Below are 137,592 nucleotides of genomic sequence, written 5' to 3'. Positions count from 1 at the left end.
TTGGAATTCTCTCTCTCTCTCTCTTCAACTCTACTTTTTGGCTTCCCTGCCTTTTTTTTAAGTGTCAGCTAAAATTCCCCCTTCTGCAAGAAGCCTTTCCCTTTATTTCTAGTTATCTCCAATTTAGCTTGTGTATATTTTATTTTAACAGAGTGGTTTGCATGTTGTCTCCCACATTAGACTGTGACCTCCTTGAGGGGAGGGACTGGTTTTGCCTTTTTTTATGTCCCCAGAATTTAGCATACTTCCTGGCACATAGTAGATGCTTAATAAAGGTTTGTTGACTTGATTTCACTTTGGCTCTTGAGTGGAGGATATATTTGAGTGGAAGAAGACTTGAGGCAGAAAGCTATTGCAATAGCCCAGGGAACTGATGAGGACCAGAACCAGAGTGGTAGCTCTGTGAGTGGAGAGAAAAGACACATCCAAGAGATTTTGTGAAGGTAGAAACAAGAAGATTTGGCAACAATTTGGATATGTCAGTTGAATGAGAGAGAGGAGCTGAAGACGACATCAAGATTGGGAACATAGGTGACTGGGATGATTGCAATATCTTTGATGGTAGTAGGGAAGTTAGGAAGAGGATAGAATTTGGGGAGAGAGATACTGAACTCAGAAGTTAGAGCTGGATATACACATTTGGGAATCATCTGCTTAGAGTTGATCATTGAACCCAGAATAATGTTTTTAAATTTTTTAAATAAAAAAAGAATTCCATAGTGGATAAAGCACCAACCCTGGATTCAGGAGGACCTGAGTTCAAATCTGGCCTCAGTCGCTTGACACTTACTAGTTGTGTGACCCCAGGCAAGTCATTTAACCATCATTGTCCCACCCCAAAAATATTACAAAAGAAACCAGTTAAAATGAAAGTTGTCAAAAAAAAAAAGTTCACAGACCCCAGGTGAAATCCTTCCTCTATACTCTTACTCTTAGTGATCTTATCAATTCCCATGTGTTAAACTGTCACCTCGAGGCAGAAAAAGGAAATATGTTATCTTCTGAGCAATAGGCATAAAGGAATTTACATTGAGGACTTTTAGAGATCACACCACAAAATAAAAGGAAACATCTGTGGCTGTTGTGCCCCTAATTCTATTTTCCCCATAAGCTCTGTGGTTTTTATTGCATAATTTTACAAAGTACAGTGATTTTAAGGAATGCATATATCATGTTATAGCAGAACCAACTATACTTCTCCATTTGTCCCCTTCCTTTTAGCCCTCTATTTGTATAACCTGTTGCCCACAACTAAAGCATCTAAGTCTCCATGGACCATGTTCAAGTTTGAGGCTCTTTTCACACAAATTTGTTTGTCTCATGCCCTAGTACAAGCACAATGTTCCCCTGGGAACATATGTATTGATTCATGTTTGGATCTCCTTGACAAAATGGAAATGGCCTCAGATCTCATGCAAACAATTGCATTAACAAAACATAATATGTAACATGGGCTTTATTTAACCTGTCAAGAAACACAAAACAGGGTTTATGTCATAATTCTTGCATAGCCAAAACAATTTTTTTTTCTTTGTAAGGTGGACTTCTGCCTCTCATAGGGTTCTATAGAGTCCTCAAGGCTTGTAATACTGTTCTAGGGATGAGGCCCCCCACAAAAGATAAAAAGCGCTTACTGTCAATAAAGAGTTAGCTTTTTGCTAGAACAAAACTTACTATGCATCAGATGAATTTTTTAAAAGGCAAGAGTTACAATCATGCTAGCAGAAAATAAAAACAAAAATTCACAACATTAAAAGAAATAAACAGGGAAGCTACATTATATTAAAAGGAACCATAAACCAATAACAATATGAAACTTGGGTGTTTCAAATGCCTTAGCTTCAAGATTCATAAAGGAAAAATTAACCAACTTACAAGAAGACAGACAATAATATAATAGTGGCAGCAGATTTTAATATCCCTCACTTGATTTTGAAAAATTTAACAGAAAGATAAACAAAAGGGAAAGCACAGACTTGAACAAATTGTTGAGAAACTAGAGCTAAAAGACTTAAGACATATTCTAAATGGCGTTACTAAATAATGCCCTATTAGGGTGCATAGATATTGCAAATAAATGTAAAAAGGCAGAAAGAGTAAATACATTCTTTTCTTTTTTTTTTTTAGGCAATTGGGGTTCAGTGACTTGCCTAGGGTCACACAGCTAGTACGGTTAAGTGTCTGAGGCCACATTTGAACTCAGGTCCTCCTGACTCCAGGGCTGGTGCTTTATCCTCTTCACAACCTAGCTGTCCCCAAATACATTCTTTATAGATCACAAGGAAATAAAAATAATAATCACTTGTGGAAGCAAAAACAAAAACAGAGACTTAATGAAATCCTAAATAATGACTGGGTGAAAGAACAAATCACATAAATAATAAAAAAGCATGTGAGAATTAAACAACATACCAAAATTCCCGGGATAAAGCTGAAGTCAGTCCTCAAAGGAAAAATTATGTCACTACAAAATACATTAACAAAATAGAAATGGAGATGATTAATGAACTGAATATGCATTTAAAAAATTAGAAAACCAACTAACAGACAGACCTAACATAAACTCAAAAGAAAAACTATTAAAAATTGGAGGAGTAAATTGTAAACCAATAAAAGCTATAGAAATTATAAATAAAACTAAAAGCCAGTTCTTTGAAAGAACTATACCTTTAGCTACTCAGTTTAAAAAGAAGAGAATAGAAAATCAAATCTACAAAATGGCAAATGAACAAGATGAAATCACAACAAAACCAGAATAACAAGAGTTATCAGAATTGACTATAGAATTATAACCTACCAAAACTAAGAACACAAAAGAAATAGAGGAATACTTTTAAAATATAAAATTCCCAAACTAAGAGAAGATCAAATAGAGCTGTCAAATAATCCAATCTCAGAAGAAGAAACAGAACTAACTGCCAAAGTCGGGTGGCATGGGGGGCAAACTCCTGGTTCTGATAGATTCACAAGAGAATTCTCTCAAACTTTTAAAGTACAATTAATAACAATAATACATAATTTGTTCTCAAAATTGAGAGAGAAAATACCCTGTCAGATTCCTTTTAATTTTTTTATTTAATTTTTTTTGGTGAGGCAATTGGGGTTAAGTGACTTGCCCAAGGTCACACAGCTAATAAGTGTCAAGTGTCTGAGGCCAGATTTGAACTCAGGTCCTCCTGAATCTAGGGCCGGTGCTCTATCCACTGCTCCACCTAGCTGCCCCCCAGATTCCTTTTATGAAACAAAATTAGTTCTCAAACAGGGAAAGATAGAGCATAGAACTATAGATCAATATCATAAATGAATGTTCATTCCAAAATTTTAAGCAAATAGACTTCAGTAATTCATCCATGAAATCATTCATAATGACCAGTCCATAAGTCAGCCAATACACTTTTATTAAGCATCTAATATACGTATCAGAAACTGTGCTAAGAATATAAAGAAAGGCAAAAAACATCCCCAGCTCTCAAAGAGCTCACATTCTAATGGGGGAGACAATGTATAAACATCTATGCATAAGCAAAATATATTCACAGTAAGAGGCAGCTAGGCAACATAGTAGATAGAACACTGGCCCTGGAATTAGGAGGACCTGAGTTCAGATAAGTTCTGACACTTATGAACTGTGATCCTGGGCAAGTCATTTAACCCTATTTGCCTCAATTCCTCATCTATAACATGAGCTAGAGATGGAAATGGCAAACCACTCCAGTATCTTTGCTAAGAAAACCCCAAATGGGGTCACAGAGAGTTGGACATGAGTGAAATGACTCAACAACAACAAAATACAGGGTAAATTGGAGATAATCTCAGAGGGAAGACTAAGATTAAGGAGGACTGAGAAAGACTTCTTATACAGACTCTAGCTGAGACTTGAAAGAAGCCAGGAAAATCAGGAGGCAGAGATGAGAGACAGAATTCCAAAGCATGGGAGGTAATCTGGATAGGGAATGTCATGTGGGAGTAACAGCAAGGAGGCCTGTGTCACTGGTTTAAAGAGTAAATGGGAGCAAACAGGATGTAAGAGACCTGAAGAGGTAGGAAGGGGCCAGGTACATAGTTCTTTAAAAGTCAACAATAGGGGGGCGGCTAGGTGGCGCAGTGGATAAAGCACCGGCCCTGGATTCAGGAGTACCTAAGTTCAAATCCGGCCTCAGACACTTACTAGCTGTGTGACCCTGGGCAAGTCACTTAACCCCCATTGCCCTGCCAAAAAAAAAAAGTCAACAACAGGATTTTAATATTTCATCCTGGAAGTAATAGGGCATCACTGGAGTTTATTGAATAGGGGTGGAGGGTGTCACATGATTACACTTAAGCTTAAAGAAATCAATCTGACCACTGAGTGGAAGATGGCCTGGTATGGGGAAAGACTTGAGAAAAGGAGGCCAACTAATTTGGCTTTATACATGAGAATTAAGAATGGTTGGAAATGAGGGAAACAATCAACATAAACATATTATAAACAAAAACCTCTAAAACCACAATTAGCTCACCTTTGACAAAGTACAACAGTTATTTATGCTAAAAAAAAAACCAAGACCCTGCAAAGTATAAATATAGGAAGAACTTTTGTTAATATCATAAAAAGTACTGAAAACCAGAAATGAGCATTATATGCAATATGGATACACTAGAAGCTTTTTCAATAAATATAGGAGTAAAGCAAGAATACCCACTCTTGGGGCAGCTAGGTGGTACAGTGGATAGAGCACCGGCCCTGGAGTCAGGAGTACCTGGGTTCAAATTCGGCCTCAGACACTTAACACTTACTAGCTGTGTGACCCTGGGCAAGCCACTTAACCCCAATTGCCTCACCAAAAAATAAATTAATAAATAAATAAAGTTCACTTAATTAAAAAAAAAAAGAATACCCACTCTTACCAATATTATTTGATAGAATTCTAGAAATGTTAGCAATAGCAATAAGACAAGAGAAAGAAATTAAAGTCCCAAAGATAGGAGAGGAGTTTTTTGCTCTGACTTCCAGTTGTTCTGTGGAGTTAAACCAAGCAGAGCCCCTGATAGAAAATATTCAGGAAGTCTCCTCTCATTGTTCTTGGGCCAACACATTTTTGCTTCTATGTGATTCTGTCATTGCAAAAATATTATCATTGCTTCATTTTCTGCCATCTCTTGGGCTGAAGAAAGTCAATTATCTGGAATCCTTCTCTCCAGCCAAGTGGGAAAGAAAATCATGGGCCAGCACACACAGCAACCTGGTACTTCTATCTCAAGTCAGTTCTAACAATAAGAATACCTGCTGGGGCAGCTAGGTGGTACAGTGGATAGAGCACCAGCCCTGGAGTCAGGAGGACCTGAGTTCAAATCTGGCCTCAGACACTTGACTCTTACTAGCTGTGTGACCCTGGGCAAGTCACTTAACCCCAATTGCCTCACAAAAAAAAAAAAAAGAATACCTGCTGGTGCCAGGGAGTACTAAGGAAATCTCCTACTCTCATCAGAATTGACTCAAAGAGGGAATAACATACATACTCAATTGCGTAGAGTAATCTATCTAACCCTGCAAGAAAGCTTAGGTGTTGGTTCCTATTTACAAAAGAGAAAATAAAAAGGTTTTCCATGTACAATATGAATCAGGTATAAGATAGTTTGGAGAAGGAAATGAGAAACCACTTTAGTATCTTTGCCAAGAAAACTCCATGGACAGTGTGAGAAAATGGGTAGTTGTCTCCTCTCAACATAGATATGATATGGTGGGAACTGGGGTACGGGTTGGGGTTCTTGGGAATTCCTCTTTAAAGAATTACACCCTCTTGCACACAAAACGTAGTTAGAATAAGGTTTATTTAGGAGCAAGGGAAGGGAAGGGTGGGGGAAGGGAAACCATGAAAGAAATCCTTAGACTTTTCATGGGGAGATTTGGCATAAAGCACATGGCTCAGAGGCACCAAATCTCCTCGAACAGGAGACCGGAAGGTACTTTTATAGAGGACTGATGGGGGTGGACCATCTGCCCGTGAAAAGTTCCTTTAGTGAGAGAGGACCATCCCCCACTGGTGGTAGCTGGGGGAATTGGGTGAGCAGTGGAGGACCATCCCCCACTGGTAGTGACTAAAGGAATTGGGTGAGGGGTGGCTATGGATCCCTCCTCAGAACACAAAGGCCGAAGCCACACCCAAATTTATCTCCCCAGGATAAGGGAGACCAGAATGAAGGGTAGGAATCCCAAATTAGCTCAGTCAGATTTGGTTCCTCTAGGCGTTATCTGTCCTCTGGTTTAGTTTCTCAAGGAGAAGATTCCTCGGTGTGCCCCAGAGAAATTCTGGGGTGCTCTGCACCCCATGACAGATATAACAGTCAGTCATACTCCTTGTGGTAAAAATTATTTGTGGTAAAGATTAATATTCCTGTTTTTAGCTAACTCGTTTGGGAGGGACCACACCTAGCCCACCCTGAGGTTATGAAAGCAGCTTTTTGAAGGACCTCCCCTTTTGGGGAAGGGGACATTGAACGCTCCCCTCTGGGAGCATCTTTCGGCTCTTTCTGTTGGGGCCCTCTCTGTTGGGGCCCTCGCTTGAGTGACTTTAAACTGATTGATCAGGCGTGAGTGAGTTACTTATGAAAAACTCTAAATTCCTTTGAACTAGCTTAATTAGGAATGGTCTGGGATTGCATAGGCTAAGTTTAGAGTTAAGAATATCTGTATTTCTATTTTCCTATTTCCTTATCTTTGATTTTTTATTAGTTTCATCTTTTTTGTTTAATGAATTCCCAAGTAATAAAATCTGATCCTTTTGTGAACTAAAGCTTAGAGGCTCCTTTCTTATTGACCTGGAAGAAATATCTAAAAAAGGGCTGTTCAGAGGGGAGGGTTAAACCTTAAAGGTCCCTCATATTTCCAGGACCCCAATATTAAGGTGAGTTACCCAAATAACACTCCGTATATCGAAAACAATTGGAGGTCCCACCGATGTAAGTGTTCCAGCACTCCCAGCTGGTCGGGTGGGGTCATCATCTGAAGGGTTACCTTGTTGTAGGAGGGCCATCCCCCACTGGTGGTGGCTGAGGGAATTTGGGTGAGGGGCAGCTCCAGATCCCTCAGGTCATCTCTCTCTCCCCCTTACACCACAGGGACAGCAGCCACACCTAATTGTGTCTTCCCTGGGGGTGGGGGAGACTGGAGTGAAGGATGGTGGTCCTGGAGTTACTCAGTATCTCTTTGGTGGTATCTGTGCTTTGGTTTGGTTTCCTGGGGAGGGGGTTCTTTTAATTTGCCCCAGGGAACTTCTCTGGTAAACTAGGTCCATTAAAAAAACAAAAGGATTTGCTTGGGGAAGGTAGGGGAGGCTCAGGGGTACTTCAAGAGTCTGGGATTAACAAAAATGGGTTAGCCCCAGGCAATTCGTTTGTTTGGGAAAGGGAAGTGTGAATTCAGTGTCTTTTCTTAGAAAAGAGAAAGTTATGTGTATATAATACTTGTGGGATTTAGGAGGCTCATTCTATTTGAGACTTAATTTGTTGCAAAGAAATTAATACTAGGACATCCAAATTGCGGCAATAAACTGTGAAAGGGGTCTTGCTGTTTTCATCTGGATTTATTGATTGGTATATTAAGAAAACTTTATTATTTGGCTTGCAACTTTTGTGAGAAATCTTTTTTTTTAATGTTTGAGAATTCCACTTTAAATCCCGAGGAAACTGTTGATTCCATGTTTTAATTGGTAAACTGTTGACAGATGGAAATTATAGTAATATTTAGCAATTGTTGCATGCTATTGTAAATTGGTTTTATAATTTTTTTTTTTTAGTGAGGCAATTGGGGTTAAGTGACTTGCCCAGGGTCACACAGCTAGTAAGTGTCAAGTGTCTGAGGCCGTATTTGAACTCAGGTCCTCCTGACTCCAGGGCCGGTGCTCTATCCACTGTGCCACCTAGCTGCCCCTGGTTTTATAATTTTGCTAAGGGTTAAATACTGTTTGAGTTTATTGATTAACTGAAAGCTTTCACTGCAGTTTTTGTATAAGAAATTGTACCGGTGCAGCTAGGTGGAGCAGTGGATAAAGCACTGGCCCTGGATTCAGGAGGACCTGAGTTCAAAGTCAGCCTCAAACACTTGACACTTACTAGCTGTGTGACCCTGGGCAAGTCATTTAACCCCCATTGCCCTGCAAAAAAAAAAAAAAAAGAAAGAAATTGTACCTATATAGCCCTCTTCCTCATGGATTCAGATCAAAGTTTTTATTCATAGAGATTTTCATTCTTTTAAGATTGTGTTTCAAGCCAGTTTGATTTTCATTGTCTTTTATTCTTCCATGTGTATTTTTGTTCTATATATGCATTCAAGGAAGTTATATATTTGTAATTATTATTTGGAAAAAATAGCTGTTATTTTAGGTTTTCTTGGTTAGAAGCAATCTTGAAAGTCAAAAGGGCAATGTATTTTTAAAATTCTAGCATGGCCTAAATGTTCAGCAGTTCTAAAGGAGTTTAATAATTACTGGTTGAATTCCATACATGTTTGTCCTTAAGAATTGAGCTTATATAGCTGTGTGACCCTGGGCAAGTCACTTAACCCCAATTGCCTCACTTAAAAAAAAAAAAAGAATTGAGCTTATGATTGGGCCAATAAATTATGATAAGGATAAGAACTGTCTACAAACTTAATTCACATTTTTGCTATCAAATTATCCTCAGTTGGCCATTCTAGCTTGAAGCTGGACAGCAACAGGACGCTGCTGTGTGTTCTCAGCTGATTCCTGGGCGGTGGTGGTGTTCAGGTTGTATCATTTTCCCTTTCCCCATTTTATTTCCTTTCCCTTAATCCTACTGATCCTGTTTGTGTTTTTTAAAATTCGTTCTTATTAAATAAATCCTGCTCTGTTTTGAGGGAAAAAAAATTATCCTCAGTTGTTAAATCTATATGAGACTTGGATTATGGGAAATTTAGCATTTTAAGACATTAATTGCCTTTATTCTGAGTTATCAGATCTGAGCAAACAAGGTGCCAACTATCCACGGGAGAGAGAGGTAGGAGGGGAGGGATTCTTGAAGCTCTGGTATTGTACTGCTTTGGGAAAGGCAGAAAGAACAGTCATCAGCAAAAGCTGGGGCGGGATTCTTTTGGCTTCATTTCCCCCCCACATAGCACTGGCTGGCTGGCTATGCCATCTCATTTTACACCTGACTTCGATTCCCCCTTCTATATGCCTGATGTCATGGACATTGCAATCCCATGCATCTGATTAAGCCTGACTCGGTTTCCCCTGCACTGTGTTCCATGAGGCTTGGCAACTTTTGTTTTTTTTATGCTAACCCCCATGATCATCCCAGGTGGCATGATAAACACAATGTTGAATTTGGCCATGGCATCTGGTACCAATGGTATTAGATTCTTTATGAAACAAAGATGAAAATTCTATTCTTTTTTTTTTTTTAGTGAGGCAATTGGGGTTAAGTGACTTGCCCAGGGTCACACAGCTAGTAAGTGTTAAGTGTCTGAGGATGGATTTGAACTCAGGTACTCTTGAATCCAGGGCTGGTGCTTTATCCACTGTGCCATCTAGCTGCCCTGAAAATTCTATTATTAATTGTCTTATATTAAATTAGAAGGGTTTAGGAGTATAACTTTATGGACTCCTTTGCAGGTAGCTTGGGGAAGTTTTTAACATCTCAAGTTTGTTTCAAGAAAAGTAGAGGAGGGTAACTTATAGAATGTTTTGTTATATTAGATAAAGCTTTAAACAGCATGGGGCATTCGTGACATTTCTCACTGGAACAGCTTTTCACTCCTAATGCAGGATCCTGGGGTTCCTGGATTCTCTTTCTTGGTTTTGGGTGTGCCAGTGCACCAGGCAGTTTGAGTCTGTAGGTGCCAGGCGTGCCAAGCAGTGTGCCAGGCGGGGGTGGTTCCCAAGAATTCAAAGGGTTCATTAAAGATGAGGAATGCCACCTCTAGTGATGCAGAAAAGGTATAAAGTACACCTGTACCAAATTCCCAAAGACAGCCCTTTGGGAGACAAATTAGAAATCTGGGATAAACTTGAGAAATATAGAGGAAAATGCAAAAAGAGAATGATAAAATATTGTTGCCTAATATGGGCTGGGGTTCCCCTTAAAGGAGGTTCAGTCCTTTGGCCTAAATTTGGGTCTAATGAAAATTGGGTATGTCAAGCCTTAAATGTATATGTGAATAGTAAAAAAAAAACCCAAATCAAGAATATTTGGATATCCTTACTTGGGAAGGGAAACAGAGTTCCCAATAATAGAAATGAAAGACTTGTTTCTCAGAGAATATATCTCTGGCCTCTCTGGCTCTGTTTCTTTACTCTGACAGAAGGGACTTCTAGCCCAGACTCCTCCTCTCGAGTTTCCAGCTCACCAATTTAAGCCTGGAACCTGGGTATTGATAAGAGCCTGGAAGAGCAACAAGTTGGAAACTGATTGGGAAGGGCCGTTCCTGGTGTTACTTTTCACTGACACTGCAGTGAGGACTGAGGAGCGAAACTAGACTCACTACTCTCAAGTAAAAGGGGCACCTTTTCCAGAAGAAAAACCAGAGCCAAAACATGAGCAGTGGACTGTGAATAAGGAAGCTGATCAACCAAGGGTGAAGTTTAAAAAGACTTTAATGTACAATATAGCAAACCTGGTACTAAAAGGGGGAAGGGAGGTAACATTTTGGGGTAGTGGGAGCTGCTCAGGCAAACAAGTAATGGAGGAGCAAGAAGGATTTGGTATATGGGCATCTGAAGGAAGAACTAACTGATCCTGTAGGAAGAATAGGAATATCCTTTGAAAATCCCATGGATCCTATCCTTTTAAGACTCCAGAAATAACCACTCCAAGTCCAGAAGGGAAATTAGGAAACCCTGAAACTCCTGAGTTACAGGCCATTGAAGTTAAGGATGTGAGACAGACAGTAGAGACAGAGACTGGGTTTGGAGATTCAAATGCTCAGATGGAATGGGTCAGCGCTTTGGGAAGACCAGCTGCCCATACTGTAAGTCTGCATTTTAGCCTTGAGGGGTTCCAGTGTCTCTTTCAATTATACCAGAACAGGTTGGCAAAGGGTGAGAGTTGCAGGGATTTGGAGCTACTCTTCCCTATACTAAAAAGGACAGCAGAAAGATCATACCCACTTTTGTTGGAGTCCCAGGAAATCATCCCACCTGTCTCTCCTGTTAAGGGGTAAAATTCTAGCTAGTCTGTCTAAAATATCTAATGAGTGGTCGCCAATAAATTATAAGCTTTAGCAAGAGTTAGACTTTTAAGCATTTATTAAGGAGAATAAGAATTTGGTAAAGAGAGAGAGAAAGGCCTAGATTCCTATCTATTAAAGGGAGAGCACATTTCTAGCTCCGCTCTCCACCAGAGTCCAAAGGCAAGAGACCGAGACTGAGCGCCAGTCTCTTCCTTCCTCCTCCCACTAGTCCGTGTCACTTCCTGACTCCTGAAGAAAAGACTCCTGGTCTTGCCCTCAAAGACCTTCCCTTCATGGGCAGAACTCTTCTACAGTAAGTATCCAGCAGGTGGCGTTATTCCAATCGTTACACTCCAGATGAGTGAGAGAAGGTTTTCTGGTCTTGGGTAATATGAGTTGTGTCCAAACATGGTAAGTAACCGAGAACAACTTGGTAGATTTTTCATCCCTGATCCTCTCCCTAGCCGACCTATGGTGGTATTGTGGTGGAAGACCAACCTTACCCCCTAACTGGGTTGGGACTTGTCAGTTGGTGTGGCTGGCCACCCCCTTTACCATGACATCTGAGCATTTCTCCAAATCTGAGTCTAAATCAAGAAAGAAACACAGCCCAGAGGGGCAAAAAGGGTCATCTGATGCTCTAATTTGCCTAGATACCATAGGAGTCCCATGGGGCATACCAGAATCTCTCCTACAGTGGGTAACCATAACTAAAAATGTACATTGGAACCAGCAGAGGTTCATCAATTACAGTAGGGATGTGGTACAGGGTATTTCTGAACAACTGGCTGCAACTTGCAAAATGGCTTGGGAAAACAGAATAGCCCTTGATATGATGTTAGCAGAAAAAGTGGGAGTGTGTGTCATGCTGGGCAGCCAATGCTGTACCTTTATCCCAAATAATACTTCCCCTGATGGTTCAATAACTAGAGCCTTGAAAGGCTTAAGTACACTGGCTAAAGAATTAGCAGAAAATTCAGGGGTTCACTACCCAGTTCTGAGTCATAGATCAGGAAGAAATGAGGAAGGGACAAGCTCCCAGGAGTGGTGTTTCAGAGGGAGGAGCAGTTTAGAGTCCTGGGCTGTGGTAGCAAAAGAGGAGCCAGCTCCAAAGCAAGTAGCAGCTGAGTGACTCAGACACAGGAGCCCAGTCTAAAACCTGAAGTGGATAACAAGGGCAAGACTTGTAGACAAAAAGGAAGCCTCCAGTTCTGTCACTTTTGACATGGGGCTTAGGACATATTCAGGAATTAAGGGACTATTAAAGTTTAAACTGGACAGAGGAGATAAAATTGTATAGCAGGAAAGTCAGGTAGGTATGGCTACTACCTGAGCTAAGAGACAGAGATAATTCCAGAGGTCAGGACTATCATTCCAAAAAAAGAAAATCCCCCTGACTTTCAGGAATCTTTCCCCACCCCACCCCCAAAAGGAACTTTTCATTGTCAGGTGGTCACCCCATCTATCCTCTATATCCTCTTTGGCCTTTCTTCTGGAGAAAGATGTCTCTAAGCCTACTCATCCCCTTGAGGCTAAGTCTTCAACTTCCCACTCAGTTACTTTCCCTAGCCCTTAATAAAGGACCATTTTAATTTTATTTGGACTGTGTGCAAGAGTGTGATTCTTTACAGAGGAAAACCGAAGGACCCCCACCACCTATTTCCCCTGTGACACTTTGAAGCCTCAGGGCTTTCCAGCTGGTTCCTAATAGCTGAATACAGCAGCATTCTACTGAAACTCCAAACAAATGAAACCACATGAGCCCACATATATGTTGCTTAGAACCACATCCACATCAAAAACTTGTAAGAACTCAGATCAGGGGGGCTAGTGATCATACTTTGCTTTGGATCAGATCACTTTGGGAGTACTGAAAGTTTGCAGATCTGAGAATCTGTGTTGTCTCTGAGATCTTGGAATAACCTAAGTTCAAATGTAAACTCAGACACTAACTGGGTGACTCTAGGCAAATCTGTCTGCATCAGTTTCCCCAAATGTAAAAATGAGCTGGAGGGGGCAGCTAGGTGGCACAGTGGATAAAGCACCTGCCCTGGATTCAGGAGTTCCTGAGTTCAAATCCGGCCTCAGACACTTGACACTTACTGGCTATGTGACCCTGGGCAAGTCACTCAACCCCCATTGCCCCACAAAAAAAAAAAAAAAGAGCTGGAGAAGGAAACAGAAAATCACTCTAGTATCAAAAATACTCAAAGAAAGTAACAGAAGGACCAGCTTAGATATTCTTTCCAGAAGTACTCAAAGCCCACCCCTAACATAAAGTCTGAAGTCAGGAAAGTAGACTAAGAGAATGAGCAAATAAAAAAAAGAATCTCATCATAAAAAGCTATTATAGTAATAGGGCACACAAGACAACAACCCAGAAGAGAATGATTCCAAAACATCTATATCAAAGAAAAACACAGCTTGGTCAAAAATCAACTCTAATTCATGGAAGAGATGAAGCAAAGCTTTAAAAAAAGAATTAAAAGAAATTTAAAAATATTTTTTATAAATAAAATGAGTTCACTAGAAGGAATGGAAAGAAAGGAAGGAAGGAGGGAAGGAAGGAAGAGAGGGAGGAAGGAAAGAATTGGAAAGGGAATTAACAGCTTGATAACAAGAAGTATAAAACCTTGCCCAAGCAACAAAACCCCTAAAAATTAGAATGTACCAAATAGAAGCTAATGACTATGAGACAGCAAGAAATATTAAAATAAAGTCAAAATACTGGGAAAAGATAGAACAAAATTAAGATACCACATAGCAAAAAAACAAAACAAAACAAAAAACTGACCTGGAAAACAGATTGAGAAGAAAAAAATTTAAGAATCACTGCACTATCTGAAAGTCATGATGGAAAAGAGTCTAGACGTCATATGTCAAGAAATTAGAAAAGAAAACTGCCCAGATCTCTTAAAATCAGAGGGCAAGGTAGAAACAGAATCTACCAGTTATCTTGGGGTTTTGTTGTTGTTTTTGGTGGGGCAATGGGGGTTAAGTGACTTGCCCAGGGTCACACAGCTAGTAAGTGTCAAGTGTCTGAGGCTGGATTTAAACTCAAGTCCTCCTGAATCCAGGGCTAGTGCTTTATCCACTGCACCACCTAGCTGCCCCCTACCAGTTATCTTGTGAAAGAAACCTCCAAATAGAAACTCCTAGGAACTTTATAGCCAAAATCCAGAGCTTCCAGGTCAGAGAAAAAATGTTTCAAGCAGTCATGTGTCAAGGATAAACAATCAAGATTCAAATGCTTCAGCAACCACCACAGAAAGGATGAGGAAAGCTTGGAATATAATATTCAAGAAAGCAAATAATGATACAGGCTTATGAGCAGGAGTAATTTACCCATCAAAACTGAGTATATAATCCTACAGAGAAACAAATGGATCTTTAATTAAATAGAGGATGTACAAGTATGCTTGATGAAAAGACAAGAAACTAGCTGTGTGACCCTGGGCAAGTCCCTTAACCCCCATTGCCCTGCCAGAAAAAAAGAAAGAAAGAAAGAAAGAAAGAAAGAAAGAAAGAAAGAAAGAAAGAAAGAAAGAAAGAAAGAAAGAAAGAAAGAAAGAAAGAAAGAAAGAAAGAAAGAAAGAAAGAAAGAAAGAAAAAAAGAAAGAAAGAAAGAAAGGAAGGAAGAAAGGAAGAAAGAAAGAAAAGACAAGAAACTTTGAAGTACAAACATAAAAGTAAAGAGAAATATAAAAAAGTAAACACTAAGAATTATAAACGACTAAGTAAATATAAACTATGTACATTCTAGTAAGAGGATCCCTATCATCAGGACTCTTAGAAGGAATCTTATTAGACAAGACTTACAAGTGGTTCTGTTATGTCTTGATTTGTTTTTTCCAGGCAGAGTTCAAAAGAGAGGTTAGGACAGAAAGAGCTAAACATTGACACTGTATTTTACTTATAGGTATCATAGAAAATGAAATAACATCAATACCTAGTATACAAACAAGAAAAGGAGTGGGAGAGATATACATTGGGAGGGGGGAAGGGAGAAGAAAGTTAAGGCAAATGATTTCACATAATCAAGCCTGGCAAGTAGAAGTCTATATGAACAAGGAACAAGGAGCCAGGAGGAGCTGATACTTGAAGCTTACTGTCATCTGAACTGGTCTAAGGAGGGAAGAATACATATATACACTTATACATGATACAGAAATGCATTTCACTCAACAGGAACTAGGAGGGAAAGGGGAAAAGGAGGAGTAGATAAAGGGAGGGATTAGTCCTAAGCAAAATAAATCTAAGTAAAGATATGCAAAAATATTTCAAGCTCTTCTTGTGGTGACAAAGAATTGGAAACTGAGGAGGAGGGTAACCACTCATTGAGGAATAATCTGAACAAGTTATAGTATATAAATGTGATGGAATGATATTGTGCTGTGAGAAATGAAGGGAATGTTTGAATAACCCGAGAAGACTTGTATGAACAGAGTAAAATGAGCAGAGCCAAGAGAACAATGTCAATAATATTGTCAAGACAAACAACTTTAAAAGACTTAGGAACTGGGGCAGCTAGGTGGCTCAGTGGATAGAGCACTGGCCCTGGAGTAAGGAGTACCTGAATTCAAATCCAGCCTCAGACACTTAACACTTACTAGCTGTGTGGCCCTGGGCAAGTCACTTAACCCCAATTGCCTCACTAAAAAAAAAAAAGAAAAGACTTAGGAACTCTGATCAGCCTAATTCCAGAAGACTAATGATGAAAAAACACACCATCTACCTTGTTATAGAGAAGTGAAGGATTCAGAATATATGACATATATTAATAACATAAAATATAATAATATATAACAATATAAGCCTTTTAAAAATGTGGACAGTGTGGAAATTTGTTTTAGTTGACTGTACATGTTTGTAACAGAAGTTTTGTTTTTGTCTTTTTTCAATTGAGAGCAGGGAGTGGGAAGAAGAGAAGGTAGACTTTTGCTAATTGAAAAAAATTTAATTAAAAAATTATAGGGGGCAGGGGCGGCTAGGTGGCGCAGTGGATAAAGCACTGGCCCTGGATTCAGGAGTACCTGAGTTCAAATCCTGCCTCAGACACTTAACACTTAACTAGCTGTGTGACCCTGGGCAAGTCACTTAACCCCAATTGCCTCACTAAAAAAAAAAAAAAATTATAGGGGGCAGACCCCCACTGCCAAAAAAAATTACAAAAAAGAAATATTAAACATATGACCTTTACAAATATGTATTTGACAGAAACAAATTCAAACAAGAAGCAATAATAATTTTTGTTATATTCAGTGGGGAGGCTGATACCTAAGCCTCATCTAAACAAGACATTTTCAATTCAATTCAGTTCAGATTTATTAATCTCTTACTATGTGCCAGGAATTGTGCTAAACACTAGGGATACAAATAAAAAAAAGAAAGGTATTCCTTGCTCTCAAAGAGCTTACAATCAATGAGTCTGTGAAGAAAGACAACAAATAAAAGAAAGCTGAAAAGATGGGTATGTGCTACCACCAGGGGGCATGATGTTCCATAGAGTGAAAACAAAGGAGCAGTGCTGATGGAACATGGAGAGTCCTCTATAAAGGAAGACATTGGGAGGAGTTTATTGCTCCACCCTCTAGCCCGCCGATCAGAGGGGAAAGGCAACTGAGGGACTGGAGAAGGTGTTAAATATAAAGAACTGAGTCAATCAGCTTGGTGATGAAATTGCAGGTTATCAGTTTATCCTGGGGGGAGGCATGATGTCTATGGAGTGAAAATTTCACCTCAGCTTTGCATTGTTCCCTTTTCTGTAAATGTGCCAGCAAGATAGATGTCATAGCTTCTAGCAAAGGTGGAGAGGAAACTTGAAATCAGAGTGGCTTCCAAGTCTGGACGCAATTTTTTTTTTTTTGCGGGGCAATGGGGGTTAAGTGACTTGCCCAGGGTCACACAGCTAGTAAGCGTTAAGTGTCTGAGGTTGGATTTGAACTCAGGTACTCCTGAATCCAGGGCTGGTGCTTTATCCACTGCACCACCTAGCCGCCCCTTGGACACATTCACCTTGGGGTCAATATTCATTCCCCATGATCAGTAAAAAACAAACACACAAGAGGCATCCCCAAAACCAAAATCAAATGTGTTTAGGCAGGACATGAGCTTTAACTGTGCTCAGATGTTTACAATTTCTCTTAGAGTACAGTGAAATACAGCCCCTTCTCCCACCTTTCCTGGGAGAACTACTTGCCACATGGAGAATCCAAGGTAGAAGCATGCCAGGCTCAGTCACTCCTTTTTTGTTTGTTTGGTTTGGGTTTTTTTTGTGGGGCAGTGAGGGTTAAGTGACTTGCCCAGGGTCACACAGCTAGTAAGTGTCAAGGGTCTGAGGCTGGATTTGAACTCAGGTCCTCCTGAATCCAGGGCTGGTGCTTTATCCACTGGGCCACCTAGCTGCCCCCCAAGAGTCACTCCTTTTTAAAAGGTCTACTGGGGGCAGCTAGGTGGCGCAGTGGATAGAGCACCGGCCCTGGAACCAGGAGTACCTGAGTTCAAATCCGGCCTCAGACACTTAACACTTACCAGCTGTGTGACCCTGGGCAAGTCACTTAACCCCAATTGCCTCACTAAAAAAATAAATAAATAAATAAATAAAATTATAAAAAAAAAAGGTCTACTGAATATATTTCTAGCAGTACTTTTTGTGGTGGCTAAGAACTGGAAATCAAAGGAATGCCCATCAGTTAGGGAATGGTGAAACAAGCTGTGGTATATAATGGTGATGGAATATTATTGTGCTCTAAGAAATGACAAGAAGGATGATTTCAGAAAGGCCTGGAAAGACTTGTATGAACTGATGTATAGTGAAGTGAGCAGAACCAGGAGAATGTTATGCACAGTGACAGCAATATTGTTTGATGAAGAATTGTGAATGACAACTATTCTCAGCAGTACAATGATCCAAGACAATCCCAAAGGATTAATGATAAAGCATACCATCCACCTCAAAAAAAAAAAAAAAGAACCAATATTGATTGAGCACACACTGAAGCATGCTATTTTTCACTTTCTCTCATTTTTTTCTTTTATTTGAATCTTCTTATACAAAATGACTAAAATGGAAGGAGGGACAGAATTTGGAATTCAAAACTTTAAATAAAAATGTTTATTATGAAAAAAAGAGAAAAAATAAAAACATTAGTTATAGGACAAAAAAAAGGTCCACTGAGTTATCAGCTCTTCCTGCTCATCATCTCAAAATACAAGGGTCCTTCAGTGCTGAAACACACATGCTGAAAGCCACAAGTATCATATTCAACCCTAACTTACACAGCTCTTACTGGTTCCTGGGAGGAGGAGACTGAATGCACACACAGACTTCCTCCCACTTTCCAGAAATACAGGTCTCTGTCGAATTTGAGTTTGTTCTCTGAAGAGGAACTGGACTCAACCTCTGGAACCCTGGACTCTGAGAGATGAGATTTCACTGTGTCTTGTCTGGAACCAGGCCACCACACCACTTCCTGGCCAATTCCAAACCACATTGCCCCTCCTCCTTCCAAATCTAGCTCCTAGTACTAAGTAGTATTCCCTTATTAGAATGTAAGTTCCTTGAGGGGTAGGGACTTTCTTAGTGATAGTTTTTTATCCCCAGTCCTTTCCCCAGTGCCTGACTATAGTGCTTAATGAATGTTTTGCTATTCATTCATTCAAATAGGAGAAAGGCTAAACAGGTCCATCTGCTCACTTTCAAGGCAAGTGGAAAGAACAGCACCTTAGCCAAAAGTCTTTTGTAAGGGGTGTTCAGGAAGACTAGAACCTCTGCTGTGAGAGTTTGCCGAGTCCATTTCAGGGCTTTTCATCTACCTTTGGTTTCCACCTGATTTACCCAACTCTCACCTATGGCTCCAGTAAGGAGCACATACAGCAGCCGCGCCCCAGTAAAACCATCTTGGCAGATGGGCTAAATCAGGTTGAGGTAGCCAACAGGCCTCACCCCTGTCAGTGAGTTAGGGGGGTGTTTATCCCAAGCATGCGAAGACTTTCGAATGGGTAGAAGAGAACAATTTGTTCCAGTGGCCATGAAGGAGGCTGAAGCAGTACTGTGGAGCACTTAGAGTTTGGTCAGACATTGAAGATGCCAAAGTCACCCTCTGTATCCCAGGCCATCACCGGTCATCTTGACTTTTTTCCTGCTACATGGGCTTCTGATGACTCAGGAAAAGAGAATGAGACTGATCACTTAGCAAGTGCCTTACTTAAATCCAATTCAGGAGAAAGTCAAGACATCACCCCTGATGTCCCTGGTCTTCTTTGAAAATGAAGGGGGGCAGCTAGATGGCGCAGTGGATAAAGCACCGGCCCTGGATTCAGGAGGACCTGAGTTCAAATCCAGCCTCAGACACTTAATACTTACTAGCTATGTGACCTTGGGCAAGTCACTTAACCCTCATTGCCCAACCAAAAAAACCCAAAAAACAAATGAACAAAAAAAAAAGAAAGAAAATGAAAGACAAACAACAGTATAACCTCAGTCCCTGAAAAATCAAACAGGAGCAGCCCCATTGTTTTCTCAAGAAGGTACCAGTGGGCACACCTACTTTCTAGATGTGGAGAGACTGTTAGAGCCCCAAAGGCTCACTTCTTTGTGTTTTTGTTTTTTGTACTTTTTTTTGGTGGGGCAATGAGGGTTAAGTGACTTGCCGAGGGTCACACAGCTAGTGTCAAGTGTCTGAGGCTGGATTTGGACTCAGGTCCTCCTGAATCTGAAGCCAGTGCTTTATCCACTGTGCCACCTAGCGGCTCCAGGCTCACTTCTTTGTAATTTCACCAAAGTGATCTGGGAACTTCCTTATAATGAGCACTACTACCCTCCCCACTCTCCTTACAGAAAAGCCAACCTCAAGAAGAAAATTTAATATCTCCACAGCTGGGCATCATGGACAAAACTCTCTGATCTGTTATCTTTGTAAACAACGGACTTAAGGTCTGAGTTAGCTTTGTCCATGGGATTTCACCTTTCAAGAGGAATTAGGAGGGTTTTGGTCAGTCCTGGGTTTACTCTCTATATTTATATACCCCTCTTCTCTCACTCCCTTTACCACCCTATTTGCTGTCTGCTTCCTCTTATCTCTTGACAAGCCCAATCCCTTCTAAGAAGCAATGCTCCTCCAAGTACTTCTGCTGGGCAAGGCAAAGAGAATTAGCTTTTATATAGTACCTACAATGTGCCAGGCACATGGTTTTTTTAGAAATATTATCTCATTTGATCCTCACTACAACCCTGAGAGTTTGATGCTAATAACTCCTTTTTACAGTTGAGGAACATGAGGCAGCCTAACTTACTCAACATCACAAAGCTAGTAAGTAGATCTTGCTTCTAGGCTCAGTGCCCCATTTGTCATGGCACCTCATTGGCTCTATAATCACTAGCTTTTACATAGTGCCTATTACTTGTCAGCAGACACTACACAAGGTACAAAGTAATTTACAAATATTATTTCATTTTCCACTTCCCCCCTCTACTTCTATCACATAGTCTATTAGATCCTGTCACTCACTCAATGCAATTTCACAACCTTTTATTATGCCCTGCTGGATATACAAAGACAAAAATAGTTTTTGCCTTCAAGAACTTATATTTTACTGGTGGTGGTGGGGCAACTCTGAGGGAGGGTGAGGTTACATCATGAACATAAGATAAGCAAATACAAAGTATATACATGGTAAATACAAAATAATTTTGTGGAAAAGCACCAACAACTACAGGGGATCAGGAAAGACCTAGAGATGGCACCTGAGCTGATCCCTGAAGAAACTGGAGATCTGAAGAGGCAGAGATGTGGAAGAATAGTATTACAGACATGAGACAGAGGTAAGAGATAGAAGTGAGTAATATCAAGTATACAAATTTACCTCTATGGGAGAAAGCTAGGTTGCTCCACAGATAGAGTGCTGGGCCTGAAGTCAGGAAGACCTGAGTTTAAATCCAGCCTCGACACTTAGTAGCTATGTATGACCCTGGGCAAGTCATTTAACCCGTTTGCCTTAATCCACTGGAGAAGGAAATAGCAAATCATTCCAGTATCTTTGCCAAGAAAATTCCATGGACAGTATGGTCCACAGAGCCATTGAATATAAGACACATTTGAACAAAAACACTGTTGTTCAGTCATGTCTGACTCTTTTTTTTTTGGTGTGAGGCAATTGGGGTTAAGTGACTTGCCCAGGGTCACACATATAGTAAGTGTTAAGTGTCTGAGGCCGGATTTGAACTCAGGTCCTCCTGAATCCAGAACTGGTACCCTATCCACTGCACCACCTAGCTGCCCCTTGTCTGACTCTTCTTGACCGTTTTGGATCTTTCTTGGCAAAGCTCCTGGAGTGGTTTGCGATTTCCTCTTCCAGCTCATTTTACAGATGAGCAAATTGAGGCAAACAGGGTTAAGGGACTCTCCCAGGGTCACCCAGTCTGAGGTCACATTTGAACTGAGGTCTTCCTGACTCCAGGCCTTATACTTTCTCCACTGCACCACCAAGCTGCCCATAATGACATTACCTTTATGAAAATGCAAATGTTTGGTGTTGAAAGCCCTTTACTATCTGGTTCAAGTGAGATACATTTCACATTATTCCCCTTACCACACTCTACATTCTGGGAAAAAAATGACCTATTTGCTGCTCCCAATATACAACATTCCACCGTCTGCCTCTGTATCTTTACCCAGGCTATGTCTCATGATTAGAATGCTCTACCTCTGCCTCCTGGGATCCCTAGTTCTCTCCAAAGGTTGGCCCAAGTGCTACCTCCTCCATAAGGCTTTTCCTGATCTCTTCTTATAAAGGTTAATACCGTACTTCTCCCAGATTACTTTTTATATTTATGCCTGTTGTATTTACTAACCTGGGTACCTATTGTTTTCTCCAGTTGAATGCAAGCTCCTAGAGGGAAGGGACTGTTTTCTATTAGTCTCTGTATCCTCTGCACCTAGCATAGCACCTGGCACATACAGTAGTAGATGCAAATGCTTGCTGAACTTTGTTGTAACTAGTTTGGCCCCAAACAGGAAAAAAATGCACACCTTCTCACTTCATTTGCAAGGTTGGGGGCTATGGGTGTGAAATACTGCATATACTGTCAGTCTTTTTTTTCTGTTTTTTTTTTTTGTCTTTGTTTTTGTTTTTGGTGGGGCAATTGGGGTTAAGTGACTTGCCCAGGGTCACACAGCTAGTAAGTATCAAGTGTCTGAGGCCAAATTTGAATTCAGATTCTCCTGACTCCAGGGCTGGTGCTCTATCCACTTCGCCACCTAGCTGCCCCATATACTGTCAGTCTTGTTTGACACACTGCTTAGTTTTGTTAAACTACACATAGTACTTGTCTTGTCTTTTTTATTCTTTTTGTTACAAGGAAAGGCTCCCTCTGGGAAGGGGGAGGGATATATTTGGAAATGAAAGACAAAAAAATAAAAGATGTCAATAGAAAGTTTTAAAGCACAAAAAATATAAATGAAAATAAATACCCATTGAATTGAATTGACTATCAGGTTTCAAACCTGAATGGCTAGAAGGATGATAATCTTAAAAGAAATAGGGAAGGGGCAGCTAGATGGCGCAGTGGATAGAGCACCAGCCTTGGATTCAGGAGTACCTGAGTTCAGATCAGGCCTCAGACACCTGACACTTACTAGTTGTGTGACCCGGGGCAAGTCGTTTAACCCCAATTGCCTTAAAAAAAAAATTAAAAAAAAGAAATAGGGAAGTGTGAAGGAACATTAATGTTAGGGTTAACTCATGGTATGTTATAAGTTCCATTTCAGGTATGTTGAGTTTGACATTCTTTTGAGACATCTAGGTAGAGATGTCCAGTAGGCAGTAGTAATATCAGATTGGAGTTCAAGAGAAAGATTAGGTTTGGATATGTAGTTTTGTGATTTTTCTGAGCAGAGATAATAATTGAACCTATGGGAGGGCATTCACCAAGAAATAGACTGTAGAGTAAAAAGGGAATCCAGTCCAGAACACCTAAGCTTAGGGGGTGGGACATGGGCAGTGATCTAGGAAAGGAGACTGAGAAAGCAAGGTGAGAGAACAAAAAGAGAGCAGTTTGACAGAAGCCAGTGGTTAGTAGTGTCAAAAGTTTCAGAGCAATTAAGGAGAATGAAGCTCAGTAAAGGCCAATGGATTCAGCAGCTGGAGAGAGCAATTTCAGGAGTGCAATGGTTAGAAGTTGGATTGTAAAGAGTTAAAGAGTGAGTTTGAGGTGAGTAAATGGAAGCAATTGAACATAGATAGTTGACTGTGAAGAGGAGAAGATAAAAGGAGATTGCTTAAGGATCGGTCAGGATCAAGTGCAGGTTTAAAGATGGAGGAGATTTAGAAATATTTGTAAACAACAAAGAAGGAGCAATTGCAAATAAGAGAACAATCAAACAATTTCCAGAGCAGAAGAATTCATTTGAGTGACCAAGTAGAATGGATAGCCTTGACAAGAAGTACCACCTCTTTCTCAAAAACTGGAGTAAAGAACACGGGATGATGCAGAAGGGTTTTTGAGGTGTAGAATAAGGAGTTCATAGTATTTGATTCTGTAAATAATAAGATCAACGCATAGTAATATAGGGCTTAGTTGAGATTTGACAGTTAAGGTTTGATTAAGCCCAGTTGTTCGACCTTCTCCAGTTATTCAGCAGCACAGGAGCATCAGTGGAGAAAGAAGGATGTTGGTTGGGGGAAGCTAAACTTGGGGTTTGGCAATATTGCAATGGCAAAAAAACCAAGCAAGGGGATTTATGGTGGAACACCATGTCGAGTTGAATTGGTCAACTCACTGTAAAGACTAGAAGGAAGAGCAGTGTTCAGCCAGAGCATTTATGTTGGATTAGAAAAACAAGGAGGTGGAAGAAAGTGGATTTAGAGGTGAGAATGAGGAGTCGGTTTAGGAATGAAGCAGCGGGAGGGATGGAAGGATAAATGTTCATCATTAAAAAAAGAGGAATTAACATTTTTGGATCATGAAGATATCACAGTTATGGGTGATGATATCAAGACTCGGACTATTTCTGTAGTGAATGAAATGGAGTAAAGATAAAGTTCATCAGAGTTGATGTCGGGAAGCCTCTCTCTATATTGGAGGAAACTCAGCTTCTAAGCAAGGATGTATGCAGTGTTTGGGTTGGAGAGGAAGATCCTGAGCCAGGTCATTCTCCCTCCTTTCTCTAGAATCTAGTAAATTACTGCAATAAAAATCTAAAAGAAGTAACTAAAGATGGCTCGAACTTCAGAAAGAGGTTGCTGGTAATGATGGCAAAGGGAGAATCTGGAAACGTCAGAGAGTGTGGTCACTCTCTATGTCTTAGTGTCACTGAGAGCATGGAAGAGAGCCGAGTATCAAGAGGGTTGATAGAGGTACAGAGTCTTCTTGAGGGAGTCAGGTTTCTGGAAGTTCTAGAGAAGTGTAGTACGGCTGAAGAGCTCTTGACTAAAGGGGAAGTTGAGTTTGTTGATAGTGAAGCTGTGGTTCCTGAGGGTAAAAGAAGTTATTAACTGTGGAGTGGTGGACCTGAGGGATAAAGGGAACAGTATCTGAAACGGCACCAGTACCTGAGTGAAAGTATTTTCGCTGCAGTAAATATTGATTGAATCACAGGGACGGGAGACGCAAAGGCGGAAGCTGGGAATTTGCCAGCGATAGGATGAAGAATCAGTTGTCAGCAACCCACCCTAAACCTATGTGTGGCGTCCTGGGGGTGACTGAACATTCCGTAGAGGGAGCAAGGGACAGCTTCTCGGGCTGGTCACTCCCAACCCAGAGGCGCCAAGAGCAGTAGGCAGTGCATGTCAATCTCTGGAATGAGTCTGCTTTCAACTAGCACGATTAATTTAGACAATTTCTGGTGTCTGGTTAACCGAACATGATTCCTGTGCAGCGTCACTCTAGTTCGAAGGATTTTTTCTTTCTTTTTTGGGGGGGTGGGGGGGCATTATCCTAAAGCAAGATCTTCATTGGCGGGGCATTCATTCTCCAGGTCCGCAAATATCTCGTGCTCTCCCAGGCAGCACAGCATCGACGCCACCCCGAGGTTTCCCGCACCTGTTCCACGGCCCCAGTCTCCTTTTTCTCCATCGCCCAAGGCACAGCTATCAGGGAAGTCCCTGGGCCCGGTTGGAAAATGCAAACTGCCTCACGCATCCCGTCCCCGACTCCAATAAGGTAGCGCTGAAGTGCCGGAAATGGGGAATAGGCACTACGGCTAGGGATCCAAAGCTGGGAGGGCCGGACCGTAGAGACTTCGGACAAAAGGGGCGTGTCGAAGGCGCGACTGTGTAGGGCGCGGTGTGACTCCAGGAACCGCGTCCTCAAGTGGGGCAACGCGAGCACACAGAACATAGGTGGCAGCTTTTCCTCTCCTCCGTAGCCAGGGGTAACGGAGGAACTCGCGGAGCCCCGCCCCTCCCTGGGCCGGCAGGTGGCGGTTGGGATATGACAGGTCGGTTTGATTTCCCGCGGCGGGTGGAAAGGGATGGAGCAGGGAAGGAAAAGGAGGGGGGAGGGGAGAGGGAGGGGAGAAAAGAAACTAGTAGCCAATGAACCGGACCTATTGGGGTCACGTGTCCCAACTCGGTGGGCGGGGCTAGGGCAGGAATATAGTCCCGGGTGCGAGGGTACTGGACTCACGTGCGAAACCTGGGGGTGGGACTGGTCTGGACTAGCGCGTGGGCTGGGCTTGTTGGTCCTGTATTGGCTGGGGGGCGGGGAAGAGGGAGTCTTCACGGAGCCTCCGCACACGCCTCAGATTGCCTTGGCCGGCGGCCGCGGCGAGGAGCGGGGAGGGGGCGTGGTGCGAGGGAGAGGCTCGGGGCGCGAGGACCGGGTGGGGAGGCGGGGCGCTAGCGGGCCGGGCGAGAGGGGGAGCGCGCGGGCGGGGGGGGAGGGGCCGGGGCGGCGGCGGCGGCGGAGGAGGAGGCGGCGGCAACGGAGGCGGTGGGGGCCGGTACCGGACCCGGCGGGATGAGCGAGGCGGAGACGGCGGCAGCTGCCCCGGCGGCAGATGCGGCGGGGGTCGGGGTGGTGTCGCCCGGGGGTGACCTGCAGAAATCCGGCGTTGGCGGTGGCGGGATGGGAGGGGGAGTGGGAGCCGCCCCCGCCCCGCCCCCCGCCGGGATCCCCGCAGCTCAGGGCCCCGCAGCCCCAGGCGCCCCGACGACGGCAGCCCTGGGGACCCCCGCACCCCCCGCCCGGAGCCAGGCGGACAAACCGGTGCTGGGTGAGGGGGCCGGGTCTGAGGGCCTGACACCTGAGGGGGCCTCGGGAGGAAGCTCTGGTTGGATGGGTAGAGCCGAGGGTGCAGGTGAATGAGGGGCCAAGGTCAGGGAGAGTCGGGAGCCAGGTGAGCCCAGGCTCGGAGGAAAGCGGAGCCCCACTGAAGGACTAGGACGAGGCAGCCAGACTCAGGAAGAGCTCAGGGACCTTGTCCCCTAGGTGGGGGACTCTGGCGGGGCTGGAGCAGTGAAGACTGTGAGGGAGGTGCTTCGGAATTGACCATGGTGGAGCTTAGGTGAACCTCTCTGGAGCACGAAGTCGGGTTATTTGGAAGTTCAAAGAAGTAGAATTGGATGGGGATAGGTTATATTCCTTGAAGCTAAGCAGGTGTGGTTGTGCTGCGGAATAGGTTAGGAGTGGGGCTGGACTTTGATGTGTGCTCAGAAATGATTGAGCCTAACTCCATCTCTCTTCCCTGCCCTGTTCTCCCTACTTGGCCTCCCCCTGGCAGCAACCCAAGTTCTGGGCACTGTCAAATGGTTCAACGTCCGAAATGGTTATGGATTCATCAACAGGTACCTAAGGCAGGGAGGGGGTGGGATTATTCTCCAAACTGGGCTATGTGGTTGGAGGATCCATAACTTCATCCAGACCTTTTATTGGGGCACATGGTTGCCCCAAATGTCCAGCTGAAGCTGGTTTGATCGTCTTTAACCACTGCACAAATACCACGCCCTTATATGGAAGATGAAGCGTTCCCTAGTCGAGCTCTGTCTACCGCTTTTATCCTCCCGCAGAGGGTTAATTCTCTAGGAATCCAACTTGGCTGTGAGTCTGCCACGCCCCCTTGGAATTGCCCAATTGCCTCTCATTTGCCGTGCCTTGGGGGCAGGATAAGTGTGAAGAGCTTTTCCTACTTTACGGGCCCGCCGGGAAGATCCCCACCTTTCCTCGGTTTCCTTTTGGAGGTGTTCCTTTTCCCCTCTTCAGTAATCTCTAGAAGGAACAATTGGCTCAATATTCTACGATACACCTTCCTTCCTATCTGGTGGAAAAGGGAGGTTATCTACTCCACCCCCTTTGAAACTTCTGTAAAGACTCAATGTTAAATACAAAGGAAAGGTCTCCCCCAGTAGGCTCTCACTCAACATCGGCTCCCTGCCCAGTCTGTCTCTCGGGAAGACCCTAGGCAGGCTCTTAGCAGCCTGACCTTTGGCAAACTCAGCTGCCTTAGAGTCTGAAACATCCAGTCTTTAGGAAGGTCTAAGAGATAAGGAATATTAGGATTATGGCAAGGGTAGGGGTAGACAATGGATGAGTGTTTCTACCTCCTCACTTAAATTTCCCTCCAACTTGTTCTCACCAGGGTTTCCAGTCAAGTGGGAGTGTCCTGACCCTGGGGACTGGGATCCATCTACAGGTCTGGGGTCAGGGTTGGGAGGTGGGGCCAGTGTCCTCTTGGTGAGGGTTCCTGGCTCCTTGTCTCCCCTCCCCAAACCTGTTCTGCATCTCCTGTTCTACCTCCCCCACCTTTCTCCCTCCTTCTGCAAGGAAGAAGGAAGGAGGCAGAGTGGAATTTTCCAACTACTTTGAAAGGGGGAGGAGGAACAGCTTCACCCAGCACCACCCAGTTCTTGAGTTGCCTCTAGGGGTAGAAGGTGGGGCAGAAGCAAGCAGAGAGCTGTCCCACTCCTTGGGCACCTTGGCAGGTTCAAGGTGCCTTTGCTTGTTTCCCACAAGGCTAGTTTTCCTACCTGGGTTCTAGATTTGTGCCCTTCCTCTCTCTGGCCACACCTTGACCTGATTTTACCCTTTCCCACCTGGAACTGCTGCCAGCTGCTGATACTCTCATAATGCCTGCAGGAATCACCCCTCCCCCCACATTAAAAAAAAACACAACACACACCTTTGAGAAACTGTGGGTAAGAAAAGACCAGCTAATTGGTCAGGTAGAGGGAAGTCATATTTGGAGTATGCCTTCAAAGCCCAAATTTCCCTTCAGTCCTCTAATGATGCCTCTTCCCATTTCACAGGAATGACACCAAAGAGGATGTCTTTGTCCACCAGGTAAGAGTCAGGCTTGCTTCTCGGGTAGGATCAGAAGATACAAGGATTGTTTCCTTTTCTAAATAGCACTTAATGAACATCTCTACTTGTTTAGTCTTAACATCCTCAGACTAGAAATCTGTGCTATGGCAACCCTAAAAAGGCTATTACTATTGCCTCAGATCCCATTTATGCTCCATCTGTGACAAGTGCCTGAAATAACTATCATTACTCACTTTTAAAACATCAAAGGCTTCTGTTAACTCACAGTAACCTGCTAGAAATGGATAGTGTCTGTTAATAGCAGTAGGGTTGGCCCTGTGATTGAACTGGAATAGGGAACTCCCTCTATCATTGTGGGTTGGTACCTTTTCTTCAATTTATAATCAGATTTGCCTAGAGCACCGAGTCTTCCTAAATTTTTAGTTCAGCTCTCTAGTCACTATTCTACACTGCCTCTCATGCCCATTAATATAACATGAATTAGTTTCTAAGGTTAGCTGCCACCTAGCCAGAACACAACAGGAATAGTTTAGGGAAGAAAAATGACCTAAATAGGGTTGACAAATTTAGGGAATAGAAGGGACACCAAAACAAACTTTAACTGTCTAACTTACCTTAGTTATACCTACATTTGTTTTTAAGTTCCTGTCTCCTCACCATCACATTTCCCTATTGGGAAATCTCTAAGGATGTCTGGGGGGGAGGTAGGTTTGGACTGTAGGACATCAAAGTCCTCAGTCTTACATCTAAGCCTTTGGTCTGTTTTTGGCAAATCCTTCTCCTCCCACCCCCCCACCCCAATGCCTGAATATGTAGTTTATTGAGCATCAAGACAATGGGTATTTGATATTAATGGGCAAAAGATATCTGTGTCTTCCTGTCTTGTCCCAGCTCTTCTCACTTTTTCCCTAACCAGACAGCCATTAAAAGAAACAACCCTCGGAAGTTTCTTCGAAGTGTTGGGGATGGGGAAACAGTGGAGTTTGATGTCGTGGAAGGAGAGAAGGTTTGGGGGATTCATGGAGGGGCAGGATGACCTAGAAACCTGGAAGAATAAGGATTAAGGGAAGGGTAATCCCGGTCCTCAAAACTTCATGAGGTTATCATGTACCCTACTTTTTGGTCCTTCCAATCTAGAAGGTATGGGGGCTGCCTCAGTCTATTACTCCCTATTAAGATTTGGGATGCTAGAGAAGAGGTTCTATATTAATTTTAGTTTCCTCTTATACTAGCCCTAATAAAAAAGTAAGAAGTCAGTGATGTATTCTGAGTGGGTCACATGGGCTGGGCAGGGGGGAGTTGGAGTTGGGAAAGAGTTCTGATTTTTTCCATCCCAGGGTGCAGAAGCTGCTAATGTGACTGGTCCAGGGGGGGTACCAGTGAAGGGCAGTCGCTATGCTCCCAACCGACGCCGTTTTCGTAGATTTATTCCCCGGCCACGCCCTGCTGCACCTCCTCCCCTGGTGGCAGAGGCCCCTACAGGGGTAGCAGAGCCAGGTAGCGAAGGGGAACGGGCTGAGGACCCCAGTCAGCGACCTCGCCGACGCCGCCCACCCCCCTTCTTTTACCGACGACGTTTTGTCAGGGGCCCTCGACCCTCCAACCAGCAGCAGCCTATGGAGGTGAGAGGTTTGGGTTGCTGGTGTCCCTAAAGGGCAGAGGCCTAGAAGGAGGAAGCCAAGAAGCAGGTAGCTAAGTTGCCCTGGCCCTAGGAGAAAAGGTATGAAAAGGGAAAAAGGGACAGAGGATCATAGTTTTGAAGCCCAAGAGACCTCAGAGATCATTGAGTCCTATTCCCAATGACTTTCCTGGGGTCACACAGCTAGTTAGTGTCTGAGGAGGAATTTGAGCTCAGGTCTTCCTGGCTTTAAGTATGGTGTTCTATCCACTAAACTACCTAGATGCCCAGAAAGAACATGGTGGGGTGGAGGAGTGGGATAGAAACTGATGCTTGGATCCTTGTGTGGAATTTTGTGTCAGTCAGACTAAGCTAAGGATGTCTTGGTTCTAGGAAGTAGAACCTGACTCCAGCTTTATATATTTTTGAAGATTCACAAGCCCCAGTTTTGTATATCTTTAGGGTACAGATGGAGTAGAGCCCAAAGACCCAGCCCCCTTAGAAGGTGACCAGCAGCAGGGAGATGAACGGGCACCTCCACCCAGATTCCGACCCAGATATCGAAGGTAAGCATGTATACCTCCTCTGCCCAACTATATCTAAAGATTGATTTGCATATATCTGTGCCCATGAGCCCCTTTCTTCTTCTGCAGTTACTAGTGGTTTTTTAAAAAGTGGATGTTGAACTTTAAGAAAAGCAGTAAATGACTGAAATTTAGGGCAGGAAATTGAGGGGGCAGCAAGCCTAGCTTCTAAAGGTATAGGACTTTTAAGAGCAGGAAACCTAGTTCTGAGGAGGTTGGAGGGGAGACTGAGCCAAAACTGTGGGCCTGGGCTCATGGCTTATTAGCAGCTGTAGGTCTTTGCCAAGGCAGAAACAGGTAGGTTGGAAAACCAGAGAGCTAAAATGGGGGGTGGCAGGCAGGAAGGATGTCTCACCCTAATCTTGATATGGTTGTTTTTCTCCCCAACGCCCAGGCCTTTCCGTCCTCGGCCTCCACAGCAGCCCACCACAGAAGGTGGAGATGGAGAGACCAAACCCAGCCAGGGTCCCACAGATGGCTCAAGGCCTGAGCCCCAGCGCCCACGAAATCGGCCTTACTTTCAACGTAGGAGGCAACAGCCTCCTGGTCCCCGGCAGACTGCAGCCCCTGAGGTAAGAGCTAGGGAAAATTAATCTATATGTGTGGGGGTAGTGGTTATGAAGATAGGAAGGAGAAAGCTGAAACCAGGCCTCTCCCTTCTCCTTTTCCATGCAGGCTGATAACAAAGAGCCAGTACCCCCGGGCCCACCCCCAGCAGGCCCTACCCATCAGGAGACCCCAGCAGAGGCAGTCAAGCCCATGCCACCTCCTGCGGACACACCTTCCCAGCCCCGCTTGGAGCCACAGCACCAGCTTGTGGATGTGAATTACGGGGGGGGGGGGGGGGGGGGGGAGGTAGAGAGGGGAGTAGGATTGGGGAAGTTAGACCTGGGCAAGGGGGAGTAGAGAACAGGTAAGAGTGGGTTATGGTTAGGCATTCTAGCTACATAGATACACTTCTAACTATTCTTTTCTCTTCAGACCTCAACCCCTATAACCAGTGGGGACTCCCCTACCACCTTACTGGAGTGATTCCAACTAGGGGGACAACTAGAGCAGCTATCTGGTTGAGTATCCCAGTGTCTGATTTGGAAAGATGGGGTTGGGAAGAGGGGGAAGGGAAGTAGCATTTTCAAATATTCTAACACTTTTTCTCTCCAATTTTTCTCTTAGGTATCTGCCGACTTTTTCCAACTGCTCCTTCCCTGTCTCACTCCCCCCCCCCCCTCCAAAAAATCCATGACATTGAAACAGCGGCCTTCACCCTGTTCCCTCCTTTCCAGGACCCAGGAGGGTAGAACAACTTTTTAATTTGGTTCAACCCACCCCCACCCCCACCCCCAAGGGTGGAAGGAAGGGAGTACATCCTTTGTCCACTGGAGCCAGATCTCCCTTCCCCCACACCCCAGTTTATTTTTTGGGTCTTCCCCCTCCCCCACCCCAAACTGAAGCCATTTGGTGAAATGTCATGTGCCACCTGAGCCTCCAGTAAAAAAAAAAAACAATTTGCACAGCTGTCCCTGTTTCTGCCTCTACTCTGTTCTCAGGATAAGAAGCTCGGGTGATGAGTTAGTATCTGAGCGACCAAAGGGTGTGTTAGAATATTGGTCTGCTTGGTGGGGTCTACAAGCTATTGCTTATGGGGCTAGGGCATGCCCCAGGATGAAAGGAAGAATTGGGAGAAGAGGAAGTAGGCTGGGCTACTATATTAAAGGGGCAGACAGGAGAGAGGATGGGGCAATTACTAACAGAAGCCTGACATTTGTCTCAGGGTTGAGAAAGAGCCAGTTCTAATTCTGTATCCCTTTAAAGAAGGAGCACACTTGCCTTTTATACAGTGACCTTTATATATACATAAAGTATAATCTGTTTTGGTTTTTTCTTTCTACACAAACATATAAAAATGTTTTAAGGCTCCAGTCAGCCTTTTTATTATACCCAACAGAAGCTTCCACTTTTTTGTGTGTCAGGTACTCCAAGGGCTGCCAGTACAAAATCACTTCAGGGTGAGAGTGAGTTTGGTGGGAGACAATGCCCCAACTTAAGGCTCTTAAGTGGGAATCCACAAAGGAGAAAGACCTACTGTTGTGCTAATATTCCCCAAAGGACAGAATGAAGGGAGGTACCTTCCCTAGAGTGTTCCCCACCATGTGCAGTCTCCCCAAAAGAAAATGAAAGGAGGTATCTATTTCTTCTAGAGCTCTCCCCAACTATGTGCACAGTGTCCCCAAAGGCCAGGAGGGGGAAGTGAAGGGAAGTATCTTTCCTAGAGTCCCTCCCCATCATGTACACAGTCTTCCCAAAGGACAAAATGGAGTGTAGGAAGGTGTCTTCCCTAGAGCTCCCCCTACCAGGTGCACAGTCTCTCCAACGGACAGAATGAAAGAGTGAAAGTAAATGCCTTCCCTAAAGCTTTCTCAGCATAAGAATTCTCCCCACTGCCTACAACCCATTATTTGACCTTGTCAGGTTGGGCATGAGGGGTAACCTGCTTGTATGAAGTCAAAACTTAGGGAGCTACACCCTAGGCTTTTTCCTCTGTAGGAAGGCAGAACACCTATATTATTCTTTTCCATCTGGAAAAGTTAATTCTAAGGGATCTCTGTTATTCCCTTTCTTTCTTTCTTTGGTAGCAAGAGGGAATAGAAATCTGAGACTAGGAACAAGTGGGAGAAGGGAGTAGGGAACCCTTGGGGGGTGAGGAGGTTGGGGACAGAGCCCCTACTATATTTACATCCAAAACCCAACCACTATAGATAAATAATCCAAGAGATTCACACTAAAGGGAATGGGTTTGGGGGTGGGGTTCAAGTCATGAATTTTAGCCCCCAATACCACCAGACCTAAGATATTCCTTCCTACCCTTGAGGGGGTTGGAAAGGGAAACTTAAAGTGCTGCAGAGAGGAGGAGAGTTCAATTAAGGGAGAAGAAAGGGGAAAGGTGTACTTGTCACCTTCCACCTTGCCTCTCAGTCATTCTCATCTGGTCCCAGGTAGTCAAGTTCTGTGCTAGGCTTCACCTCCTGTTCCAGCAATGATGGGGTCCGGCGGAAGGCTGCAGATATCTGGTCAAATGTTCGGCCCCGTGTTTCTGGCACCTTCAAATAGGTGAAGAGAAAGAAGCCAAGCAGGAGGACAGCAAAGAGGAGGAAGACATAAGGGCCACAGGCATCCTAGAGCAAAGGTAAGGAAGAAGTAGCTAGCTTAGGAGAATGGTGGCAGCAACCCTCAGAACTTCGAGGAATAGGTAGGATGGTGGTCCTAACAAGCTTGTAAGGATGGGGAAGGATGGTTGATGTAGGCTTAACAGTAGGATAGTAGTTTATTTTAGGGAGGGGAGGGGAGTGGGAAATGAAGATTTTAATTAAGAGCAAAGATCCATTGTTTATTTAAATATATTTAATTCCAAGAATAATTACTTAGAAAAACTGCATTTCTTCCCCTTGACTTGGGCTTTTTATCAGCACTGCCCTAGTATGGGAATCTCTCTGTGCTGTGCCACAAGGCAGAGAAAATCCTTGACCAAGAATGGGAGGCCTTCAGCTAAAGGCTGGATGACTACTTGTCAGATATGTTATAGAGAGGCTTGGACTGAGGCGGCTTCTACCTCTGATGTTCAATAAATGGGAAACAGAGAAAAGAGAATATATACATACCTGTGGACACATGCACATGTGGAAATAAAATCCATATAAATATACACATGCATGACCATGTATATGTATATATGTGTATACATATATACATGTGTATATGTCTTTCCCATCAGCTAGGCCTTGTGGTAGCAAGGCGAGGGTGCTGGAGGAAAGTGGGAAGGGAAGTAGAGAGAACAGAACTACAAAGTAAGAGATTAGGTTATCTCTTCCCTACACTGTGGTTAATGATCTGATGGGAAAATCTCTACCTGGAATTTACCTGTGGGGTATAGTAAGTATATGATGAGTTGGGGAAGGAAAGAACTTACCGCAATGTACTGGAAGCTCATACCCACGATGAAATTGCATGTCCAATTGGAGAAGCCAGCCAGAGCCATGGCAGCTGGTCGGGGTCCCTGACTAAAGAGTTCAGCCACAATGAACCATGGGATAGGACCCGGACCAATCTCAAAGAAAGCTACAAAGCCAAAGATGGCTACCATACTGGCATAGCTCATGGCAGGAAACCTTTCCTGAGAGGCAAGAATGACAGAGACAATCAGTTTACATCCCACATGCTTTCCTGCAGATTCTAGCAAAAACTATAACTTCCAGTCCTTTGGTACCAGCTCTCCTAGGTTAGAAGTCCCTTGGATCCTTTAGGGGAATTATAGTTCTAAAAGCTATCCTAACAATTAGGGCTGAGGGGAATAAATACATCATGGCAACATCTGGGGCAACCAGTTCTCTCAGAACATAGCAAGCCTCCTAAGGGCACCTGAAGATCATAATTTGGCTGCTGTGGATACATTGGTTCCCCAATAGTTCCTGGGGGATCCCTGGTGGCTAGGAAGTATGGAAGTTCAGAAGAGCTGAGAGTTGTAATTCAGACTTTCCTCAAGGTCCTGCTGTGTTACTCCTAACCCCAGATGAAAATGATAAATCCAGGCAACCACAGGCCAAGTGCCCCCATAGCTTCGACTATCTCAGCTACTACTGAGGTTCCTCTCTTCTGGAGAAGCAAAGGAAAGAACAGGGATTGAGGAGATGATGACATCCCCTTTTTTTCAACCATGGAGGTTGTCTCAGAAATAGCATTGCTACACACCCTTTCCCCCTCCTTTGGGATCAGAACTTCACAGGAATTTCCTAAGTATGATGACTCTCCCCAGAAGTGAACGTTGACATTTCTTCACCCCTCCCCCAACCTAGCCCAAGGTCATCACCAGCAGGAGAAGAGCCACAGTCATCAAGATAGCACATCCACACATGCCAGCCAGGCCCAAGAGATGTAGTGTCCGGCGCCCAGCCCGTTCCACTAGAAATACCTGGGCGGGGGGGAAAGTAAGAGGCCTTAAAGTTGGGTTCCTGAGTAGACAGCAAAATGGGGGAAGGGATGAAGGAGAAAGGGAAGAAGGTCAAGACAATGAGAGAATGGAACAAGGAGGGAGCTACTCTCAAGCTCGACACCCGTATATCCTAGGGAGGTGGGCTCAAGGACAAAAGATAGCCCTCTGGATCCCACATCTGTGCTATTACCGAGACCAAAGTGAAAGCTGTGTTGACCACACCCGCTCCAATGGTAGCATATGCTGGCTGTCCTACTCCTGCTGACTCGAAGATACTAGTTGAATAGTAGAAAACCTGGGTGTAGAGGTGAAAGAAATGAACAATGAGTGAGAAGCCCTCTCCTCTACTAAGTAGCCTATATTGTCCTTGTTTTCCAATCTCTCCATCTAGTATGTCTCTGTAGCTGTAGCTTAGTTCTTTGTCTTCCTTACTCCCCTCCCCTCCCTTCTGAGGCTTGTTGTCAGAAAGTTTTAGGTCCTCTACCATCCCCATTCCTCTTTCAAATCTATATATTTAGTCTACTTTTTTCTGGTTCCATGACATGCCATTCCTCACCCCCACCCCCCCCAATCCTCCCAATCCTTACAGCATTGATCCCTGACAGCTGCTGGCTGAGCTGTAGCACAATGGCAATGACCAAGGGCTGCCGGTGGGTTCGGCTGTGGAGAAGCTGGAGCAAGGAAAGGGGCTGCTCCCGTTCTAGCTGGCGTTTCTCCTCCTTCAGCTCTGCTAGTGCTCCAGATACATCTGCCCATCCAGTCAGTTGCTTCAGGCCTGGGAAGGAGAAAGAAGATCGAGGGTTGGAGGATAAATAAAAGGACCCAGGGGTCCTTAACCAAAGCAGGGACTTAGGGAAAAGAGAGTCAGTTAGACTGGGTAGGGTATAGAGACTTGAATGAGACCCTGAGAGAAAATAGTTGAAAAGGGGTAGGCCAGATATTTAATGTTTAGGCCCCTGTGTCATTGGAAATAGGCAGTGTCTTACTTTTTCTGGCAGGCCCTTCGAGGTTACGAATGATATAAAGGTATCTGGGGCTCTCTGGGCAGAAGGGTAATAATACAAGTTGAAGGAGGGTAGGAAGCACAGTCAAGCTCAGCAGCAGCGGCCACAACGTCTCTGTTCCCAGCATGGAATCCAAGCCCAGGACCTGGGGGAAGAGGGGAGGATGTGAGATGAAGCTTGTTCCTCCTTTTCCCCACCCCTATGCTATACTCCTAACTACCCTCCCCACCTCTTTTCTCCTGGCTCTGCTTTTCCATATCATGGAGACCCTCTTTTTATCTATTTTTCAATCCCCCAGTAAGAATAAAGGGCAAAAACTGGTTACCTGGGCACCCAGGATGCCAATAACTATGGCCAGCTGATTGAGGGTTCCTAGAGCTCCCCGAAGGTGAGTGGGAGCAATCTCCCCCACATACATGGGGACCAGTCCTGATGTCAGCCCTGATGAGATGGGAGAAAAGTCCTAAGAGATAGCTACAATGCCATATCCAGTCTGTGCTCCCAGGTTTTTAGGCTTGCAGGTGGATTCAAATTCCCCTAAATGACTGGAGGGGGTGGTTGATTCCCAGTGGATACCTGAATAGGCGCCAATGAGAAATCGTCCAAGAATGAGCATCTCATAAGAGGCAGCTGCTTTGGCCAAGCCCATGAGTGCTCCTCCCAGAAGAGCCACACCGTTATTGACCATCATGGCCCGCTTCCTATAGGTGCCAGACAGAAAGCACAGAAGCACAGAAAGATGTGAGGTGGAGAGGGGAAAGGAGTGGTGGTGGTGGAGACTGCCCAAGTTGTGACCCCACCCCCATTCTTTCCACTCCTGGTAAAATCTCAGTTTTCCCACACTCCCCCTTATTCTCCCTTTAACCCCTGGTACCTGCCCAACCACTGGGAGATGATGCCAATGAGGAAGGAGGAGATCATGCCACCAACAGAGAAGATGGCAACAGAAAGAGCCCAGAGAGTAGTGAGGGTGCCTGGGGGGATGGATCTGGGGGCCTCAGGGCCTTGCCGTGCCAGCCATGTTTCATTGTAACTCTGTTCAATCACCTGAAGGGAAAGCAGGGACCACTAGTGAATTCCCAGGGGTCTCTAGCTTCCTTTAATGTTAGGAGAGTCTCTTCTCTGAATGGCCCTCAGTTTTTCAAGTTTCCCAAGTAACACCTGTTCAGCTTTCTCTCTCTAAAAGGGATCTTACCCTTTTCTAGACCTTTCAAGATAGCATCCAGGCATCCCAAACCCTCAGGTAGCCCTCTTCAACCCCCCGTCAGTGCCCCTCACCTTCTGTGGGGCATTGATAACCCCAATGTTGTAGCCAAACTGGAGGGAACCAAGCACAGCTGAAAATACTGCAAGGATCAGGGTTCCTGTCACCCGCTGTCGTGGAGGTTCCCCTTCCTAGATAGTGAACAGGCAACATCAAGGATCCAGAATTCTGAGCTAACCATTTTTAAGCTTTTAACCTTCCACCCCCAGGCCCATAACTGGGGCACTGAATGAAGTAAACTGGGCCATATTAGGAATCTAATTCAGATCCCAGTGTAAACAGGAGGAACAGATGGAATCTACCCACCCCCACACATATGGGAACACAGAGATTCACTCTAGTCTTGAAGCAAGCCCCTCCCACACCCGGCCCCCCAAGGGAAAAGCTGAACAAGGCTGGACAAATGGGTTCTTGGCCAAGATAAAACTGGGGACAGTGGCATAAGAGAATTGTGGGGGGGGGAACTAGAAAACCATTTTCCTCTGTGACCAGCTTATATCACTTCTTGGTAGCCCAGATCCCAAACCTTCAAATCCTGGTGCCTTGTGCCCTCTCATCTTTTTGTCACTCTCCCAGTAATTTATCAAAGTGCAACGTAGAGGCCTTTTCTACTGAAGAAGGTTGAAGAGGATAATTCTAATATAGTCATCCAGGTCACTGAAATAAGACTTAAGGAAAGAATTTCAGCTACCTCCTCTTACAGAACCCTCCCTCCCTCCAGTAGGAGAATACAATGTCAGAGATTTGCTGGGGGGGGGGCACCCAGAGGAGTCAGGCAGGAAGGTGGTGGGGAGGGGGAGGGTGGAGGTTGGCAGGGGAGATGCTGGCAGCACAGACTGTCTCTCCAGTGGAAACCTGAGCTGGAGGCTGGGGGGAGGGGGGGTGCCTTATGACACTCCCCTCTTCCCCCTCCCCCTCTCTAACTGTGGAGCCAAAGGGAAAGTTCAGAGACCTGGAGAGAAGCCAGTGTGTGTGTGTGTGTGTGTGTATGTGTGTGTGTGTGTGTGTGTGTGTGTGTGTGTGTGTGTGTTGGGGGGGGGTGGATGGATAGGGATTCACATAGAGGCAACTAGCCAAGAGGAACAGGACAGAGCAATTGCAACCCAAATGTCCTGACCGATCAAGACCCCAGATGTCCAGGCCTCCCATCCCCCAAATGACTCAGAATATGACATGCCAGGCAGTGACCCTGCATGTTCATCTCTGCCCCCTCCCCCAGACACATGATGGGGGACAAGGGAGTCACAGACAGTGGCATCAATCACACCAGGGACGTTGACCTGGAGACACAGAAAGACACGCACTGGCGCCGAAGCTATTCTTTCTGATACCACCGCACGTTCTATAGCCGAAAGGGAGCCCCATGTCCTCACATGGGAGAGTTGAAGATTTCCCATAAGACACCCACCCCCCACCCCGCCTTCTAGATTCAGTTTTTGACAAACACCGATCCGACCCCTCCCTTCGAATCTCCCTCCTCACAAGGGTGAAGCTCTAAAGTCACGGGATTGCTCAGCCAAGGTATAAATAGCCAGAAGCCCCTACCGCTTCCTTCCCCCCTCCCCGGCCCAGTACCACCCCCTACTCACCACAGTCCCCAAACCTGTAGAGGCTGCGGAGGAGTCTCACTGCCCCCTCCAATTCCGTAAGAAAAGGGGGAACCTAGAGAGAATTCCTTCCATCCCAATTCCCAGAAAGTAAGTTTTCCCTACCTCGGACCAGATCTGCTGAAACCCCGACGGCATCTCTGTGACGAAGAGGGGAGAGACTTGGAGGTGGGGTGGGGGTCTAGGAATACCAGAAAAGAATTGGAAACCGAACTGGGAGTCCGGGGAGAAGTTGGCTGAACTGGAGAAAAGTCGGGAGTTAAAGGATGACTGGAGATAGACTGGTGGGAACTAGGGGAAAGGAGCTGGCGAAAATTTGGGAGGGAATTGGGGAAACGGGAAAAGGGAAGGTGAATGGGAGCACTGGGAGGGAAATACGGAGTAGAGGAGCTGGAGTGGAGCGGGGCAACCGGGTATGTATCCTATCCCGGCACAGGGGAGAGACCCGGCGAACCCCCCCCAGCCCCCACCTAATCCTTGAGTCCCCATCCCCTCCAACAAACCACACCCCACACACAAGAGCCACGCCTTCTCGCCACATCCATTGGCTGAGATCCCATACTCCCCCCAAAGTCACGCTCCTCCCAGGAGGGCCAAAGAAACCCCGCCTTCTTCAGAAGGCCCAAGGCGGGGAGGAGCTTGGGGAAAGTCAAGAACCACTGAAGTGAAGGGCGCTCACCGCTGTTGTGCATTGGGTGCGGGCCATGCGGGCAGTCCAGGGAGACACACCCCCTCAGCTCCGAAAGACCCAAAGTAACTGGGAAAAAACGGTCCCAGAGAAGGAGGGGTCACGCTCCCCGTGGGGCAACGATTGGCTTAGGTTCTTTTGCAACCACACCCCTCCTGGCTGCTGCAGGGGACCTGTCTCCTACCTCCACTCCTCCCGCGCCCCCCCGCCCCCTGCTTGTGTGCTGGCTAGGAAAATGTACAAGGGGTGGAGTGGAACTCTCCTGTGGGTTTTTGAACAGAAAGGGCCTAGGTGGATGGAGTCCCCCGAATGACTGGGTCTCGGGTGGGGTGGACAGAGCAGGGCGGGACACAAAAGGACGCGTGCCGGGACAGGATTCCTGGGTCCGGGGGTGGAGTGGCAAATGGCCTGAAGTAACCCGCACAGGATATATTTTTAGCTCCTGCCTTTGGAGCCGTCAAATGTCAGGTCCCGAGTGTAACTCCGTCCCAGGTCGAGAAGGAGGCGGCCAGGATAGCGGGACAGAGAATTTAAAGGGCCGTCATTGCTCCATGCTTCTCAAAAGGAAGGAGAAGCTGAAGGGGGTATTGCTGACTGTCTCTTCGCTAGTCCAACAGTTAGTTAGTCAATAAATATTTATTAAGAGTCTTTTACCCTCGTATCTTCGAGTAAAGGGAAAAGCTCTGGTCCTGGAGTCAGTGGCCTTGAGATCCAGTCCTTCTTCTGATGTTTACGCCCTGTGTAATCTGGGCAAATAATTTAACTTCTATGGGCCTTAGTTTCCTCATCTGTAAAATGGCGAGAACGAACAGTGGGGTGGGGGTGGTAGACAGCAGCTGGCTCGAAGTCCCTTCCAACTCTAGAGTTATAAATTGAGGATTATTTCCATTTATGTTCCGCTTGGAGTGTTAGACCTCTTTCCTCCCTGTCCCTTTCTTTCGCTGTTTGTCATTAGCTCTGTAATTCTCTCTCCTTTATCGGTCACTCTGTAGGGCCCTTCCCCCAAGGGCAGCTGCTCGGAGGTGGTGGCCAGAGTAGGGCGGGCGGAAGAGTGTGAGCAGCAGTAGGGACAGGTGGCTGTGGTCAGCCATCGGGTCACCGTCCCGTGGGGGACATCAGAGCCGCCCTACACGTGTCATACAGGCACGGGGGGGGGGCTGGACAAAATAGAGACGCAGTGACGTTGACAGACATAGGGACAAAACGGGGGACAGTGGCAGAGATCAAGGGTCCCCTCCAAACTGACTCAACCGATTGGCTCCTGCCTTTCCCACTCCCTGAAGCCCTAAGTTTTCACCTCCCGTTCTTCAAAAGATACAGTTTGGTGGTGGCCTCACAGTGTGGATGAGAAGAGAAATATACCCCGCGTTGGGTCACCATAGTCATTGGGGTACAGCTTACTGACTCCCTACACCAGTGGGGAAAGAGACAGAGTTGGGGGAAGGGGAGAGTGACACCGTGGAGAATTCCGCCTCTTAAAAAAAGGGGGGGGGGGAGAAATGGGGACAGACGCAGCAGTACTGACACCTGGAGGAAAGAAGAGGAACTGAATAAGGAATTAAGGTCAGAAAGGTTAGGGGTTTGATTCTGAAGAGCCTTGAATGCCAAATAGAGTTTGGCCCATGAACTTTCTATGTGTCCTCAATTTTCTCATCTGTGAAATGTGAGGGTGAAACTAGATTGTCTCAAAGGTTTCTTCTAGCTCTAATATCCTATGGGTCTAGACCCATAATTCTGATTGTTCTAGGATTGGAGGATCATCAGTAACCTGTAAACACCATTCAGTTGCTTAGGATCCTGTGGACTTTCTTGGATTATATTGTGGAGCTGCTCCCATCTGATTTTGTTCATATATAATGCCCTATCCAGAGACACTCCCCCAACTGGGCCCCAGATCCCCAGAGGGGATCCCCCTGCCTGGTTGACTATTTCTCCTGGAAGGGAGAAGAGGGAGCTTATAGCAGGTGGCCTTTACTGATTTTTTTTTTTCAGTAAAATAGGTGAGGACCTTTGATAAGAGGAAAGGGGATGTTTTTGGAGTTTAAGGAGAGTATAGAAGGTATAACTACTGTCAGAAGTGTGATGAGAAATCAGTTCAGGAAGGATAGAAGGATTATCATAAAAATAGCACCCATTTGAAGTGAGATGATATAAATTTGTAGTGGACTCCATCAGCATAGTTGTGTTACTTCTTCCTGAAGCATTCAGCATCATTGGAATAGGAACGAAGGCTGATGGGTAAATATAGGATTCGCATGAGCCAAAAAGTTCATAGGACAATGGAAAAGGGATTGAAGGATAGATATTTGAGCTGGACAATTATAAGATCAAGAGTCTGAAAACAGGCAATGGACTGGAGGGGCTAGAGGTTATAGTGATGATGAAAGAGGATATTTAGGAGGATTGAGATAGAAGGAGAGGTAGAAATCCAAGAGATTATGATCAGAGAGGGTGACTTTAGAGCTCAGGATTATGAAGGTAGCACAGCTGTGGCTGATCCATCCCTGGCTGAGGAAAAAAGAAGGAAGAAGTCATGGGAGTTGAGTCAGAAGATGATTCGACAGACCAGGGTGTTGCAGGCTGCCATATGTATATTGAAGTTCCCAAGTGTAAGGAGAGGACCAGGGATGGAGAAGAAGGCTGTAAAGCAGGTTCTGATTTATTTAATTTTTTAATAAAGGGAAAGGTAACCTGGAAGCAGGTGGTTGACTGAAGCTTGAATTTGGAGAGAGTGATAACATGAACCTCCAGAAAAAAGAGGTTAGTGATGGTGGCTGAGGGAAGAGTCTAGACCCAACAGTAAAGTACAAGGAAACTGGGTGGCCAGGAATTCAGGGCCTTCTGGAAGGAACCAGGTTTCATTAGTGACAGAAGGTAGAAAAGATGGAAGAAGAGATTAATAGGACAGGCTATACAAAGCATGCAACGGAACAGGGGAGCAAAGGATAAAGACTGAGATGGGGGGGTGGTTGAGTTATATGCTGATGAGAGATGAAAGAGTTTTTATCTTACCAGATGGGCACTCTGAATCACAGGCATAAGGGGCAGGGAGATAATTTGCTCCCAACCTCCAGGGTCCTGTGATTATAGAGAGCAGCAGCATCCTATCCTCTCACTGTCAAACCAGGGAGTAGGGGGTGGAGGTGGTAAGAAGATTCACTGGGCAGCATCTGAATCTATAAATACCTGGTAACAAGTTGCCCCTAGGACCTACGGAACACACACAATACCAATTGTTTGAGAATATGTCCTGGATGGAATCTTAACAACAAGAGGCTCAGTATTGGACTACTTGATTCTATTGGCCTGAAGTGTTATTTTTCTCAAGACATTTAATGAGATGGGAACAATTGAGTGGTCCCTCTAGCTGTGGTAGCAAGTCTAATGGCCAAAAGGCCTTCAAACTCAGTTTCTCAGAGGAGTTGTGTTGGAGCTCCCCTTTCCTGAAAAGGGCTGAGTACTGTGAGTCCAATAATAGCAAAAGGAAGAGAAGGTGCTGAATTATGGGTCTTGGTAGCTTCCCTTGGTCTGGGCACTCAGGGTTTACAGAGGGCTGAGATGTTGTTTTCTGAACTAGTACTGGCCAACATATGGCCACCTGTGAGGTCACCACCAATCTGGGTGTTTAGTGGATTTTGAAGAGTAGAAGTGAAAGCCTGAGGCTCAGGGGACTTCAGGGAATGGGAAAGAAAAGGGACCAGTGAAGAAGATGAAGGAATGGAGAATTAAGAGAGTGCCATGTCATTGGAGTTGATGAAGTAAGGGGGTTTCAATAAGAAAGGGGTGCTTAGGGGCAGCTAGGCGGCACAGTGGATAGAGCACCAGCCCTGGATTCAGGAGTACCTGAGTTCAAATCCGGCCTCAGACACTTAATTAACACTTACTAGCTGTGTGACCCTGGGCAAGTCACTTAACCCCAATTGCTTCACTAAAAAAAAAAAAAAAGAAAGAAAGGGGTGCTTAAAATGTTAAAGGAAGCAGAGAGGTCAAAAAGGAAAACTGAAAAATATAACAAAAAGGAGAAGAATGGGGGGAAGGGAAAGGGATGATAATTCGTAAGGCACTTTCATCTCAGTGACTTTGGGAAGTAGGATATGGACAATTATCCCTGTTTTCCTGAAAAGGAAGCCAAACGAGGGATAGAATTAAAACATAGGTTTTCTAATTTTTAAATCTAATGTTCTTTTTACTCTTCCAATCCAATATATGTGTGTATATGTATATGTGTGTGTATGTGTATAAAAGATATTGGTAGGTAGACTTGGGTGGGTAGAGGAGAGAAAGGAAGACCACATGAATTGGGGGGAAAGTATGAGAAATGCTAAGAAAAAATAGAAGAGAGCTGTAGGAAGATATGAGAAAGAAATGGGATGAATGGAGATAATAGAGAGAAATGAGGACAATGCTAATGGTGGAAATTGGGGAAAATGAACTGAGAGATGGGGAGAATCCAAGAGAAACTAAGAAAAAATTGAGATTTGGGGAGAATAAGTGTAAAAATGGGGGCATTATTGGGAAACAGATGGGGCAGGGGAGTATAGGACTGTTAGGAATGAGCATCTATATAGTAGCTACCATATTGGGACTTAACACAGGCACCATGTTGAACAACTTACAAACAGTATTTCATTTTATCCCTATAACAACCCTGAGAAGGTGCTATTATTATCCCCATCTTTTTTGTTTGTTTGTTTTAAGCAGGGCAATGAGGGTTAAGTGACTTATCCAGGGTCACACAGCTAGTAAGTGTCAAGTGTCTGAGGCCATCTTTGAACTTAGATCCTCCTGAATCCAGGGCCAGTGCTTTATCCACTGCACCATCTAGCTACCCTCATCCCCATCTTACAGATAAGGAAACTGAGGTAGACAGAGTTTAAGTGACTTACCCAGGTCACACAGCTAGTAAGGTCTTCCTGACTTCAAGACCAGCATTCTATTCACTGAACCACCAATTGCCTCTATGGTATGATATGGTGTAGTGGAAAAGGGCTGGATAAGAGAAGAGGAGAGACATGGATCAGAGATAGGATCAGACATGAGAAAGGAAATGAATTATTAAAGGAATCAGAAAATTGAAGGTTAGCAATGAAAAAGAGTTGGGAGAAAAATATGGGATGAACTCAGGCCAAGAATAGCTTGGTTATTCTTTGTTTGTGATGGAGGTGGGAAACTTCTGTATGTAAGGAAGGTGTAAGAATCAGGCATCCACAATTTTAAGAAGTGACTTTACATGTGGCATGATTTGAGACATAGGGGAAGAATAAGATCGGAAGACAAAACGCAGAAAAAGGGTAAGATTGAAAGGAAGGGGAGAAAGTGAGGGATGAAGATCAGAATAGGAAATGAGAAGGCTAAAGTAAGAGGGAAATGAATGGTAAAGACTGGGAGAGAAGATGAGAAGGGAAATAGAGTGAGAGAAAGATAGAGATGGGAGGAAGAGATGATGATTGAGAGACTGGAAGAGAAAAGGGCAGAAATGGGGACGAGAGAAAGCATTAGTCTGAGAGATAAAAAAGATGGAAAAAGAAATAGGATAAAGAGATGGGGGAGAGAGCTATGAGATTAAAAGAGTGAGATGGGGGCAGCTAGGTGGCACAGTGGATAAAGCACCAGCCCTGGATTCAGGAGGACCTGAGTTCAAATCCAGCCTCAGACACTTAACACTTACTAGCTGTGTGACCTTGGGCAAGTCACTTAACCCTCATTGCACTGCAAAAATAAAAAAAGAGTGAGATGGAAATGGAAAGAAAAAGGATGATGGAAAGAGGCATGGTTAGCAAAACTTAGAAGAGAAAGATAGGGATAGTCACCCAGGGGTAACTTTTGATGTTTTATTTTTCCATATGCCATATATCCAGTCAGTTGCCAAGTTCTCTTGATTCTATCTTTGAAATCTCTTTATGTTCATATCTATCTTTTCCTCTGTAGTGCAACCACACTCTATCTCTTCTTGCTTAGACTATTATAATAATCTCACAATTGGTATTTTTCTCCAGTTTGACGTACACTATAATCATAGAATTCTTTCATACCCCAAAATTTTTGGGATTCTCCACTGGTCAAGGAATAAAGTAACAACTCTGAATCTTGGTACTGAAATTCTTCCACAACCACAACCTTTACAGTCATCTCATACTTTATATTTTATATCTTTTAACATTATACTTTTCCCATTACCTGAATGGACTTCTATCATAAAGGAGTTACTCAATCTGATGAGATGCCTCCCTTTATGGCATAGCTCAGGACTCACCCAGTTAGAAATTCCTAAAATTTCTCAGAACACTTTGTTTGGATCTATCCAATTTCATTTATTGTATCTTCTTTCTTATCATAATTATGTTGATGCTCTTCCATTCCATCAGATTGCAAGATCCTTGAGAGTGGATCTGTTTTATATTTATCTTTTTTGTCTTCATCAATGTGCTTAGGCACTTAGTAGGTACATATTGAATTGAAAATGAAATTGAGAGAAGAGTGATGGGGAAGACATGTAAAAGGAAGGAAAACAAATGAAAGGGAAGACCAATGGAGACAATAAAATTGGAGAAAATGAGAGTGGGAAGAGATCTTAAAAGAGAAATATAAGATAGCTAGGTTAAGGAAACAAGAAGAAAAATAAACAGTATAGAAGAGATTGGGACTAAGTTAGCATTGGCAGAATAATGGGGAAAGAGAGATTGGGAAGAAAACTAAATAGAGAATATTGGAGGGGACAATGATGGAAAGAGATAGGGAATGAGGGGAAAAAGTGGAGCAAGAAATGAGGAAAAGATGGAGAATTGGGGAAAGAGACAGAACATGAGAGTGGGAGAGATAAGAAGATAAAGATGGAGAGAGGGGGGGAAATGAAATAGAGTTCATATGGGTTAGATTTGCAGACAGAAGATAAAGAAATCAGGGAGGGGCAGCTAGGTGGCATAGTGGATAGAGCACTGGCCCTGGAGTCAAGAGAACCTGAGTTCAAATCTGGCCTCAGACACTTAACATTTACTAGCTGTGTGACCCTGGACAAGTCACTTAACCTCGATTGCCTCATCAAATAAAATAAAATAAAGAAATCAGGGAAAGATAGGGGACAGAACAAGACTGATAGGAAGATGGGGAAGAGATGCTGAGAGAGATAAGGAAGAAAAGATAAAGAAGGGAGAGTCAGAGCTAAAGTGCTCTTCATAAATGTGATAAATTATTATGGAGCCAGAGGGCAGCAACACTGGGAGATGGTGAAAGTCAAGGTATGATAAAATCCAGAGATAGGAATGAATCTTTGGGAGGGGGAGAGGGTTTATAGCAGAAGGAATTTACATGGGGTAGAGACTGAAAGAAGGGGATGCAAGGGAGCAATGAGGAGTAAAAGCAACCATATAATTATTTGTTAAGCTCCTATTAGGAACAAAGTACTGTTACAAGGTACTAAGTAAGGGGTCTAGAAGTTGGAAGGAAACTCAAGAGACCATATAGTCATTTTACAGATAAGGAGACTGAAGGCCAGAAGGGTTGTTAAGTGACTTACCCAAAGTCAAACAGGTAGTAATGATCAGAGATGGGATTTGAACCCCAGCCAGAAGCCATGCTCTTGCCAGCTACCAAGCCTTCCCCTTTCAAGCAAATTTGTTTGTTTGTTTTTTTGGTGAGGCAATTGGGGTTAAGTGACTTGCCCAAGGTCACACAGCTACTAAGTGTTAAGTGTCTGAGGTCAAATTTGAACTCAGGTCCTCCTGAATCCAGGGCCAGTGCTCTATCCACTGCGCCACCTAGCTTCCCCTAAAAGTATTTTTTTTTTGCAGGACAATGGGGGTTAAGTGACTTGCCCAGTGTCACATAGCTAGTAAGTGTCAAGTGTCTGAGGCCAGATTTGAACTCAGGTCCTCCTGAATCCAGGGCCAATGCTTTATCCACTTAGCCACCTAGCTGCCCACTGCACCACCCACCTGCCCCCTCCAAGCAAATTTGAACTAAAACATGGTCCCTACCTATAATATGGAGCTTACTCTAGGTAGAGGATAAGATGTGAACATACATATGTCATATGGGCATAGCATACTTGAACTTTTACATATCAGATATAACCATATATTTGTTGCTATAAAAAAAAAGGATAGAAACAGAGAATTGCAGAGCATAGAGGAGGGCATCAGGACAGACTTGGGGAGGATCTGGTTCCCTTAAACCCATCCCTTTACCCACAGGGTGGCACTAGGGGCACCTGTCGGTGTCCAGGGACAATCCACTTAGGTGCGGTTGAATTAAGCTTCAGAGCCAAAGGACTAGCCCGGGCAGGGGAAGGGAGGGGAAGAGGGAGGAGAGGTCAGACGGTGTGTGGAGGGACCACAGGTGACTCAGAGGGAAAGTGGGAAGGAAAACCTCGAGTGGCCAGAAGTCCTAGACCTCCCTTCCCTGAAGAGCCCCAGAGATCCTCCCCCTTTTCAGGAGAACCTCCAGGTGAAAGGTACCAGGTCCCAGGGTTCCAGACTCTGTACTCCACTGTCTCACCTGTGCAGGTGTGTGCCTGGGGGACTTCCGGTCTAGATGACTGTCCCTTTCTGTGACGTCAAGTCACCTTCTCCAGTCCCTCCTGGCCACGCCCCTGTCCCTCGCCCCTTCCACTTCCCCCTCCCCCCACCCCGCCCTCAGGGTCGTATAAACAGGTGCTCAAGCTGCACCTGTCCCATCCTCGGGAGAGCTTAGCTGCCATTCTGGACTGGATTGCAGCCCGGCAGCACTTCGAACTGACTAAAGGCTGGGGCAGCTGTGGGACCGGAGGTTTGGGGGGGGGCTTTCTTACCGACAGGGTGACCTGAGCTACCTGCTCCAGCCAGAAGCCTCTAGAAACCCAGGGACCAAACCCTGCGTGCTGGGCCGATAGGCTTGCCCACCTTTTGTTTGGGTAGGGTTGGGTGCAGCGCTAGAACGCCTCGGAGGCCCCTAAAAACAAAGCGTGGGCGCACCTTCCCTTTTATCTGACCTGGGGCCGAGGGGAAGGGGAGCCAGGACCTCCTTTCTTTGTTTCCAGGTCCCTCCTCTCCACCTGCCCAGCTCACCTAGGGATCCTTAGAGAGAGAAGCCCTCTATTTACTGGAGGGTGTTAAAAAGAAGAAAAAAATTAGAAAATTGTAAAGGCTCTGACCACAGAAGTACTTTTTCAGAGTTCTCTCAGAAAACGCCGCCTAGTAGGGGGCTGAGTTGTACTTTTTGTAGAGTTGCCCCAAAGATTTTTTTGTTTGTTTATTTAGGATCGTGTTGGGTGGGTTTTTTTTGGGGGGGAGGATGGCAAACTCAGGTCTTCAGCTGTTGGGGTTCACCATGGCCGCTCTAGGGTGGGTGGGATTGATAGCCTGCACCGCGATCCCTCAGTGGCAGATCAGCTCCTATGCGGGGGACAACATCATTACTGCCCAGGCGATGTACAAGGGGCTATGGATGGAATGCGTCAGCCAGAGCACGGGCCTCATCAGCTGCAAGATGTACGACTCAGTTCTCGCTCTGCCCGGTGAGGCTGGGGAGCACTGGTCACTTGGCTCCCAATGGGAGATGTTGGGAGGGAAGGGCGGGAAGTGAAGGAGCTGGGGGTGAAGGTGGAGGGGATCTAGGTTCCCAGAGGGAGAGCCACGGTGGGAAAAGTTTACAGGACCTGGGGCTAAAGGCTCACCTGAGGGCTCTGGTTAAGGGAGGAGTTGGGATGTATGTGAAGAGGCAAATGGCCGAGGTGAGGAGGAGGGGGAAAAGCTGAGGCAGGTAAGGATGGAGACATTTGAGGTGAATGAAACCTAGGTGAGCCTGGGAGGAGAGGGTCGGAAGATCTTGTGTTCAAGGAGGGGACGAAATTACCAGAGTTTACCAAAGGGGGTGAAGTTTAATACCCTCTCCCTTTCACTTCCGATTTCTCTCCTTCCCCCCTCTTCATCCTGCCCCACCTGCTATAAAATTTAAGAGTTCACGTCCTTCCAGCTCCTTGCCCACGCACTTCTAGTCCCAATCTCCTCTGCTCTTTTCTCCTGCATTGTGAGGGCCTTAGAGGCCACCGAGAAGAGAGAGGGCAGAAAGTAGAGAGATGAGGGTGGCTTAGAATGTTTGAAATTTGGATCCTTAAGAGATAGAGTGCTTGTTTCTTTGCGCCCTGGCCTGGGTGGGAGCAGAAGGAAGAACCCTGGACTAGGAGCCTAACCTCTCGGTCCCGTAGGGACTTCGGGGAACTAGAAAGCAATGGGAAAACTGGGGGCCGGAATGCCTGGTTCTCTGCGGGACTCCGAGCCCGCTGCCTGTGGTTTCTAATCTTATCTCCGCGATTAGCTATAGTAACTAGCGCCCGCAGTTGCAGATAGCGAGGCCGGAGGGAGGTCAAAGGGTGGGGCTGGGCACACGAAGCCTGGGCCAGGCTGGACGTCGGGGTCTTTAGAGGGTCTAGCGGTGCTTCCCGAAGCCGCTCCCCGGGGCAGTTTCACCGAAACTTGGGCGCCCCGGGCGTTGTCCAGGAGCTGAGGCGAGGCTCCTCGGGCGGGGCGAGGCAGGGACTAAACAGGAAGGCTCGGGTGCGGGAGGCGGGAGCAGGAATGGCGGGGGGAGAGAGAGAGAGAGAGAGAGGAAGCATCCGGCTACTGCAGGCTGGGCCCCAGGAAGAGCGGATACTTGAGGTGAAGGGAGTTCAGGCTTGAGCTTGTAAACAAAATTGGGACCTGGATGTATAAGCGTGGTCCAGATAGTGAAGTTAGGGATGAGAATTAGATTTGCCGGGCGGCTGAAAGCTGAGCTACTCCCGAACGGTACAGGGGTCAAGGGGAGGGGAATGAAGATGGCTGCTCTCTATGGAGGAAGTTGGGATACCAGGGTTCTGAGAGGAAATAGGTGCCCTTGGCTTCTAATGCTTAGAAAAGCATTCGTTCTACTCAATATAGCGCCGTACTTGGCTGTAATAAGGTCCACCAGTGGGCCCAAGAAATAAGATTACAAAGACATATAACAGATCTTGCCTTCAAAGAATTTGCACTAGGAATCTCAGGTGGTTGCTGTGAGGAAAGTTGTAAATTAGTAAGCATGATATAAACTATAAAGTGAACTGTTAATCAATTACAACCCAACAGTGAACACAGCAAAAGTTACACAGCTGAGAATGTGTGCAAGTAAGAAATCGGGGTAAAGTGCTATTGAGTAGAAAGAGCTTACTTGAGGCCTTCTGAGCCAGAATTTATGAAGGAAAAAATCAGTCCCCTTTGACAGAACATTGGAGTATATGAAGTGTAATGAGGTTGGAGTCAGATAATGCAGATGACCAGTACATGGAAGCAGGATTTTATTCGGTATGCAGAAAAATTTATGATTTTTGAGTAGAGAAGTGATGTGATCAGAGTGAGCCACTGACAAGTATTATTTTGGCACTTCAGTCAAAGATGGGTTAGAGAGAGGGAAAGATTGAAAGCAGAGACTAGTAAGGAAGTAGATTATTGAATTGTCCAGGTGAAAGGTAATGAGGGCCTAAACTACTCTAAGGTTTGGGCGATGATGTCAGACAGATGGGAAAAGTTTGGGGGAGGGTTTAGGGGAAAGGTGATGGATGAATTTCAGTTTAAGTATATATGGAGTTTGAAATATTAGTGGAAATGCAGGTGTAACTGTCCAGTAGACAGAAATGGGCTACTAGATCTCAGGGAAGCAATGAGTCTAATGAAATAATATGGGACTCAGAAATGTTAAGGCAGAGGTGATGAGAATGTTGTATAGGGGACTTAATGGCTTTGGAACCACTAAAACCGGGGGATTCAAGATCTGCTTCAGACATGGCTGTGTGAGAACCCAGGCAACCATTTAAATCCTCAGGCAACTCCCTAGGAATGTAAGTTGCAGAGAAGGTACAAGCTAGTGTTGGTAGATGGAATTTCCTCACCTGGGGTGTTCCTTTTACCAGTAAATCATAGGTCTTGTCCCTCCCCTGAACTAAAGGCAATGACAAGAAGCCTCCTTCTTCTTTCCAGCTTCCATGCAGGCTACCAGGGCCCTAATGGTGGTATCCCTGGTTTTGGGCTTTCTGGCCATGATGGTGGCTGCCATGGGCATGAAGTGTACACGATGTGGGGGTGATGACAAGGTGAAGAAGGCTCGAATTGCCATGACAGGCGGTATAGTCTTCATTGTGGCTGGTGAGCGCTCCTTTTTGTCTCCCTCCTCACACTTAAAAAGACTAGGTTTCCCCTCCCTGGAGCCCCATCTCCCTTTTCCTATCCCTGCTGAGTCTAGTAGTATTGCTTTAGACCTGGCACTTTGTCCAGGTTCCCTCTGGACAAATAACCTCCTGTTTTTTAGACTCTTAAAGATTTGTACAGTGGGGTCATGAGAGTCACAGGATATCTGAATTCATTATTCCTTTCCTGATCAGGTCTTGCTGCCCTTGTTGCTTGTTCCTGGTATGGCCACCAGATTGTAACAGATTTTTATAACCCATTGGTTCCTATGAATACGAAGTAAGTATTGGACTCTATCTGGGTACCTGGGCCACAAAAGGGAGAAGGGATTCATCAAAGTGTCACAGGAAGAATAATGAAATGCTTAGGGCTTGTGGGCCAAATAATTGGGTACTTTTGATCATAACTTCCTCTGTCTCTCTCCACAGGTATGAATTTGGTTCTGCCATTTTCATCGGCTGGGCTGGCTCTGCCCTGGTTGTCTTGGGGGGTGCACTCCTCTCTTGCTCTTGCCCAGGTAGTGAGAGCAAAGCAGGGTACCGAGCCCCACGCTCCTACCCCAAGTCTAATTCTGCTAAGGAATATGTCTGAAAGAGCTGAGTTTCCTACACATCCCCCCTCACTCCAGCCCCAAAAAGTCAGGGGCCTGAAATATAATTCAAGACAGGAAGGGGTGGTGAGGAGACCAAAAGAGAAATCTGAGCCAGTGGGGAAGGGGGACGGCAGAGTTCTCCAGGCCCTTCAATCTACTTCTGATCTAGTCTACTGGAAGGCCAGGGGAATGGGGAAGGGGAGGTGGGAAATAAAGGGTATGAGCTGTTCTTTTTGTATAATAATAAAGAAGTTTGTGTTTTGGATCTTGGCTATTCTCCACTGGGGCCAGACATCTGACACCTGCCCTCTCTCATTCACTTCCATCCAGTCCCTGCTGTCCTTTTCCTAAGGTATTCAGCCTTTATTCCAGTCTGCAGTTCTGCATGTTTGCCTCCACTTCTTAAAAACGTTGGGTTACCTCCCATACCCATCTCTGTGCTTGCCTCATTCTTATACTTCCTCAGTACCTACTTCTTCATAAGTTCTCTTTAGTTACTTTGGACCCAATTCCAAAACCATTCCTCAACCCTCGGCTCTCACATCTCATTCTTTGAAAGGGTCAAGCGATTTAGTTCTTTTACATACATCCTGACTTTCTAGCTTTCTGTAAAAATGCATTGGAGGTGGGGGGCGTGGGGAATGGAATTTCCTGCTCTAAGCAGTCCATCCTACTCCTCTCCATGGAGAGGAGATGTCCTACTGGTACAGGTCAGTGGTATTTGAAAAAAAGATGTACACAATAAAAAAATGAAGGTAAAAAGGTGCCAGGATGAGTATCTTCCAGTCCTAACAGGTCCTTTGAAAATGTCAAAAATATGCTACGAGAGTTTCATTGTATACAATCTGCCTTGATTCAATTGTACCAAATTGGGCCAAAAAGGGAGAGAAAAACAACTTAAATGGTACAGGTAAAAATCTGCTATTCCACTAAGCAAGTACAAACCATGGAATGAGGGCAACTCTAGTCTCCTCATTATATTCACAATCTCTTCTCTTGAACCTGGTAGAGAGCAGTTTTAGTTACCTTTCCTAGAGTTTCTGGTCCGTATTCCCTTGGACTTTCTTGTGGGGAAAAAAGAAGAAAAAGGCCCACCTTTAATAGAATAACACTTAAGAGTATATTTTCTCCTAGTCACTGGTTTTCAGTACTATTAACCATTAATTCTTTTTTTTTTTTTTGCGGGGCAATGAGGGTTAAGTGACTTGCCCAGGGTCACACAGCTAGTAAGTGTCAAGCGTCTGAGGCTGGATTTGAACTCAGGTACTCCTGAATCCAGGACCGGTGCTTTATCCACTGCGCCATCTAGCTGCCCCAGCTACAACTGTTTAAATTAAAGATACTATAATGTATTTTATGAGTCATTTCAACTATATCACTTTGTGGCTCACACACTGATTTTAGAAACTAATCTACAAGATGAAGTGTGACTATACATTGTATAGCTGCAGGACGCAGGTCAAGGTTAGTCAGGCCTCATAGTCAGTCCATCAGCCCATCAGCTATCCAAGTCATTGTCTGAATCTTCCAGGTAGGTTAGTCATCAGAATTAGACCCATAAAGTATATGTATGTAAGGTTGGTGGAAGAGGCTAGGGCAGGATGAAGCAAGGACTGCTGCCTAAAGAAAAAAAGAGGTACAGTGTTAGAATGATCCACAGTGTACTCCTCCAGGGCTATTTCTTGAGTCCCTTCCAATCTGGTGGTACTTGTAATATTGTTTTTGTTTTTTTCCTGTGGGGCAATGAGGGTTAAGTAACTTGCCCAGGGTCACACAGCTAGTATCAAGTGTCTGAGGCTGGATTTGTACTCAGGTCCTCCTGACTCCAGAGCCAGTGCTCTAATCCACTGCGCCACCTAGCCGCCTCCACTTGTAATATTGTTATGGGTATATTTTATCTCCCCATCATTAGTGGAGGAAAAGTGATTTTTCTAAAGCTTTCTTCCTTCCAGTGCAACACCTGTCAGTCTCTGTTCAATCTCCACTATACCTGGAGCTTCCCAAGAAGCTAGTATAAGTGTTTGTTATTGTGTATCTTCCCCAAGTGCCCAGTTCAGGTTATATTCTAAGAATTCCATGGTGGTGGGAACTGGGGGGGATGGGGAATGGGTAATCATTGGAACAATGGAACTCTCATGAAGACTGCAGACTCCTTTTTCTCAGTTCTTGCTTACCCATCTTTGGGCAGTGGGGGAGGCACTCCCCAGACATGTCATCAGCTAGGGAAGGACTTTAGTCCCTACAGAGGTCTGAAAGGTTAATCAGTAACTTTTATTTTAGGGAGCTAGGTGGTTTCAGTGGAGAGTTTTGGACTTGGAATCAGGAAGACCTGAGTTCAAAGCCAACCTCAGACACTTATTAGCAGTGTGCCCCCGGGCAAGTCACAAACTCTCTCAACTTGTTTGCTCATCTGTAAAATGAAGATCATAGTAGCAGCTATCTCCCAGGGTTGTTTCAAAAATCAAATGAGGTAACAACAGAAGTAAAGAATTTGGCAAAACTTTAAGTGTGACAAATGCTAGCAATCATTACTTTAATTCCTCTACCCCCTGAGACCCAGCTATCTATCCCTAATGACCTCAGTCTTACCTTCATAATCCCAATTCTTAAGGAGCATTACTTTTCCAAACTGAATTGGAAGAGCAGGGCCAGGATATGTCAGGCTTCCCTTTTCTTCTGGGATAGGAAGAGGTTAAAGGGCAAATTTCATGAAGTCCACACCTATGGGAGCAGAGGATACTGAGAACATGTCCCATCCTTTAGATCTTTACTCTTCAAATGACTCATGAAGAATTAAATTCTTTCATTCTCCATCTCCTAGGATATTGTCCCTTGCCTCTCCGACCACTAGACAATGCTTCCTTAAGCTCTCCCTGATCAATTATGTGAACTTGCAGGAACTGGATACATCCCACAGGTCTGGGGGTGAGGGGCTTCTTCTGGGCTGATTCCTAAACTAAAGTTGGGCAGGATTGAGAACTAATGAATCTAAATGAATCAGGAAGAAAAAGATTAAAAGGGAAAAGAGGTACTCAGAACTAAAGTATGACTAGCTGGTTCCACCCCTGCCCCCCACCTTTTCTTAAATTCATTCTATTCCCCTACTTCATAACTATATGAGTTCTACCACTTCTTCCTCATCTTTTAATCCTATTCCTAACACTGGACTAACCTTTATCTTCTCCTTTTTCCTGTATTATCTTAAATAGCCATTCCTTCTGCAGATATTGTATACATTTTTGTATCTTTTTGGTATGCCTCCCAAAGCCCACCTTTATCCTATCATTTCAAATTAGGCCAGAATATTCAAGGAACCCAAGAGAACTGACCTGAACATATCCTACTACAAAACCTGTCATATTCTGGAGAAAGGCAAACAGGATATGAGTGGACTGAGGGCATTATGTAAAGTAGGGTAGGTTAGAGCAAGGATTAAACTGAGAATAGGAGGAGAGAAAAACAAGGTGGACCAGGAAGAAGAGGCTAGGAGGAAGAAACAGAAGAAGCAACTAAGGCATGGGAAACTTTTTTCTTTAGGCCTATTGTAAGCCATGAGATGGAGCCTTTTCAAATATATTTCTATTTATTTTGTTAAATATTTCCTATTTACATTTTAAAAAATTTAAAACATCTTTTAAAAAATCTGAGTTTCCAATTTTCTCCTTCCCTCCTGTCCTTCCTCCACCCCTTAAAGAAGGCAAGCAATATGATAGCAATTATACATGTTAAGTCATGCAAAACATAAACAGAGACCCCTTTCATGGCAGGCTGGTTTGGGAGAAGTATGCAATATACAGGAGAAAGAAGGATGGACAGGTTTCTCACCAAAATAGGTATGAAGTTCTCATGGCCCAGAGACCACAGAATCTGGAAGAGGAAGGAAGCTGCTGGGAACAAGAAGCAACAATTGGCCAATCAAGTCCTGAGTCTTTGTTTTTTTGTTTTTTTAGTGGGGCAATGAAGGTTAAGTGACTTGCCCAGGGTCACACAGCTAGTGTCAAGTGTCTGAAGTCACATTTGAACTCAGGTCCTCCTGAATTCAGGGTCCGTGCTTTATCCACTGAGCCACCTAGCTGCCCCACCAATCAAGTCCAAAGCAAGGATGCAGAGGTCATAGTCCACTCCTCCAAAAAATGCTCTTCAAGGCCTCACTCCCTGCCCAGCACAAGTGGGTCTCTGAAGACATGTAGTAAAAAAGCTTCTATAGGAAGAGTGGGAAAGAACAAAAATTATTAATATGAACTTAAACATTAAAGATCATTTTAATATACAAGAACATAAAAGGATTCTATCTGAAGTCCTGAATTTCCATTTAATACCTCTTGCTTAAAAAAGAAAGCACATAATTTCTATACATTATTCTCAAAATTGTCCTACTTATCTGTTTTTTCCCTGAACTTGTTTTCTGTTCTTTTCTGTGTATTTTAAAAGTGTTACAGTGGTCCTCTTTTGCATATCTATTGCTAACTCCCACTGCCTTCCAACTTAAAAAACTTAAATAAGCAAAATGAATCTATTTACACAGTAGCTGTGTCAAAAAAATGCATGTCTCAGCATGTGTCCATTACTCCTGTCAGGAAGTGGATAAAATATGCCTTAGTTTCTCCAGATATATAGTTGGTCATTTCTTTAATCAAAATTCTTAAGCATTTCAAAGTTTTCTTTAATTCTGTTGTCCTTGTAATGCTCAACTCACTTTTCATCCATTGATATAACCCAGGATTAACTGAAATCATCTCTTTCATAATTTCTTACATTTGCGAATCACAATTTGTTCAGTCAATCCCCAATTGTCTAAGAGGCAACCTAACCTTCTTATAATCTAGTTCTTTATTTATCATCCTCTTTTATTCTCCCTTTAAGGATCAGCAAGTTCGTTTTTGCTTGGGACTCTCCCCATCCCACCCCCTACAGCCTTCCTCTTAACCAACCATCCTCTTCCCCAATTCTAAACTAGGTCTGGAACTTCTAAAACCAGGAAGCTAGCTCCCTGATAGGTTTTAGCCTTCCATACTTTTGTTAACCACTCAGCCAAATCAAATTTAACGAGTGCCTATTAATCATCAGTACGGTGGGAGATATACAAAAAGCTAGAAGACAAAAAAAGGGAGTCGGGAGAAACAGGTTTCTTAAACATCATTTGAATACAGCATTGTGCTGTTTACTATTAATGCAATAGGAGAACAGAAAAGAGAGAGACCAGAGTGGGCTGGAGGCATCTTCATGTAACTGGGGACTACTTGAAAAGAGAGTGGTGAATGACGGAACAGAAATGGGGGGGGGGGAGAGAAGGGAAGGAGCATTTAGTTAAGCATCTATTCTATACCAGGCCCTGGGCTAAGTACAAATATAAGCTCATCTGATCCTCATGACAAGCCTATGCTATGATTGTCCCCATTTTACAGTCGAGGAAACTGAGGCAGACAGGAATTAATGGGAACCTTGTACAATGAAAAACAAGAATAGGACTACTTAACTGAATGAAATGGAGGGTATGGACCAGGGATCTGTGTACATAAGGTGAAGCCAATTATGCAAGGGGTCAAAAAAATCTGGGCTCAGGGAGCTTGGATTTGAGTCAATAGGTGTAAGTGTTTTGGAAGTTCGATAGAGTCTGGCTTTGGTGCTCAACTGGTTTTTTCCCATTTATTTCTGTCTCGTGGTTCCTGTCAGATTCTACCTGCCTCTTCAAGCCTTCCTACTTATTTGAATCTGATTTTTTCCAAATCCTCCTTCAGTGAATGAACTGGAGACAAATGGGAGGGGCACTACTCCGCTTAAGTATTGTTTTTTTCTCTCACTGGCTGTTGGTATCTGAGGCCAAACCTTCTTTGACCCCCTCTTCCTATCCACCTCTCAGCCCAGGACTTGAACCTACTTCCCTCTGCAAAAGACACAGGGTGGGCTTTCAATAGAGTTTCTTAAGGTGAAGGGGTGGGGGGGACCCCCGATTGTCTGAGTCTCCAGAGTAGCATGGGAAAGGGTCCACATCATCTTAGAATTGCTTCCGAAAGCGGGTTGTGACTCTTCCACTCCACAAGAAGATGAGGATGCGGGGACAGGAGGTGTCTGCCATAGTTTTAGCTCTAGGTTAAAGCTCTCTTAAGCTCCAATACCAAAGCCCCTTCCTGTCCCTTAAACCGAGATCAGAACCGAAAATCTAGCACTGCCCCCAAGTCCCTGGTTTTTCGGCCCACTTCACCACGCCTCCTACCTCGCTTCCTCATTGCTCTTTTCCCTGCACCATGACCTCTGGAGGTCCCAGGGTGCCGCTGGCCGAGAGCAGCCGTAGCATTTTTGTCCTATACTTGGCTTCCTTCCAGCGGGCAGGTCGCACGTTGATGGTGTCACGGAACTTGGATCCCTGCGTGGGCTACTGACTCCTTCCTCTGGCCGTTCCAAAGGCTCGTCTGAGACCGCATTGTGACGTCACCGGTCAGCTTCGGCGCCGGAGACGGTGCCCAGGCCAGACTGGGGTCCTAATCTGACCCTACTGATTCTTTTTAGAAATCTGAAATGGGGGCTTAGTGTGGGGCGGAACTGCAGAATTAAATCTCAAGGCTATAGGGAAGTATTGGAGGGATTCTCGAGCCTCCTCCCGGGTGCCCACGAATAGAAGTTATTACCGGACGGAGTACAACCATACTTAGAGACAAAGAGAGAAGTCGCCTGACTTTTGACTATGCCGCTTTTCTTTAAAAGAGAGGGGGAAGGGTGCATCGCCGTAGGTCACGCGATAGGGCCTGAAAAGCCGTTGGGGGCAGTTGAGGTTAAGGAGTGGGGGAAGGAGAGGTGGCGCGTGCGCACCGCGCTACTATATGCTAAAAAGCAAAGATCTAGGCCACAGCCTGAGAATACGTCACTAGTCCCGCGCGTTTCTCTGATTTCCGGCTCACTAGAAGTAGGGGGTGGGGGTGGGGGTGGGGGTAGAAGAGGAACCAATCCCCTTCCACCTAGATCCACACTCCTCCCTCCCCCAACCCCCCATCCTTTCCCACAGTTCCTTTCCGGGGAGTAATTTAGTAGCTTCATTTCGGAGCTTGCGCAGTACAACAGGATGGGAGGAGAGTGGGTAAATGAGTCCGGATGTAGCCTATACCACTATTGCTGGACGTGGGTGGGTCGCCGGAAGTGATGTCAGAAGGGAGGAGGAGGAAGGGGAGAGAGGGAGGACTCTAGGCGGTAAAATGGCGCCTGTCAGGCTGGGGGATGTGGCGGCAGAGGCAGCGGCCCTGCTTCCGAGCGGTTAAGGCATCCCCCGAGTGTGGGGGGGGGGAGACCAGCTTCAGGCCCGCGCCTCATACTTCGTGGCTCCCCCTCCCCTCTTTCCGCTCTCTCTCTTTCTCCTTCCTTATTTCCAGCTCCGCGCGCCCCGCTCTCTCAGCCCTTCCCTTCCTCCCGCCGGCTTTCCTGCACTCAACCACCTAGTGCGCCTGCGCCGCGGGCTTCCCTCTTCTTCCCCCTTTCCCTCCCCCCTCATCTGCCCCCTTCCCTCTCTGTCCAAGGACCCTACCCTAAAATCTCTTGCCCCTATTTAGCGTGTATTTCCCCCCTTTCAGGGTACCCTCCTGCGGGTCCCCAAGGACTTGCCACATCTTTTTACCTATTTAGGGACATTTCTCCCATTTGGGGGGGACCTCCTTGAGCTGCATCCCCCTCCCCGTGTCCTAGCTGTAGCTTATTAGTGCTTGAACCCCGTACCTTTCCCCTCCCAACAGCGGGAGGGGGAAGGGGAGGCACTGCCCCCGGGGGCCTGGCTGAGCCGGGCCCCGGGGCCCCCAGGGCCATCAGGGCCAGGGGCGTCGGGATGATGAGGACTCAATGTCTCCTGGGTCTGCGCACTTTCGTGGCCTTTGCGGCCAAGCTCTGGAGCTTCTGCCTGTACCTTCTGCGGAGACAGGTCCGAACGGTGAGACTGGGGTGTCAGCAAGCCGGCTGGAGCTCTCTCCCCCCCGCTGGATTTTGGGGGGATCGGGAGAAGCAATCCGGAGTAATTGGTGGGCTACTCTCGTTGGGTCTAGGACAGGAGTTGGGTAAGCATGCAAATTGTGAGATGGCCTGCCGGGGGAACCTCCACCCTTGAGCTGGTTGAGTCGGGCAGGGATTTGGAGGAAGGATACTTAATAGGAAGCACAGTTGACAAGGCCCCGAAATTTGTTTAATGGGTAGGACTTGTTGGTATGGGGGAGGGTTTCTATAAACTGTAATTGTTTTTGAAGAAACTGATTTTAAGTTTTACCTAGAGATCTGGATTGGTGGAAAGACTTTTTCTGGGGAAATTTTGTGTTTATAAGGAGTCCTTAAGTTTCAGCTAACCTCTTGTAACAGGAATTGAATCACGTTTGCAAAGGGGAGGAGCCATTGTGAAGTTAGAATTGAAGGAGACCCTTGTGGGAAAGGGCCTGGAGTTTGAGCAAGAAATATGAGGGTAAAGAGAGCCTAGAATAATGGGGGTTCTTGCCAGAGGACACTTAAAAAATCTTTAGGAAAAGTTTGAGCTATGGAGGCACGTGTAGCATGACATTTTGGTGAGTTTGCTGGGTGGTAGTTTCCCTCATCTGTAAATCTTAGTTAGACTGAGTGATACTTTGAGTTGGATATCTAATTGGTGAATCATGAATGGCCCCTTAGGTGGGAGAACCATTTTGTGTGTATGTGTGTGTTTTGGGAGGGAGAGCCTAGTGAGGCCTCAGTGGTTCATGGAAATAATTGAGTGAATTAACATTTCCCCTAAGGAAAGAGTTTGTTACCTTTTTAATTCCAGCTTATTCTTGTCATGGGAGAAGAATCCTTTAGGAAGGGAGAATTTAAGGGTGAAGAATCCCTAAGTTGGCCCCGCAACTTTCAATGAAATTCTAAGTAAAACAAAATAGAAACTATTAGGGATGCCCCATCTATGAGAGGAAAGCCCTCTGGATTTTAGGGAGTATTAGCCCCTTCAGTTTGAGAACATGGGCTTCACCTTGATTTATTCTTTTTTTCCATCACAGGGTACTGAGAAAACTTCCACCACTATCCTTAAGGGAAGGGAGGGCCTGAACCCTTGAATCTTGAGAGGAGAGCTAGGATTGGGAAAGAGAAGTAGGGGACATTTGAGGCTGGGGGAATTCCTGGCTCTGATACTTAATGTGATTCCTTAGCAAATCACCTCAGTTTCTACATCCTGAAAATGGTATGTATACTACATACCTCACAGTGTAGGGAAGAAAGTTATTTTCAAACAGGTGCTATGTAAATGTGAACTATTCCTATTTTTACTACTGCCACCATACTAAGTTTATTTCCCTAAGATGCCTTTCTGCTTGACCTTGCCTTACATTCTCTTCCTCTTTCCGAATCCATGGTTTATTTTATCCCAGGTATTAGGAGGAGGAATTGTAGTCTGTCTTGGTAGTGGGGATAGGGACCTCCAAAATTATCTCCAATGTTGATCTATATCCCAGAGCCAAGCCAAAGCTAGACTCTCAAGTCCTCCCATTTCCAGGTAGCTCCCCTTCTCTCTCTTGGTAGCTGCTAAAAGCATTTTCCTACATGCTTAGTCCAAGATAGTGTAGGGCTCCCTAGCTGTCCTCTATCTCCATTAGGCCCTGTTCTGGGGTGGAGAAACAGAGAATGGGGAGATACCATGGAAATGGGGGGATAAGACACTTGGATTTTTAGAAAACTTCTCTGTGTCAAGGAGTCTAGGTTCCTAAAGGAAAATCTAGTCAGGTAAATAAGGACATCAATCCAAGGGGGCTTTGGGCTTAGGTAGGGTGGGGTATCTGAGCTTCTCTAGGAGAGACCTGAGTTAAAATGCTACCTCAAGATTCAAACCTCACACTAGCTGTGTGAGGCAAATCATTTAACCCCTCGGAGCTTTAGCTTCCTTATGTATAAAGTGAGGGCACTGATCTTTTCCAGCTCTAAATCCAGTCCTATGAGAGCCAGGAATTAGAAAGTTTAATTCTGAGCAGGAAGAGGGAGAAAAGTTAGGATTGGAGGGGGAGGAGAGATGCATTTATCTCAACTTTCCTTGGGAATTAATGCTTTGAGCTTTCTGATAAGCAGTCAAATCTGCCTAAAAGGTTGGGGTTTTCAACAATTAGACTGAGCAGAATCTAGGGAGAGTTGCCTTGGGGGCCAAGGTCCTATGTAACCCATGACTGCTTGTGATGATGGAAATGGACAGGTGGCTGGTTAAAATAGGCTTCATGGCCCTTGGCCTGGAGAACTTAACTGACCTGACAATTTCTGAATGTGCATAGACCCAGGTGAGACAAACCCTAGGGGGCTGACTTTTCAGTCCCCACTCAGACCCCCATTCCTTCTCAGAGACCCAGGAATTCCCCCCAGCCCTTGCTCCTTTTCCTCAGAAGAATAATCATTCCAGCTGACACTATTCAGGGATCAGAGACCCAAGTGGCTAGCTCCATTTCAGTCTGCATTGATAACTTATTAAACATCCTTGGGATATAGTGAGGGTTAGAGTAGAACTTTTTGGGTTCCTGGCTCTTATTGGGAAAGGGCTTCCTCCAGTCAGAAGTCCTAATATTTCCTTCTTGTTGCCTTTAGATAATTCAGTATCAGACTGTTCGATATGACATCCTTCCTCTATCCCCTGTGTCCCGAAACAGGCTTGGTGAGTACCTGGGACCTTGGGAAACCATCAAAGGCTAAAAGTAAGAGTAGGATGAATGGAGCCTGAAAGTCACCCACTAGTAAATGTCTTGGAGAAGCTAAAGCACTCTGGAACTCTGGCTCTTATCTCTGTTTTTTTCCCTCTGTTTCTAGGCCAGGTAAAGCGAAAGATACTAGTACTGGATCTGGATGAAACTCTTATTCACTCCCACCATGATGGGGTCCTGAGGCCTACAGTTCGACCAGGAACACCTCCTGACTTCATCCTCAAGGTCTGAGGATGAATGGGATGGATGTATATGCCACTACTCTGCCCTCTCCCTGCCCCCATCACCTTTTACTCTCCTTCACCTCCTTCTGGGGTTTTCTGTTCCTTTCTCCTTGGGATTGGGGTAAACCTGGTGGGGCAAAAGTCTGTCCAGGGAGGGGATGATAGTAGGGCTTCCCCCCAGCCCCTCCTTGTCCCCCCCACAGGTCGTAATAGACAAACATCCTGTCCGTTTTTTTGTACATAAGAGGCCCCATGTGGACTTCTTCTTAGAAGTGGTAAGTTTTGGGGAGTTCAAGGGGGTTGGGGGGTGTTTTAGTAAAGAAAGGAGTAATTTTCAGAATCTAGGAGCTGTAAGGGATTGGGACTATGGAGTAAGTGTTGGGATCTGGGGAGGGGGAGGATGGAGGTTAGTTATATGTAGGAGACTTGGAGGAAGGGCAATATAGGAGTTATGGGAGTTAGCAAGGGTGGTTTTATTGTGGTCTTATTCAACTTTGGCTGTTGCCATGGGTTTCTGTTTATTTTTGAGCTTCTGTTCTCACCTTGCCCTTTTGCATTTGGGGACAGGATATACTGATCCTCAAAAAGAATGAAAGGTATAACCAGAGATTGTGGGTTTGGTACCTGATTCAAAGAGCCTCTCAGTCTGTGATAGCTTTCCATTTCTTTCCTCTTCAGGTGAGCCAGTGGTATGAGCTGGTTGTATTTACAGCAAGTATGGAGATTTACGGTTCAGCTGTGGCTGACAAGTTGGACAATAGCCGGAGCATACTTAAGAGACGATACTACAGACAGGTAAGGGGCCTGGGTTCTCCATTTTTTGAAGAAAATAGGGCTTGAGAGCCCAGATGTTAATGTCCTTGGGTGGGGAAGGGCACATCTGTAAGTCTTTGGGCAAGGAGATAACACAGCCCCTGTTTATTAGGTTAAAGGGCTACGGAGGTGGCTTTCCCCCGTTCTATCCCCTCCTCTCCCCATTCCCTGCCAGTCTCTCTTACCTAAGAACCATGAGAGATCTGGGGTAAGTTGGGATTTGGGGAACCAGCCCCAGAAGGGAGTCTGTCTTTTCTTAGCTAATGCCCTTGTCTACACCACCTTCCAGCACTGCACTTTGGAGTTGGGCAGCTACATCAAGGACCTCTCTGTGGTCCACAGTGACCTTTCCAGCATTGTGATCCTGGATAACTCCCCAGGAGCCTATAGGAGCCATCCAGGTAGTGGGGTTTGAGGGAAGGCTAGAAAGTGGCCAGGGGAGGTGTGGTGGTTACTGTATTCATTCTCTGATGATTTGGGCCTGTGGCTCCCTGTTCTTTTTCAGAGAGTCATATAAAAGCACTTTGGGAGTGGGGCTTTTGTTTTTACCATGTTGGTAATATCTTAATTTATTGATATCCTTTGCTTAATACAGTATGTATTCTTACAAAGTTTCTGAGTCAAATTGTTCTAAATGCAGTCATTTTACAAAGCTGGATTTCCAAATGTAATTTTAATAGATCATAATTGTCCAGGAGCTTTTTATGATCACATTGAACCGAGCCAATAAAATACAGCTAATTTTTGTATAGGGGAATTAAAGGATGTTCAGGAAAGACCACTTGACTTGGAATTATTAGCTCTGTTCAAATATTTGGTTTTCTAACCATGGGTAAGTCACTTAAATTATCTGAGCCCTTTTTCTTATCCATAAAATAAAGGTAATTGCCTCACAAGCTGTTGTAAGGCAAGTGCTTGGTAGTTAATAGTTTATCTTTTCAAACTTGCTCAGTCCTATTTTATTGATCCCTGTTTTCAGATAATGCCATCCCAATCAAGTCCTGGTTTAGTGACCCCAGTGACACAGCACTCCTCAACCTACTCCCTATGCTGGATGCTCTCAGGTGAGAAGGCCAGGGTTGGATACTTGGGCCTGGATACTGGAGAGGTATAGTGGAATGAATGCTAGTCGCAGAGCCAGGAAGACCTGGGTTTAAATCCCACTTCCAACACTTCTAGCTCTGTGACTATGAGCAAGTCCCTTAATCTGCCATCTGCAAAATGGGATATATCTATATCTATTTACATCACAGGATTGTTCTGTCATGATCAAGTGAGATAATGTATGTAAAGTGCTTTGTAGACATTAACAACACTACATAAAATGCCTTTTGTTATTGCTGTTGTTATGTTCTTGAGGAAATTAGGGGCTGGAAGAAAAGGAGACCTAGGGATCCTGGATCCTTTGTCAGTGGGTGAATGTTTATCCCCTACTATTCCCTTCTTCCCCTACCCCAGGTTCACTGCCGACGTCCGATCTGTGCTGAGCCGAAACCTTCACCAACATCGGCTCTGGTGACGGCCACTTCCCCCCCCCCCCACCCCCCACGCACACAAATGGAGCGGGGGAAGGGAGGTAGAGCCCTTGGGCTGCTTGCTCCATCCCCAGCCCATTTCTGAGGACTGCCTGGCCTGGGCCATCTACACTCCACTTGGAGGCCAGATGGACATACAAGCCCAGATACTGAAACAGCCTCACCATGTTCACACACTCCCTGGAAACTCCAGGTTGGGATACAGACTGTGGCCTGGGAGGGCCAAAACAGCCCCCATGTCAGGGGTGAAAGACTGGTCAGAGGTAGGGAGAGACTGACCTAGGAGGGTCAGACAGATGCTAAACCAGCTCTGTTGTGATTTGATTTTTTTTTTTAAAAACTCTTGTAAAAAACAGCTCTAACTCTTCACTGCTACTGGGGGGGGGGGGTATGGGAGGGGAACCCAGGGCTTCATCCAGCCCACTGATTTCTTCCCTCCCTCTCAACATCTTGCCAAGTCGTCTCTTTTTGTAACCATCTTCAGCCTCCTCCCCATTGAACCATGCATTATAACTTTGAAATTGAAGCTGCCCAGGCCCCATCTCTGGGATCTTGGGAAAGAGGGTTGGTGGGCCCCTGGGAAAGGGGTATTGCCCTATCTTCCTCTACTTTGGGGAGGGTCAGCATAAAGTTTTGGTGAAGACTAGTGGAGAGAAGCAATGAAAGGGGAGTTTATGTTTTGCTTAGTGGTGGATTGTCTGAGGGAGGAGCTACGGTTTATCTGCATTAGGAAGAGAGGCTGGTTAGATTTAGAAGTGGCAGAGGGGAGGGTGGCTGTTTACAAGTGCCCTGCTCTGATTAAGAGAATTGAGCAGAACAGGGTCGGCCCACAGGTTCTGGGCGGGGCTACGGTGACAAGCTCCTCTCCGTTCTTTGGCCCTCATTGGTTCCCTGATACATCAATTCTACACCGGATCTACTTCCACTTCCTTGTCACGTGACACCCCCATTTTTATGACGCCTCACGTACCCCCAAGTCCTGTGTTGACGTAGTTCGCTTTCCTCCCTCAATCTACCTTTTGGGACCTTAGTGCCCCAAGGTTATGCGCTGTTAGCACTCCATGTTAAATCCAGGTGCTTTTCTGGTTTTCGACCTCCCAACTCCCATTCCCACCTTGGCACTATTTTGTTTTGATGTCTGCAAAATCCCCTGCGTAGCAGCACTTTCCTTAAATCCATTCGTCGTAACTGTCTCCATTCTTTTCGGGATCCCTAGTGGTTAAAAAGTCTGCATCTGCTCACACCCCTATGGCATCTGAAATATAGTCTGAGTCGCCTTCACCGTGCGCATCGGGACAGCGAATCCGTTGCCGTAATTTCGTAAATCCGTTCCGAAGCGGTTACTCAGTGGCGTAAGAGGGAGGTGAGGTGGGCGGTTCTTGCGCTCGCCGCGTAGGAGGCCCCGCCCCCCCTGCGCCGTTGGCGTATACAGGGCGACTGGGCGGCTCCCAGTGGGGCCGGGGGAAGCGGGGCGGAGTTGGTGAATAGGGAAGTGGCGCAGGTCGCAGAGATCGCTCCGCCGAGTGAGTTCACCCGCCCGGCCGTCCGTCTCCGTCGCCGCCGCCCCCCGCCCCGGCCCCGTCCGCCCCCCCCTCCCCCGCTCCCCTCAGCCCATCCCGGCCCGGTCCCTGGGAGGATGAAGTTCGTTTACAAGGAGGAGCACCCGTTCGAGAAGCGCCGCTCTGAGGGCGAGAAGATCCGCAAGAAGTATCCCGACCGAGTCCCGGTGAGGCGGGGCGCGGCGGGGCAGGGCGGACGTTATATTCTCCGCGGCGAAGCCAGGCTGTGCATGTCAAGGCGTACGGCCAGAGCAGGGGGCTCCCCGCAGCTGCGGGGGCGCCTAGGGATGCGCAGGGCTTGGAGCTGTGGGAGGCCTGAGGCTGCGGGGCCTTCCCGGGTCGGAAAGGGAATTCCCCCATCTGTAGAGGCAGCCCCGGAGAGCTGGGAAGGGCGGCAGGGGAGGCGTTAGCTTGGGGGTGTGGTTTAGGAGACGAAAATGAGAGATAGGAGGGAGGGGAATCGAGTTTTTAAGAAGGGGAGATAGATATTAGGGAATCGGTGGGAGTTGGTATGAGTTGAGGTCCTTACCTATTTCACACAAACTTCCAGGGTTCCAGGATGGAGAATAGAAATGTCTGGAGATCTTTAAAGCTATGCTTTCTCTATTCTAAGAAATTGTTCTAAAGGATCTAGGTTCTAATAGGATCACAAGGGTTCCCATCGAGGATCATTGGCTATTGGACATCTGGTATACAGAATGGAGTTAAAAGGGAACTGAGACCAACTTATACCTGAATGAACAGAATCCCATCTGCAATTTTAACATTTATTAACATATTTTTTACTTCTGACAATTGATCATTTAATTCTTGCTCCTTCAAATGGAGATTCACTAACTCCATTCCACTTTTAGATGCTAATTGCTGGGAAGCCTACAGAAAAAAATGGGGTCAGAGTGTCCTTTTACCATTAAGGCACCCCCACCCAGTGTCAGGGCCTTCAAGAATATAGCTATCAGGGGAGGAAAGATCATATTTCTGAATGTTTATGCGGAAGCTGTGGAGTGAGGGGAGGAAATGCTTGATCTGGTAGGCACAATGATAGTATTCTAATAATAGTCTTTTGACTTATGTGCTCTCTTCCTCCCCCCCCCCCCCCCCCAGGTAATTGTGGAGAAGGCTCCCAAGGCCCGGATAGGTGACCTGGACAAGAAGAAATACCTGGTGCCTTCTGATCTCACAGGTGGGAACCACTGAATAAACTGATCCATGGTGGTGGCACTGGTGGTCGGGGAGATGGTAGGCAGGAGTGAATTCCGATTAGAGGCACAAAGTAGACAACTCCTTACTATGTGCCCCTGAAACCTTACACTGTTCTCTAATATGACTTTATTTTTCTACAACCCCTACTCCCAATTTTCCTTATAGTCGGTCAGTTCTACTTCTTGATCCGGAAGCGAATTCATCTCCGAGCTGAGGATGCCCTATTTTTCTTTGTCAACAATGTCATTCCACCCACCAGCGCCACTATGGGCCAGCTTTACCAGGTATGAAGGGGGGGGGGAGATAGTGGGAGGAAAACTCTGAAAGGGCTTTAAGGAAACAACTCCTTTCCTAGCTCTGGTAAAATTGCAGAGAAAGTACCATTGGTGGTTGGGTAACTAGTTGGCTTCCCACTCAAGGCTGGCCCTAATCCTTACAAGTCAATAGGAAATTACAGTTTGCTTGCCAAAAGGGTGGGCAGAAAAAGTTTAGATTAGTCTTGTGGCTGAGGGCAGCCATTAGCTATTCTTTTCAGAGTCCTATGTCTCAACAACTGTTAGGTATGATTCTGATCAACTTTCCTGGAGCAATCTGGGATATATGGGTCTCTAAGGAACTTGACTTACTGATGGGCAGGCTTACCTACATGCCAACACTGTACCCCTACCCCTAGGAACATCATGAAGAAGACTTCTTTCTATACATTGCCTACAGCGACGAAAGTGTCTATGGTCTGTGAAGTTGCCTGCCGCCCCTGGGTGGGGGGGCCCTTCTCTAAGAAGAGTGAGGGTTCCCCTGTCTCTTCCTCTCCTTATCCCCCACCTCCCCCATTCTCCTCAGTTTCTTCCCCCTGCTGGAAGACAAACAACACCACCTGTCAGGACCTGCAATTTGCAATGTTTAAGACTCTCTTTCCCTCAGCCCATTCTGGCTGGGGTTGGGGAGGGCAAGGGTAGAGGGGACCCCCAATGTCTCTATTTTCTTTTTTTCTGCCTCCTCTTCTCCCCTCCCCCAATCTCTTCTTGGTTGTTTCCCTTTTTCTTTTTGTCTCACTCACTGATTGTTTTGGTTTCTGTTCCTTCCCAGACTCCCCAAGGGACTTGGGTTCCTACAATTCCTCCCCTCTCCTCCACCCCTTTCATTTTCCCTCCCACGGGGTAGGGGTGGAGGGGTGGGAGGGGGCTGGGGGTGGAGAAGATCAATAAAGAAACCACCAACTTAACTGCTTTGTTTCCTGCCCTTTTTCTGATCTTCGCCGTTGTGGGGCCCATGAAGGGAGAAATGGGACCATCTTCACCTGCCCCCTTCCCCTATGCTCATCACAGTGGGAAGGGTGGGTCGATTCTTCTGCCTTGGAATTAGTTTAGAGAAAAATATCCTTACTTCCACATTTAACACGAGTAGTGTGAGAATATCTCTGTGTGGGAGGGGGCCTTTGCCTATTATACCTGATTAAAGGGAAAGCGCGTTATCCCGAGCTTAGACGGGAATCATGTCTCCCAGCAGTCTCTACTTCCGCCTGATCGGAAGCGCCCTTGACTAGTGGTCGAGAAGTAGCAAAGAGAGGCGGTAAGGTGGCCGGAAGCTACGTTTCTCTCTTCCTTTCTCTTTACGGTCCCGCCCAGCCTACAGTTCCCGGCAGCCCATGCGGTCCTTTCCCCCCCAACCCCTTAGCTCCTCCTTTCCCCGCCACTGGAGAGTGAGGGGAAAGTGGTGCGCCTGCGCAGGGATTAGGACTGCTGGGAATTGTAGTAACGCTGGCCTTCGCTGTCCACGTACAGCTACATAAACCAGGACTACGCGCCCCGTGGTGCATTGCGCGCTGAGAGGCGGAGGGCGGAGAGGAAGGGGGAGGGGAGGAGTAGGGAGCAGGCGGCCGGCGACGCGGGGGGGTGGGGGGGGGGTCCGGTCCGGGAGTGCGGGAGGCGGCAGGAGCCTGGCGGTTCAACCACAGGGGAAAGAGGAGCTCGGAAGAAGACAGGGTAGCGGGACGGAACCCGAACTTGGGTTGGGGTTAGGGTTGAGACAGTCTCGGGAGGGTGGAAGACTGTAGAGGCACCGGAGACAGCACCGGGAGTCTGGGGGTGGGGGGTGGGGGGGAGGGGCGGTGCGGTGGCGATGCTGGAAGCCATGGCGGAGCCCAGCCCCGAAGGTGAGCCCGGGGACCCGGAGTTGGTGACTGGGAAACTTGGGGGGCGGGGAGCCCCGTAGGGGCCCGGGGGAGGGGGTGATGAGTTGGGATACTAGGACCGGGAAGCGGAGGCTGAAGGAACTGGAGGAAGAGGTCGGACGTTCGGAGGGGGTGAGAGAGAGCCCGTGGACTGGGCCAGAACGGGGGAGCTGGGCAGCCTGTGGGGAACGGCCTTTTGGAGCTGCTTTTCGGGCAGGAAGGGGACTTGCTATGGATCTGGGTACAGTTTGGGGTTCAAGAATGGGAAGTGACTGCGAAGTAGTATAAAATTGGGGGTACGGAGCCAGGTAATTTGGGGAGCTTGTGGATCCAGGTTAGTTGGGGGGACGGCCGGGAAGAGAAAAGATGGGAAACTGCTGCGGGGGAGGGGTGCTGTGGAACTGGGTAACTGCTGGGGGGGGTGCTGTGGAGTCAGGGAACTGCTGGGGGAGGGGAAGGGTGGCTGGGGAGCTGGAGCCGGGGAGTTGATTGGTGGGGGCTGGAAGAGCCATGAGGACCAGGAACTGGAGACTTGTTTGGGAGTTAGTAGGAAGGGGGCAGTTTGGCTGGGAGAAAATGGGCTGGAGGGAGCGGCAGAAGAGGCTGGAAACGGATGAGCCTGAGGGCGGGCCTCCCTTCCCCCCTTCCCCCTAGGCTGAGAAGCCAGAGACTGGGAGAAGGTTGGAGTGGAGAGTTTTGGGGTATGAAGTATTGTGCCTGGGAGTAGTGATAGAGTATGGGCAGAACACTGAGCAGAAGATCTACAAATCAGAATAGGGCCTGGGGGACCATCTAATTGAGTTGGGGGAGTTGAGCCGCATGTCCAGGCCTGAGAACAAGGTCTTGAGGACTGATTATGAGGAGGGTGTAATGAAGCCAACCTAAACTTACTAAGAGCTTTGAGAAGTGGGAACAAGGGATTCTTCATGAACTGGTCTGAAAAGAGAACCCAGAGAGTAAGAGTAGTGGGGCTCAGGACCTGATGGTGTGTGGGAGTGTCCCAATCAATGGATGGGCAATGGGAGCCCAGTATAAAGGGCAAAGGAGGAGTTAGGGGCCCTTGGGACCAGAAAGGGTAACAATGGAAAGAAGTAGAATAGAACCTGGAGAAACATCAGTATGGGAGGGCAGATGAATGAATGCCAGTAATGGGATTGGGAAGATTAGTTAGCAAAGTGGAAGAGAGGTAGGTTCCTTAAAGAGTAATAATGTTGGGGGAAAGAAACCTGTACACTTTTCCAGTCCCTTGACTCGGCTCCTTTATTGATTTTTTCAGATCTTCCTCCAAACCTGAAGCCAGAGGCCCAGGTGAGATTTCCCTTCCTACTCCAACCTAAGCTCCCCTTAGAAAACCACACGTAAGATTCTCCCAGGTCTTCTACCCCAGTTCTACCTCTCTTCAGGGGAACTTTGCTTCTGGACCACTGTGCACTTTGAGGACTCATGTCTGATTCCTGCACCCACACCCTACTCCCACCCCTTTTTTCCTTTTTCTGTAGCCCCCTGAAAAACGAAGGCGAACAATTGAGGATTTCAACAAATTTTGCAGTTTTGTCTTGGCATATGCTGGCTACATTCCCTCCAGCAAAGAGGTAGGGACAATGGTCTTGGGGATGGGACACGAAGGATTTGGATGAGGGGAAAGGGAGGGAAGGCTAAAGTAAGATTTAGAGAGATGAGAGAGGTAAAGGGGGGGAGTTCAGGAGTAATTCTAGAAATCTCAAAGGTTATGAGGAATAAAATGGATAGGTGAATCTGAAGATGGGACTCTGCAAGTTCTGTGTACTATGAATAGTTATTATTAGTATCATCATGATTAAGGTTAGGATAATGGATAGGGGTTCTAGAGACAAGAGATTTCATGGAGGTGTTTGGGACTGGTTGTTTTAGGGGCTGAATTGTTGGCATTTGCTGGAAGAAGGTGAGTTAGATGTCTGAATTGGGCTTGGAGAAGTTTACTGTGCAAGAGGCCCAGTGTATTAGATAGCTGGTCTAGTACCTGGTTGTGTGGTTAAGTCTGATGTGTCTGCAGGTGTGGGGAATGGAGTTGAAACTTTGAAAGGGAGCACCAACACTTACCCTCCCTTCCCACCCACCCCTAGGAAAGTGACTGGCCAGCCTCTGGCTCTAGTTCACCATTTCGGGGAGAAAGTGCTGCAGATAGTGATGGCTGGGATTCAGCCCCTTCAGACCTTCGAACCATCCAGACTTTTGTCAAAAAGGCTAAATCTTCCAAGAGGCGGGCTGCGCAAGCAGGCCCCCCTCCACCAGGGCCCACCTTTCCTCGACTGCAGGCCTCTGACAATGCTACACTGCTTGAGAAGATGAAGCTTAAGGACTCTCTCTTTGATCTGGATGGACCCAAAGTGGCACCCCCTCTGGTCCCTGCACCCCCAACACATGCCCCTCGGCCCCCTACTACCCTCACCCCTGTCATTGCTTCCCAGGAGGATCTCCCTCAACCCTCACGAAAAAAGGACCGAAAGAACCGAAAGTTGGGGCCAGGTGGGGGAGGAAGCTTTGGAGTGCTTCGGAGACCCCGGTCAGCTCCTGCAGATGGTGAGAAGAGATCGAGAATAAAGAAGAGTAAGAAGCGAAAGTTGAAAAAGCCGGAGAGGGGGGATCGACCCCCCCCCTTCTGGGCCCCCTCGAGCTCTTCCCAGTGACACAGACTCTGAAGAAGAGGAGGAGGAGGAGGAGGAGGAGGAAGACGACGAAATGGTAGCAGTGACAGCAGTAGCAGGCAGTTGTGGGGGTGAGGCCCCAGCTTCTGTACTCCCTCCACCCCCTGAAGCCCCCCGGCCCCTCACCTCCACCCCCCCAGGAGGTATCCCTCCTGAGAGTGAAGCCAAGGAAGTGGGGAGCACCGAGACGAGCCAGGATGGGGATGGGAGCTCCAGTGAGGGTGAGATGCGGGTAATGGATGAGGACATCATGGTAGAATCAGGTAAGAAGGGCATTTGAGGGAAGTACACTGGGGAGAAAGGGGGGGAATAGAGAAGGGCATGTACTTTTGTCCCCAAAGGGAGTGGGTTTTTTGGGATGGGGGCATGCTTGCATTTCTGTAGACTTGAGTCCTCAGCAGAACCTGATCACAACCATCCCTTCTCCCAGGCGATGACTCATGGGACTTGATCACCTGTTATTGCCAGAAGCCCTTTGCAGGGAGGCCCATGATTGAGTGCAGTTTGTGTGGAACATGGATCCATCTTTCATGTGCTAAGATTAAGAAGACCAACGTCCCTGACATATTTTACTGCCAGAAGTGCAAGGAGTTGCGGCCAGAGGCCCGTCGGTCCGGTGGTCTCTCGAAGCCTGGAGAGCCCTAGGATCCACCCAAACCTCTCCTACTTCAAGTTGGAATTCTTCACAGAGACATCATCACTGAGATGGGGTCCCTATGTTGCCACTGATCCATTGGGACTTGAACACTGTCCCATTATGGGGTGGAAATTCTCAAGGAAGGCTTGCTTGGGAATGAATGGGTCATTTCCTAAAGCCTTTAAGGACTTGAATTTTGACCCATTGAACCGGAAGGTGTTCCTGTTCCTAAGATTCCCTACTTCATCCCTTCACTGTTCTATCACTTGACCCTGCTTACTCCCATATCCACCAGCCCAGACTAGGGTTGGAATCAGGGTGGGGTGAGGCAGTTGTCTATACCTCTAGTGTAATATAGCATTGCCCACCCCTTTCTTTCATCATTTGTTTGGACTCTTTTATTTTCTTGAACCCCCTTTCCCATTTCTTTTCCTTTTGAAAACCTCCTTTTGGCTCTGGTGGCCTAAAGGAAGGTAACACATGGGTCTCTGTCTTTTGTGTGGGACAGGTGATATTTCTATCATCTACCCACTTCTTTGTTTTAATAATATTGGCCAGCTGCTTGTACATACAGCGTGTTTGTAAATAAAACAAAGTGGGCTCTTTTGTGTTTATAGCCCTGTGACCCTTGGCTTTCCTTCTTGGAAGATATGTGTCTGGTATAGAAGAGAAGGGAAAGCAGGACTAGATCATGTGTTTTCCCCTGCCCCTCAAATACTGAGATCTGGCCTGTTTCCTACTCATAAAATGAAAAAGACTTAGATGCTCTTTAAGGGCTCCTGGTTTAGGCACTCAGGTATAATTCTTTGGACCATAAGTGGGGAAGTCCCTAGCAGCCAACTTTCAAGGAGGGTCTTGCCTCTGGGGTGGGGGTGGGGGACCCAATGAGGATGTATGGGGACACAAGTACAAGAGGGCTGGTTGTCTGAAGGAAGGTGAATTGTCTCGGTCCTTGGACTTAAGTGAGCTGGAGGTAATTTTAGGGGCGGGACTCTTGACTGGGGATTGGGAGACTGAAGAGTGAGGGGGTGGGAGTTTTCTGGGGAAGGGACAGCAGCACCGTGGGTGGGCAGAGAGGCTGGGGAGTCCTCACGTGACCGAGGGGAGCTGAGAAGCCGGAAGTGAGGCGCGCCGTGTCACGTGAGGGGGCGGCGGTGGGAAGTGTGTGGCGTGGGGCTGGCTTGGAGGGGTTTCAGTGGGAGGGAGAAGGGCCGAGAAGGCGTCCGCTTTGAAGGTGTGAGCGGGGCCGGTGGGGGGGGGAGCGGGCCTGGGCTCCGCCCCCTCCCCCCCTCACCTAGCCCGCTTGGGTTCGGTTGGCTCGGCCGGGCGCTCGTGTGCGCAGGCGCGGCGGCGACGACTGGGCTCGGTCTGGTGGGAGAGGAGAGAGGAGGGGGATCTTCGAGGCGGGGAGGGCGACGCGGGCGGGACCATGGCGGGCAGCGGCGCCGCCGGACTCGGCGGGGCTGGCGAGACGAAGGTGATTTACCATCTGGACGAAGAGGAGACGCCGTACCTGGTCAAGATCCCGGTCCCGGCCGAGCGCATCACCTTGGGAGATTTTAAGAGCGTCCTGCAGCGCCCCGCCGGGGCCAAGTACTACTTCAAGTCAATGGACCAGGATTTCGGGTGAGCGCGGGGCCCAGGGCCCGCCCGAGCGGCCGGGAGGCGTGGCGGCGGCGCTGGCGCGGGCTCCGGCTCCAAGGGCCGCTGCCTCTTCTCCGGTCGGACGAGCCCCGTCTTCGGGAAGGTCCTTTCATCCCCGTTTCCCGCTTTGTAAAACTGGGGCTAGATGGCACTTGGGCTCCGAGAACCTTGGGAGGATAGGTCGAGAAATAATCCAGCGTATCTCCGATACTGAGAGGTTAAGCGACTTTGCCCAGAGTCACACAGATATTTAAGTGTCAGAGCCAGAAATAGAAGCCAGCTCTCTAGCCTTGGAGTCTGGCTCTTTCTCCACACTGACTTCCAAGGTGACGATGTTTGCACTACTTTTCTCACACTTATTGTCAGGATCCAACTAGATCGGTTAAAACAAAAAGTGCCGTGTAAAGGTAAGCTATTCCGATGACGAGGAAGGCGATATACTAAGGATTAAGCTAGGGAATGTTTCCTTATCCTGGTAGGAGCCGAGACTTTGATGGAGCTAATCCTGGGGAGAGAATGGTTTGGGCTGTGAACATACTAAACTGAAAGGCAAGTGATGGGGGATATTCAGTTAGGAGGCAAAATCAGTTTTATCCTTGTGCAGGTGTGGTCGTAAAAGCCTGCATCTTCAGAGGGAAGGAAGGATGAGAAATTCGGTCATTGGAGGATTGGTGGGCCTTCCTCTGGTGGCATTGTATAGTACTTGATGCTGGGGAAATCAAAAAGGGAGAGTTGTCATTCCTTTGGAGTTTGGGGTCTAATGAGGAGCTAGCTTCCCTGCCGCCAGGAGAGACACAGTCCTCACCCTTGGACAATCTCATAGGGTGCTCACCTAGACACAGACAGAAATCCACGTGTAGATAGTATATATTTGAAAAGATTTCTAGAGTGGGGTGAGCATTCACTGACTGGACATAAGGCTCCAGACATAAGTGCCATAAGGTAATGGGGGTAAATGGGATCAGTCTAGACTCCCACTGGAACAGAATTAGGAAATCAGGGAGAATTGTGGATTTGAGAGGGAAAAGCTTGGTGTCTGGAGAAGGCAAAGTAGGGGCAAAAGAAAGAGGGACCATATTTACCTAACCGGGGTAGACAGACAATGCCTTGAGGTTAGGCAAATAGTTTTTTTGTTTGTTTGTTGCTGTTGTTTTTGTTGGGCAATGAGGGTTAAGTGACTTGCCCAGGGTCACACAGCTAGTGTGAAGTGTCTGAAGCCGGATTTGAACTCAGGTCCTCCTGAATCCAGGGCCAGTGCTCTATCCACTGTGCCACCTAGCTTCCCTCAGGCAAATAGTTTTGGTGAGCTTGGGTGGGTGATTCTTGAAGGTTAAGTTAAGGAGTTACAAGTAGACACAAGAAACATTTAGAATTCCAGCCAAGGTCCTAATTTGGGTTGAAAAAAAGGGGGGGGGGCAGCTAGGTGGCACAGCGGATAAAATACCATCCCTGGATTCAGGAGGACCTGAGTTCAAATATGACCTCAGACACTTAACATTTACTAGCTGTGTGACCCTGGGCAAGTCACTTAATCCTCATTGCTCTGCCCCCCAAAAAATTCTAGGAAAAAAAAAGGAAAAGGAAGTAGGTAGGAAAAATTACTAGGGGGATTCCTAGAGGGAGATGAGAAGCTGGGCTGTTGTTAACTTGAAGGAGTGAGGAGGGCAAATAACAGTCTTTAAAGGATCCCCCACACCTCCCCACTCGAAGTAGGAGGGGCTCAGAAAGAAGGCTGAAATGTTCAAAAGCAGAACCTTTGTGGGGCTGCTAGGTGGTGCAGTGGATAGAGCACCGGCCCTGGAGTCAGGAGGACCTGAGTTCAAATCAGGCCTCAGACACTTTAACACTTACTAGCTGTGTGACCCTGGGCAAGTTACTTAACCCCAACTGCCTCACTAAAAAAAAACAAACAAACAAAAGTAGAACCTTTGAAATGCAGGGCTTCATCTAGCACTGTTGACTCTATTCCCATCTCCTTGCAGAGTGGTGAAGGAAGAGATTTCAGATGACAATGCCCGATTGCCCTGCTTCAATGGGAGGGTGGTCTCTTGGGTAAGGTGGCTTGGGCTGGGGGGGGGCAGGGGGCCTCTCACATTATCGGCCCCCAACAGTTTCCTTAGAAGGAACTCCTGCTCACTAATTTGCCTTTACCCCTGCCCCTGCCTAGGGACTTTCAGATTTTCCTATTCCCCTCTTTCCAAACAGCTTTTCAGTCTCATAAGCCCTACTTTTAACCATTCTTTCTTGGGGTTTCCAGGTTTTGTTTTTGTTCTTCTACCTTGGATCCCCTTCCTGGTTCTCCTTAGCCTCATCTCACTCTCCCTTCTGTCATTTTCCCACCAGAACTTTTACTCTGTTCTTACTTTTCCCTTTCCATCCCTGTTCCCCACCTCTGTAGCTTGTGTCCTCAGATAACCCACAGCCAGAGAATGCCCCCCCAGCCCCTGAACCTCGGCCAGAACCCTCATCTCCACCCCCACCACTGCCTCCCCTCCCTCCTGAGAGGACTAGCGGCATTGGGGACTCAAGGCCTCCATCCTTCCAGTGAGTCCTGGGGAGTCTTGTTGGTGATGGGAGTGGGAAGGAGGGAGAGAACAGATTGGGTTCTAGTCTGATTCTGGGGCTAGCTAATATCTATTGCTTTTAGGAGGGATCCCATCACCATTACTTCTTTCCCTGAGTCCATTCCTTTTCTAGCCCTAACGTATCTAGTAGCCGAGAGAACTTGGAGCCTGAGACAGAAACAGAGTCAGTGATATCACTGAGACGGGAGCGGTCTAGGAGGAGAGAGAGCATCGATCATGTTGGTGAGGACAATTGCACTCCTAAGTTCTGAGAAAAGGAGGCATGGTTTGTGCAGTCTGCACACCCAGGTCCCCAAGGGGATAGGAACAGTGAAAGGTGGGGAAGTGAGAACCAAGGACACTGGCAGCTAGACTTTGAATCTCCCTGGAGCAGAAGTCTAGTCCCCTAAGTCCCTCTATCTGCCTAGGTGGGGGCCATCGACCTAATGGTTCTTCCCGCCTGGAGCGACACCTGGCTGGTTATGAGAGCTCCTCTACTCTGCTAACCAGTGAGCTAGAGAACACCAGCCTGGGAGATTCAGATGAGGATGATACCATGAGCAGGTATGGTTTCTGTCTCCCTTTCCTATTCTGCCCCCCACACACACACACTCCTTGCTTCCCTGAGGTGACCCCTCTTACTGCTTCCCTTTTTTGCCCACATTATCCCTAATAGGTTCAGCAGCTCCACAGAGCAGAGCAGTGCCTCCCGACTCTTAAAAAGACACCGACGGAGGAGGAAACAGCGACCACCGAGATTGGAGAGGGTGATGTGGCCAGACACCTCTGAGGGAGTCTCTGAGGGAAACTAATGGGTAGAACTGGGAAATGGAGAAACTGGGTCTGCATAAGGCCTGGTCGAAATGGAAGGGGAGCAAGGGGATGAGGATAAAGGTTATAGAGCTGGACACCTTAGTTCCAGAAAGAAATGAAACTTTCTCAATGTCCTGACTTCCTCCCCACCACAGACCTCATCCTTCAGCAGTGTAACAGATTCCACCATGTCTCTCAACATCATCACGGTCACACTCAACATGGGTATGGGGGCAGTTGGAAGTCTGGGATCCTAGGTCGGGAGGTAGATTGCTGGGACTTAAGTAGTGGCTGTTTATTGGGGCTTGGTCATCGGGGTCTTTAAGGGATGGGCAATCAAACTGCCAAACAAAATGCCTCCACAGAGAAGTACAATTTCCTGGGCATCTCCATTGTGGGCCAAAGCAATGAACGTGGTGATGGCGGCATCTACATTGGCTCCATCATGAAGGGCGGTGCTGTGGCTGCAGATGGGCGAATTGAACCAGGAGACATGCTGCTGCAGGTGTGCATAGTAGCACAGGTTTTCCCCTTTCCTTGGGACCCTCAGCCTCCCTCTCACCTGGATTCTCTTGACCCCTCCCCTTCAGGTGAATGACATGAACTTTGAGAACATGAGTAATGATGATGCCGTACGGGTGCTGAGAGAGATTGTACACAAGCCTGGGTGAGGCGAAGAACCAGACCTTTCACTGTTTGTCATCTTCTTGGCTCCTTTCTTGTGGTACTTCTCTTCCCCTTTCTGCCCACCTGGCCTTTCCTTCCCCCATCTCATCTTTCTGCTCTCTCCTTCCTCTTTCTGTAGCCCATTCCCCTAAAGCCCTCCTTTCCTCCCTTATCCTTTTGCTCTAATTTCCCATTCTAGTGTCTCTCTCACCTGCCCTATCCCATGCTCTGTCCTTCTGTGCCACTACCATCCAGCCTGCTATTGACTAGCCCTTCCTCCCTTACAGCCCCATTGTGTTAACAGTGGCCAAGTGCTGGGATCCCTCGCCTCAGGCCTACTTCACGCTCCCTCGAAGTGGGTGACCTCTTGTGTTTTGGGGGTTAGAGGGAGGGCATAAAAACCAGTGGCTTAGGGATACAGGGCAAACTAGAAGAATTCCAAGTCTTTGAGGAGACAGGGGAGGTGGGTCCAATGCCTGGGTCTGGAAAGTGAAACAATCCAATTCTGGATTCTAATCTTGTGTTGTATTCTTCCCTCTCTCCCCCCCCCCCCCCCTCCCGAAGACGAGCCAATCCAGCCTATCGACCCTGCTGCCTGGGTCTCTCATTCGGCAGCACTCACTGGTGCCTTCCCTGCCTACCCAGGCTCTTCTTCCATGAGCACCATAACCTCGGGCTCCTCTTTGCCTGATGGTAAGCCCAACAAGGGAAGACAAGGCCCTGATCTCAGAGCTCTTGGCCACCTTATGTTCTTCTGACTCTTATGTCCTCAGCATATTCTCTTCCTCCCAGGAGAGATGGGTCCTGTTCCTTGTCCTCAGTGAGTATGTTTTTGTTTTGCTTTTTCCCCTCAGGCTGTGAAGGTCGTAGCCTCTCTATACACACAGACATGGCATCTGTGACCAAGGCCATGGCAGCACCTGAGTCTGGGCTGGAGGTCCGGGATCGAATGTGGCTCAAGATAACCATTCCCAATGCCTTTCTGGGTAAGGAGGGCTAACACCAGAAGGTAGGGCTGAGGCTGGCTGGAGGAGTTGGGGTCCACATGGCCTTTTGTGATACCCTTCTGCATCCTTGTCTGAAACAGGCTCAGATGTAGTGGACTGGCTTTACCACCATGTAGAGGGGTTTCCTGAGCGCCGGGAGGCAAGGAAGTATGCCAGTGGGTTGCTCAAGGCAGGCCTTATCCGGCACACCGTCAACAAGATCACCTTTTCTGAACAGTGTTACTATGTCTTCGGGGACCTGAGTGGGGGCTGTGAAAGCTGTAAGACATTCCTCCCTTTCCCACTTCCTGACCTGAGAGCCTTCAATCCTCCCTGATTGAGAAGCCCTGCTTCAGCTGTTAGCCCTCACAGACAGACCACAAGCCTCACTCTCTGATTCAGGGTTGTGGTGGAGGGGAGATATACAGTATATAGGGCACATGGAATGTTGGACATGGAGGCCTAGGTTTGAATCCCAGCTCTGCTCACTCAAACCTATGAGAGTGGATAAATTATTAGGCCAGTTTCTTTGTTTCTAAAAATAAGATCCTTTCCAGCTCCAAATGCTATGAAAACTAATTCTTCTCCTGTCAAAGGGGCCTTGAAAAACTTAAGACTTGCAGAACAGTCCTCCCTTAGTCTCCCAACCATCCCAGTTCTAAGATGCCCTTGAAAAAACAGCTCTCCCTAGCACAGAAGCTGAAGATCTTAGATTCTTGAACCAGGGTGTTCTCTCCCTCCCTTCAGACCTTGTGAACCTGTCTCTGAATGATAATGATGGATCAAGTGGTGCTTCTGACCAGGACACACTGGCTCCCCTGCCTGGGGCCACACCCTGGCCCCTGCTGCCTACTTTCTCCTACCAGTACCCAGCCCCACATCCCTACAGCCCACAGCCCCCCCCTTACCATGAGCTCTCATCCTACAGCTATGGAGGGGGAAGTGCCGGCAGCCAGCATAGTGAGGGTAAGTTGTACATCAAGCAGGCTCGGGGTGGCTGGGGAGATAGAACCAAGGGAGCTAACCAAGGGGAAATGTCCAGTGTTTCTGTGCTTGTTCCAAGTGATTCCACCCCCTCTTCCCAGGAAGCCGGAGCAGTGGGTCTACACGAAGTGATGGGGGAATAGGACGGACCGGGAGACCAGAAGAGCGAGGCCCAGAGTCCAAGTCAGGCAGCGGTAGTGAATCCGAGCCATCAAGTCGAGGTGGCAGCCTCCACTGGGGTGGGGATTCTGGTGACGCCACCCCACCTCCTCCCAGGGGCCTAGTTGGGGGCAGCAACAGCCTTCGTTCTCACCCTAATCTCCATCCCTATGGGCCACCCCCTGGTGTGGCCCTACCTTATAACCCCATGATGGTGGTTATGATGCCTCCTCCACCACCCCCGGCAGTTCAACCCCCTGGAGCACCTCCTGTTCGTGACCTGGGCTCTGTGCCACCTGAGCTAACTGCCAGCCGACAGAGTTTCCACCTGGCCATGGGCAACCCTAGTGAGTTTTTTGTGGATGTCATGTAGGACTTTGGATTTTAATTCCTAGCATGTGAGTAGCTCTTTCCCCTCACATTTCTGTAGCCAAGACTCACTTTTGCCACTGGACACTATCAAGTCCAACACATTTTTTTGTGACTTAACCCAGCCAAGATGTTGCCAACAGTGCCTGATCTGACCCTCTTCCTAGGGTTACAGGATATTTTATATAATAAACTTTTTTTAGTGGGGGATGAGGGGAAAAGGTACATTTTTCTTATACTTTTTGATACTTAAAAAAACAAAAAAGATATTTTTCTCAAATGAAGTAGCCCTGTGACAGTCCCTCCCCATCTTCTTTGTCTTTACCCAAATAGTTGGGGAGTAGGAAAAGGTTGGGATGTTGTGGGGAACCTTATTTCCACCTGCCTTTAGAATTCGGGAGCCCCAAAGCAAGGACTCCGTAGTTGCCTGTATTGCTATTTATTTTAGACTTTTGTGTATAAAACCCTAAATAAAGCAATAGATGGGAATATCCTATTGAGTCTGGCTATTTTTTTTTGGTAAGACTAGCTCCAAAAAGGGAATGGGATTTGGAGAGAAATCTCACACAAGATTTTCCGTGTTAAAATCTTTACTTTTTTGTGGAAGAGAAACTCACCCATTGTCAAGGCAGAAATAAAGATTTTTAAGCCCTCCCCAGGAAGAGGAGATAAACAGGCATGGTCACTTCAGCTCAAAGCCCCTCTCTCAAGGACCTGGCTGGTGTGAGGTAGGGATGAAATGAGAACCCTAGCTTTGGCCAAAGAAAAGGCACATATGGGATAGTGTGGAAAAGAGTTTGAGGGTGTTCAGAAGCCAAGGGGGTTATTGGTAACCACACCTCCCTTTTCCACCATTGCCTGAGAGATGCCCTTAAAGTTTCGGAAGAGCTGGTGTTGTTGGGGGTCTGACTGTAGGCTGGCCACGGTCTCCCGAACCCGGGCTGCTGCCTAGAAGAAAACATATCGATGAATGGGGAACGGCCATTGCACCTTCCCTAACCCCTGTTCTCTTGCAACACTCAGCCCTCACCTCCATACACCAGGTGTCACAGAGCATCTTCTCGTGTTGGGCTGTAGGGTGGCCCTCACTCAGAGATCGGGAGGCCCTGAAGTGGGAGAGATGGTAAGAAAGAATGGAATAGATCCACCTTACAGCATGCCCCAGAGCTGGCAAGCCTCTTCTTACCTAGAAAGTACCACCACCATGGCATAGAGGTCAATGGCGCTGTCTGCCAATCGATGCAGGAGGAATTGCTCATCTGGAGGGGAGATAGAGGGAGTCTGTCTGCTTGTGGAAAGCTAAGGACAATTAGAGGGGATTGGGGAATAGTCTTGGTGTCTTACTTACTGACAATCTCCTTCTTGTACTTTATCAACTTGGCCTCTACTACTGTGGCAAATTGTTCCAGAGCTCTTACTGCCTAGAGAAGGGGGAAGAGGCATAAGGGGTGAGGGGGGTCCACACATACCCCAAAATTTCTCACCACAGTCATCCCTCTACCTTAAATCCCTTACTCACCAACTCACCACTCCGACTCAGATCTGGGTGGACAACACCACTCAAACTCAGACCGCTGCCTAGACCTGCCCGGCTGGAGGAGGGATACTGTAAGGCAAGTTCCCACTCAAGTCCTGAGCTTCCCCGTTCCCCTCTGCTGAGTCCCACCTTCTTACCGCCTCAACTGCTTCCCTGCCTCTCCTAGCAGAAGGCCAGCATTTCCAAAAGGATTTTTCAGAGCCTTACCAAGACCAGTGAGTTCCTTTCCCTTGTCCTGTTTGGGGCAGAGGGAGAAATATAGTAACAAGTCCCTACATTCACAGCGCTCCACTACCTCTTCTCCACAATTCTTCTCTCACCATACATCCCTGAAGGGCCACAAACAGTCTCAGAATGTCATTTGTCCCTTCAAAGATTCGGAAGATACGAAGATCTCGAAGCACCTTTTCTACACCTGGTTCCTACAGGCAGGAAAATAGGCAGTAGTCAGAATGCTGGGACCATTTCCTCCCACCCTAAAACCACCCAATTTGTCCCCAGTCAGGTCCTGGTCATGGCTTCAAGCCATCTCCACCCATAGACCCCCTATGGGATGAGTTCAGGGATGTCCACCTTCATAAAGCCCATGCCACCCATGATCTGGATACACTCATCTGTCACTGTCCATGCTGCTTCCTGAAGGTAGAGAGAGATGGAGATAAGGTCAGAGCCAGCTTTACCCTACCCAGGCCCATTCTATACCTTAGTCCTGCTAACCCACCCTCCATACCCAGCTCAGCCTTTACACCCTAGAGGACCCTCTTTTCCCCTCCCTCCCATTGTTCCTCAACCAGCACATCGCAGGACCTCACCGAGCCAAAGATTTTGCTGATGGCTGCCTCTATCTGGAAGTCCTTAAATCCCTGGTCCATGTTGGAGCTCACCATGTATGCCATAGACTGAGACAAAAAGGTTGGGGGCAGGAGAGAAGAGACAAGGGTCATCTCTGAAATCTCCCAAACCAAACAATATTTAACCCATCTACTCCCCTCCAACAGATAAATAAGTCCCATTAACAAAGTAAATCTGGAGACAAGCCAAATTACAATTCCCAGGGGGTGGTAGGCAATTTTGGACCCATATAAATCAGCATACCAGGGTTTATTAAGAATTGTACTTAACTTCCAAAGGAAGAAAACCAAGGCTCTAGTGAAAGGCACACCCCTCTTAGGTGCCTTTCTAACCCTGGAGAGGGTCACAGGGTCACCATCTCTCTTCAGTCTGCACATCAGAATAATCAGAATACAAGTTTACAGAATCAGGGCCTCTCACCATTTCAAAAGCCCCTCTTAAATTCTTGTCCATGGCTTTCCAAAGCAGGAGGGGATCCATGAAGGACAATCTCATATACCTTTGGCCTCTCTATCCTCAGCAAATCCAATTCTAATTCTTGGCCTAGTGCAGGATGCTGGTCTAAGGGGTGGCTGAAGCTGGCTAGGCCACAGTGTCCCAGGAAGGGGATCGGTAGATGCCCTTTGAGAGGGAGAGCCTCTCACCTCAGTCACATATTGCAGTACAGCCATCCGAGCCAGTTTTTCCTGGATCAACCCAAAGTTATGGATTTTGTCCCCAAATTGGGTGCGATTGGCAGCATGATCCACCTGGGGCAAAGACATGGTACACTAGAATCCTAAAGAACAATTACATATACACACCCAAGAATATTATTCCCTGACCCAAGTCTCACCCTGGCCCTTTTCTGGACCTGTCCACTCATGCTTCCAAACCAGAAGATTAAGGGATGAGATCTAATGAACAGGCAGAAAGTCTCTCATTATGGAGGTCAGGGTATACAGAGACAGTTGGTGGCACAGTAGATAGAATACTGGACCTGGAGTCAGGAAGACCTGAATTCAAATCCAGCCTCAGATACTCATTAGCTTTGTGACCCCAGGCAAGTCAGTTAACCTCTGTCTGCCTCAGGTTTCCTTAACTGGAAAATGGAGATCATAATAGCATCTACCTCACCTGAGTTCAAATCTGGCCTCAGACACTTGACACTTACTAGCTGTATGACCCTGGGCAAGTCACTTAACCCCAATTGCCTCACAAAAAAAAAAAAATAGCATCTACCTCTCCGGGTTCTTTTGAGGATGGGATGATATTTGTAAGAGCTTAGCTCAGTGCCTGGGTCATGTTAGGCGCTATATAAATGCTTATTATTTCCTTTTCCCCTTCCTGCTAAAGTTGCAGCCACAGAGTTCTACACAAGAAAGCTAGGGCTGATTCCAGGCACTTGGACTCTTTGAGGCAGGAGAGGACTGACCAAAGATATCAGGAAGCTCCATTCAAGTTAAACCTAAAAGGGACATTTTGACAGACTTGGAAGGGACAGAAAAATTTGGCCAAACTGGCAGATCATGGATGCTGGGAGACTTACTGCTTTGGCAATGATGCTCTTCATGGTGCCAGCAAGGGCAGCAGCCATGCCAAACCTTCCATTGTTGAGGATATGCATTGCAACTTTGAAACCACCTCCAACTTCCCCCAGCACATTCTCTATAGGAACCTGCACCCCATCAAAGTACACCTCCGCTGTGTTGGAAGCCTTGATTCCCATCTTCTTCTCACCGGGCCCACTACATGGGTACAGAATGGGAAAAAGGGAAGTTGACAGATTAGAAAAAGCAGGGGCACCATCTTGTGGAGACAAAACTATATAGTCCCTTGCATGAAAGGGCCTGAACTCTATAACTCTCAGAATGAGATTGGTGATGGGGCTAGGTGAGCAACTAAGACAGTATTGGTTCTCAGCATCTTGAGGGGACAGTTCCAACCTGCCTATCTACCCTGACTTAATATTGTGCTGAAACTACAACTTCCAGCATGCTTGAAAGGAGAAACTGGCTTTGGGTGCCCAGGTTCCATTAGGTTTTATTTTCCCAACCCTGTTCCCTTCACTCCCTTGCCCCCTCCCCTCCACACTCACTTAGTGACTCCTCCAAAGCTCCTTTCTACCACGAAAGCTGTGATCTTGTCCTTCACTGCCCCGCTGGATGCATCCTTCACTGGTGTCTTGGCAAATACTGTGAAGATCTCTGCCAGCCCCCCATTACTGTGGAATGGTGGGGAGGCATGGGATCAGGATAAAGGGAGTAGATGAAGTAGAGGCATCAAGGGAAGAGGGGAGCCAGGCACAGCATAAGATGAGAGAGGATAGAGATGTGGGGTCTAGCCAAAGAGGCTGGGGCTAATCACCTGATCCAGAGCTTGCTGCCATTTAGGGTATAGTACTTTCCACAGGAGCTGGGCACAGCTGTAGTTCGAATGGAAGCTGCATCAGATCCACTTGAGGGTTCTGTTAGACAAAAAGCTGCCAAGTTCTCTCCTGTCAGGGGAGAAGGAGAAAGGTCATTATGGAAAGAGGACCATGCAACCCCACTCCAAATCCCAATACGCCCTTAGTCCTCAGCCATGACCCCCCAATAACTCCCTCATTGGGCCCTTCATCCTTCCACAGTCACCTCACTTCATCTCATAGTCACCATTGGTTTTAGTGTTACCCCCAAAATGCCAACAGTCCTATGTACCCTCTATCTACCTAGAGCTCTATCCCCAGGAATATCCAGCCTTTGACCCCTTCAAATCCCACTGACCCCATCCCCTACCCCAAAGATGAGTCCCTAGCCATTTTCCCTCTGAGGAAGGCTATTAAAACTCTGATTCCATCTGAACAAATTTCGAACCTTTCTATAGGCCTCACCTACCAGATGCCAGTTTGGGGAGATATTTCTTCTTCTGGGCATCAGTGCCAAAGAGTAGAATACCTTTGAAACCGATGGACTGATGGGCCCCCAGAACGATGCCCACAGCTAGGTCATGCATCCCAACAATCTCCACGAGGCGGGCATACTGGTAGGGAAGTGACTGGGCCTTAGCTTTGGTTTGGCTGGGGCCAGCAACCAAATATTATATGTCCTGTCCCCCCAACCCAGACTAGCTAGGAAGAGAACACATGACAGAAAGCAACAAGGGGTAGGTAGAAGACAAATATGATTTGGCCTAAACTTGTGAAATTATGCTTAAAGCTAGTTGGAGGGACCAGAAGGAGGAGAGAGATGAGGCTTCTGAGAAGAGCCTCAGTCTGGACCGAGAGGCCTGAGGACACCTGGAAAGGGTTGGAAAAAGGGACCCCAAATCCTTCCCAGCTCAAAACCTACAATCCTATGATCTTAGCTGAAGCAGAGAAAGGACTGAGATTCCAGGCTAAGAAGGAACTTAGGGAAAAGAAGACAGCTTTAGGGTACTGAGGAGAACGGAGAGGGAAGGGCAACTGTGGGAGGCACCTCTTCCCTCTGCTTCATGTCACGAGCTGCATTACTGGATCATTTCCAGGGATCATATTCCCTTTTTTTTTTCCAGGGCAATGAGGGTTAAGTGACTTGCCCAGGGTCACACAGCTAGTGTCAAGTGTCTGAGGTTCCTGAATCCAGGGCCGGTGCTTCATCTGCTGCGCCACCTAGCTGCCCTCGATCATACTCACTTTTAACCATCCTACCTCAGCATCTCATCTCAGGGGTAAAAGAGCCTCAGGCCTCACAAAGCCCCTTCCCAAGGAGAGTCTCCCCTTAGGAAATAAGGAAGGCATATGGACAGAAAAGCTATCTTTAAGAAACGTATGGGACCTTTTTGAGGCATAGGAGTGAAGAGGTCATAGTCACAGAGGGTAGTATAGACATATGGAGGAGTTAGGGAATGGGGTAAGGATAGGGTGAAAAGCCTTACCTGAGTGTTACAAAGCCCCACACCCCCCAGTTCAGAGGGCACTTGGAGCCCAAAGGCTCCCAATTCCTTTAGCCCCTCCATGGTGGAGTCCTCCACCTTTTCTAGGCTGTCATTCTTGGCAGGATCATTCACCTCCTAGATAGAAGAGAGAAAGCCACAAGATCCCAAAATCTTCAACATTGGAGACGGTCTCAGAAGCCATCTAGGCCAACTCACACTTGGATACCAGAAGCCCCTCAAAAACACTCCTGGCATACATAACACGTTGCATTTCCTACAGACTTACAAAAACAAGCAACATGTAATAGACTTGCAGTTTCATGTATAAATCTTCTTTTTCTGTTCTTTATGCATGGAAATGCTTATGTTTGTTGAGGTGTGTCAAGTTTAGTATAATGACAAATTGAAGACAGTCATTACATGTCCCCCTGCCCCTCAAAAAAATCTCATCTGGCAGCTAACCAATCCCTACTTCAACTATATTGATGTGACATGGTTTCCTGTCCTCTAGACACCCCCCCCCCCCGGCCCCATCTTCTGGTTATACTCTAGCTTATCAATGTATCAATGTCCTTTCTAAAACACAGAACCTAGAATTAAGTACTAAATTCCAGATGTGGGCTGACTTAGGGTGGAGCACAGCAGGGTCTGGTTCTGGATGTTATATTTCCTATTCTTCTCTCCAATGATCAGGTCTGGTTTTGGGCCACCATATTCCCCTGGTGACTAGTACTGAGCTTGTAGTCGACTAAAGCCCTTAGATCTTTTTCATACAAATTGTTTCTTAGTCATGCATCCTCTATCCTATCCTCATGAAGCTGACTCTCTGAACCCAACAATTTTCTCTATTAAATGTTGTCCTAGACCTAGTAGCTCTTTCCAGCCTGTTGGAAACTTTGTAGATCCTCATTCTATTGTTCAACATGTTAGCTGTACCTCCCTGATTCAGCTTATCCACAAATTTGGTAAGCATGCCATCTCTGCCTTTGTGTAAGCCACTAGTAAAAACAAGATGACAACCATCCTCCCCATAACTAATCCAACCACCATCTTGCCACCCTCATCCCCAGCCCTCACCTCAAAGAATCGAGACACCGGCCCCACCAACTCCTTCAGGAACTGCATCTGATCCTCATTCAGCACTATAAAAGTCAAGGAGTCGGTTAGATTGGACAACACCCTAAGAAAGCTCACCTTCTTCCTCTACCTGCCTCCTAGCAGAGGAGTCCAGCATACCTGAAGGGTATGGAAACACCTGCTCTGTAGTAAGTTGTCCTTTAAACATCCCTACAGCAAATGATTTGGACTCCTAGGGCAGGAAGAAAGGGCAAATGTCAGGAAGTAAAGGCAATACTCCCCCAGCACTTGCCCCACTCCCCCCACATCACTCAACTCGGGTGGTACCTCATTGGGGGCATCTTTGTCCTTTGCTGAGGCTGTTGAAGAAACAGAGCCCATTTGGTCCGATGCCACCTATAGAGAAGGGAAAGATAAATAAAATACTGGGAGCTGCAGGGACCGGAGTGGAGACTAGGGAATAAGGAAGCTGGGGCCTTGTAGAGTCCTTCTAACTCTAGATCTGGGTCGTTATGAAGGGAGAAGTAGAAGATTAGAGGCTTCCAAAGCAAGGAGAGGAGTTTGTAAGAAGGGATAGGTGGGGCAAAACAGATTCTGTAACCTTTAGCCTAATTTCTCCCTGTGACCTTTCCCCCAATTTCAGGGCCACATACAGGAGCAGGTGACTCAGAACAGTTTGCTCCCAGCGGGCAGCCAGGGGGAGCCCCCAACCTCTCACACAGCCCAGCCTAGCCCAGCACACCCTGCAAGCTTACTTACCTCTGTGGCCTTGGCGTAGTTACGAGCAGCCTTCGCACCCAAAAGTGAACAACAGCTCTGGGGGCTGGGCAAGGGGGTAGGGAGATTAATTTAGGGACCCCTTTTACCCTATCCCCCCAAATTCCCAGCTGCCACCCTTGTCCCACGCTGACTCTTCATTCACCTCCTCAGAACCAGAGGCCCTGAGAATGTTAGATGGAGGAGACCTTCCTGCCTTTTTGTGGCTCAGCTCCTGCCCCACCTCCCCCAGGCCCCCCTATCCTCATCACTCACCTGGCCCTCCCCTGCCTCAGCAGCTGGAGGCCCACCCTGTGGACCACTCTTGCAGCCTGCATCTTAATCTCCGGCTCCTCGGTGCCTCCTGCCTGGCCTGTGGCTCCCAAATGTACCTCCTCTCTTGACTCTGACCTTCCACTTCTCCTCCCCCCTTCTGTTACATAGATTTGTCCAGCCCCTGCCCTGCCCTACCCCTGACTCATCACCCATAATACAACTGGGGAGGTGGGCGGGGCTTATCGCACCTACGGCATGCTGGGAGATGTGGTTCTTAGGTTCTTTCTCCATTCCACCTGGGCTCTTCTTGCCTTAATATTGGATGCAAGTGTTTCCTTTGGGCCCCTTCTCTCATCTATGTCTTGTAAAGGGCAGGAAAGGATGAGATGGAATGGAAAGGGATGGGGGCTAGAGAGAAGGAAACAAGCTAAAATTAGAGGGATGTAGTTTAAGACAGGAGAGAGGACATCCTAGTTGGTTGGAGATGAGAAGAATAAATCTAAGCTTAGAGTGATCTTGTCTGAGAGGCTTGGTCAGAAGTGCTCAGCTATTCAGTCTCTTTCCTTGAAACAGCCCTGTTCACACCCAAGACAGACAGACAGACAGACAGACACACACACACACACACACACACACACACTTCCACATCACCTTTTCTGCTTTGGAATTGGAGATGGAAATGAGAAGAGAGTGTCAGGAAGTTCCCATAAGCAACACCTACTCCTCACTGAGCAACCCATTTTCTTCCAGCTCTAAATTAATGTCTTTCCCGAGTCTAATTTGAATCTCTTTTGCTGTAGTTTCCATATGAGTCAGGCCTAAAGGGAAAAGTGCTAGTCATTCCTTGTTCTTTCTGCTGCAGTGTTCTCCAGAGAGGACCCCTACCTTCTACCTTCCTCTCTTGTTTTCCCCACTAAGTGGGACATCCATAATGTCACAAATATATCTGGTTGGGGTTAGGTAGACGGCAAGAACACAAGGGAGTTGGGATGCCTAAGGATTTGGGAAAGAGTAATTACATTACTTAACAATCTGGGTAGGTGGAGAAGGCAGCTTAACTCAAATCCTCATGGATTAGTGAGTTTAAATGAGAGAGAGAGAGAGAGAGAGAGAGAGAGAGAGAGAGAGAGAGAGAGAGAGAGAGAGAGAGAGAGAGAGATGCCAAGGGAACCAGGAGGTTAGAGACAGAGGTTCTGGAGGGGAGGTTTTGGAGTTCTAGGGGTCTGTAGAAGCTTGGACTATGGGATTACTCTGTTCATGACTAGAGTGAGAGGGACAGAGGGATGGAGGAGGATTGTGAAGGGATTAGGGTATGTCTCTCTAGGTCATACCCTATCTCTGTTTCAATGTCTTTCTCTGTGTCTCCACTCCAATAATCCTGTCTTCATCTCTCCAGTCCCTAGATCGGCCCTTTGGCTGCTGGCTCCCCCACTCTTGCAATGGGCACCCCACCTCCTTGCAGTGCTGCACAGTGACCTCTTCCAGGCTCTGCTGGGTGAGTAGCAGAGGGACTAAAACTACTGGATCCCTGGGAGGGTGGATTAGGGGAAAGGGTGATAGTGGTAGTGGTATTCAAGAGAGTAGGGAAAGCCAGAGTGCGTAGAACCAGATGACTGGGCAACTCACACTTCTTCCTTATGACAGATATCCTGGATTATTATGAAGCTGCTGTCTGTGATAGTCTGGTAAGGGCTTTGGGGTAAGGGTCTAAATACCTTTATCTTTAAGGGAAATCTGTCTTTGAGGGAAATTGGGCGTGGCAACAGAAGGAAAAGAAATAATAGAATTAAACTGGGGCAAGAAACTTAAGTTCTAGGGTAGGAGTGCTGAGCCCTGCGTCCTGGAAGCCAGAAGCCAGAGATGCCATTGACCGAATATCTGTGTTCCATCCTACAGTAGCCACTTTTCTCTACATCCCTCCCTTATTCTTTCTGCTTCTCACATTTCTGGCCCTGTAGAGTTCTGGACATAGTCACATTTCATCCCTGCCTTCTAAAAACCACCCCAAAGAGAAGCCAGGGCCATCAGCTCCCCCACTGCAGGCAGCCAGGGACTCAGAATCCTGCCTCCTAATCCCTCTTTATCTCCCTCTCCTCCTCCCCAACCCCCTTTGCTTCAAGAATATTTTCAGGGTCCCCTCCCACTCACAGGTGCTCCCCACCATACCATTGCCCCTGCCAAGAAATCCAGTCAGTTCCATTATTTTTTTTCCCTCTGCCTTCATCTTTTTTTCTTGACAGCTCTATGCCTTTCTCCTTGCGTCTCCGTGACTCCCTGACTGTGTCTGTTTTTCTGGCTGTGACTGTGTATCTTTCTCTCTTTGTCCTCATCTGTATGTGTGTGTCTGTGACTCTGTCTTCATCTCCGCCTTCATCTCCATCCTCATCCCCGTGTATCCGGGCTCCCCCAAGCACTGAAGGAGTTAACCTCCCTTGCTCCCCCCCATCCCTTGCTCCCTCCCTTCCTCCCCCCTCTTCCTCTCTCCTCTCTCGCCTTCCCTTCTCAGCTCCTTGCTCCCTTGGCCGTGGCTGCCGCCTCCAACCCCCCCCTCCCCATTCCCCCTTTCCCAGCTGCCAAGAGAGACCCTTCCCAGCCCCTCTCTCAAGACCCCCCCCATCCCAGCCTCTCCCACCCCTTCTCCCACTCCCCCTCCCCCCCCAGCTCATGTCTCAGCCTCCGGCCCCTGGGGCTTCAAGCCCCTTGCGCCCCCACCCTTCCTGAGATTGGGGTGGGCACCCCCCAAGCTCTCTGCCTTCTATTTGGGGGACCACCTTTTGGGGCCCCTCTTCCCCTCCCTCCCACGCTTCCCCTCCCTTCCTCTTCTCCCTCCCCCTCCCTCCCCTCCTCACCCCTCCCCCCACCCGGCCCCCCCAAAAAAGTGGGGTACGGAGGGGGGAGGGGGGAGAGCTGGCCGAGGGGGGGAATGAGAGCCTAATGAAGTCAGAGCCCCCCACACGCCACAGCGTCCAGCCCCCCAAACATGGACTGTCTCTGTATCGTGACAACCAAGGTAAGCAGGATATTGGGGGGGAGTGGAGAAAGGGGTGTCAAAAGGCTGATATCTAGAGGGAACAGAGTTTGTAGAGAGGTACCAGGTAGGCCTTATCTGGGGCCTAGGGCCCATTAGGGAAGGCTCAGTAGAAGTGGGGTGCTTAGGATTTGTCTCCCCGGATTGGGGAAACATGGGGACATAGATAATGCAGGGAAGACTAGAGGCAGCCATGGGGCACCCCGGAGTGATTCCCCAAGTGTCTATGTGGAGCACAAATGTGGGGGGGTTTTCTTTCTATGGCTTGGGGGAGCCTGGCAGTTTGGAATTTGTGGGGGATGTGGGGGAATGCTTGTCTTGGAGGAAGCCTGGCTCATACTGGGAGAGTTCATGTTTTTAGGGGTGGAGGGGTCTTCACTGGTGGGAGAGGACAGGTTTGATTTTAGGGACTATAGGTCAATTTGAGGGGAGAATTAGAAGCCTTGAGAGATACTCTTGGGTTTGGGGGGAATTGCTTAAATCCCATTTGGAGGAATATAACCACAGTTTGGAGACCATACTTGTTTTGGGGGATCATTCAGTATGAGGGTGACTGGGAGTAGTAAAGGTTCAGTGGGTCAAGGCCTGAGACAGGGAACCATTTTAAAGCACCAGTCCAGATGAGGTTAAGATTTGGGGTGCTGTATCATTAGGGATCCCCAACTCTAGGGCAAGGAAAAATCTAAGGATCTGAGATGGGCTTACAGGAATTGGCTGATTCAGGGTGTCATGTGGGTGGTGAATTTGGGAGACCCCAAGCAGGTGTTGTCATTCTTCCTCCTTTGCCTTTGCCCATTCACTTTGCTCTAGCTCTCACTCCTGTTCCCAGCAGGAGAGAGAGGGAAGGAGAGAAAAGCAGATGGAAAGACAAACTCCAGCCCTGCTCAACCAGGCTCTTAAGAGGAAGGGATGTGAAGGACAACCGGGATTTGGAGGGTGACCCCCAGACCCAGGAAAGGATGTATCTAGGTCTTAAGGAGTTGGATGGGGCTTGGGTTGGAAGCAATTTGAAGGTAGGCAGAAATGAGGGGGAGTAGTAGAATGGAAGGGGACTGGGGGCGGTGGGGGAAATTGGGGGAATCAGGAAGAAAACTGAGCGTGGAGGGGCTAGTCTGTGAAAGGCAGAAGGACCTGGGTGGTGGTGGTGGGGGGGGAAGGACACCTGCCTCCCTTATGGGAGAATCTGAGATTTGGGGGTTAGATGCCTCTGTAGAGGGTTAGGCAGGTGGCAAGCTGGGAGGGTGGGGAAGAATAGGAGGGACAGGAAGTGGCGGCTGGGGGAAGCAGGGTCTGGGTGAGTCATAGGATGGGGAAGGGGTTATATTTAGTGGGAGCTACAGCATCTGGGGGGAGGGCTACTCACATATCCCACCATGCACATGAATGTTCATGTGCACACGTGGGCATAGAGTTGGGCCTCAGGAAGACAGAGGCTATGGAAACCAAGCCTTTTAGTCTTTGCATCTGCTATCCCACCTCACACCTTTGCCTTGCTCCACACACATTTCTTTGGGCCTTTCCCTGGGGCTGTTATCCCTAATTCATTGTCTTTCTATTTCTGCCACTTTTTTTGTTGTCTTTCTGCCTCTGAGCCATGTCTTATGTCCTTTGTGCTCCCCCCACCTCTCCTCATCTTATTCTCATGTTTCTGTCAGTGTTTTCCCTTCTGTGTTTCTCAGTCTTCCCCCTTTCCTCCCCCTGCCCCCCTGCCCTTCCCAACAAGGCCAACACATTGGGTAGATGGGAAGGAAAGGCCTGAGCAGATCAGGGACACTTGAGGACATGCTTCCTTCTTTTCACTCCCCTCCCCCCACCCCCCCACCCCCCACCCCCATGCCTCCCCGCTGCTGTTTTGTACAGATATATGCATAGGGAAAGACCCTTATTTAGGTATTAGGCACAAACCTTTCTGAAAGCATGTGAAAATAGGCATGTGAGGATAAAGAAGAAGAAACCTGGGCTTGTAAGATGTTCAATAAGTCCAGAGAAACAGCCTCCCTTTATTCTGATCTAGAACTGAGCCAAAAGCTAGGGATCCTGATGCCATAGGGTCTCTATAGGGAGGAAGAAAGATAGGAATAAGACTTGACACATAGGTAGCTCGGGGGGAAGACAGATTTCTTTGCCTTGAAAACTTTTCAGCGCTGGTGAAGGTGGGACTCCAACTCCCATGAGTCCCTGGGGTAGAAGGCTCCTAAGTACGCTAGAACTGTTGCCCTGGGACCTGGTGGGAGTCGTAGTCCTGCCCAGTCAGTAGGCTCGGGGGTAGAACGGGAGAGGCCGGCAGGGGGACGCTATGTCCCAGCCCTCCTTGGCGGGTATTGTGTGTACTTGTTCCTTGCTCTATTGAGGTCTTTGCCTCTGGCCCTCTCCCATGGTCTTTTTACCCTTACATCGGTTTCCATCTCTAGTTTCTATCTCCTAGTCTGTCTGTCTGTCTCTCCCGCCCCCGCCCCCATCCCACTTGCCTCCCCCTTCCACCTCCTATTTCCACCTCCTATTTCCCTGCGCTGGCGCCGTTGCCATGGTAACCGGCGACGACTAGAGCGGCTTGGCAGGCTGGCGGGCGGGGCCCACGGAGGTTGGGGGTGCGAGCACGGGGGCGGGGCCGTGGGGGAGGGGGCGGTTGACTTTGACCAGAGATCCGGACCCGAAGCAGTTAAACCCTCCAGGCGGTCCTAATTGGGCAACACGGACGTCGGGGGCGGAGTCGGACCGGCCACCAACCCATGCTTATTGGCCGAGATGGGCGGGGCGGGGTTGGAGCGGGGGACAATGGGGGTGAGGCCGTGGGAGCGAATTGGGAGGGAGGCGTGGCCTCAATGAGGGCAGTGGGCGGGCCATTGGGGGGCCGAGTTACCGGCTTAAGGGGCGGGGTTGGCCCAGAAGAAGGCGTGGCTGGGCCCGAATTAGAAAAGCTTGGAGGCGGGGAGGGGGGGGGGGGCGGCTTCCGTGCCCCTGAAGGGAATAGGGTCTTTGGGAGAGGGAATCTGGTAGTGGGAGGCCTCACGCCTGGGCTACCTAAGATGGAGGTCTGTTCAGATCGAATCAGACACCCCTCCCACCTATCTCGTGTCCCTAGGAGACGGTTGTCAAGGCAATGGCAAAGTCCTTGATTGCTGTGTTGCTAGGCAACAGGAAACGGAAAATGGAGGGAAAAAAGGAAATGGGGGTGGGAGGCTGAAAAGAATGTCGCCCCCTGCTGGAAAACTGGGAAGTTTATACAATTCTCCCCCCTTCCCACTTCATCCCCAGATCGTGGGCCCAAAGATCCTGATATCCCCAGCAGCCATCCCCTTCAGGGATTCATGACATCTCTTATTCAGAGGCCTTTGTCTTTCAGGGAAGAGAAATTGGGACCAAGGTTGATACTTTGGTCTATGATGGAAACTGACGGGGGGGAGGGGCTCGGGGAAAGGGGCAGAAGGTGAGAGATAGGGAGTATGGTTGGGCATAGTACTATTTTGAGTAGAATTAGCTGGAAGCCTCAATATTCCCTGGAAATTTAGTGTTTCGTTTTTTAAGGTGGGTGAGGAGAGGTTCCTTGGGAAGGTCCAAAATAGGGCAGGACCCCAGAATTCCAGGAGGGGACTCTGTTTTTTTAGGCTGTCCTTCCCTGTGTCATATTTTTCTTGAAGTTTAAGGGCATCTATTAGATTTTAAAAGTCATCCTCACCAATATATGAAGTTTAAGGAATAGTGGGAGCCCTGAGTGTCATTTGGGGGGTCTGTGGATTAACTATATGGATGATGGGACCTGGCGAATGAAAAACTGATATGGCCACACTAGATTTTGACATGCCTCTGAGGCTCTGAAGCATTTTAGAGGTAGCAGAAAGCAATTTTCTAAAACCAGAAAGTAAATTTAAGGTCATTGAATGGGGGGGGTGTCTGGAAAATCTGAGGGTTCAATAGAAATTGTTTTGGAATCTGATGACAGTGTTTGGAATTTCAAAAGAAATTTGGAGAAATGAAGAGCAATCCATTTTAGGCATTCACTGAAGGTGGTGTTTCCTCTCTGGGATATGAGAACAAAATTAGAATGTGGTCAGTAGTTTTTTTTATTAAACTTTTGAGGAGGTAGAGGGCTTTAAGGATGTTTCCATGGGAAAATATTGAAACTAATCAGAGGCAAATATAACAGCACCTTCTTCTCCTACCCCTATCACCCATCTGGAGGGGAATTGTATAAGAAGGGGGTACGTCCATAGAAGTTTAGGAACAAAGGGAAGAATTTGGAAATGTGTCCGAAATTCAGTTGTATGGGAGTCATGGGGAGGGGCAACTGGATTCCAGTTGTAAAGGAGGAAGTACCCTAGTATTGGAGGAGTTAAGTCGCTTTAGGCTGTCAATGATATAGGTTGCTTTGTTATCTGAGTTAAAGTAGGTGATTGTGTATTAGAAAGTTGGGGGTGGGCCATTTCAGAGAATTCAGGTAGGGAACCCCATTCACCTGGGGGACCCTAATTTGAGATTTACAATGGTTCTTAACTAAATTGAAATGTAATTTATATAGGCATTACACTTTAAGATGACTTTAATTTTGTGTTATATTGGGGTGGAAAGACCCTTAGATCCTAAGAAAGCTGAGGAAAATTTGATGGGGGGGATGGCTTGAGAGACCCAGAGTTTTTTCTAGGAAGCTAAAGGTGGAGGAATTAGGACCTGTGATTTCATTGATGTAGGTAACTTCTGAACGAGGCACATTTCATTGATGTAAAGAACGAACCTCCCCCCCGCCCCCCTCCCGCAGACCCGGCACCTGCTCTGCAATTGTAAATTTGAGGCTGTTGCCCCGGGCACTAGGAGGTCTGACTTACCCAGGGTCACACAGCTTTTATGGGCCTGGGCTGACCATCTACTGACGCCGCCTCTCGGCAATTTGGAGGTCACTCTCAATTTGAGGTTTCCCTGGGCAGAAAAACTTATTTGGGGCAGGGGGAGCTCGTGGGTGATGGGACTAGGGGTTCAGCTGTGATGCGGAGCCGCGGAGAGCTTGTTTCAGGACTAGTGAACCAGCTGTGCGAGGGAGGGAGGTTTCTGGAGACTGCTCGGGGATGGAGAGGAATGGGAACGGGCTAGAGAGGGGCTGCGGGGGCAAGTTTTGAGGATGTGAGGACTTGGGACGGAGTTGAATGGGGGCACCCAACGGAAGGAGCATCCTGGGGAACCCGCAGCTGGGAGGGCGGGAAAGGAACGCTTGGTTTCGGGGGGGTCTCTCCTCACTCCTCTCCCTCCCCCCCCCATGACGCTCTCCCGCACTGCGCAGGCGCTGCTCTCCCCCCTCCTCTCCGGCCGCAGCCTACAGTTGCCGGCGCCGCAGCCCCCGCCCCTCCGCCCCTCCCCCCTACCCTGGGACCCCCTAATATCCTACTCCCCCTTCCCCCATTATCCCCCTCCCCTCCTCCATGTCGGCTCGGAACAGATTCGCCTCCATGTGTCTCTGCGTGGTACGTGCGGCGGGGTATGGGCTCCCAGCCCCCCTCCCATTTTCACGACCCCCCCAATCTCCGGGTACAAGCTTCAAGAGCATCCCTTCCCCTCTACTGGGCTTAGGGTCCCGAGGGTGGAGATTCCTTGGGGATTCTACTCTCATTTGCTTCTCTTTTATGCCTGGGGGGCTGCGGAGGAGGGTCCCAAGGGATGTGAGCAACAGAGCCCCCTTCTCACTTTCTCTTCAGTTTTATCTAGAGCCTAATATGGGGGAGGGAGGGTGTAAACATCTGTCCCGGCTTCTTTCATTTGCCCTGGGCCTCAGAGATGGTGAACCCTAATGGGATTGGAGCAGTTGCCCTCCCCCCATCCTATTTTACTTCCTTGGCATCTGAATTTTTTGGGTGCAAATCATAGCCTCAGATTCATATGCAGGGCCTCATCGGTGAAGGGTCTCAAGTAGATAAGAGTAACAGGGTCCTTTCTCCCACTTTTGTTGCCCCTATACTCCAATAATTTGGGGATTCAAGCCAGTCCTTTCTTCTTAGTAAGGGTGAGTTTCAGAGGAATGAGAGCAATGTCCATTTAAAAAAAACTATTTCCTGATACTGGGGGCATAGAAGCTTCCATCCTAGTCCCATATTCACTGTACTTCACTGAGGCTTCAGGAAGAGGCTTCCTCTTCCTCTTCCCTTCACCTCAGATGAACAGACAGTTTTTCTTCCTGCTCCCCCTATTTTGTAGCTCCATGTATCCTCAAATTCTTGGTACTGAATGTTGTCACAGACCTCCATTCTTCATTTATCTTCAGTGTGGATAATTTGAAGGGTAGCGTATTCCCCAGTTCTAGACCCTTCTTTTCCTCAGGCTGCTCTCTTTCTGGGGCTGAGGGGAGGACTGCAGAGATAAAAGTTTCTAGCCCCCTTCCCCCATCACCGGCTCCTCACAGTTTTAGAAGGCATGTTTGGAGTATAGTTCTCAAACCCAATTTACACAATTTGAGACTAAGTTCTTCTTGTTTTTGGAGCACTAAATGATGAATAGAGGTGAATTAAATCTTATGGTCCCATGAAGCTTCCTCACTTTTTCTTTTCTCTCGTTTTATCTAACTGTACCCCAACTATTTTCATGGGAGAGGAGTTTTATCAAACCCAACCCTTTTAGGGATAGTTAAGATTAGTAATTCAATTTTGGAGGGAATATTCTTGAGATGTTTTCAGGGATTTGTTACCCATATCTTTCTATTCATTTCAGAATTTTTGGTGTATTTACCTGGAGCTTGGATATTTTCTTGGAATTGAATACCCTTCCCAAGTCTCAGTCTGTGGTCCAGACTGTCCTGAGTTTTTATGATCAGAACTTTTCTTCAAGATTCCCCCAAATTATTGGAATGTTGCCTATGTCTAACTTATCAGAGGGGTGACTCCCCTCATTCTTTTCAGTACCTTCGTGGCATGCCCCCAGCTTTAGTGCTCCACTATAGCACTCCCATAAATTCTCAAAACCATATTTCAGTATGTTGAAACTGTCTGAGTAAGGGGATTTTAGCTTCTTTATTCTCTTTCTACACCCCACAAAATCATGAGGTACTTCTCAACAGGAAATGAATGACATTCTCTCCCTTTCTTTTTTCTCTTCTAATATACCCTAAACTTCATTGAGATTCAACTTCTCTATATCATTTCCTGAAACCTTTTCCCAGGAGGAGGTTACCTGCTCCTCCAAACAGGAACCTAAGCCCCAGGGTTTGAGAGTGTTTGAGCTTGGGGATCAAAGAGTACCCAAAGAGGCAGTGGAATCATTCATTACCAGATCTGCCCAATTCACCTATTATTGGATGACCCTGAGGTAGGATGCCTCAGAATTAGGGAGGGCCCAATAGAACCTTGTACTACCTTTGTGAATAGAATCAAATGCTGGGAACTACAGTGAGGGACAGAGGGAATAGAATAGAAAGGAAAAGAGTGGAGGAGGGCAGAGTTGGGGCAGAGGAAAGTGGGGGAAAGAAGACAGATAGACTCTCCCCCCACCACCACATGCACACATACTTATCTCCATCTTGCCTTCTCCTCTACCTCCCCTTTCCCTATTTCTACCTCCAGTTAATTTGATGTCCCTTTTAAACTGGAGACAAAGGAAAAAGAATTAGAGCTTAATGGGGGGAGATTGATTCCTCTCAAAGGCTGTGTTCAACCCTTTTCCCAACCTTCACAATCCTAGCCCCATCAGTGGCCCAAGCTGAGTTCAGTTGTCCCATCTCCATCCAATTCAGTAGACAAGGGTCTGTGTTCCCTGCTCTATTGCCATCTTTCTCTTAACCCTCTCCCAGGAATATCAGTATTAGTTGATCCCATAGCTAAGACTTGGGGTGAGTGTGAAGAGGAACAGTTGAGTGTGTTGTTGGGGAGTGGGCAGTCAATGTCTGGGTCTGAATCCCTGACCTTTGCAACTGAAGAGTAGAAGTGATGCTGGTTAGCGAGTGCTGTTACATATTTCCTGCCTGAGATGCTGGCTGTCTTGAAGCTATGAATGACTAACTCCCTCTCCCAGCTTTGGGGATGCCAAGTGGGCAAGGAAATGTCAGTGTGATCTGAGAATGGAGAGGCTTTTTGATCTGTATAGGAGATGGGGGCAGAGAGGAAAGATGTGTATCAGTGAACAAGGGATGGAAAAGCTGAGGTATTGGGGCAGAGAAGGAGGCTGGTGTCATGGGGAAAATAAGTTAGGGGGTTTGGGAAGGGGATAGGGGTTTGGGGTTTGGGGTCCTTAGGAATTCCTCTTTAAAGAATTACACTGGGGCAGCTAGGTGGCGCAGTGGATAGAGCACCGGCCCTGGATTCAGGAGGACCTGAGTTCAAATCCAGTCTCAGATTCGTGACACTTACTAGCTGTGTGACCCTGGGCAAGTCACTTAACCTCAATTGCCTCACTCCCCCCCCAAAAAAAAAGAATTACACCCTCTTGCACACAAAAGCAAGTTAGAATAAGATGGTAGTTTATTTAGAGGAAGGGGAAGGGAAGGGAAACCATGAAAGAAGTCCTTGGACTTCTCATAGGGAGAAGGCATGGCACAGAGTGTGGTTCTGAGATACCAATCTCCTGGAGCAAGAGACTGGCAGGTACTTTTATAGAGGACTGATGGGGGTGACCATCTTGACTGTGGAAAGTTCCTTTAGTGAGGGAGGACCATTCCCCACTGGTGGTGGCTTGGAGGAATTGGGTGAGGGGTGACTGCAGATCTCTGAAGTCATCTCCTCAGGACACAAAGGAAGCAGCTACACCTAATCTTATCACCCCAGGGTTGAGGGAGACTAGAATGAAGGGTGGGGGTCTCGGAGCTATCTCAGTCCGATCTGGTTCCACTTATCTCTCTAGGCATGTCTGTCTTCTGGATTAGTTTCTCAAGGAAAAGGTTCTTTGATGTGCCCCAGAGAACTTCTGGGGTGCTATGGGCCCATAACATTGGGATTAGGTAATAATAAATATGAAGTGCTTGCCAGTTGGAACTTTAGCATGGGTGATTGAAAGCTTAATTTAGGGGATGGGGGCTAAGAACTCAGGATAGGGGCAAGTTTGAAGACTGAGTTGGAAGTGGGGGGAGTGCTTTGAGAACTGAGAAGATGGAGATTGAGGATTTAGAGACTGGTGAAATGAGTTTAGAATAAGGGGCTTGGAGGCCTGAAAGGTGGAGGGACTGAAAACTGGATTTAGGGAGTGGGAGACTTGGAATGAGGAAAATCTGAGAACCTGGAGACAAGGAGACTATAAGGATTGAGCTAGTAGGGACTAGCCCTAAGGAGTAGTTGGAGAATTAAAGTATTACTGAGATGAGAAACAGAATTCAGAATATTGAGATGAGGAGCCTGAACACTAAGGAAATGAAAGAACTGCAAGGACAGAGAAAATAGAAGAATAAGAAAAGAGGGGATTGGGAACTGGGGGTGAGGGATTGAAGGACTAGAAAACTAGGAACTGAAGGAATGAGAAACAGGACTTCAGGGATAGTAGTATAAAAGATTGGGCAATTGGGAACTGAGAAGATGAGAAACTGAAGGTGGGGCACTGAGGAGGTGAGGTACTGGAGGACTGATAAAGGGGTAACTTGGCATAGAGAGGATTGAAAACTCAGTGAAGGGAAAGGTGACAAAATGGGGGAGGGGCAAAGAATATAGGTTGTGGGAGAGCAGATAGTTTGGAAAGAAGTACCTGGGGAAGTGGAAAAATAATGGGGAGAAGTAGACAATGGAACTGGAAATTGCAAGGGGCAGGGAGCAGATGGAAAGGTGGCTAAATGTTTGAGGAAGGATGTTGAGGGAAGGACTGGGGTGTCGACAATTGTAGAAGAAGTGGATCCTAGTGGAGGGAGGCAAACAGGAGGGGGTGGGATGAGGAAGGACTGGGGGAACCCTGGTACCTGGAGCTGCCCTGATACCTTCTCCTTCTCTCGCCCCTTCATTCCCAGAAATACCGCTATCAAGATGAAGACACGCCCCCTCTGGAACACAGCCCGGCCCACCTTCCCAACCAGGTAAACGCCCCCGAGCTGGTGCACGTGTCGGAGAGGAACTTGTCCCATCTCGAGGCCGTCAGTGGGGTCGTGGGCCACGCCCACCTCTCCCCGCTCAAGGTAGGAGACCCAGGTGGCCCCCTTCCCCGTCCCTTGGAGCTTTGGAGCCGCTGCCACCCCCCCAAGGGCCGGTACGGGGGAAGAGAGCCGGGGTTGGGGTCGGGGGATGGGGGAGGCGGCTTCCTGGGTCATGGGGAGAGCAGCAGGCTCTGGACCTAGACAAGGAAGGGAAATGGAAGTTAGGGCACTTGATTCCACAGAAGGGGAGAACCCTCACAAGTGATGTAGAAGTATCTCTACATTAGTTCTTCCCCAGCTACAACCCCCACCAACACACATAGAGGTAGCACAGATGCTTTATCATTTATTAATGCTTCATCAACTCCATTTCAGTTTGGGGGAACCTGTTCTTCCTCCCTCCCTCCTTCCCTTCCTTCCTTCCTTCCTTCCTTCCTTCCTTCCTTCCTTCCTTCCTTCCTTCCTTCCTTCCTTCCTTCCTTCCTTCCCTGTGATTTTTTTTTTAAGCTGTGTTCCTTGTCTTAATGTATCTCTATCACTGTCTCTGGTCCATCTCCTGTATCTTAGTTTCTCATCGTCTCTGTCTCTGTCTCTGTCTCATTTTTTAACCCGTTTCTGTCCCTTTCCATCATTGTCTCAGTTTTGTAACACTTTTCTATCTATTTCTTCCTCTTCTACCCAGATTTCCTGCCCTGTTTTTCTTCCATTCATATGCTCTTTCCCCTCTCTTTTATCCTCCTAGGTGCCTGCTGCTATCTCTCCTTCTCCCTCCCACAAGTCTGTCCCTTTTCCTGATCTTCATTTCCCAGATTCTCAGACTGTATTTCCAGGCTTCAACTCCCCTGGTCCCCATCCCTTGCATTAGCCAGTCGGGGAACATTGGAGGTGGGAGTAGTAGGATCCAAATAGCCCTACCTTTCCAGTTTACTGGTGTGTTTGTCTCAAGGAGGAAGGAGTCTCTCATAATTACTGAGTTCTACCCCCTAACCTTGTGAAAGGGTAATGTGTGTCTCTTTCACAGGAACTCATCTCATAGCGCATACCTCCAGTTTCTCCATCACCTCTCCCTCCCCCTATCTCTCGATCTCATCTCAAATAACACAGAATAGGAGTAGTGGGTGATTGAAGGTTCATGTTAATGCATTCCAGTGGGTTGGTTGTTAGGGGAGAGAAGGTACTGGGAACTGGGAGGAGGATGTCGATATCTGTACCGTATGCCAAGTAGATGGGAAAGAGGTTTCTAAACAGCATTCAAGGAGGGAGCTGAAGCTGAAGTAGGGGAACCTTGGAGAAAGGATAATTGGATGAAACTAATCCTAGGGAGCTAGAGGAAGTAGATCATCATAAGATTATAGAGATGGAAGTAACCCTAGAGGCCATCAGGTACAGATGAGGAAACTGAGGTTACACAGTTACAGTCACACAGCTAATAAATTAAAATCCTAGTTAGGATTTGAACTTAGATCTTCCTGACTCTAAGACCATCATTCTACCTACTCTACTACCTTGCTGCCTATAGTGGTGAAGGGCGAGAAGTGACAAGGGTCAGGAAAACAGGGAGTGGTAGCAGTGTAGAGTTTTGGGTCTTTGGTATTGGGAGGTCAGAGACAAGTGTAGTAGGGAAGGGAAAGACTTAGAGCAAAGATAACTGGGGTGCTATAAGAAGAATGAGGGTGAGGTTATTGCAAAATTTGCTTCTGTTGAGAATAGTTAAGAATAGGAATGTGAACTGGTAGAGGGAGATGGAAAGGGTTTAGCTTGGAGATGAAATGCTACACATTACCCCTGTTTTTCACATAATTGTTATAAAAGGAGGTATTTTGTGGGTCTGGCCAGAAGTTAATATAGAAGGGCATGGAAGATAGAATGGGGCTGCTTGGCTGAATGGAGTCAATTATGTAACTGAGGAGGAATTATATTGGAAGGAGTACGGGGCAGCTAGGTGGCGCAGTGGATAGAGCACCGGCCCTGGAGTCAGGAGTACCTGAGTTCAAATCCGGCCTCAGACACTTAACACTTACTAGCTGTATGACCCTGGGCAAGTCACTTAACCCCAATTGCCTCACTAAAAAAAATAAATAAATAAAAAAAATATTGGAAGGAGTATGTAAATGGTTAAAGGGACATAGGAGTTGGGAGTGCAGGTTAGGTGATAGGGGTAAGAGGTGGGGATAAAGGTTTGGGGGAATAGGACATGGGCATGGATAATTAAGGAGCAAGTATATTAGGACACAAATATGTAGGAGATTCGAGGGTTAGGAGAGCAAAAGATGGGACAGAGGGAAAAATAGGGATTTAGAGGAAAGGAGCCAATGTCCTGGAGAACTAGAGGTAGGTCGGAGAGGGAGTTTGGAGAAAGGTGGGAAGATGTTTGTGTTTGTATTGGGGGTTAGAAAGAGATCTGGAGCAGATGATGAGAAAGGAGAATGGAGTAAGAAATGAGGAATGGAGAGTAGGGATTAGGGGATGAGAGATTAGGAGTAGAGGGAAGAGAGTATAAAATGTGGAATATGAGGGGTATGAGATGTGGGATAGAGTTGGGAAATGGATGGGAGATGGAGCACACAGAGGATGAAAGATGGCAATGTGAATGAATGATGGGAACATAGGGATAATGGATGGAGATGGAGGATGGGGATGAATGGTGGACCATAGGAAATATTGATGGGTGGGAACTCTGTAGATGGGGATCAGATGGAGGTTATAAAGACTTGACAATAAATGGGGTAGGATCCAGCTTGGGGAGATCCAGGAGATATGCATCAGGGTTTGGGCAAAGAACAGTGAGGACAAAGAGGGAGCAATCTCAGTCTTCTTACCTCCTTCCTCTCAGTTGTGGGTACAGGCCCTCTCCATCCCCATGACAACCAATGAAGCTTTACCTTGGTGAAGAGTGACATCAGGAAGAAATTTGGACCCACTTTCCCCACATGTAAATTCTTTCCTTGATGGAGTGAGGAGAAATCATCTGAGCAAGGACTGGAATGTCTTTCGCCATCCTCCCTATTCCATAGGAGCTGGGGAGGTAGAGGTGGAGAGATGGGGAGGAGGGACTGAAGAAGATTCAAGATGTATTATCCTGGTAATGAGAGGTAGAGCTGTGGAAGGGAGAGGACACTCAAAAGGATCTCCTTTGAGAGCCGTGGTTTGTCTCCCACTCATGCTTATTGCTTTGATAACAATTAGTGACATGGCACTGGTTACTATTGCTAAGCAGCAGGGGGAAGGGGTGACCATGGGTCCCAGAAGGAAAGGGGGGTAACTAAGGGAAAGAGGTTTGGAGGAGTTGAGAATTTAGGGGAAGATACATGGAAATCCTTTGGAGATATCCTTCAAGATAATAGGGGACAATGTATGTAATGCCTTGGCCCAGAGGCCCTGGTTATGTATATATGTATGTAGCATGTATAAGACATGTTATATTCAGTGAGAAACTCTCACGTCACCCTGTGATTGTTGAACCATACCCCTCATCTTTTGTTCCTGTTGTCTGGCTCTTCCCTCCCCCCCTCTGCTTTAAAAGCTACTTCTCATAGATACAGTCTCCCTTCACCAGCCCCAGCCACATGCAAACACCACACACATATACACGTGCGCACACACAGGTGCACAAACTACCTTAAGTGTTGGGGTGAGAGAATCAAGGCTCCCTTGAGACCCTCCAGTCTCCCTACCCCTTTTTGGAGTTTGTAGACATTCAAGGACTTCTAGAACCTGCCATCCAGATAGACAGTTCTTGAGGATTCCCTGAAGGAAGTGGGGAAATGAGAGCTTAGAAGCCAATGGAGGGAAAAATGCCTGGGCCCATGAGCAGATCTGAACCTGTGGAAACTGGAAGAGGAGCTGGGCTAGTGGGGACCCTCCCCTCTACCCCAGCACAAGCTGTCTCTGGGGCCAAGGCTCAGGATTATTTTTCTTGTCTCTATACCACAGGCCAATTCTCCCCCCGTGATTGTGAATACAGATACTCTTGAAGCCCCTGGATATGTGAGTTGGTCAGATTTGGGGGACAGGGACCTTGGGAGGGTTAGGACTGGAGAGTAGGTAGGTAGGTAGAGAGGAGAACTAGGGAGTGAAGAAAACTGAATGCTTAAGTACAAGTGGAGAGGGAAAGGAAGAGGAGGGTCACAGGTTACTAAGGTGGGAATGTCCATCTCACTGTTTCTGTGTTTCTGGCCTGTGTTGGAGCTGCAGGTGAACGGAACAGAAGGGGAGATGGAGTATGAAGAGATCACACTGGAGCGGGTGAGTAAGTGCCCCCTATTCTCTCTAGCTCCCATCTTCTTCATGCTTTTCAGGCCCTATCTTTGCTTCTTTCTCTGATTTCACTATTTCAGCCCTCTAATTCTATAACTCCCACTTCCCTTACCTGCTAACAGCCCCTTACCTCCTAGCTCTTGTTCCTTCCCTAGTCCCCAACTCCCTTGCTCCAGCCACTCCCAACCCCTTTCTTGCCCCTGTGCCTTTATTCCTGTTGATTTTGTGGAGAGGACTCTACCAGTGGAAACAAGGCAGAGGTAGGAGCTGCTGATTCTTTCTCCCCCCACTCCCCTCCACCCAGGGTAACTCAGGCCTGGGCTTCAGCATCGCAGGTGGCACCGACAACCCACACATTGGCGATGACCCATCCATTTTCATCACCAAGATCATTCCTGGGGGGGCTGCAGCACAGGATGGCCGACTCAGGTGTGGGGGCCTGGATACCTGGGTCCCTGAGGGAGAGGGGACTGGGGGCTGGGGAGCTAAGGTCCTGGGAGGAATGGGAAGGAGAATTATAAGTCTGAATGCTTGAGTCCCTAAGGAGAATAGGGGAACTGGTGGGTGGGGGAAATCAAAGTTATAAGATACCTGCTTTGCTTTCCCCTCAGGGTCAATGACAGCATCCTGTTTGTCAATGAGGTGGATGTGAGGGAGGTGACACACTCAGCTGCCGTGGAAGCCTTGAAGGAAGCAGGTTCAATTGTTCGTCTCTACGTCATGCGTCGGAAGCCTCCTGCCGAGAAGCTCATGGAGATCAAACTTATCAAGGGACCTAAAGGTAAGCAGCCTCCTAGCTCTGCCTCTCGTGAAGGCTGCAGGCCTTGGCTCTCCCTACTGTCCCTGCTCTCTCAGCTCCAGCTCTTGGCTCTCTTCCCCTCCCTCTCCAGGGCTCGGCTTCAGCATTGCAGGTGGTGTGGGGAACCAGCACATCCCGGGAGATAATAGCATCTATGTGACAAAGATCATTGAGGGCGGGGCTGCCCACAAAGATGGACGGCTCCAGATTGGGGACAAGATCCTTGCTGTGAGTTCCCCTTTCCTCTGATCACACAGGCCTCCCGGTCTCCCCAGCTCAGTGCCTTGTATCCTGTGATCTGGGTTTTCCCTTTGTTCTCCCCTTTCTAGGTGAACAGTGTAGGGCTGGAGGACGTGATGCATGAGGATGCTGTGGCTGCCCTGAAGAACACATATGATGTTGTCTACTTGAAAGTGGCCAAGCCCAGCAACACCTATCTGAGTGATAGCTATGCCCCACCGGACATCACCACTTGTGAGAGTCCCTCTATCCCCTGATGTCACCCCTTGTGAAAGTCTCCTCTATATTCCATCCTTTCCCTCTATGAACTCTACCCCCAACTCTCTGCTCTCCCTCCCTGTGAGAATCCCTAATATACTTGCTTTTACCTGTAAGAATTTTCCAGATGCTGACATCATTTCCTGGGAAGCAGCCCAACATGACTGCCTGTGAATGCACCCTTTTCAATTCCCTTGACTTCATCCTTTATGAGCTCTCCCTCTCCAAGTCCCTTGATAACAGAGCTTGCAAAACTCCCCCTCAAAATTTATAGTCTAAATACCAGGAGGCTCCCCAGGGTGGTGAGGTAGGTTGCGGGGGGGGGCTTCCCTTCCCTTAACCACCTACCATTCCTCACCTCTGTATCTCTCCCCAGCCTATTCCCAGCACTTGGACAATGAGATCAGCCACAGTAGCTACCTGGGCACTGATTATCCACCAGCCATGACACCCACCTCCCCCCGTCGATACTCCCCGGTGGCCAAAGAACTGCTGGGAGAGGAGGACATTCCTAGGTGGGAAAGACCAGATAATACCTGGAACCCTGAGGGAAACTGAAGTTGGGAGGTGGGAAGAAAAGAGGAAGGGGCTTGGGCCCAGAAGCCTGAGTCCCAAAGAGTCCCTAGAGGATCAGGGAATTAGAATGGGCACTGAAGATTGAGAAGTCCTTGGAGCTGACTAGGTGGTATGGTAGTGACCCCTGCACCCTCCATCCCCACAGGGAGCCGCGCCGGATTGTGATCCATCGGGGCTCCACAGGCTTAGGGTTCAACATCGTGGGGGGTGAAGATGGCGAAGGCATCTTCATCTCCTTCATTCTGGCTGGGGGGCCAGCCGACCTCAGTGGAGAGCTACGCAAGGGGGACCAAATTCTCTCGGTGAGGGCATCAGCTTCCCCTTCCCATGAAGCTCCTGACCTCTAGTCCTGGTTGTTAAAGAGGAAGTGATTTGGGAACCCATGAACCCTGTAACCTAATCATCCTTGCAGGCTCTGTAGCAGAGACTTAAGACTCTACCTTCCATCTCAATTTGACACCGGGGCTCCTTGGTAATAGAGCCTAGAAGTCCAGCCCTATCCCTCAGGCCAAACCCTGAGGTCCAAAGGGAGATTTCCAGAGCTGGGTAACCTCCATCCCACCCCTCTCTCCTCAGGTCAATGGTGTGGATCTTCGAAATGCTACCCATGAACAAGCTGCTATTGCACTGAAGAATGCTGGCCAGACTGTCACTATTATTGCTCAGTATAAACCAGAAGGTAATCGTGCAGGGGTGAGGCAAAGCTAAGGAGTTGACTGAGGTCATGGCTGCCAATGAAAGGAACAGAAAACAAGAACTGGGTAGATTGGGAGGTGTATATGTGGGTGACTCTCTTTGGATGGGGCCAGAGGGGCATCAGCCTATGATGGAAAGGATTCTCCTGTTTTCTCAGAGTACAGTCGATTTGAGGCCAAAATCCATGACTTGCGGGAACAGCTAATGAATAGCAGCTTGGGTTCTGGGACTGCCTCTCTACGGAGTAACCCCAAACGAGGCTTTTACATCAGGTTAGAATTCAGTCTCTTTCCTTCTTATACATTCCCCTCTCCATCTGCCATAACTTTATTTACTTATTTTTTGGTGAGGCAGTTGGGGTTAAGTGACTTGCCTAGAGTCATGCAGCTAGTAAGTGTTAAGAGTCTGGGGATGGATTTGAACTCAGGTCCTCCTGACTCCAGGGCCAGTGCTCTATCCACTCCGCCACCTAGCTGTCCCCCTGCCATAACTTTATATCATGGTTTTCCATACCCTAGCAATTTTCTTATCCCCCTTTTATATATATATGTGTGTGTGTGTGTATATATACATATACATATACATATACATACATATTATATGTGTGTGTGTGTATTTACTTACTTATTTTTTGGCCAGATTTGAATTCAGGTCCTCCTGAATCCAAGGCCAGTGTTTTATCCACTGTGTCACCTAGCTGCCCCACCCCACTATCTTTTTACATGTGTGTGTGTATGTATGTATGTATGTATGTATGTATGTATGTATGTATGTATGTATGTATGTGTGTGTGTGTGTATGAGGAGGCTGTGACTGCCCTGAAGAACACATATGATGTTGTCTACTTAAAAGTGTCCAAGCCCAGCAACACCTATCTGAGAGATAGCTATGCCCCAATAGACATCACCACTTGTGAGAATCCCTCTATCCCCTGATGTCACCCCTTGTCAGAGTCTCCTCCATATCCCATCATTACCCTCTATGGACTCCACCCCCAACTCTGCTCTCCCTCCCTGTGAGAATCCCTAATATACCTGCTTATATCTATATCTATATCTGTATCTATATCTATATCTATATCTATATCTATATCTCAAACCTCCATCTCCATGCAACAATAAGTGCGTCATTGGCATTCATTTCTCTTAAGGGCTGGGCTTTCAAGGGTGGCATTCCAAGGAAAGGAAACCTTCTGATCAGAGGCACAGAGGCATCAGAGCTGGAATAGAAATGATCAGCTTCCATCATACAAGGCTGTCTCTGTCTCCCTCACATTTGAACAGTGCTTTGTGTTTTCATTGCCCTTTAAAATGTATCATTTCATTGAAACTCACAACAATCCTGCTAGCTAGGTAGTAGAGAAGTTATTATCCCCATTTTGTAGGTGAAGAAAACAAAACCCCAAAAGATGATGTGACTTGCCCAAGGTCGCACAACTTGTAGTCCCTCCTCCTTCATCCTAGCTTCTTTCCATTTGTCCACATTGCCTCTCTTTCGGTCCCAATAACCTGTGTTCTGATACCACATCATAGCCCAAGCTCCATTTTCTCTTTCTAGTTACTCATCCTTCCTTTCCTTCTTCTGTAATTTATTCTCCCATCCCTTTGCTCTGAAATTTAAATCCCTCTCACCCCCTGACTACTCTTTCTGCTCCCCACATCCCAGTCACTTCCTCAGGAGTCCTTCTGGGTTTGCCTCATCTTACCATTCTGCCACATTTCCCTTGTTCTCCCATTCCAACATTCCTCCTAGTCCCTCATATTATCATTGCTTCCAGTAACCACCTCTGACCCTCTCTCCCTATGATCATCTACCTGTCTGTCTACCCAAACATTTGCAGGTTGAGTGGAAGCTAGGTGGTATAGTGGGTGGGGTGCCAGAATTTGATTCAGGAAGAACTGAATTCAAATCCTGCCTTAGCTGTTTACTCATTGGGCAAGTCCACTTCTCATGCTCAGTCTCTTCATCTGTAAAATGGGGATAATAATAAAGGGCTTTACAGGGTTGTTCTGAGAATCAAATGAGTAAAGAGCTTTGTAAACCTTAAAATACTAATATAAGTGTTAGCTATTCGGCTAACACCAGCAAGAGTCTGTGCTTATTTTTCGGGGTGTAGGGTTGATAGCTATATGGTGGGACCGTGACCTCTCTTCCAACCTTCTCCAAACCCCAACAGGGCCCTGTTTGACTATGACAAAACCAAGGACTGTGGCTTCCTGAGCCAGGCCCTTAGTTTTCGCTTTGGGGATGTATTGCACGTGATTGATGCTGGTGATGAAGAATGGTGGCAGGCACGACGGGTCCAGCCAGATGGTGAGACCGATGACATTGGCTTCATCCCTAGTAAACGGAGGTGAGTGCAGGTACCCAACTGACCTCAGCCAATCTGAGAATGTAGCTCAGTCCATAGGGCAGATAGTTCTTTAACAGAAGAGAGTAACTCATTAATGAAGGAGGTCATAACCTTTGAACTTTTTTTGTATTTTTCTGCGGGACCATAACACCTATAAGTCTTTTGTTTTGTTTTGTTTTGTTGGTTAGGCAATTGGGGTTAAGTGACTTGCCCAGGGTCACACAGCCAGTAAGTGTTAAGTGTCTGAGGCCAGATTTGAACTCAGGTACTCCTGACTCCAGGGCTGGTGCTCTATTCACTGCGCCATCTAGCTGCCCCAACACCTATAAGTCTTAAAGGCAGGTAGCTTCTCATTCAGAAGAGCACAGGCCTCAGGGATTGCTGGATGTTGTAGTTCCCAGGGGCCTAAATAGTGATATAGAGGGTAGGAGGCAGTACGATCTATTTTCAATTTATTCAGAGTCTCCCTAGGACTTTTGGAAATTGGGGACCTAGGGAAAAGGGGACAGGTCCCTACTTCTAGAGGTCAGAGGTCTGGGGAGCTATTTGAAGAGAGGAATTAAAGTACTTACATATTCCCTTAACTCTCACTATTCCCCACAGGGTCGAGCGCCGGGAATGGTCAAGGTTAAAGGCCAAGGTGAGCTTGGAGAAAGGACAGGGATGCTGAGCCTGTGAGAAGTGGAAAGTTTAAGGAAATAAAACCTTTGGGTAGTAGAAAAGCTAAGGGGGTCGAACCCAGTGACCTCTCTCCTATTTTTTTCTTAGGACTGGGGTTCTAGCTCAGGATCTCAAGGTGGGTATGTCTCAAAGGATGGGCTTAAATGAGGTCAGGGATTCTAATGGGCTGGGAGTGAGGATGGTGAAGAGTTGGGAAGAAGGTTATGTCACAGACTTCCTTCCTTTTGTAGGTCGAGAAGACACAGTGCTGAGCTATGAGACAGTGACACAGATGGAAGGTGAAACTCCATCCCTGCCCATGCTCTGACCCATACACAGTCTCCTTTGACAGTCTTCCTCTGGACTCTCTTCAGCCTCCCATCCCAACAACTCTTCACCCATTGTTCTGATTCTATCCCCTTCCCCTACCCTAGCATATCTTTAAATTTTTTTTTTTTAAGTGAGGCAATTGGGGTTAAGTGACTTGCCCAAGGTCACACAGCTAGTAAGTGTGTGTTAAGTGTCTGAGGCCGGATTTGAACTCAGGTACTCCTGACTTCAGGGCCAGTGCTCTATCCACTGCGCCACCTAGCTGCCCCCCTAGCATATCTTTTAAATCTGACTCCACTGTCTCCTTCCTCAGTGCACTATGCTCGCCCCATTATCATTCTTGGCCCAACCAAGGACAGGGCCAATGACGACCTCCTCTCCGAGTTCCCTGACAAATTTGGATCCTGTGTTCCCCGTGAGTGACTGGGTTGGGGGTGTTGGAAGTGGGGAGGCAGTATGGTATAGCTTCTACAGATTTCCTCTCCAAATAAGCCAGTATGCCACATAATCCTTTGCCCAAGGGACAGATTGCCCCAAAGGTTGTTGGGAATTATCTCTAGTCCATCATCACCTGGTAGTCGGGGGGACCAGGAAAGTGAGGGATAGCTGGAAACCATATTCCCCCAAACCTGTGAATAGTAGCAACATTCTCCAGCCAGTGAGTGAGTTGCCCCAAGAAGTGCTGGGAAGCATAGTTATGTCCCAAGCCCCTTTCCACTTCAGAAGGGCTGGCTGCACAGTCAAGCCACGGAGGGTTTGGATTCTTCAGTTCCATGAAGGCAGGCCGTGTAGTGGGAGGGATGGTGACTAGATTTCAGGTTGGGGCGGGGGCCTTCCTGGCAGATACAACGCGGCCAAAGCGGGAGTATGAGGTGGATGGTCGGGATTACCACTTTGTGTCATCGAGAGAGAAAATGGAGAAGGACATCCAGGCTCACAAGTTCATTGAGGCCGGCCAATACAACAGCCACCTCTATGGGACCAGCGTCCAGTCTGTACGAGAGGTGGCTGAACAGGTACCGCCCTGGGGCCTGGGCTCCGCAAGTGTCCCTTCCCCCTCCCCCTTTCCCCCCACCCCAGTCCATTGCCTTCCTCTAGCTTTCTCGCTCTAACTTTTCTCTTTCTGTCTCTTTTCCTTGCTGGGTCTTGACTCCGAATCCTGCTCCTCTGTCTGATCCCACCCCCCACCTGCGGTGCTCCCTCATCTCCTGCTGTCCCCCAACTCCTTTGGTGTGTTTTTGCCTGCTTCTCTCTATGTCTCCCCCTTACCCCTCCTCCTTCCTTTGTGCCCCATTTCCTTTCTCCATCTGGTTGGTCTCTGCTTTGTTTCCTTGCATTCCTGGCTTTGCAACCTAACTTTCTCCTACATCTGCCCTCATTCCCTCTTGACTGGCTGACCTTTTTCCCTCTCAATCTCTCTGTTTTTTCTTTGTCTTTCCTTCTCTACACTTTTGGGTCTCTGCCTCTTTTTTCTGTGTGTTTGTATAACCCAACCCATACCTATTCTTTTACTCCCTTTCTCTGTTACCTTTGCCTTCTTTCTCTCCTTTTGGCATTGTGTGGATACCTGTCAATGGTTCCTCCCTCCCCCATCTGCCCTCCTGTTCCCATTCCTCCTCCCTCCCTTCTCTGCTCCTCCTCTCCCCATCTGCCTCCCTCCTTTGCCGTCTGTCTCTCCTTGTTTCCCCATCTGTCTGTCCTCTGTCTATTATCCCTCTTCTTTGTCTCCTTCTCCTTTACTTTGCCTGCGTATCTGTTCTATCCATCCATCTGTTCTACCTCCTTCCTCCCATTTCTGTTCCCTCATCTTCCTCCCTCCCTCTCGCTCCCTGACCCTCTGTCTGTCCTTCCCTTCTTTCTCTGTCATTCTGTCTCCCTTCTTTCTCCATTCTTCTCTCTCTGTTCCCTCTGTCTTTGTTTCTTTCTCCTTCTCCGTGTTTCATCTGTTTGTCCTCCTTCCTTTTCCTCTCTTTATTCTCTATAATTACATCTATTATCTTTCCTTTACCTCCTCTATTTCTCTATGTACTCTTTCTCTTCTTTCCTCCCTTTGTCTTTACTCCTCCAAACTTTCTCTTTATCCATTTCTTCTCCTTCCATGCTTTCTCCCCTTCTGTACTTGGGTGCTTCTGTCTGTCTTTTCCTGCCCTACTCTTTGTCCTCTGTGCACCCTCCTGTCCTCCCCCCCTCCCCTTCCGGCCCCCAGGGAAAGCACTGTATCCTTGACGTCTCGGCCAATGCCGTGCGGCGGCTGCAGGCGGCCCACCTGCACCCTATTGCCATCTTCATCAGACCTCGATCCCTGGAGAACATCCTGTGAGTATTGTCTTTATCATGAAGAATCCCACCACACAGACACAAAGGCACACCAAGTAGTTTCAAGATGTATCAAGTCAAGGTCAAGTTTCCAGGGAGCTTTTTCTGAGGATCAGTGTTATCACTTGGAGATAGGGCTGTGGACCCTTCCTCCGTCTCACTCAAGCCCATGAAACTCCCCCTCTTAGCCCTCCTGGACCTCAGTCCTGGCAGCCTGAAGGATATCCCCAAGGGTCCCAAATACTGCCACAAGTTGTTACAGTTCTTTCTGTAACCCCCTTGTCACTTGCTGTCACTCCTTGTCATTCCCTGTTTGTTGCAACTTCATTCCTGTTTTGTTAGCTTGTAGAGGGAGTCAGAGAAGTTTCTGGCATAACAGAGAGAGGGTGGACCATGGAGTCACGAAGACTACACATGGCTACACAGACTAACTGTATCACCCAGAGCAGGCCAGCTCTCTTAGGCTACAAGTTACAGTTTAATTGTTGATTGAGCAGTTTCCACACTGGGAGTTCTCCATACTGATGAAATCACAGGTCCAGAATACATTTTTTTTTTAATTGAAGGAGTCAAGATGGCAACTTCTTAACAACTTCAGGTTAGGGGAGTGTGGACCCAAGTGCTTCTGGGATTACAACTCCCACAGTGGGTATTGACATCAGAGAGATGAGACTCTGGAAGGATTTTTGTTTCCTTAGGTTTTGTGGAGGGTGTTCCTTAGATGTAGGGGCCCTGACTCCCTCCCAGGGCTGCTGAAATTGTAACTTTTGCTCGTGGCTGTACCTCTTTCCCCCAAACACATTCCAAAAGCACCTCTGCTTCTTAACCACTGATTGACGCTCTTGGCATTGAGAGGGAATGGAATAAAGGAGGGCTGGGGACCATTCTGTCTCATTTGTCTGGCCCATCTTCTCTCCCCAGAGAAATTAACAAACGGATAACAGAGGACCAGGCCCGCAAAGCCTTTGACAGAGCCACCAAGCTGGAGCAAGAATTCACAGAGTGTTTCTCAGGTATGGAGAGGAATGAGAAGAAGGAGATTGGGAATTTCTGCGGGGAGAGCTGGAGACCCTGAGAAACTGATAACAGAAACCCTTGCCTCTTTCCTTTCTTTTCACCCCTACAGCCATTGTGGAGGGTGAAACCTTTGAGGAGATCTACCACAAAGTAAAACGTATCATTGAGGAGCTATCAGGGCCATATATTTGGGTCCCCGCCCGAGAGAGACTCTGATCCCGTTTACCACTGCAGCCTGGACTCACCTGCCCTCCAAGGCCCCTCAGCCTGGACTCACCTGTCCAAGCCCTTCTCCTCTTATTTATTTCCTTTATGACCCAACCCAGAAGGGGGGACTTCTCTGCATGTGCCCCGCCCCCCTGAGCTGGATGCCTGGGTCCCAGGAGCACAGAGAAGCTAGGGGAGTTGGACACTTGGATTCCTGATCCAGGAACCTCTCTCCTAAAAATCCCTCTTCCTTCACCCCACCCCACAACCCCAGGACCTGGGACACCTCAGCCATCCCTTCCTGCTTCTTCTCCCCCTTCACATTCCAAAATGCAAGGGGACTAGCACTTGCTGGAGCAACCCAGGCTTGGGGCCTGAGGGGCCACTGGGCTCGGCCTTCTCAGCTGAGGGAGGGGCCTGAGCTCCCCTACATCCCAACTTCCCACATCCCCTTGATTTCTCTTGTTTCTTTTTTTCTGTTCTCCATTTTTTTCTTCTCAAAGGTGGTTTTTTTTTTGGGAGGGGTGTTGGGGGAAGTCACACAGACCCCCCCACCTTCCCCATGAACTTCCCCCTTTTTCTTGCTGGTTTGCATGAGTGGAAGGTCTAACTGTGGCTTTTTTTCTGGGATTTTTTGGGGAAGGGGGAGGGACAGGGTCTGGGGAGTAGGGAATATGGGAGGGGGTGGGAAGAGGGAAAAGGGGGGTGGGCTTTGGGGAGCTGGGGGAGATTAGATATGCTGCCGCCTTCTGCAATTTATTTTTTTTTGAGAGAGCGAAAGGAAGAGACAGATACTTGAAAATGCTTGTGGCCTGATTATTTGGGGGGGGAGGGAAGTAAATAGGGTGGGTCTGGAAATACCAAAATTTAATTAAGACTGTTTAACCATTGGAAAGGCATTGGGAAACGGATAGAAACAGGATATGAACCTGATGAGGGATGGATATGAGAAAGATGGGTTGATATTAAAATGACCAGAAGTGAGCAGAGAACTTTTGGATATGGGACCCTAAACTAAACTGAGATTGGAGTGTCCATCCAGATGAATGTGAGCTTCTGGAGGGCAGGAGCCAGTCTGTCTGGCTCTTTTTCCAAACCATTCCAGTCCCAAGGCTGCCAAGAGATTGATGACATGATCCCTGCAAGATGTCTCTGGTAGTGCATCATGGTAAATTGCTAAAATCAGGGCAGATCATTTGACTGGGGTTACCATGGTTAACCTCAATACTGTATGAAAAAGTCAATATGGAGGTCTCCCTAGCCAAATGGCACACTTAAGGCCATCTAAAAGATTTATCACCTCATTCCTGTCTTTTGCCCTTCCTGTCCTCAAATCCTGTAGGAGCCAAGGCCTTTCTCCCCACTTGGGATACTAAAGACAGGTCATCCTGCAAAAGGTAGCACTCAATATCCCCTCCAGTGGTACCTTCTTTTCTCAGGGGTCCTGATATCTCGGCCTTACAGTGTTTTGAGAACTCTGTCAGCCTAATATTGGAGGCATACATAAAAATCTGGGAAGCCCATTTCCTTTTTTTCCCCTTTTAATAAGTTTTTTATTGCTAGAAATCAGTACTTGGGTTCCAAGGCTGTTCTTTTCTGAAATCATGCAGTCAAGAGCCATCACAATCATTGTTTAAAAAGAAAGAGGGGCCGCTAGGTGGCGCAGTGGATAAAGCACTGGCCCTGGATTCAGGAGTACCTGAGTTCAAATCTGGCCTCAGACACTTGACACTTACTAGCTGTGTGACCCTGGGCAAGTCACTTAACCCCGCATTGCCCTGCAAAAAAAAAAAAAGAAAGAAAAAAAAGCAACAGCAAAACAAACCAGGAGGTGAACCAAGATCATAGTATGATTAATGAAGTACACAAGTCAATTTTACAGATAAAACTAGATACAAGAAGTGATGGGGATACTACTGGCAGGGGAATAACTATTGACAACATTGCCATTCTAGCAGAACTGAGGAACCTCCCTCACACCAGGGAAGAAGACAGTCCTTTCCCATACAACATGGTGGGACTGAAATCCCCAGAACCCCCTATCATGATTATTCACTAGATCATAGTCACTGGACTGCACCTAAAATTAAACAGCATCGACCTCTTATCACAGCTCAGTAAAGAACATGAGCACAGCAACAGAATTACAGAGAAGTTTTCCTCCCAAGATCAAACAAATTCAAAGTAAACTTTTCTAAAGTGCTCCAATACTTCAGTACAAAAATACAAAACACTGATTATAAACATGGCACAAATGAAATTTGATGAGTAGAACATAGATTTCAAAGGGCATTGAGAACTGCTGATGGAAAGGGTTTTGAAACTAAAAAACACAGCTTTTCTTAGAACTTCACTCTGAGCTGGACCTGTGATCACAACAGGAATTGAAATTAATGATGTCTCATGATTGTACAATCCTTTCTTCAAGGAGGGGCTGGGGAAGAGATTGGGTAGAGACAAGACCCAGTGTTAAAATCATTTTTAGGCATACGGCTAAACAGAAAGTTCCAAGTGCCAGAAAAGGTTTCCCTTACTGAAGTGAAGGTAAGAAGGAAGATGGTTTCTTTGGGAAGCCCACTTCCATTGGAATCTTCCATTTAACTTTAGGCCCACTCTTTTAATCTCCACCTCCAATTCTCCCATTTCTTTGTGTTATAGTGAGAGGAAGAAATATAAAATGCAATTTTAGGCTCTTTTGAGTTCTTAAGAATACCCCAGACTATTTTATCTGCTACCTCAACCAGGTTAAAAATTGGGCTTACAAGTCTAAAAAAATCTCTGGTAAAGAGATGCTTTCTAATTACCTCTTTCCCTGACTGGAGTTTCTGGTGACCTAGGGTTGACATTAAGTCTTCTGGGGTGTGAAGAGACAGGTGAGAAACAGGGAAGTTTAATGTCTTGAATTCTCAAGGAGAAGACAACCCTGAGGCAGGCAGCTCCCATGAACTAATTGGGGACACTAAGAGAAACCAGTTCTAGGGAATTCAAAATTAGGTAGTAAAAAGGAGAAATGTCTATTTCTCCCAAGGCTCATGGAATTCCTTTATCTTGAGTCAACCACCTCCCTATCCTTCACCCCCAATCACACTAATGGTCTGGAAAGAATTGCAATTCTGGAATTCAGGTACAAAACTCTGTCCCTACTTCTAGGGAGAAGGGATAGGGAGCCCCCCTTAACAGATATGTGTTTGGAGATAGATTGAGTGGAGCTGTGTCCCACCCCTTTTACCCCTGATCCACTTCGATTCCTGTTTCTGTTTATCATCCAAAGTCCATGTGGTCAGGGATGCTGAGGGAGGGACAGTGGAACACTGAATATTCTTTAGGACTCTGCCCCTAAGGGATACCCTCCCCCACTTCTACTCTCTTCACGAAAACCTCTTGCTTCTATTCACCTACTAGTTCATTCCCTGGCACTGGGGGCTCGCCCCCAAGGGACCAGGTGCCCAAGACCCCAAATCCTGGTAGGTTACAATACTGGGGAGGTGTGGGAAAAACTATCCTGGGGTTCAGGAAGAAGTGGGCTGGGCAGAATCAGGCATGGGTAATGGCTTTGAGGAGTGGAGAAAGCTAAGTCCTCCCTCTGCCCCTCACCCCAGCGGAATCCAGATTGGGGGACAAACATGGCAAAGGATTATCAAGACCTTCAGCACCTGGAGAGTGAAGACAATGGCCATCAATTCAGTAAAGGTGACAACAGGGTTGGGGCTGGAACCCAGGTTGGGGGAGGTGGAAGGAAGGGAACAAGGAGACCTAAAAATAGGGTCACTCCCAAATGTCCATTGCTCACTCTTCTGTTCGTCTGTCTATTTTTGTCTTTGTCTTTGCCTCATTCTATGCCTCTGTCTTTGCATCTCTTGCTTTCAATTAAGCTTTATTAAGCATCCTCTTTTATTTTTTATTTATCTGTTATTAAGATCTTATATGCTCCCATGTAAAGTTCCAGCCCAAACCCCATGCCCCCTATCTGTACTGTTAGCAAAGTTCTATGGACACAAGAAGAGGATTTGGCTGAGTCACCTCTTGGTAAGAATGGTTTAGATGTTCTGCCCCATTCACAGACCTTTCACTGGATCTTTCATTTCTGCTGTGTGAAGGACTTGGTGGCAAGGGCAAGAGTCATGGTTCAGGGAAGGTGTGCTTTTGTCTCAATCCTGTTTCCACCTAGGCCAGGTCACTTCCTCTTTTTGGCTCCCACTTTCATCACCCTTTAAACTAGATGGTACTAGAGGCACCTTCAAGCTCTGAGGTCTTAGTGCTAGGAGAGAGAAGGTTTCCATTCTCAGTAACTCCTAGGCTGATGGGGAGACAAGATACTGAGGCAGACACAAAGGCAGCATTATATGGAAAGAAACTAGATTTGGATTCAGAGAATTGGCTTCAGATCTGGGTTTTGCCTCTTCTCTTTGATCTTAGGCAAATCATTTAGCCTCCTCAGCCTCAGTTTCCTCATTTGTAAAATGAGGAGGTTGGCCAAGGTTATCTTTCCCAGTCCTGACATTCCGATGGCACTTGTAATTGAGAGAAATGATTCAAATCCTGACCCTACCACTTAGAACCAGCATGACTTGACAAGTCACTTCATCTCTCTAGACCTCAGTTTCCTTTGTAAAATGAGAGTGTTAGACTATTCTGAAGTTTCTCTTAGCACTAAATCTGCTATCACTTTGTCAAAGTCTCTGTCTCCTAGTTTCCCAAGGTGTGAAGGTTTTTAAGCACCAGACCCTTCCCTTATTTTTTTGATTTAAAAAAATATATATTTAAGGAATTTATCTAATTGTGAGTCTAGATACTAGTAAACTACTCTCTGGGGGAGGGAAGGCAGCCATGACACAGCATTCTGAGAGAAGGGAAGTGATTGGAACAGACAGTTGGACCAGGACCAGGGCCAGGTGTCCCATGTTCATTGGCTTAGAGGGAGGCTTTCATCTGAGCTCTGATCTGAGTTAGAAGCCAGAAAAATCTGTCAGTCCAGTGTCAGAATGAGAAGAAAATCAGGCTGCTTGCTAGCAGTAGCATGACCTGGGGAAGACATCATGAAACCTAAACCTAGGGCCGGCTAGGTGGCGCAGTGGATAGAGCACTGGTCCTGGAGTTAGGAGGACCTGAATTCAAATCCAGCATCAGACACTTACTAGCTGTGTGACTCTGGGCAAGTCACTTAACCCAGATTGCCTCAGAAAAAGAAAAAAGGAAGGAAACCTAAGCCTGATGTCTCTGAACCCTCTTGGCCTCCAGAGATCAGAAACACAGTATCTGAGTCTGGGAAGGGATTCCAGAGGCTACTTGTTCCAACTCACAGCTATTGCAGTAATTTTTGCTCCTGGGGCAAGTAGCATGGAAGGGCCTCAATTCACTTGGGGGAGGGCAACAGTAGAGATATTTGGAGCACTGCAAACCAGCTGCAGGGAGGTCTCTGTGATGGACAACAGGGAGCAGGGTGAGGCAGGGCCAGGATGTGGTAGCTTCCTGTTTTAATTAGTCATTCTTGCCAATTCAGGGGTCTCTATGTTTCTTTTTTTCTTTTCTTTTTTTTTTTGGTGAGGCAATTGGGGTTAAGTGACTTGCCCAGGGTCACACAGCTAGTAAGTATTAAGTGTCTGAGATTGGATTTGAACTCAGGTCCTCCTGAATCCAGGGCTGGTGCTTTATCCATTGTGCCACCTAACTGCCCCAGCTTCTACCTATTTCCTAACCCTGGCTCCTTGTTCTTCTCCAAAAAGACTAAGAACAAGAAAGGACCTTGTTATCACAGTGAATAGAGTTTAGGACATGGTGTAAGAACAACCTGAGTTTCAATCTGGTTTCAGACACTTCTTAGCTCTGTTTGTGACTGTGGGCAAGCCATTCTCTGTGCCTCAGTTTCCTCATCTGTAAAATAGGGATAATAATAGCACCAATCTCCCAGGGTTGTCATGAGGATCAAATGAGATACCATGTAAAGTACTTTGCAAAACCTAAAGGACTATAAATGATTTTAATTTTACAGTTTTTTTTTAAATTATTTTTGGCAGGGCAATGAGGGTTAAGTGACTTGCCCAGGGTCACACAGCTAGTAAGTGTCAAGTGTCTGAGGCCGGATTTGAACTCAGGTCCTCATGAATTCAGGGCCGGTACTTTATCCATTGTGCCACTTACCTGCCCCTTGAATACAGTTTTAATGTCCTCCCCACAATTTCTTCTCCAGGCTAAACATTTCTTTCAGCTGGTCCATATGTGGCATGAACTTGAGGCCCTTTACCATCTTGGTTACCTTTCTCTAGATGCTCTCCAGCTTATCAATATTCTTTTTTTTTTTCTGTTTTTGTTTTTGTGGGGTTTTTTTTGGTGGGGCAACGAGGGTTAAGTGACTTGCCCAAGGTCACACAGCTAGTGTCAAGTGTCTGAGGCCGGGTTTGAACTCAGGTCCTCCTGAATCCAGGGCTGGTACTTTATCCCCTGCACCACCTAACTGCCCCTCAATATTCTTCTTAAAATGTGGCAGCCAGTACTCTACATGTGATCTGACAAGGAGAGTAGAATACAGAGAGGCATCATCCTCTCTTCAGGCAACCTTCGATCACTCAGTTGGCCCATATGAAGCTATCAGTCTAATAAAATTCCCAAATTGAATGGTCACCTATCCGTGCCCTTCTCATTTTGCATTTGTGAAGCTGATTTTCTGAATCCAAATATTAAACTCTATAGAGGGGCCACTGATGGTGGCTCATCTCATAAAGCATGCATGGGGATGGGCTTGTGGGAGCATGCTTTATGAGATGGCACAGACCTACCCTGATCACCCCTGTCAATTTTATTTCTATTAAGTTTGATCTTACTAGATCTGGCCCAAAGTTATAACCTGGTAAATTCTTTCTTTTCTTTTTTTTTGGTGGATCCTAATTCTCTCATCCAATTAGGTTAATTATCCTTCTTTAACATTAGCACTTGAAGGTGCATTAGAGGTCATCTAGTCCACCCCACCCCCATTTTACAGAGAAGGAAACAGAGTACCAGAGAGGTTACACAGATTGTAAATAGCAGAACTTTTCATCATGCTATCATATATTTATCCAACTCATTAATAATCAATAGCAGGGGCAGCTAGGTGGCACAGTGGATAGGGCACCAGTCCTGGATTCAGGAGGACCTGAGTTCAAATCCGGACTCAGACCCTTGACACTTACTAGCTGTGTGACCCTGGGCAAGTCACTTAACCCCAATTGCCTCACCAAAAAAAAAAAATCAATAGCAAATAGCACCCAGCAAACACAAATTCCTGGGCCACTCCCATTTTTACTGTTCTTGCTTGAAGTTCTTCCAAGTTGACAATGAACCATCACTAATTCCTCTTTGATCCAGCCATTCAACCAATTATGAATCCACTAAAATGTGGTTTAGCCCATATCTCCCATCTTGATCATAAGAATAGATTGAGAAACTTTGTCAAATACTCCATTGAAATCTAGATTAATTATATGTACAGTGTTCCCGTGATCTACCAGCCTAGTGACACTGTCAACAAAGGGAACGTGACAAGTCTTCACTTGTTCTTTGAAGAAGTCACAAAGGCTTTTTGCAATCATTGCATCCTTTTCACTAAATCCATCCTTTCACTAATACATTCTAGACTTTTGCCACAAATTGATGTAAGCTCAATGACCAAGAGTTTTTACACATCTCTCTCTTTCTACTTTTGAAAATCAGGACAACACCCTAGTACCATGGTGCCTCTTGTATTCTCATACTGATTTAAAGATGACTGACAGTGGCTCAGCAATCAGAACTTCCATTTCTTATAGGACCTGGGATGTAGTTTGTCTGTGATGGGCAACTTGAATTCAACCAAGGGTAGTTAGTTACTTTTTTTTTTTTTGGTACTTTTAAATTATTTTTCCATTTATGGTGGTTTGGGGCGCTATGATAGGTAGCCGTTTTCATTCTGTCCTTTCCAGTCCAATGACAATTCCTCCAGGAAAAGAAAAGAGTAGCAAAGTAAGAGATAAGCAGCTCTACCTTTCCTTCACTCTCTCTGTGTTCCATCCACCTGGGACAGCAGTCCTTTTTTGATTCTTAGGAAGATAGAATGGTAACTAGACTTTTAGTCTGATTCAAATCCTGTTTCAGATACCAGCTGTGAAGGTCTCCTTACTATTATCATTCTAACCACCACAAACCATGTTTTTGTTCCTTCTTTATTCCTTTTCCCCAACATAGCTTTAAAACAAGCCTTCCCCCTTTCTGTTTTCTATTGCTTTTTTTTTTTTTTACCACCCATAGATCGTTCTGAGCTTTGACGCTCTTGACTACTTACAGAGCACGCTACTGCCCTTTCTATTTTCTGTGTGCGTTTTTGGTTGATGATTCCTCTGTACATCCCCATTGGTCTCTTTAGACAACTCTCCCTTTTCCTCTTTATCAGAACAGGTTTTTTGTATCTCGCGAATGTCATTCTTGAGAACTTCCTATTCCTCTGTAGCAAACTTCCCCTGTAGAATTTTAGGCCATGCAATCATACCTATATTCAATTCAATTCCTATCTATCATTTCTCTGAACCTTTTGAAATTTGCTGTCCCCAAATATTACATATATATATGTCAGACAGACTATGTTTGACTTGACTTTTTTTTGCTATCCCAAACTTTGAGTTGAAGTAGACACTTCCTCCAAAGATTTCCTTTCATTTCTACTTCAGCAAGCAGTTTAAGACATTATTGGTAAGATGCAGTTTCACCATCAAGGGCAGAGCCAGTCACTGCCATCTGGCTAAAGGATTTGCTTCAGGCAATCAACTAACTCAGAGAAGATGGGTCAAGGTTGAAAGGCAGAGAGGGAGAGGGAGAAGGACAGAGTGAGAGGAGAAGGAGAGAAAAGGGGAGGGAGAAGAAGCTTCCAGGAGCCAGGACCACTGATAACTAAATCCAAGAGGGTGTCATAGGTGACTGCTAGAGTTTGGGAATCTTTCTGAAATAGGGAGCCAGGACAGGACTTATGAAAGTCTATGACAAGAGAGGAGATTATCGCTTATAGTGTATCAGAAGCCCAGGAGAAGGATTCATACAGGAGTGAGCAAGGACACAAAAGGAATTGCCTGGCGTGGACCCATAGCTGAGTTGGGTGTCCACATTCTAGAACAGTCTGAGACACCTAATACTAGACCAAATATACCTCTGCAAGAAATGTAGAACTGATTTAATCTCCATCCCAGATAGGCTTGAAGTTTGGCATGTAATCTGAAAGAAATGGGGTGATCTAGGTAAGAGAGAGGAAACTAAGAAAGAACAAGGCCTAATTCTAAGACGTTTACATGTAGGATCCAAAGAAGAGAGATCTTTATAAACTTTAGCATTTCTTCCTTAGTTATTTTTTATCCCTGTAGTGTTTACTATTAAGACCTAAAAAAACAGTCCATGTATTTTTTCTAGAAAACAGGACAAGGGAAAGGGGGTGGACTTGCTTCCTCTTTCAAAGGGTAAGCTGGTTAGTGAATATACATCTGAGAGGAGAGCTGATGTCAGTGTGAAGCTAGTAGGGTGTTATAAGAGATATCCCTATTCCTCCTGGGCTGACTTCCCAGTAGAATTTTAGGCCATGGGATCATACAATTTCCCAGTTCAATTCTATCCAATTCAGTAGGGCTCATAGCCTTGTGAAATTGAAGGAGGAAGAGTTAGAAAAAGATGATTCTGAGTTTCCTCTGGTTCATTCTCTTTGTTTTTGGTTTATTCTCTTGACTCCCATTTTGTTTTCCCTCACTTTGGTTCCCAATGAAAATTCTTCCATATTACTGCTTTTCTATTCCCAGAGGACCTCCAATTCCCCCATTTCTCCAGTGCTCCTTGAACTGACTTCATCATTAACCTATCATCTCCCATTATAGGGCCCCTTTCACCTCTGCCCATCCTCCAGCGTCTCTGCCCTCTTAACCGCCTCCTCCTGGTCTCCCTGGGATTCAGCATCCTATTGGTAGTGATCATCTCTGTGGTGGGATCTAAAAGTGAGTGATGGGAAAAGGGCACGGAAGCTGGGAAACACCTGGGAGTAGGTAGAGAGACTTGAGGGAAGCAGGATCCAGAGGGAAGCTTGGAATAGCCCAAGAGAACAAGAGGATAACAATTAAAGCAGGTGATGGGGATGGGATGGAATGGATGGGACAGCACAAAAGGGAAGGAGGTAGAGCAATGTCTGGGAAGGACCTATAGTAGAGAGAAAGGGGGGCACCTGATATTTATTTCACTTCTTTATTCCTAAACATCATCTCCTTAACAGATACTCATCTTCAGGGAGAGCTACAGACACTGAAAGAAACTTTCACCAACTTCTCAGAGAAGATGGTGTCAGAGATCCAAGTAATAAATAACCAGGGTAAGGATGGGTTGTTGGTTGCAGTCCCTGCGGCAGGGTGTGGGTCCTAGGACTCTGAACTTATATCTCCAACAGGAAACAGTCTGAGGGAAAAGATGAAATCTCTGGAGGCTAAGCTACAGAAGCATCAAAAGGACAGAGATGAAGGTTAGAGAAATGTGATGGACGGGGCAGGACACCAGAATACGGAGGAAAACCTCTCAACTCGAATATTGGGATCTTTATTGGGGGTGGGAATCATTAACTTCTAGTTGTCCCAGAGACAGAAAATAGAACCACATATTCACTCACTTTTTGGGGGGGGGGCGGACTATGAGGGTTAAGTGACTTGCCCAGGGTCACACAGGTAGTAAGCATCAAGTGTCTGCATTTAAATTTGAACTCAGGTCCTCCTGAATCTAAGGCTGGTTCTTTATCCACTGCTCCACCTAGCTGCCCTCTCACTCACTTTCTTTCTGCCTCTCTTGCACATCCTAGATATCTCTAGTTTCCTCCTCCATGAGCAACATGTTTCATCAAATCTTCGAACCCTGAATTGTCAGATGATGCTACTCCAAAGCAATGGTAAGGAGAGGGAGGACTTTAATGTCCTTTGACCCTGCACCTACTCTAGATGAGTCTCACCTTCCCAATGTTCCCTGCCTTGGCTGGGCCCCCTGCCCCTGTCCTCTGCTTTTCTCTTTTGCTCAGGTACCAGCAACAAGATCTGTTGCCCTCTTGGCTGGTTGGAGTTTGATGTAAACTGCTACTGGTTTTCTCGCACTGGAAAATCCTGGAATGAGGCTGAGAAATACTGTCAGATGGAGAATTCACATCTGGTTGTCATAAACTCTTGGAATGAACAGGTGAGGGTTAGGGTGTCCCATATCCTCAGATTCAATTCAGTTATTCCCTTCTCCAGACATGCATGTGCCTGACATAGTGCTGGGTGATGAAAACACCCAGAATGGTGGCTTATATTCCAGCAGGGAGGTGTTGTAGATGCAACACAGAGAAGTCGCTACAATGTCATTTAGGAGAAGAAGGCATCTAGACACCGGGGAGGGGGTGGACCTGGACAAATATTTATTGCCTTAACCTTCTATCCCCCTCTCCCCTCTACTACCTGCAACCCAGAACTTTGTTAGTCATCACACCTCACCTGCGTTTGCCTGGATAGGCCTCACTGATGCAGAAGGCACCTGGAAATGGGTAGATGGGACAAGCTACGACTCTAACATCAAGTGAGTATCTCCTCATGCTTCCTCTGAATTGAAAGACTTGGACTAGATAATGCTGATGTCCCATTTAGTTCTGTGTGTCTAAGTTGTCCTATGGACTCAGCTTCATCTCAACCCTACAGATTACCTTATCAAACTTGAATGCCTAACCCTTAGGTTCCCAGTCTCTATTTCCCTCAGGGAACCAATCCCCTCTGCTACCTGTTCCTTAGCAATTCCCTTCTCAAATAGTTTTTTTTCTTATTCTCTGTAACACAGAGGGGCATCTACCTTTGTTTCCTTCAGAGTTGGGTTACCCCTGGCAAGGGATGTCTCAGGGCTGGATGGACCTTGAAATCCTGGGGGATCTGGGACTGTTTCCATCTCCTTTAGGAATTGGATGCCATCCCAGCCAGACAACTGGTATGGGCATGGCCTAGGAGGAGGTGAGGACTGTGCCCACTTGCACTCTGATGGAAGCTGGAATGATGATGTCTGCCAGCGTCCCTACCGCTGGGTCTGTGAGATGGAACTGCAAAAGACTGCCTAGGAGCCCTGCGGGAAAATACACCATTTCCATCCAGGAATCTCCTTGGAGCAGCCCCAAAACCGAGGGAAATAATTTGGAATTCCTGAAATCTTCTAGAATTACCCTTAGAAGCGATTGTGCTTTAAGTAATGCAGCACTATCCAGTGTCCTCAGAATCTTAATGGGAATTAAAGTGAACTTCCCAGACTTCTTTTCTGTGTGTGATTGCGGGGAAGAGGGGATGGAGAGGGTAGGAAATAGAGGGTGGAGAATCCCAAGGCTAGGATAAATATGGGAGACAAGAGGAAGGAGCCAATTATAGGTTTCTCAATGGAATGGAGCCCTATAAAAGCAAACTAGATGTAGGATCATAAAATGCTTGAATTTTTAGGCCCTTATATATCTGCTCTCTCATATTTCAGGTTAGGAAACTGAGGCTCAGAGAGGGTAATGAATTTTCTGAGGTTGCATAGCAAGTTAGTGATTGAATTTCAAAACCAAGTCATCTGACTCCAAATACATGACTTTTCCATTATATATGCTGCCTTGTCATTCAGAAACTGTAAGCACATATTTCTTATACTAGCTATACTTTCTCTCATGCCCTCTAACTCACTGGTTGCAGTGGGGGAGTTCTCACAATACTCCTTGATTCAAATGACCACTTCCAGATTCTCTCTCTACCTGTTTGCTCAACAACTTCTCCTCCTTTGAGGTTCACCAATCCAAATTTATCACCCAATCCAGACTCTTTGGGCTGTTATTTATTGAACCCTAAAACATTTTCCTTCTTTCTCCATGAGCCTGGTTGACATCCTTTCTAATCTCATGCTTTCATACTAGTGGACTTCAACTTCTATGTTGTTCAGTCAATCTTTTCAGTCCTGTCCAACTCTTTGTTACCCCATTGTCTTGGGGTTTTCTTGGCAAAGGTACTGGAGTGGTTTGCCATGTCATTCTCCAGTTCATTTTACAGATGATAAAACTGAATCAAACAGAGTTAAGTGACTTGCCCGGGGTCACATAATAAGTGTCTGAGGCCAGATTTGAACTCAGTAAGAGGCGACTTCCTAATTCCAGGCCCAAAGGCTAATCAGCTGCCCAACATATATGTTGACACCCTACATATTGATGCCTGTATATTTCATACTTGAATACCCTAACTTCCCAGTTCAATTTATTTGATTCTCATGAGCTCCCTCCACTCCACTTCAGCTATATCCAGAGATGAAGTTTCCGTCACCCACAAGTGTTCCACTTAACGTGTTTTTATAAACTCCTTTTTTGATCAAAATCTTACTTCATTCCATCTTTCCCTATGCCTCACCGAGTCCTGTGCTTCATTCTCATCTGGACTTCCACCCCTCATTTCTGTCCCAGGCCTTTACCCCTGCACTGCTTTCACACTATCCCTTCTCTAACTCAATCCCAAGGAAACCTATTCAATTCTGCACCACTCTCTATTCTCAGATCCTTCCTGATCTTTGTCCTATAACCATTAGATCCCATATTAATGAACCCCAACCCTGGATTATCTCCAGCTTTCTCCTTTGTTCCTATCCACATGCTGCTGAACTGAGTTGCAGGAAATCACAAAATCAAATCTGACTGAGTCTACTACAAACTTGTTATCAAATCTCAGCTGGGTCTTCACCACAGCAAGGCAATCATTCTATTCCCCCTCAACCAACTTTTTTCCACAACTGTTTTAAACTTTTTATTATTTCCTCAAGTCTCCCATGACGACCCCTCCTATTAGCCTGTCAGTTGCAGAACTTCACTGAAGACATTGGGCATTATTTGCTTGACTTCTCTTCACATCTTCTGAAATCATTCAGGAATTTTCCTCCACTATTTTGTTTTTTACTCTGGTGTGCTCCTCCCTGTCAAAACCAGCTCCTCCTTGATCCCAATCCCTCTAATCTTCTCTATCAGATTGTCTCACTTTATTATTTTTATTCTTGCCTGACTTCTTCCCTACCATCTACAAACATGTTCATGTATTCCCAATCCTTTAAAAAAATCCTCACTTGATCCTATTGTAAGTGTGTGTGTGGGGGAGACTCAGTCAAATCAATCAATTGATCAATCACTAATCAAATCATCCTGCTGACAAAATGGGTGAAAACTCCTCTATTTTTATGAATCAATCAATTCATTGTAGTGATCTAAGTGTGAACAAGCCTATTAGATGTTTAGAAATGCTTCTAGGGGCAGCTAGGTGGCGCAGTGGATAAAGCACCAGCCCTGGATTCAGGAGTTCCTGAGTTCAAATCTGGCCTCAGACACTTGATACTTACTAGCTGTGTGACCTTGGGCAAGTCACTTAACCCCCATTGCCCCACAAAAAAAACCAAAACAAAAACAAAACAAAAACAGAAATGCTTCTAGCCATTTGATGATATGATATATGATACATATGACATATAATAAGAGCTACTATTTATGTAACACCTATATTACATAAATAGGTTTACGAAACCAAATTACAGATATTATTTCATTTTATTTTAACAGCCTGGGGAGGTGGCTTCTATTATTATCCCTATTTTATAGATGAGGAAACTGAGGCTGGCAGAGTTTAAGTGACCTGCCCAAGGCCACACAGCTAGTAAGTGTCCAAGTCTGAATTAGAATTCAGATCTTCCTGATTTCAGAGACAGAGCTCTATCTCTCTATGCTATCTAGCTATAACAGAAATACTTTGGGATTGGCTGAAGAGACTCAGTCTCCTCCCCACCCAACCCCATTCCCAACCCTAAACTCTTCCCTCTCTTTGGCTTACTTGGGAACTGCTTTTTCCTTTAGGTTGACTAGACTTCCTGTGTTTTGACCTTGCTTATGATTTTATATAAAAACCTTCAAAAAAAAAAAACCTTCACAGGGTTGGACTGAGTCTCTAAAGAGACTCTGATTAAAGAGATTAGCTAAAGCTAATCCCAAGCACTTTACAAATATTATCTCTTTTGAGTCTCACAACAACCTTGATAGCTTGGTGCTATCATTATCCTCATTTTGCAGTTGAGAAAACTGAGGCAGACAAAGATGAAGTGACTTCCTAGGGGTACACAATTACTGTGTCTGAGGCTGGATTGGAACTCAGGTATTCCTGACCTGTCCAGTGCTCCATCCACTGTGGCCCCTCACTCCTTCTTCTAGAGGATTCTAGGATCTATTTGTCCAGCTTCAGTCTTCCACCTGAGCTACAATCCCACAGCACCAACTGTCTTTTATTTTATCTTTAATAGTATTTTATTTTTTCCCAATTATATGTCATGATAATTTTTAGCATTCATTTTTACAAGATTTTGAGTTCCAAATTTTTCTCCCTCCCTTCCTAAAATGATAGGCAATTAGATATAGGTTATATATGTGCAATTATGTCAAACATATTTCTATACTAGTCATAGTTGTAAGAGAAGAAACAAATCAAAAATTTTAAAAAAATGCGCGCGCGCGCGCGCACACACACACACACACACAAAAGTAAGTAAAAAAAGTATGAGTCAATCTGCATTCAGAGTCCATCAGCTCTTCATCTGGGTGTGGTTAGCATTTTCCATCATGAGTCTTTTGTACTTGTGATCATTGTGTTGCTTAGAAGAGCTAAGTGATTCCTAGCTAATCATTATGCCATTGCTGACACTATATACAATGTTTTCTTGGTTCTGTTTATTTCACTTTGCATAAGTCCAGGTTTTTCTGAAATCTGCCTGCCCATCATTTCTTTTTTTTTTTTCTTTTTTTTTTTTTGGCAGGCAATGGGGGTTAAGTGACTTGCCTAGAGTCACACAGCTGGTAAGTTTCAAGTGTCTGAGGCCGGATTTGAACTCAGGTACTCCTGAATCCAGGGCCGGTGCTTTAACCACTGCGCCACCTAGCTGCCCCCTCATCATTTCTTATTGCACAATACATCCTTTACATTCATATACCACAACTTGTTTAGCCATTTCCCAATTGATAGGGGAAATAGATAGGTAGGTAGACTCCCAACTATTTTATAAATATAAATATTTATAATATAAATATTGTCTACAGTTATTTTAAATGGACTTTTTTTCTGTAGCTCTTGCTGCTGGACTTTGTTGGTCATATATAGAAATGCTGATGATTTATGTGGGTTTATCCTGCAACTTTGCTAAAGTTGTTAATTGTTTCAATTAATTTTTAGTTGATTCTTTAGGATTCTCTACCATCATATCATTTGCAAAGAGTGATAGTTTTGTTTCTTCCTTGCCTATTCTAATTCCTTCAATTTCTTTTTATTTTCTTATTGCTAAGGCTAACATTTCTAGTACAATATTGAATAATAGTGGTAATAATGGACATCATTGTTTCACCCCAATCTTATTGGGAATGACTCTAACTTGTCCCCACTGCATATAATGCTTGCTGATGGTGGAAAGCTCTATTTATTCCTTTGCTCTCTAGTGTTCTAAATAGCAATGGGTGCTGTATTTTGTCAAAAGCTTTCTCTTCTTCTATTGAGAGAATCATATGATTTTGGTTAGTTTTGTTATTGATGTGGTCGATTATGTTGATGGTTTTCCTAATATTGAACCAGTCCTGTATTCCTAGTATAAATCCCACCTTGTCATAGTGTATTATCCTGGTGATAAATTTCTGTAATCTCTTTGTTAATATTCTATTTAGAATTTTTTCATCAATATTCAGTAGGGAGATTGGTCTATAATTTTCTTTCTCTATTTTTACTCTTCCTGGTTTAGGTACCAGCACCATATTTGTCTCATGAAAGGAATTTGGTAGGATTCTTTCTTCTTGAGGGGGCAGCTAGGTGGTACAGTGTGATAAAGCACTGACCCTGGATTCAGGAGGACCTGAGTTCAAATCTGGCCTCAGACACTTAACACTAGCTGTGTGACCCTGGGCAAGTCACTTAATCCTCATTGTCCCCCACCCCCACCCCCCCAAAAAAGAAAGAAACAAAGGATTCTTTCTTCTTGGTATTTTCCCAAGTATTGGAATTAATTGTTCTTTAAGTGTTTGGTAAAATTCACTTGTAAACCCATCTGACCCTGGAGATTTCTTTTCTTAGGGAGTTCATTGATGGCTTGTTCAATTAATTTTTCTAAAATGGGCTTATTTAAGGATTTTATTTCCTCTTCTGTTAATCTGGGCAGTTAATATTTTTGTAGATATTCATCCATTCCATTTAGATTGTTAAATTTATTGGCATAGAGTTGGGAAAAATAGCTCCTAATTATTGCTTTTTTTTCCTATTCATTGGTGGTGAGTTCACCCTTTTCATTTTTGATACTAGAAATTTGGTTTTCTTCTTTCTTTTTTTTTTAAGTCAAATTAACCAAAGGTTTATCTATTTTATTGGGTTTTTTTAATAGAACCAACTCTTAGTTTTATTGATTAATTCTATAGTTTTCTTACTTTCAATTTTATTAATCTCTCCTTTAAGTTTCAGAATTTCTAATTTGGTGTTTAATCGGGAATTTTAAATTTGTTCTTTTTCTAGCTTTTCTAGTTGCTTGCCCAGTTCATTGATCTCCTCTTTCTCTATTTTATTCATGTAGGCATTTAGAGATAAAATAAAATTTACCCTAAGAACTGCTTTAAAAAAAAAGAAGAAAAAAAGAACTGCTTTGGCTGCATTCTATAAGTTTCATATGTTGTCTCATTGTTGCCATTCAGCTGAAGGGTAGTATATTCTTTTTTTGAATAGAATTTTATTTTCCAAAATATATGTAAAAACAAATTTTAACATCAGTTTTTAAAAAAAAATTGTTCCAACTTCTCTTCCTCCTCTATTCCCACCCCCCACCCACTAGAACTCAAGCATTTCAAAATAAATTATACATGAGTAGTCATGGAAAACATTCCCACATTAGCTAGGTTGTGAGAAAAAAAACAGTCAAAAAACGCCCAAAACTTCAGACTGAGGAATTGTCCAAGAGAAAAAACATTTTTTTAAAAAATGTGTTTCCAGGGGCAGCTAGGTGGCGCAGCAGACAGAGCACTGGCCCTGGAACCAGGAGCACCGGAGCCCAAATCCGGCCCCAGACACCCAACACCCACCAGCTGCATGACCCCGGTCAAGCCACCTAACCCCAATTGCCTCACCAAAAAATAAAAAAAAGAAAAGAAAAGAAAAAAAATGTGCTTCCATCTATTTTCAGATACTATCACTTCTTTCTCTGTAGATGGGTTGCCATTTTCATAAGTCCTTCAGGGTTATATTGAACCATTGCCTTGCTGAAAATAACCACATGCTTCCCAGCAGATCATTTTACACTATTGCTGTTATTTTGTATACAGTGTATTTCACTCTGCTTCAGTTCATGTGGGTCTTTCCAGGTTTTTCTAATAGTATCCTGTTCATCATAACCTAAATAATGTACCTTAAACTTGACAAAGAATTTTCTTCATATTAGCCCAGCAAAGTCATCATAACTATTTCCCTCCATCCTATTCCCTTCCCATGATATTTACTCTATTTTCTATCTTCTTTTAAACTATTCTTCCTCAAAAGTATTTTACTTCTGACTGTCCCCTCCCCTACTCTGCACTCCCTTTTTTTTCACCCTTTCTTCCTTATCCTCTTCCCCTCATACTTTCCTATAAGGTTAAATAGATTACTCCTCCCAACTGGGTGTGAATGTTATTCCCTCCATGAGCCAACTCTGATGAGTTTAAGGTCTTTGAGCTAATTCTATGTTCCAAATTTTCTTCTTCCCTCTCTCCTCAACCCTCCCTATGAAATCAAGCAATTCAATATTTCATACTTGTGCCGTTATGCAGAACATCTTCACCTTCCTTGAAAGTATTTTGCTTTTTACTACTCTCTCCCAGAATCTGCCCTTCCCTCCTTCCCCTCTTCCCCCACCCCCTTATCTCCCTCCCCTCCCTCAGGGCAAAATATATTACTATACCCACTTGAGTATGTATGTTAGTCCTTCTTTGAGTCAATTCTGATGATATTAAGGTTCAATCACTCCCCAATTCCTTCCCCCTCTTCCCCTCCCCTCCATAAGCTTTTTTCTTGTTTCTGAAGGGTAGTATATTCTGCTCCAGCCTTTTACCTTCACACTGTATATCTCTCTGCTTCAAATGTGTAATATTTAAACAACATATTGTAGCATTCTGGTTTTTAATCCATCTGCTATTTGTTTCCATTTTATAGAAGAGTTCATCCTATTCACATTCACAGTTATGATGACTTTTTTTTCTTTTTTCTTTGCCAGACAATGAGGGTTAAGTGACTTGCCCAGGGTCACACAGCTAGTAAGTGTCAAGTGTTCTGAGGCCAGATTTGAACTCAGGTCCTCCTGAATCTAGGGCTGGTGCTTTATCCAGTGCACCACCTAGCTGCCTCTCACAGTTATGATTACTAACTGTGTATTTCCCTGCATCTTATTTTTCCCCTTGTTTGTACTTTTCTCTTTCCTTTTCCCCTGTCCCTTCTCATTAAGTGTTTTGTTTTTGGCCACTTCAGTCTACCCTCCCTTCTATCAGCTCCACCTTTCTTTTGTCCTTTCCCCTTTCAATTCTTAGTTTTGCCTTCCCTCCTATCAGCTCCACCCCCTTTTTGTCCTTTCACCTTTCCTCTCCTAGTTTTACCCTCCCTTCTATCAGCACTTCCACCCTTTTCTTTCCCCTTTCCCCTTTCCCCTTTCCCCTTTTACTTTCTTATAGGGTAAGATAAAATTCTATACGCAACTGAGCTTGTAAATTATTCCTTCTTTGAGTTAAATCAGATGAGAGTAAGGTCAAAAAAATTTCTCACCCCTCCCTTCTTTCCCTCT

At 46.4% G+C, this 137,592-nt stretch overlaps 10 protein-coding genes and 1 long non-coding RNA gene across 17 annotated transcripts; 8 read left to right on the top strand and 3 right to left on the bottom strand.

Moving 5' to 3' along the window:
* Nucleotides 1-26,204: 26,204 nt before the first annotated feature.
* YBX2 (Y-box binding protein 2) lies at nt 26,205-31,873 on the top strand. Its single transcript, XM_043963287.1, has 10 exons — nt 26,205-26,382; nt 26,890-26,953; nt 28,412-28,445; nt 29,344-29,433; nt 29,765-30,049; nt 30,508-30,611; nt 31,024-31,201; nt 31,305-31,451; nt 31,611-31,695; nt 31,803-31,873. Exons 1-9 carry the CDS (start codon nt 26,235-26,237, stop codon nt 31,659-31,661), a joined length of 1,101 nt encoding a protein of 366 aa, XP_043819222.1. The 5' UTR covers nt 26,205-26,234; the 3' UTR covers nt 31,662-31,695; nt 31,803-31,873.
* A 243-nt stretch (nt 31,874-32,116) lies between these two features.
* Nucleotides 32,117-39,945, bottom strand: SLC2A4 (solute carrier family 2 member 4). Of its 2 annotated transcripts, none has more exons than XM_044001985.1 (11): nt 39,594-39,945; nt 37,896-38,012; nt 37,492-37,664; nt 37,194-37,318; nt 36,943-37,058; nt 36,600-36,762; nt 36,201-36,388; nt 35,804-35,908; nt 35,491-35,592; nt 34,594-34,797; nt 32,117-33,802 (listed from the first exon to the last, which is right to left on the bottom strand). In XM_044001985.1, exons 1-11 carry the CDS (start codon nt 39,624-39,626, stop codon nt 33,599-33,601), a joined length of 1,530 nt encoding a protein of 509 aa, XP_043857920.1. In that variant the 5' UTR covers nt 39,627-39,945; the 3' UTR covers nt 32,117-33,598. The 2 variants fall into 2 exon arrangements, with proteins under 2 accessions (XP_043857920.1, XP_043857921.1); XM_044001986.1 differs by lacking the exon at nt 39,594-39,945 and adding an exon at nt 38,408-38,487 and having other exon boundaries at nt 32,118-33,802.
* Nucleotides 39,946-49,443: 9,498 nt separating this feature from the next.
* Nucleotides 49,444-52,940, top strand: CLDN7 (claudin 7). The gene is made up of 4 exons (XM_044001990.1): nt 49,444-49,666; nt 52,143-52,307; nt 52,544-52,628; nt 52,778-52,940. Exons 1-4 carry the CDS (start codon nt 49,444-49,446, stop codon nt 52,938-52,940), a joined length of 636 nt encoding a protein of 211 aa, XP_043857925.1.
* Nucleotides 52,941-54,037: 1,097 nt separating this feature from the next.
* On the bottom strand, nt 54,038-59,756 carry LOC122754027. The gene is made up of 4 exons (XR_006356319.1): nt 59,156-59,756; nt 56,767-57,142; nt 55,531-55,662; nt 54,038-54,561 (listed from the first exon to the last, which is right to left on the bottom strand). It is a non-coding gene; the product is annotated as an uncharacterized LOC122754027 (long non-coding RNA).
* A 319-nt stretch (nt 59,757-60,075) lies between these two features.
* CTDNEP1 (CTD nuclear envelope phosphatase 1) lies at nt 60,076-67,509 on the top strand. 2 transcript variants are annotated; one of them, XM_044001988.1, is made up of 8 exons: nt 60,079-60,850; nt 63,496-63,562; nt 63,715-63,833; nt 64,036-64,107; nt 64,511-64,627; nt 64,935-65,046; nt 65,625-65,709; nt 66,104-67,509. In XM_044001988.1, exons 1-8 carry the CDS (start codon nt 60,749-60,751, stop codon nt 66,162-66,164), a joined length of 735 nt encoding a protein of 244 aa, XP_043857923.1. In that variant the 5' UTR covers nt 60,079-60,748; the 3' UTR covers nt 66,165-67,509. The 2 variants fall into 2 exon arrangements, with proteins under 2 accessions (XP_043857924.1, XP_043857923.1); XM_044001989.1 differs by lacking the exon at nt 64,036-64,107 and having other exon boundaries at nt 60,076-60,850.
* A 171-nt stretch (nt 67,510-67,680) lies between these two features.
* Nucleotides 67,681-69,930, top strand: LOC122754026 (GABA type A receptor-associated protein). Its single transcript, XM_044001991.1, has 4 exons — nt 67,681-67,906; nt 68,844-68,922; nt 69,108-69,226; nt 69,616-69,930. Exons 1-4 carry the CDS (start codon nt 67,817-67,819, stop codon nt 69,679-69,681), a joined length of 354 nt encoding a protein of 117 aa, XP_043857926.1. The 5' UTR covers nt 67,681-67,816; the 3' UTR covers nt 69,682-69,930.
* Nucleotides 69,931-71,032: 1,102 nt separating this feature from the next.
* On the top strand, nt 71,033-75,049 carry PHF23 (PHD finger protein 23). Its single transcript, XM_044001987.1, is given in 6 exon segments — nt 71,033-71,094; nt 72,389-72,420; nt 72,612-72,704; nt 73,215-73,739; nt 73,741-74,059; nt 74,227-75,049. Coding segments are annotated over 6 exon segments (1,218 nt in total). The 5' UTR covers nt 71,033-71,060; the 3' UTR covers nt 74,442-75,049.
* Nucleotides 75,050-75,578: 529 nt separating this feature from the next.
* DVL2 (dishevelled segment polarity protein 2) lies at nt 75,579-83,109 on the top strand. The gene is made up of 15 exons (XM_044000183.1): nt 75,579-76,059; nt 78,060-78,129; nt 78,476-78,621; nt 78,775-78,884; nt 79,070-79,205; nt 79,318-79,408; nt 79,610-79,679; nt 79,820-79,959; nt 80,045-80,121; nt 80,408-80,475; nt 80,685-80,813; nt 80,975-81,106; nt 81,208-81,387; nt 81,854-82,072; nt 82,192-83,109. The coding sequence occupies exons 1-15, from the start codon at nt 75,863-75,865 to the stop codon at nt 82,620-82,622; spliced, it is 2,196 nt and encodes a 731-aa protein (XP_043856118.1). The 5' UTR covers nt 75,579-75,862; the 3' UTR covers nt 82,623-83,109.
* An 81-nt stretch (nt 83,110-83,190) lies between these two features.
* Nucleotides 83,191-91,168, bottom strand: ACADVL (acyl-CoA dehydrogenase very long chain). The gene is made up of 20 exons (XM_044000184.1): nt 90,990-91,168; nt 90,717-90,780; nt 90,285-90,353; nt 90,117-90,189; nt 89,958-90,022; nt 88,881-89,015; nt 87,863-88,007; nt 87,354-87,483; nt 87,085-87,210; nt 86,536-86,734; nt 85,652-85,756; nt 84,968-85,054; nt 84,729-84,791; nt 84,476-84,577; nt 84,293-84,390; nt 84,138-84,210; nt 83,967-84,039; nt 83,805-83,877; nt 83,649-83,724; nt 83,191-83,566 (listed from the first exon to the last, which is right to left on the bottom strand). Exons 1-20 carry the CDS (start codon nt 91,049-91,051, stop codon nt 83,426-83,428), a joined length of 1,959 nt encoding a protein of 652 aa, XP_043856119.1. The 5' UTR covers nt 91,052-91,168; the 3' UTR covers nt 83,191-83,425.
* Nucleotides 91,169-93,841: 2,673 nt separating this feature from the next.
* Nucleotides 93,842-118,417, top strand: DLG4 (discs large MAGUK scaffold protein 4). Of its 4 annotated transcripts, none has more exons than XM_044001844.1 (21): nt 93,842-93,999; nt 103,913-103,978; nt 107,969-108,022; nt 108,230-108,280; nt 108,597-108,721; nt 108,904-109,073; nt 109,183-109,319; nt 109,421-109,565; nt 109,966-110,104; nt 110,311-110,467; nt 110,742-110,844; nt 111,019-111,133; nt 113,038-113,214; nt 113,818-113,854; nt 113,983-114,010; nt 114,126-114,173; nt 114,518-114,619; nt 115,048-115,220; nt 116,411-116,520; nt 117,442-117,533; nt 117,647-118,417. In XM_044001844.1, the coding sequence occupies exons 1-21, from the start codon at nt 93,970-93,972 to the stop codon at nt 117,751-117,753; spliced, it is 2,166 nt and encodes a 721-aa protein (XP_043857779.1). In that variant the 5' UTR covers nt 93,842-93,969; the 3' UTR covers nt 117,754-118,417. The 4 variants fall into 4 exon arrangements, with proteins under 4 accessions (XP_043857779.1, XP_043857778.1, XP_043857777.1 ...); XM_044001843.1 differs by having other exon boundaries at nt 108,221-108,280; XM_044001842.1 differs by having other exon boundaries at nt 103,913-104,077.
* Nucleotides 118,418-121,021: 2,604 nt separating this feature from the next.
* LOC122725815 (asialoglycoprotein receptor 1-like) lies at nt 121,022-130,024 on the top strand. Of its 2 annotated transcripts, XM_043963143.1 has the most exons (9): nt 121,022-121,208; nt 121,344-121,434; nt 127,605-127,721; nt 127,994-128,089; nt 128,165-128,236; nt 128,567-128,653; nt 128,780-128,934; nt 129,206-129,312; nt 129,682-130,024. In XM_043963143.1, exons 2-9 carry the CDS (start codon nt 121,368-121,370, stop codon nt 129,836-129,838), a joined length of 858 nt encoding a protein of 285 aa, XP_043819078.1. In that variant the 5' UTR covers nt 121,022-121,208; nt 121,344-121,367; the 3' UTR covers nt 129,839-130,024. The 2 variants fall into 2 exon arrangements, with proteins under 2 accessions (XP_043819078.1, XP_043819079.1); XM_043963144.1 differs by lacking the exon at nt 127,605-127,721.
* The last annotated feature ends 7,568 nt before the right edge of the window (nt 130,025-137,592 follow it).

Source organism: Dromiciops gliroides, chromosome 4 (genome assembly GCF_019393635.1).
Source record: "Dromiciops gliroides isolate mDroGli1 chromosome 4, mDroGli1.pri, whole genome shotgun sequence".
Taxonomy (NCBI): Eukaryota; Metazoa; Chordata; class Mammalia; order Microbiotheria; family Microbiotheriidae; genus Dromiciops; species Dromiciops gliroides.
This window is presented reverse-complemented; position numbering and strand designations above follow the sequence as displayed.

Bases quoted from the DNA above. Each gene is read 5' to 3' on its own strand.
- YBX2 (XM_043963287.1), top strand. From the start codon at position 26,235: ATGGGAGGGGGAGTGGGAGCCGCCCCCGCCCCGCCCCCCGCCGGGATC. The intron at 30,050-30,507 runs GTGAGAGGTTTG...GTATATCTTTAG, and splicing joins ACCAGCAGCAGCCTATGGAG to GGTACAGATGGAGTAGAGCC. The intron at 30,612-31,023 runs GTAAGCATGTAT...CCCAACGCCCAG, and splicing joins TTCCGACCCAGATATCGAAG to GCCTTTCCGTCCTCGGCCTC.
- SLC2A4 (XM_044001985.1), bottom strand. From the start codon at position 39,626: ATGCCGTCGGGGTTTCAGCAGATCTGGTCCGAG. The intron at 38,013-39,593 runs GTAGGGAAAACT...TTCACTATCTAG, and splicing joins TTCAGCAGATCTGGTCCGAG to GAAGGGGAACCTCCACGACA. The intron at 36,389-36,599 runs GTAAGACACTGC...TCTCCTTCCCAG, and splicing joins CGAAGGGCCTGCCAGAAAAA to GCCTGAAGCAACTGACTGGA.
- CLDN7 (XM_044001990.1), top strand. From the start codon at position 49,444: ATGGCAAACTCAGGTCTTCAGCTGTTGGGGTTCACCATGGCCGCTCTA. The intron at 52,308-52,543 runs GTGAGCGCTCCT...TTTCCTGATCAG, and splicing joins TATAGTCTTCATTGTGGCTG to GTCTTGCTGCCCTTGTTGCT. The intron at 52,629-52,777 runs GTAAGTATTGGA...CTCTCTCCACAG, and splicing joins TTGGTTCCTATGAATACGAA to GTATGAATTTGGTTCTGCCA.
- CTDNEP1 (XM_044001988.1), top strand. From the start codon at position 60,749: ATGATGAGGACTCAATGTCTCCTGGGTCTGCGCACTTTCGTGGCCTTT. The intron at 64,108-64,510 runs GTAAGTTTTGGG...TTTCCTCTTCAG, and splicing joins TGGACTTCTTCTTAGAAGTG to GTGAGCCAGTGGTATGAGCT. The intron at 65,710-66,103 runs GTGAGAAGGCCA...CCCCTACCCCAG, and splicing joins CCTATGCTGGATGCTCTCAG to GTTCACTGCCGACGTCCGAT.
- LOC122754026 (XM_044001991.1), top strand. From the start codon at position 67,817: ATGAAGTTCGTTTACAAGGAGGAGCACCCGTTCGAGAAGCGCCGCTCT. The intron at 67,907-68,843 runs GTGAGGCGGGGC...CCCCCCCCCCAG, and splicing joins AGTATCCCGACCGAGTCCCG to GTAATTGTGGAGAAGGCTCC. The intron at 68,923-69,107 runs GTGGGAACCACT...TTTTCCTTATAG, and splicing joins GGTGCCTTCTGATCTCACAG to TCGGTCAGTTCTACTTCTTG.
- DVL2 (XM_044000183.1), top strand. From the start codon at position 75,863: ATGGCGGGCAGCGGCGCCGCCGGACTCGGCGGGGCTGGCGAGACGAAG. The intron at 78,622-78,774 runs GTGAGTCCTGGG...TTCCTTTTCTAG, and splicing joins TCAAGGCCTCCATCCTTCCA to CCCTAACGTATCTAGTAGCC. The intron at 79,409-79,609 runs GTGATGTGGCCA...TCCCCACCACAG, and splicing joins GACCACCGAGATTGGAGAGG to ACCTCATCCTTCAGCAGTGT.
- ACADVL (XM_044000184.1), bottom strand. From the start codon at position 91,051: ATGCAGGCTGCAAGAGTGGTCCACAGGGTGGGCCTCCAGCTGCTGAGG. The intron at 90,354-90,716 runs GTAAGTAAGCTT...CCTTCTCTATAG, and splicing joins ACTACGCCAAGGCCACAGAG to GTGGCATCGGACCAAATGGG. The intron at 83,878-83,966 runs GTAAGTAAGACA...TCTCCCCTCCAG, and splicing joins GTACAAGAAGGAGATTGTCA to ATGAGCAATTCCTCCTGCAT.
- DLG4 (XM_044001840.1), top strand. From the start codon at position 93,970: ATGGACTGTCTCTGTATCGTGACAACCAAG. The intron at 104,078-107,968 runs GTAGGAGACCCA...TCTATACCACAG, and splicing joins CCCACCTCTCCCCGCTCAAG to GCCAATTCTCCCCCCGTGAT. The intron at 114,011-114,125 runs GTGGGTATGTCT...TTCCTTTTGTAG, and splicing joins TTCTAGCTCAGGATCTCAAG to GTCGAGAAGACACAGTGCTG.
- LOC122725815 (XM_043963143.1), top strand. From the start codon at position 121,368: ATGGCAAAGGATTATCAAGACCTTCAGCACCTGGAGAGTGAAGACAAT. The intron at 128,237-128,566 runs GTTAGAGAAATG...TGCACATCCTAG, and splicing joins TCAAAAGGACAGAGATGAAG to ATATCTCTAGTTTCCTCCTC. The intron at 128,654-128,779 runs GTAAGGAGAGGG...TCTTTTGCTCAG, and splicing joins GATGCTACTCCAAAGCAATG to GTACCAGCAACAAGATCTGT.